The sequence below is a fragment of the Dendropsophus ebraccatus genome, chromosome 6 (assembly GCF_027789765.1).
Source record: "Dendropsophus ebraccatus isolate aDenEbr1 chromosome 6, aDenEbr1.pat, whole genome shotgun sequence".
NCBI classification, from domain to species: Eukaryota; Metazoa; Chordata; class Amphibia; order Anura; family Hylidae; genus Dendropsophus; species Dendropsophus ebraccatus.
Window position 1 is genome coordinate 11,696,771 of NC_091459.1, and position 144,179 is coordinate 11,840,949.

General features: G+C 42.8%; 3 protein-coding genes across 4 annotated transcripts in view; 2 read left to right on the forward strand and 1 right to left on the reverse strand.

The window, feature by feature from the left end:
* Nucleotides 1-39,378: 39,378 nt before the first annotated feature.
* Nucleotides 39,379-77,055, forward strand: ELOVL5 (ELOVL fatty acid elongase 5). Of its 2 annotated transcripts, none has more exons than XM_069974508.1 (8): nt 39,379-39,565; nt 42,714-42,780; nt 50,234-50,421; nt 63,396-63,473; nt 67,494-67,665; nt 70,207-70,331; nt 72,507-72,641; nt 74,245-77,055. In XM_069974508.1, exons 2-8 carry the CDS (start codon nt 42,723-42,725, stop codon nt 74,371-74,373), a joined length of 885 nt encoding a protein of 294 aa, XP_069830609.1. In that variant the 5' UTR covers nt 39,379-39,565; nt 42,714-42,722; the 3' UTR covers nt 74,374-77,055. The 2 variants fall into 2 exon arrangements, with proteins under 2 accessions (XP_069830609.1, XP_069830610.1); XM_069974509.1 differs by lacking the exon at nt 39,379-39,565 and adding an exon at nt 39,779-40,103.
* A 6,626-nt stretch (nt 77,056-83,681) lies between these two features.
* GCM1 (glial cells missing transcription factor 1) lies at nt 83,682-117,324 on the forward strand. The gene is made up of 6 exons (XM_069973434.1): nt 83,682-83,830; nt 89,827-90,322; nt 97,923-98,175; nt 108,025-108,137; nt 111,545-111,673; nt 116,659-117,324. Exons 2-6 carry the CDS (start codon nt 90,251-90,253, stop codon nt 117,157-117,159), a joined length of 1,068 nt encoding a protein of 355 aa, XP_069829535.1. The 5' UTR covers nt 83,682-83,830; nt 89,827-90,250; the 3' UTR covers nt 117,160-117,324.
* Nucleotides 117,325-128,139: 10,815 nt separating this feature from the next.
* The window catches only part of FBXO9 (F-box protein 9), an 18,505-nt gene continuing 2,465 nt past the window's right edge, over nt 128,140-144,179 (reverse strand). Inside the window, exons 2-13 of the mRNA XM_069974518.1 lie at nt 142,163-142,240; nt 141,012-141,167; nt 139,866-139,923; nt 138,649-138,745; nt 136,966-137,096; nt 135,750-135,864; nt 134,236-134,354; nt 132,993-133,083; nt 132,740-132,835; nt 130,886-130,979; nt 130,060-130,214; nt 128,140-128,985 (exon numbers count right to left, since the gene is read on the reverse strand). Coding sequence (XP_069830619.1) covers nt 128,877-128,985; nt 130,060-130,214; nt 130,886-130,979; nt 132,740-132,835; nt 132,993-133,083; nt 134,236-134,354; nt 135,750-135,864; nt 136,966-137,096; nt 138,649-138,745; nt 139,866-139,923; nt 141,012-141,167; nt 142,163-142,240 — 1,299 coding nt within the window. The 3' untranslated portion in view covers nt 128,140-128,876. The remainder of the gene's footprint in view (nt 128,986-130,059; nt 130,215-130,885; nt 130,980-132,739; nt 132,836-132,992; nt 133,084-134,235; nt 134,355-135,749; nt 135,865-136,965; nt 137,097-138,648; nt 138,746-139,865; nt 139,924-141,011; nt 141,168-142,162; nt 142,241-144,179) is intronic.

Genomic DNA, 144,179 nt, shown 5'->3' on the forward strand with positions numbered 1-144,179 from the left:
CCCCGTGCAGTAGGAATGTATATATACGTTCCTGACTGATGTGTGCGGGACCGCTGCAGTGAGAGCGGTCCCGCACACATCAGTGTGTCCGGGGACAGAGGTAATAAGAGACAGCTGCGATCCCACAGCTGCGTCTCATAAACCCCTTAAATGACACAATCTATAGCGATCACGATGTTTAAGGTACTCAGTGACAGAACAAGCGTCGGGAGTGATCGGGACCCCCGCAACCATGCTTTAGGGGTCCCCATCGCTTGTAACAACAGGCAGGGGTAAGCCTTTTAACTTCGTCCTGTGGGTTCAGCGATCTGTGCATAGAGTCTGCACAAAAAATGACACCGCAACCAGCCCTGTAGGTGGAAAAAGAAAAGCGCTATGGTGGGAGGAACATTGCATTATTTTGATCCGGGCATCAAAGGGCTCTGTCTTGAAGGGGTTAAAAAAAAAACAACCTCAAAACATACATAGTTGGTACCTCGTCATTTATCTGTCCTATAAGGGTCCATTTATGGTGCGTTTACACAGACAGATTTATCTGACAGATCTTTGAAGCCCAAACCAGGAACAGACTATAAACAGGGATCAGGTCATAAAAGAAAGACTGGGATCTATCCTCTTTTCAAATCCATTCCTGGCTTTGGCTTCCAAAATCTGTCAGATAAATCTCTGTGTGTAAACGCAGCATTACACAGAAAGATTATCTGCCAAAGATTTGAAGCCAAAGCCAGAAATGGATTTGGAAAGAGGAGAAATCTCAGGCTTTTCTTTATGACATGATCTCTGTTATAGTCTGTTTCTGGCTTTGGCTTCAAATCTTTGGCAGATAATCTTTGTGTAAATGCACCCTTATGGTGCGTTTACACAGAGATTTATCTGACAGATTCTTGAAGCCAAAGCCAGGAATGGATTTGAAAAGAGGAGAAATCTCAGTTTTTCCTTTATGACCTGTTCCCTGTTTATAGTCTGTTCCTGGCTTTGGCTTCCAAAATCTGTCAGATAAATCTCTCTGTGTAAATGCACCATTAGACAAAGTGATTTTTTGCAATTAACGATAAATGATCGAAAATTAAATTGTTTATCGTTAACCTGAAATGGTTCCCCATATTACACAGAACGATAGTCGTTAGTTATGATGGTTACTACGATAGTTTACTCCATCTGATCCCAGAAAATGAACAAACAATGTGGAATGATGCTGCGTTTACACGGAATGATCGAATTCAAACGATAATCGTTCGTGTAAACGCAGAGAACGAGAAAGTGAGCGAGAAATTGTTCATTTTGATCTTTCAACAACTTCTCGAATCGTCGTTGGTCGTTCGCAAAAAAATCGCAGATCGTTCCGTGTGAACAGTCGTTCGCTGATTTAACCAATGTGTGAGATAGGCTTAACGAATTTTCCGTACGATATATCGTACCGTCTAAACGCTGATCGTTATGAAAAAAAAAATCGTTACTCCAACATTGTTAATCGTACGATCGGGCGAATTATCGTTTGGTGTAAACGTAGCATGACACTGATTGATGAGTGAACGATTAACAATGATTTGGTTTTCAACACCAAACGAACAATGAACGATTGCTTGTTTGATCGTTGCCTGCATTTACACGAAACGATTATCATTTCAATTCAAACGATAATTCACACAATAATCGTCCCGTGTAATAGGGTCCTAAGGGAAGTCTCTCATTTCAACTGCAATCTCCTAGCACTTGGTCTTTACTGCAATGCAAATCATTTCCTATAAAATAATAGAGCAATGACTGCGTACTGAACAAATTTCATATGACTACACAGCAAAACACTGCCCTCTAGTGGACAATAATATAACTGCCAAATGTTCAGTGAAAGCTGAATTCTATGTGATGAGATGTATACAGTGCAATCTGTATGTGTAGTGAGGAAAATAGCAAGAAATATTCTCAATTCCCACAGTAACAGGACCTTATTAAGGGTCCTTTTAGATGGCCCAACAAGAGACAGCAAACTGCTGATCAGATAAATTGATTCTTGCAGAGCCTTTAGAAGTGTAGTGGCCATGCTGGGTTACTGCAGCTTAGCTACTATTGACTTCAATGGGAACTGAGGTACAGTGACAGCTATGGCCATTACACAATGGACACTACTAACAAAAAGTTAGGGATATTTGGCTTGGATGCAAAATGTATGAAAAATGTAAAAAGTTCCCATTCTAATGATATTATATCATAAAATTAGAGCAGTGCAATGGTGATTTCCTCATCTCAAATAATTTATTCTCCTTCTTCCTTGGACAATGTGCAATGGATCTATGTTGTTATAGCCACAATGTCAGGACCCGACCGGTGAGATAAAGATGGCCTGACCTAAGAAGCGTCTATGGCTAGGTTCACTTTGTTCCCACAATCTCTTTTTGGTTTTGGAAAAAAGAAAACTGTTTTTAGATAATGTTCACTATTAACAGCCGTTATTATAATAAAAATGCAGTTTTTCACCTATAAAAGATGTGTGAACATGGTCTATTAGTGAAAAAGTCCTTACAAATCTGTTGGATGTCAACTTTGGCTCAGTTCACTGCTTTGCCAATGTTGACCATCAGAGGGCAGCGCAGTCCAGGCCAAAGAATAACGAGTGTGAATTGGAAATCATGTAAAAAATAAATATAGTATAGTGTATAGTTATGGGTGAGGAGGTCTATCTTTAACCCTTTGAGGACCAGGCCAGTGGACCGGACAAATTTTCATTTTTCTGTTTTCGTTTTTCCCTCCTCCCCTTCTAAGAGCTCTAGCACTTTCAGTTTTCTATCTACACGGCCATGTGGGGGCTTGTTGTTTTTTACAGGAATAGTTGTACTTTGTAATGGCGTCTTTCATTTTACCATAACATGTATGATGGAACCTCAAAAATAATATTTATGAAGATATAAATTGGTGAAATCGTAAAAAAGAGCAATATGGTAACGTTTGGGGGGTTCCTGTGTCTACGTAATGCACTATATGGTAACAGCGACATGACACTATTATTCTATAGGTCAGTCCGAACACAACCATATGCAGGTTACACAGATTCTCTAATGTTATATATATTTTTATTAAATCCTTTTCTTTTTGGAATTAATTATTGATAAAATGGGCCTATTGTGACGCTTATAACGGTTTAAGTTTTTCACCTAAGGGGCTTTATGAGTCATTTTTTGTGCCATGATCTCTAGTTTTTATTAATACCATATTTGTGTAGCTCGGACGTTTTGATCACTTTTTAATAATTTCTTAAATTATATATATATATATATATATATCAAAATATCGGTAATCCTGGCGCTTTTTTCCCTCTTTTCATTTACACCGTTTGCAATGACGATTGTTATATTTTAATAGATCGGACAATTACGCACACTGCGGTATATAACATTTTTATTTATTTATTTTTATATGTTTTATTTATTAACCTTTATTGGGGGACTTTTACATACATTTATTACATTACATACACTGTACAATGCTGTGCCATAGGCAGGCTCAATGAGCAGAAAGCCGATCAGACTGCACGGAGGAAGGTAAGAGACCTCCGGCAGTCCGATACAGTGATTGGGACCCCCGCAGTCACACTGCAGGGGTCCCGATCGGTAAATGACATGGGACTGCCCCTGTCACTTACACTTAAACGCCACGGTCGCGGCGCCAACGCGGCATTTAAGGGGTTAATGACACACTGATGTGTGATCTCTGCAGCCTGCCCCCACCTCCTATGAAGCGCACTCCGCTCCGGAGAGCACTTCATAGCCAACGATGTACAGGTACACCCAGGGTCGTCTGGGGACAGGCATACCGGTACGCCCTAGCTCATTTTGGGGTTAAAGGAGTACTCCAGCAAAAATCTTTTTCTTTCATATCAACTGGTTTTAGAAAGTTATATAATTTACTTCTATTTAAAAATCTCAAGTCTTCCCATTCTTATCAGCTGCTGTATGTCCTGCAGGAACTGGTGTATTCTCTCCAGTCTCCAGACACAATGCTCTCTGCTGCCACCTCTGTCCGAGATATATCTTTTGGATATATCAGTTGATTTAAAAGAAAAACATTTTTGCTGGATAACCCCTTTAAGGCTATGTCTGGAAAATGACCACCATCTTGAAAGCTGCCATATTGGATCATAGGCAAGTTTCTCCAATTACAAGGTGGTCATGTAAGACATCTAAGAAGACCAGAATTGTCTCATTAATCAACTGCCGCAAAGGTTTGTAATCCAGTCAGACTGGAAAGAATACACCACTTCCTGCAGGACATACAGCAGCTGATAAGTACTGGAAGACTGGAGATTTTTTAAATAAAAGTCATTTACAAACTTGAATCATTTCTGCCCTACTTTAATTGGATGTTTTAGTGAAAAAGTAGCAACAAAGGAGGAATATGCAAACTGAACTGCAAAACAACAGAGATCTAATCCAGGTGTCTTCTTGCTCAAGATGTCTAACATTACAGTGGAGTGACCTTGCTGAACACGGGATATAACAGCGTCGCCGCAGAACAAGTATCTCTGCCGGATCATAACCTGACACCTCTGAAAACAAATGATACTAAAATCTACATTTTCACAGTGACAAAACACATAAGCCTTGTGCGTCGTCTCCTTTGGGCACTGAAATGAAGTATAGCTTCTTACTCCAGGATGATGGGTTTTTTTTGTTGAGTCAACGGTTTATAAAGTGCAGAGTGCAGTTCTAATAGCAAAAAATAAAAAATTATGGAACGGAGTAGTGTTTAGCAAAGTAAGCAGAGAATACATTGACCCTCTGTGCAAAGAATAAATCTAAGATCAATTTTCTATGTGTCAGGAATGACCTTAAAGGAGAAGTCCGGTGGGGGGTGAAAATTCATATTGGGGCAGGGGGTGGGGGGAAGATAACAAAGAACGTATACTTACCGGACCTTGTGCCCGCAGTGCGTCATATTACTGGGCTTCTGTACCCTGCCGGATGTCGTTTTCTCCTGGCTGTGAGGTACATCACGACCCAGCTGCCATGTCACTGTAGAGTGGGATTTACCCTGCTCAGCCAATCAGTGATTACAGCGGTGTCCCGTCCCAGTCACTGATTGGCTGTGCAGGGCATCTGTCAGCCTGATTGTGACATAGCTGCAGGGGAGATCTGCAGACTCTAAGCAGGGTCCTGCAGTGGGTTGTGGCACTTCGTGAGCACCGGGATGGGTAAATATACCTTCTTTATTATGTTCCCCCCATCCCCAGAGTTAAAGGATTTTCAAAAGCAGTTTTCCTACCTCCCCCCTCACTTAAGAAGAAGCAGGATTTCTGTGTCTATTATGCTGTATGGAGAGGGGAGGGGTTAAGGGGGGGCGAGGTAGCACAGAGAGGAGAAAAGGCAGTCCTGCAAAACACTACATCCTGCAATCTTCTCTCACCAAGCTCCCAGATAAGCACTGACCTTTCTGACCTTTGAATCCAGCATTTTATGTGCCCAGACAGTCTCCAAACTGTACAGCTGCTTTTCAGCTTTTCCTACTCACTCATTCCCCTTGGCTCTTCCCCCCTCCATAGGTTATAATTGACTCAGCAAACCCGTCTTCACTTTGCTCCTCTGTAATGAAGACGGGTTTGCCTGATAATGCACAGATAAGAAGTGAGGGGGGTGTAAGAAAAAAGCTTTTTGAGTACAGAGGCTTTTTTTTTTTTGCTTAATGAAACCTATACCCCCCCCCCCCCTCTCCCCTCACTTCTTATCTGTGCATTATCAGGTAAAGTCGTCTTCATTACAGAGAAACAAAGTAAAGATGGTTGTTGCTGAGTCCGTTATAAACTACAGGGGGGGGGGGCACCAAGGGGGATGAGTGAGCAGGATGAGCAGAGGAGGCAGCTGTACAGTTTGCAGACTGGGCACATAAAACACTGGATTCAGAGATCAGAAAGGTCACTGCTTATCTGGGATCTTGGTGAGATAAGATTGCAGGATGTAGTGTTGCGCAGGGCTATTTCTCTCTCTTCTCTGTGCTTACTCAGCCCCCCCCTTGACCCCTCCCCTCTCCATAGAGTATAAAAGGCACAAAACTCCTGCTTCTTCTGAAGTGAGGGGGGAGGTAGGAAAACAGCCTTTGCTTAATAAAACCTATTACAGAGTTTCCTATAATCTCTTGTGTTATTGATATTTATTGATTTCTGAAAAATGACCCTGAAATGACAGTTATGCTTTATGCTTAAAGAGGACCTGTCACCCCCCGTGCTGGGGTGACAGGCTCCCGACCCCCAGTTAAATCCCCTTATACTGACCTCATCTAGCCGAGTCCCGCTCCCGGAGCCAATCCCGGGATGCAGATATCCTGGGCAGAAGCAGGCGCACGCTCTATGGAGAGAGGTCCGGTGTCCATAGAGAATGAATGGAGACGGACTCATCTCTGCAGCGCGCACACGGCTCCATTCATTCTCTATGGACGCCGGACCCATCTCTACAGTGCGCGCGCCGGCTTCTGCCCAGGATATCTCCGTCCCGGGACCGGCTCCTGGAGTTGGACTCGGCGAGATGAGGTAAGTATAAGGGGTTTTAGCTGGGGGTCGGGAGCCTGTCACCCGGCAAGGGGGGTGACAGGTCCTCTTTAATAATTTCATGCTGGCAGGAGGATACACTGTTGAAATCATGTCTGTTCAGGCGTGTGCTGAGGCTGGAATTCATCCTGCAGTTGACCACATTGTGGTGCCGTAGGCCCCGCCAGTCCGTGATGTAATTGCCCTGCTCTAGGTTGGCCCATTGGCGCTGCGGACTTGAAGCCCCACCCAAGTGGCACAAACCACCGATAAAAAGCATTTTTCTCTGGACCAAACACCAAGAAATCTATAACAAAAAAAGTAAAGTATGAAAACTACAGAATTTAGGCTTTACAGCTGTGTAGAGAAGTCCTCATACACAAAGGGGGGACAGTGTCACTTTAAACGAGGACAGCATAGTGAAAGAAATGCTGAACAGATTGGGGTATTATTTCCATCATTTTGTTGAGCCGTTCTCCTAATATGCAGGAGAATAGGATTCTTGCCACACCCCTCCCCCTGCCCTCCAGCTGCTGATTGACAGGTGACTGCCTATACACAGCATGGATAGATAACTGCCAATCAGCAGCTGGTGGGCGGAGTTTTCTGCTTCTCATGAATATCCAGGACTACTGAGCTCATGCACATAATGGAGAGGACTACTTATTGTGCATGTTATTCAGGAGGAGATTTCCAGATCAGCTGCACAGAACAATGTAAGTGATACATCATTCTGTTCAGCTTCTCAGCCACTACTTTATGCTACCCTGAGATAGGACACCATAATCCTACTGACAGAGTCTCTTTAGGATCTCATATTTAAAAATGTTAGCAGTGCCCTTTAGTGTTTTTAGTTGAGCAGCTGGAGGCAATGTAGCAGAGCAACCTAGTCACCATTAATACAGTAAAAATGCAGGTTCACTCAGAAGTATCAGTCAGCAGCAATGTGATCTCTCTTATAAATACAGCTGAGCTGAGATGTAATAAAGTGACACCTCAAATAACAAGGAAAGAAAAGCTGTGAGATGGCAGACGAACTAGGTCAATGCCTCACAATGACACGACATACAAATGTACCTCTATGTAACACCCCGTGCAGGTTGTCTACATTATGTAATGAGGAGATGAGGTTAATCATTCCGGGAAAATCATTATGTATTAGAGTCCTGATAAAGAGCCCGGGACTTCAGGTCACAGTAACATTCACCTATAACTGTAGTGCAAGAACCTATTACAACATCTAGAGAAGTGCCGACATAGGTGTCTATAGTACATACAGCTGTAATCAGATACCCCAATTCACCCCAATGTTTTTCCTGATTTTGTTGCATTAAAACCTGGAATATTTAAAGAGGCACTGTCAATTTTTTTATTTTTTTTTAAGAAATCAACAGGGGTTGTGATCACAAGCAATATTTTCTGTTTTTAAAGGTTTCTATGTTTAACCCTTTAACCCGAGGGCTGCGTGGCGGCCACGCTCTGAACTGCCGCGGTGCCTGGTGCCGCTCGTTGCCCGGGACTGCAGCTATTAGCGGGCACGGTCCGATCGCCGTCCCCGCTAATACAGTAATCGGATGCAGCTGTCAAAGTTGACAGCTGCATCCGTTTACTTGATGCAGCCGTTCCCTGGTGTCTAGTGGGGAGGATCGCTACTCCGTGTCCCGGAGGAGCGATCCACACATCTTACCCCGTCCACAGCAGCCGGAAGCAATCGATGTGCCTGTCTCATCTATATCTATGCAGCATAGATCTGTATGAGAGATCAGTGCACTTATACTAGAATTCACCCAGGAGGAATAACCCTAACCCCACGGGGAATAACCCTAACCCCAGAAGGAATAACCCTAACCCCAGGGGGAATAACCCTAACCCCAGGGGGGAATAACCTTAACCCCAGGGGGAATAACCCTAACCCCAGGGGGGAATAACCCTAACCCCAGGGGGGAATAACCTTAACCCCAGGGAGAATAACCCTAACCCCAGGGGGAATAACCCTAACCCCAGAAGGAATAACCCTAACCCCAGGGGGAATAACCCTAACCCCAGGGGGGAATAACCCTAACCCCAGGGGGGAATAACCCTAACCCCAGGGGGAATAGCCCTAACCCCAGGGGGAATAGCCCTAACCCCAGGGGGAATAACCCTAACCCCAGAAGGAATAACCCTAACCCCAGGGGGAATAACCCTAACCCCAGGGGGAATAACCCTAACCCCAGGGGGAAAAGCCCTAACCCCAGGGGGAATAGCCCTAACCCCAGAAGGAATAACCCTAACCCCAGGGGGAATAGCCCTAACCCCAGAAGAAATAACCCTAACCCCAGGGGGAATAACCCTAACCCCAGGGGGAATAACCCTAACCCCAGGGGGAATAGCCCTAACCCCAGGGGGAATAGCCCTAACCCCAGGGGGAATAACGCTAACCCCAGGAGGAATAACCCTAAACCCAGGGGGAATAACACTAACCCCAGGGGGAATAACCCTAACCCCAGAAGGAATAACCCTAACCCCAGGGGGAATAGCCCAAACCCCAGGGGGAATAACCTAACACCAGGGGGAATAACGCTAACCCCAGGGGGAATAACCCTAACCCCAGGGGGAATAGCCCTAACCCCAGGGGGAATAACCCTAACCCCAGGGGGAATAGCCCAAACCCCAGGGGGAATAACCCTAACCCCAGGGGGGCTTCTAGTAAAAGTGTGAGGGTATATACACACGGCATATACGCAGCGTATTTACTGCTGCGATACGCAGCAGATATGCAGCAGTTTAGATCTAAATAACTGAACACAGTATCAAATCTGCTGTGTGTGTTTGTACCCTAAAAGTACAAATAAAAGTGATGTTATTAATAAAAATCCCCCTCCCCTAATAAAAGTTTGAATCACCCCCCTTTTCCCAGGTTATAAAAAAAACGGCGTAAGTGCCAAAAAATCCCAAAGTGCAAAATTGCGCATTTTTGGTCGCATCAAATCCAGAAAAAATGTAATAAAAAGCGATCAAAAAGTCGTATATGCGCAATCAAGGTACCGATAGAAAGAAGACATCATGGCGCAAAAAATGACACCTGACACAGCCCCATAGACCAAAGGATAAAAGCGCTATAAGCCTGGGAATAGAGCGATTTTAAGGAACATATATTTGCTAACAATGGTTTGAATTTTTTACAGGTCGTCAGATACAATATAAGTTATCCATGTTATATATCATTGTAATCGTAACGACTTGAGGAATATATATAACAAGTCAGTTTTACCATAGGGCGAACGGCGTAAAAATGAAAACCCTCCAAATAAAAGAAATGACTTTTTTTTTTTTCAATTTCACCACACATTGAATTTTTTTCTGGTTTCGCAGTGTACTTTATGAAAAATTTCAGCCTGTCGTTGCAAAGTACAATTAGTGACGCAAAAAATAAGGGCTCATGTGGGTCTCTAGGTGAAAAAATTTAAGTGCTATGGCCTTTTAAGCACAAGGAGGAAAAAACGAAAATGCAAAAATTTAAATTGGCCCAGTCCTTAAGGGGTTAAAGCGTAACTGTCTTTTTTTTTTGCAGAAATCAGTAGTATAAGCGATTATAAGAAACTCTATAATAGGTTTTATTAGGCAAAAGAGCCTCTTTCTGTATTCAAAAAGCAATTTCCCAGCCTCCCCCCCACCACTTCTTATCTGTGCATTATCAGGCAAAGCCGTCTTCATTACAGAGAAGCCAGTGAAGACGGGTTCTGCTGTTTCCATTATATTCTATGGAGGGGGGAGGGGCTGAGGGAGATAAGTGAGCAGGAAGAGGAGGCATGAAGGTCAGCTGTTTGTAGACTGTCTGGGCACCTAAAACGCTGGATTCAGAGGTCAGAAAGGTCAGTGCTGATCTAAGAACTTGCTGAGAGAAGATTGCAGGGTGTTGTGCTGTGCAGGACTCCTCCGTAATCACTCACTCCTCTCAGCCCCTCCCCCCTCCATAGCCACATAATGGACACAGAAATAATTCTTCTTCTTCTGAAGTGAGGGAAGACCTAGGAAAACAGTTGAGTACAAAAGGAAACTCTTTTAGTCAATAAAACCTATTACAGAATTTCTTAAAATCGCTTGTACTATAGATATTTATTGTTTTCAGAAAAATGACCCTGAAATGACAATTACGCTTTAAAGAGTCACTGTCGTATTTTTTTTTTTTGCAGAAATCAATAGTCCAGGCGATTTTAAGAAACTTTGTAATTGGGTTTATTAGCCAAATCTGCCATCATCTGCATGTAAAAAGCCTTTTCCCAGGTCCCCCCCTCCTTCCTCTTTTTCATCCACTCTGAAAAATCTGAAAATTGTGACTTGTTGCAGGAGACCTACCCTGTCTGCTCTAGGGAGAGGGGAGGGGGGAGGAGGAAGGAGGGAGTTAGCCGGCAGCAGAAAGCAGATAACAGAGGCTTACAGGCACGGAGCTGGGTGACAGCTGTAATCCGAGCTCAGACAGGTCACTGGTGATGGTCAGAACAGATAATGGGTGAGGGATTTGTAGATTAACTCTTTGTTGTCCTGTTTTGGTCTTTTCTTTAGCTCTCTCCATAGGAGAACAATGAAGACAGGGGGGAGAGCTTCAAACTGCTTTTTCATGATAAAAATGCATTTTTCGGATAATAAACCCAATTACAAAGTTTCTTAAAATCGCCTGTACTATTGATTTCTGCAAAAAAAAAAATTCACGACAGTGACACTTTAACCCTTTAAGGACATGGCCCATTTTCGTTTTTACGTTTTCGGTTTTTCCTCCTTGTGTTTAAAAGGTCATAGCACTTGCATTTTTCCACCTAGAAACCCACATGACCCCTTATTTCTTGCGTCACTAATTGTACTTTGCAATTACAGGCTGAATTTTTGCATAAAGTACACTGCGAAACCAGAAAAAAATTCAAAGTGTGGTGAAATTGAAAAAAAAAAACGCATTTCTTTTATTTGGGGGAAATGTGTTTTTACGCCATTCGCCCTGGGGTAAAACTGACTTGTTATGCATGTTCCTCAAGTCGTTACGATTAAAACGATATATAACATGTATAACTTATATTGTATCTGATGGCCTGTAAAAAATTCAAACCGTTGTTAACCAATATACATTCCTTAAAATCGCTCCATTCCCAGGCTTATAGCGCTTTTATCCTTTGGTCTATGGGGCTGTGCAAGGTGTCATTTTTTGCGCCATGATGTGATCTTTCTATCGGTACCTTGATTGCGCATATACGACTTTTTGATCGCTTTTTATTACATTTTTTCTGGATTTGATGCGACCAAAAATGCGCAATTTTGCACTTTGGGATTTTTTTGCGCTGACGCCGTTTACCGTACGAGATCAGGAATGTGATTAATTAATAGTTCGGGCGATTACGCACGCGGCGATAGCAAACATGTTTATTTATTTATTTATTTGTTTACTTTTATTTAAAACCTGGGGAAAGGGGGGTGATTCAGACTTTTATTAGGGGAGGGGGATTTTTACTATTAACAACACGTTTTTTTTTTTTTTACACATATACTAGAAGCCCCCCTGGGGGACTTCTAGTATATACACTTGGATCTCTCATAGAGATCTCTGCAGCATAGATATGCTGCAGAGATCCATGAGATCGGCACTCGTTTGCTTTCGGCTGCTGCAGCCGGAAACAAACGAGTGCCGAGCCGAGGACGGCGCCATCTTGGACGCGTCCCCGGCCGGCATCAGTAACGGAGATCGCTCCTCCGGGACAAGGTCCCGGAGGAGCGATCTCCCCCACTAGACACCAGGGAAACGTTGCCTCCGGTAATCGGAGGCAGCTGTCAACTTTGACAGCTGCCTCCGATTAGCTAATTAGCGGGCACGGCGATCGGACCGTGCCCGCTAATAGCGGCGGTCCCGGGCTACACGCGGCACCCGGGATTGCGGCACTTCAAAGCGGGGCCGCCGCGCGGCCCCGCTTTGAAGTGCTAATGAGGACATAGGACGTACCGGTACGTCCTATGTCCTTAAGAGGTTAAAGACAGAGCCTAAAATGACCTTAATGACCGCAACAATTTTCAATTTAGCATTGTCGTATTTTTCCTCCTATTTTTCCTTATACAGGGCAACGTAAGGGCTTGTTTTTTCTAGGAACAAGTGTGCTTTGTAATGGCACCTTCAGTAAAATCAAAAAAATGAATAAAATGAATGCTGAATCCCCAAAATATTATTAATGGGATGAAATTGGGGAAAAAATGCAATTCTAACTGACATGATATATTTATTCTATAGGTCAGTCTGAATACAGTGATATGAGGGGTTACATGGCTTTTCTATTGTTTTACTATTTTTTTTCAACAGTAAAACTTTTTCTTTTTTGCAAATAGGTGTGAATAAAATGGCCCTATTCTGACTCCTAGAACACATGATCTCTAGTTTTTATTAGTATCATATTTGTATATATTGGAGGTATTGATCACTTTTTATAAAGAAATTTTAATATAAAATGTAATCCTGGCGTTTATTTTAAATCACTCTTTGTTTACGCCATTTAAGAGATTACAATTACGCTCGCTACGGTATATAATATGTTTATTTATTTTATTATTTTTATGTGTTGTATTTATAAAATAGGAAAGGGGGGGAATTTAAACTTTTATTGGGGGGGCTTAGGCATATTTTTTAAAAACTTTTACTTATTTATTTATTTTACACTTTTTAAGCCCCCCTGAGGGACTGTAACAAGCATGCATTACATTTACTAACACTCATCATTGCGCTGCCATAGCATAGCATCTGTGATCATTGCAAAATAGCAAAAATTAATAATATAATTTGCCTAAGTTAACCCCTTCCCGTCATTAAACATATACATTCCTACTGCACATACTCTATGCAGTAGGAATGTATATTTACGTTCCTGACTTCAGGGGCTTACTGATGTGTGTGGGATATCAGTGTGTCCGGGGCCGGAGGTAATGAGAGGCAGCTGCGATCCTGCAGCTGTGTCTCATTAACCCCTTAAACGCCACGATCTATAGCGATCGTGGTGTTTAAGGTAGTCAGTGAGAGAACAAGCATCTGTCACTGGCTGTGGGGGTCCCAATCGTATGTACCGATGGGCATGGGTAAGCCTCTTCCTCCGTCCTGTTGGTTCAGTTTTTAAAATACCCCCTTGCCCATTATAAAAAAAATATATATAAAAAAATAAAATAAATAAACATATTATATATCGTAGCGTGCGGAATTGTCCGATCTATTAAAATATAACACTATTGTTTCCGCACGGTGAACGACGTAAACGGGGAAAAAAACGTACCAGGATTGCTGATTTTATTAAATTATATATCAGAAAAGATTAATAAAAAGCGATCAAAATTTTTCTGTTACACCAATATGATATTAGTAAAAACTAGAGATAATGGCGCAAAAAATTACACCGCAACCAGCCCTGTAGGCTCTTAGAAGGTGAGGAGGAGCTGCTGTATGTCCTGCAGGAAGTGGTGTATTCTTTTTAGTCTGACACAGTGCTCTCTGCTGCCACCTCTGTCCGAGACAGGAACTGTCCAGAGCAGGAGATGTTTTCTATGTAGATTTGCTACTACTCTGGACAGTTCCTGACATGGACAAAGGTGGCAGCAGAGAGCACTGTGACAGACTGAAAAGAAAACATTTCCTGCAGGACATACAGCAGCTGATAGGTATGGAAAGACTTGAGATTTTTAAATAGAAGTAAATTACAAATCTGCATAACTTTCTGAAACCAGTTGATTTGAAAGACACAGGTTTTCACTGGAGTACCCCTTTAAGAAATTTTTTACATCCTTGTTGAAGAATAAAAAGTGAGTAGTGGAAAGCAGATCTTCCCCAATTTAATGCAAGATTGGCTTTACGGAGAAAAAAAATGCAATAAAAACAAGTGTGAATATGTTTGTAGAGCATTAGAGAATATAACGCTAATAATCTAGTAACTCAGCCAATCTTAATAATGATAGATAATAGAGAGGCTATTAGATCAGGTGACTGAATCTCAGGCAGACGCTTTATGATAAAGCTGCATATCTCATCTCAGTGAACCTTGTAACCTCAGGTAGTTTATCAGTCTGTTTTTTATTTTTGCACCACAGCACATTTACATGAGGACGTCAGAAACTTCCATGGAGTGATCCTGCTTGTAGCCTGTCAGGAGCGCCGGCTTCATCTGATGGATAGCTGGTGGGCAGAGCCGAACATTCAGCTACATCTCTAACTAAGCTATAGTTTTGCTGAACTCCACATGAAAGAAAATCAATACAAATATCAGATCCGCATCAGGTTGATGTACTACCATTGCTTTTATAAAGTGCATTGCTGATATAAACAGAAAGAAAAATATCTTAAAGGGGTTATCCAGGATGATAAAAAGAACAGCTACTTACTTGCAAAAACAGCACCGCCCCTGTCCTCAGGTTGTATGTGGTATTGCCATTGAGCATCATACACTTGGAACTAATGGAACTAATGCTGCGTTTACACGGAACGATTATCGAGCGAATTCGCACGATAACGAATTGGAACGATAATCGTATGTGTAAACGCAGCGAACAATCAAACGACGAGCGAGAAATTGTTCATTTTGATCTTTCAACAAGTTCTCAAATAGTCGTTGATGGTTCGCAAAAAATTCGCAGATCGTTCCGCGTGAACAGTCGTTGGCCGATTTAACCGATGTGTGAGATAGGCTTTAAGCGATTGCAAAACGAATTTCCGTACGATGTATCGTACCGTCTAAACGCTGATCGTTTTGATCGTTATCGTTACTCCGACATCGTTAATCGTACGATCGGGAGAATTATCATTCCGTGTAAACGTAGCATAATGGAAATTAATGGAACTGATGGAACTGAGCTGCAAACCCACCCTTAAACCGTAGACAAGAGTGGTGCTGTTTCTGGAAGAAAACAGTCATGGTTTTCTAAGGCTGGTTTCACACATGGCAGTTTTTGTGCCAAAACTAGATTTTGATTAAAAAGGAATGGGAAATATTAAAGGAAGGACTTATACCTCTGCTTCCTACTGGATCCACTATCCTATGTTCCCATACAGTATTTTTGCTCAGTGTTTTGCAACCAAAACCAGGAGTGGATAGAAAACACAGAAAAGCTATGTTCACCCGCTGCTGAAATTGAGTGGATGGCCGCCATTTTATGACAAATAATTGTCGTTATTTTATAACTAACGGCCCATGTTTGCCATTAAATGATGGTCATCCACTCAATTTTATCAGTGTGTGAACATTGTCTTTCTGTGATCTCAATCCACTCCTGGTTTTGTTGCAAAACACCGAGCAAAAATACTGTGTGTGATCATAGCCTAAACCTGGATAACCCCTTTAAGTGCTCATTTGTTCAGTGTCAGCCAAGCAAATAAAGGCTAGATGTCTCAACTCCAAGTAGGTAAATAGAGGAATTTGGGTGAGGTGGCATCACTATGTAACAAAATGTTATTTACTGAGGTGCGGGTGAGTGAACTAGAGATAACTAAGGAAAATTCAGGCTTAAGGGTATGTTCACACTACGGAATACACAAGAAAATTTCAAACGGAGGCTGCGAGGCAGAATACGGGAAGTTCCATCTGTCCCATTGACTCAATCCGAGGCACTGGGACAGGCGGAACTACAAGCGGAGTACGTCGTGCAGCCTCCGAACGAAATTTCTCTTGCGTAGTCCACAATTGCATCCATAGTTGTCCACAATTCACGGACCTTTGCATAGAAGTGATCCGTGCTGCAATTGCGGGTCCATACTAGGACCTGTATTTTTTTCTGTGCAGACAAAACTATGGACGTGTGAATGAGGCCTTACTCTTTTTCCCCGGCCATATTCTTTTTTTTTTTTTTTTTTGTGCGAGACCCAAAAGCATTTCTATTTTAATGGATATCTCCAAAATAGCCGGCCTCTTGTCTGTTCTCCAGATCTGGAGAGAGCAGTTGCTGGGGTAATCGTATAATGCCACGTAGCTGTGTCAGTACAGTGCCACCCCTGATTTAAACAGTTGCAGTGCTCCCGGCATCACAATGATACATGATTCCGGGAGGTCCATGAATCGTCAACAGCACATCTTCCTCCCACAGACCTCATACATAGAACGTGTGAATGCTGCCTTAGGCTATGTTCCCTCAATGTAAAGATAGGGGCAAATTAATGGCCGTTATTAACAATCATGATCATTAATAACCTTAGGGTGCTAGTGTTTTCCCTATAGCTTCCCTCCATCATCATTTTCAGGCAAAATAATCTCGGCACAACACTACACAGTGAAAAGATTCTGTCTCCGTTCGTTGTGTAGTGGTGGCGATGTGTAACTGCAGCTGATGTCCCCTTCAAGTAAATAGGAGCTAAGCTGCAGTTACACATCGACACCCATATACAATGAACGGAGACTAAATCTGTTCACTGTGTAGTGCAGACACCGAACAGCTGACAGGTGTGAGGGCAGGGAGTCTGCCAGTCAATTTTGCCCCCCCCCCCCCCAATAAAAAAAAAAAAAAACTTTAAAAACCTGCACATCTGAAGGAGAACGTCACAACCTGAATATAAACCCACCAGAAACCTCTGTATGCTTCAGTAGGAAACACTATTTTCTGCAGCATTCAGCACTTACTAGCGTCAGCTGTTGGACATCTTCCCAGTGTACTTTGAATTCTTGAAAAAAAAAATTAGAAAACCTTTTGTGCTTATCATGTCCTAACTGTTCTGTCAGTCAGGGTCACATATGGTCTGACAGCAGGGCGTACAGGCTGACATTAGCAACATCATGAACCTCGGTCCACATTTTATCTGTTTCATCCTGTAGTAGTTGGGTGTAAAATAATTCTTTGTGTAAAAGGTTAAAGACATTCGCTCCATTAATCCGCATGCTGCTTTGGTTTATAAAGAGAAACTGTAAATTATGTCAAACAATAAGAAGCTGAAAATAAATAAATAAATTACTTTTAAGCTTAAAGGGGTGCTCCAGCGCTACAAAACCATGGCCACTTTTCCCCCTACTGTTGTCTCCAGGTCAGGTGTGGTTTGCAATTAAGCTCCATTTACTTCAATGGAACTGAGTTCCAAAACCCCACCCAATCTGGAGACAAGAGTAGGGGGAAAGTGGCCATGTTTTTGTAGCGCTGGATGACCCCTTTAACTCTAAACAAAAACTAAACCCAACAGGGGTCATGGTAACAAGATAATATCAGTACACATGCCCTAGTAGGACATATAGGGGAGAAGATATTGTCACATTGGGGAAACGGGCCAGTTGAGATGAGAATACCCCTTTAAATATGCACTAAAAATAAAAATAAAAAAGATTTGACCTGATTTCTTATGACTGCATTGTTTGATTAGTAGGGATAATTGCTAATATAGTCAGTATAAGTGACCTCAGCTCGGTGCGTCCAAGCATTGACACGTCACGCTGTAAATCAGTAATGCTCTTTGAGCAGTTTCTTGGGCGCATAATAACTAATTCTGACATGTAACTCATCTACCAATATTGTAAACATCTGTTTATTCACATAGACGGCTGCTGTAGGATACTGATGTACTATGAATACTATGTTACTATCCTTTTTAACTACATCTGCATCCTACATGTGTCATCAGCTCCCTGCCCCCGATACACTTTTATGGGCTGCAGGCACTTAAAGTGAATCTATCCCAGTTTTGAAAATCCATTTGTTTAGGGGGGTTTTGTTCTGTATTGTGTTTCTGTTCTTCCTGGTTGAGAGTACCCAGAATGCAATGCTTTCTCTCAGCTGATCATTACAGTCCCTCACCCATCACAATCAGTAAAATTAGTGCTGCACCTGCTTCTGGCCGGTCACAAATGGTGGATCACTCAGGGGATCGGGGATCCAGCCGCGCCTCCTGTGACATCACGCCCTGCCCCCTGTCTGCATCAGCCTGTGCTCAGCAAACACACACAATGTGAGACAGAGGCATGGAAGATTTGTCTCCTAAGGTGGGAGAGCAGTGGGAGCCGGAGACAATGTGAGTTAGCACAGAGACCATATTTCTTCACTTCCTGGATTTCTATCAGCTACCAGTGAGGCAGAACCGCACAGATATGGTAATACATTGTATAGACACATCTATATAACTTTTAATAGAAAACAAGTTTTTCTTATCCTGAGTTCCCCTTTAATTCTGCTTAAAATTCTGCTTGATTTGTGCTCAAACTCCGCTCCTGTTCTGCCAGAGCTGAATTAGCGAGGAATTTCAAGCAGAAAACTTTCTGCATCAATTCATCGAGAATTCTCAGTGTGAACCCACCCTGGTGCAGTAAGGATCAATACTGCTCTATAGGGGCAGTAAGGGGGCACTATGGGAAACTACTACTGTGTAGGAGCAGTGTGGCAGCACTTTTACTGCCAGGAGGGACGAGGGATGAGGGAATTATTGAGGTGCCTTTTCTTTATGGGTTCTTTATTGTGATGTAAATACATATCTATTGATCTGTCTGTATATACACTAGAGATGAGACAACTTAGGGTAGCTTCACACGTACCGGATTCGCAGCAGATCTCACGCTGCGAGTTTGGAAGTGTGATTTGCAATGGGGTTACATACCCACAACTGGCAGCATGAAATCCGATGCGAATCCGGTAAGTGTGAAGCTACCCTTACAGTAAGGTCCAGAACCAGACCCGCATGGTGCAGCTGTTGATAACGCAGCCTGGAAAAGAAAAAAAGATACAGCTGCACCATCCGATTCTGGTTCAGGTTCAAACTTACCAAGGGTTTATTAGGGTATAAACCCACACACCGTATAACCAGCGTATTTACTGCTGCGATACGCAGCAAACACGCAGCAAATACGCAGCAAAAACGCAGCAGATTATATCTAAATAACTGAACACAGCATCAAATCTGTACCAACAAATCTGCTGCGTATTTGCTGCATATTTGTTGCGTATCTGCTGTGTATACGGTGTGTGGGTTTGTACCCTAAGGGTACATCCACACATACCGCATTTGCAGTAAATTTCACGCTGGGAGTATCACAGTGAAATCTGCTGCTATACTGTTTTCTATTCCAGTCTATGGCGCTCCATTCTTCCATTCTTCCATTCCTGAGGTGGATTTTCATTCCTCTGGAAGAATGTACAGTGCCATAGACTTGTAAAAGATAAAGCAAATCATTAACTTAGATTTTCCCGGTAATGCTACTAGCGGTGCCCGGAAGATGCCAAAATGCTTCCTTACCCTGTGTTCTATGTCTTCTGTAGAAATTTAGGTGCTGAAACGGTCTAATATTTTGGCGCATGAAACAAGCAGAGAGCCGGGAACTAGTCACCTGGGCTGTGACTAGTCATGGTTCTCTGCCTGTCCGCAAGCTCTGCAGGATGACTAACAGGAAAATAGGTCGGTTAGAAGCCTCTTTTCCTGTCAGTCATATCAGAACGCATCCTTTTTTTTTTAACGTACACAAAAATTCAGTCAAAAACAGAAGTCAATGGAAAAACAGATCAGAACGAATGCACACGAGCATCCATTTTTCCATCCATTTTTTATCCATTCCATTTTTTTTAATTTTTTTTTTGGAAAAACATCGCAAAAAAGTAGTGTAAACCCAGCTTTAGTAAATTCAGAGGGGCCTGCTCCGGAACCAATGCGCCTCCAACTACAACAGCTGCAAACACTACAACTCCCAGCATGTACTGTCAGTCCACAGCCCTCAGAATATACTGGAAGTTGAAGTACAAATGAACAGACACCTCAAAGTGTTGTCATCTCACAAGCTATAACTTCCAGCATACTCTGAGAGCTTCATAAGTGTAAGGCATTCTGAGAGTTGTAGTTGTTATTCAATGAAGCTGTGGTGTCTCCTCTCACTGGTTCCTTCTGTAGGTATTCCCCAGCATAAGCCCTCCCAGGAGTCCAGGACACATGTTCCTTATAGGGGCGCTCTGCAGTGTGTGCCCCCCCCCCCCCCCCCCCCCCCATTAATAGAAGGGCATCCTGTTGCGAGTATGTAAGGAGACCGCCCTGTTAACCCCCCACCAGATGGAGCATACACTGTACCTGTTCCAGGATCAGGCTTGCTTCGGGGGTTCCTGGCTGGAAGTCCCGTTCAGCCAAACAGTGTGCTGCCCCGAGTCAGGAACTCTGTACTGGGTGGGAGGGGGAGTGGAGGAGGGGCATGGTCTGCATAGCTGGGTCTACAGCCCTGTACTCTGACCCAGGAAGTCTCCCTCACCTTCCAAATCATAGCAGATCCACTTCAGGCTGGGGCTTGTATCAGGGGACAGGACTGTGGAGGTAATCTCTTCCTAGCTGTAACCCCTTTCACCCCGGACAGAGAGTGCTGCTATACTGTACTGACCCTATACCCTGCTCATTCCTTCCCGCAGTCTCTGTCAACCATTGTGTTTCCCATCCTCTCCATGCCTGCTATAATGTGCCTGCACTAACACTCAGTTATACACACTGCTGCTATGTGTCTGCACTTACACTCAGCTATACACACTGCTGCTATAATGTGCCTGCACTAACACTCAGTTATACACACTGCTGCTATGTGTCTGCACTTACACTCAGCTATACACACTGCTGCTATAATGTAACAAAAACCTATATTAGGGTCTCTGACCAGTAATAAGCAAAATAGGGTTCACTCTATAGATCCAAAACCAAAGAAAAACCCTAAATAAATACCAACCACATACCAAAATTAATTTATCAAAATATCAATCCTTTATTAGTATATGAATCCCAAACCTATCCCATAAAAACAACATATACACATAAGACACTTAAAAGACATGGTGCAGGGGATCATAAAAATCTATATCATTTTGAAATATACCAGCACTAAAGAAAAGGGACAAAAAAGGCTATGATAATTAAATAAATAATAGGATTTCAAATAGCTTAAATCAAGTATCTAAAGTGCTATGTGCAACCTATATCCATCACAAGCCGGTACTGAGCATAGACAAGGGAGTAAATACATCACATGGCTAACATTGCCATCCCTAGAGAAATAAGACCTCAGACCAGTGCCAAACAAAATGAATCCCAATCCCCTTCTGATGCGGCCCCTGCACCTCACCCTCCAACGCGTTTCGTAGACCTTTCTCAAGGAGAAAGGTCTACGAAACGCGTTGGAGGGTGAGGTGCAGGGGCCGCATCAGAAGGGGATTGGGATTCATTTTGTTTGGCACTGGTCTGAGGTCTTATTTCTCTAGGGATGGCAATGTTAGCCATGTGATGTATTTACTCCCTTGTCTATGCTCAGTACCGGCTTGTGATGGATATAGGTTGCACATAGCACTTTAGATACTTGATTTAAGCTATTTGAAATCCTATTATTTATTTAATTATCATAGCCTTTTTTGTCCCTTTTCTTTAGTGCTGGTATATTTCAAAATGATATAGATTTTTATGATCCCCTGCACCATGTCTTTTAAGTGTCTTATGTGTATATGTTGTTTTTATGGGATAGGTTTGGGATTCATATACTAATAAAGGATTGATATTTTGATAAATTAATTTTGGTATGTGGTTGGTATTTATTTAGGGTTTTTCTTTGGTTTTGCTGCTATAATGTGCCTGCACTAACACTCAGTTATACACACTGCTGCTATGTGTCTGCACTTACACTCAGCCATACACACTGCTGCTATAATGTGCCCACACTCACACTCAGACATTCACACTGATGCTATAATGTGCCTGCACTTACACTCACACTGCTGTTTATAAAGTTTCTGTCACTGTTCTCCTGCACAGCTGTGTGATTCTCACTTAATGATTGGTCCATGCTGAACACACCCCTTTCCCATTGCTGTTATGTGACCTTCAGCCCTACTGCATTATGTGGATTGCAGTTCCATCCTGTATCTGCTGTGTATACGGTGTGTGTGTTTGTACTCTAAGAGTCTGTTCACACACACAGACTCGCTGCATAGAACTCGCATCAAACTCGCATGAAAGTAGCTGCGTTTTTTGTGGTGTTGAACTCGCCTGTGAAAATCAAAACTCGCATGTAAAAATCGCACCAAACACGCAGCGAGAATACACATACATTGCCTTGATAGCAAGCAGTATCACTGTGGATGGATTTATGTGCAAGAAACTAGCAGCGATAAATACGCAGCGAGTCTGTATGTGTGAACAGACCCTAAGAGTGATTTGGATTACAAGCACGGGCCTGGAACGAATTATGCTTGTAATCCAAGGCACCACAGTTGGCGTGTATATATATATATATAGAGAGAGAGAGAGAGAGAGAGAGAGAGAGAGAGTGAGAGAGCGAGCATAATTCTATTCTTTCTATTTTAAAATAGAAGTGAGTTGCAGAAAATTAAAAGGTGCTGAACAAAGCATGATATTTTTAAACGAACAGGTGCAGCTAGTGGGAAACTACTTGGCACTTCCTGCAATAGAATAGTGACACAGGTGTTTGGGCCGAGGACATATGAAGAGCAATGTACAATGTGCACAGGTATGGATAAATTGTTCGTCATTTAGCTGTCTGGCCGTGACTGGTGTAGGTACATTATTCCAGGTCAGGTGGACTGATCGGCCTTCGGTGAAAAAACTAAAACTGTGTGTGTGAACGACAAAAAAAAATAACACCCGCTGTTTGCAATAGGTGTCCAAAAATAATTGACATGTTCATTATTTTGACGTCCGTCATTTTATACATTGTGTGCATTGGTCGTCTGTCATTCCATTGACTTTAATGCATTGCAGTCTGTTAGATTGTTGCAATAATGGACAGATCGGACCAGGAAGAAGAGGATTAATACCCCTCTCCTTCCCCCTTTCCCCTTGTGTTGTGTTGTCTTTCAATAAAGCTTCGGGCCTGTGATTTCCCCTCCCTACCCCCCTCTTTCCCACCCCCCCCTTACCCCATCACTTGTCTGTATTGCTTTATTGTTTGTTGTTATTAGGATGTTTAGGTATGCGGGAATGTTAGTGTAGCGGGTGGTATGATGTATAGCGTGGGGAACCTGTGCTGTATGTTGTACTAGTGCGCTGTGTGTATATTGTATTTATTTATTTGGGCTGCGCTGCGTCGCAGTTTATGTATGCTTGACGACGACTGATTGTAATAAAGATATTTTCAATCAAAAAAATATCAGTGAAAACCATCAGGTGAAAATCTTTTTTTTTCTTTTCAAATCAACTGTTTTCAGAAAGTTATATAGATTTGTAATTAACTTCTATTTAAATCTCAATTCTTCCTGTACTCATCAGCTGCGGTATGTCCTGCAGGAAGTAGTGTATTTTTCCCAGACTGACACAGTGCTCACTGCTGACACCTCTGTCAACGTCAGGAACTGCCCAGAGCAGGCAAGGTTTTCTGGCTCAATATTTTTATTAGGTTTTTTTTAAGAACAAATTACAAAAGAGAAAATCTATAAGCACTGGCTTTAGTGCCAACAGTATAGTTAACGTTTAGAAACAACAGGAATAACATTCGGTATATTATATAGATATAAAATTGTGGTAACATACATTCAGCATGGTAGAATGACATTAGGTGTAGCACCTCCTGAGAAAATTGGTGTAAAGTATACTGGTTTGTCAGTAAAGATAATATACAAGGTAAAGAGAGAAAAATAATATCTTATAATATAATGTACAAAGCCCATATGTGAGCTGCTCATTGTGTGTGTGTACAGTATGGTGACTCCATCCATAAACCTCATTTGCGTAGAAAAGGTTGTGTGGAGCCAGCGCCATATGCTAAAACCTTTTCAAAATGGAAAGATGAGTTTACTGCTGTTATATGCCTCTATGGTAGCGGGAATTAGAAAGTGGTGGCAAGCAAACTCGTCCGCTCCATGGATACAAATAGAATCTAATGAAGTAGCCCCACTTAGCCTTAAAGAGGACCTGTCACCCCCCGTGCCGGGGTGACAGGCTCCCGACCCCCCATTAGAGCCCCCGTTAGAGCGCTGACAGGAGAGTCCGATGCCCATAGAGAATGACGGAGCATCGGACTCCCCATTCATTCTCTATGGGCATCTGACTCTGCTGTCAGCGCGCGCACCGGGCTTCGGGCGCTGATATCTCCGTGACCCGACCGGCTCACGAAGCGGGCCCCGTAGGATCATGTGAGTATAGGGGGCTCTAACGGGGGGTCGGGAGCCTGTCACCCCGGCACGGGGGGTGACAGGTCTCCTTTAACCATGTTATGTTCCTCCCTTTCTGGAAGGGACTACGCTTTGCCTGTTCTAACCCTTTAGTCCAAGTGTCTCTCCAAGCTCGGAAACAGTACCACATCTCCTCGCACTCCATTGCTGAACTCCACCCCTCTGTAATCCCTCTGTCATTTATTGAAGCGTATTTACCGAATGGAAAGCTAAGGGTCTAACCACCACAGCACAATTCTATGAGGCTGATCTTCTCCGCCCTTATCAAAGTCTGCAGGATGAATTTAATATACCAAAAGAAGACTTCTACAAATTTTTACAAGTAAGACATTTTTTGCAAAAGCTGAGACCTTTAGGAATAAGGGGGGTTTAAAACAGTATTTTTATTATTATTTTTTGTTATTTTCTAACAAAAAAGGCCTGCGTGCCATATATGAGCAACTAAATAACCTGACGTCCTTTACAAAAATGCCGCCCTTATGTACTTAGGAGCGGGCGCTGGGCCGGCAATTTAGTGACAAAGATTGGCAAGCAGCCTTCTCTGTTCTACATAAAACCTTCACATGTAGCACCCATATAGAATCTGCTATAAAAGACCATCTTGCAATGGTAATACACACCCACAAAACTGGCTCATATCCACCCAGGAACGTCAGTAAATTGCTGGAGGAATTGTGGTGACCGCGGCACGCTCTTCCATCTACTTTGGCAGTGCCCTATAGTGAAACCGTATTGGGACTCATGTATTACAATCATTAATAGAGTCCTACAGGTACAGCTGCCCCTGGGGGCCCACATGATCCTTCTTTTCTTGGATACCCACTCTATTCCTCCCACAATCAGACCATTAGCTTGTCTACTATTTATCCATGCGAAAATAGTGTTATCCAGATACTGGAAAACTTGTAACCTCCCTCCAGAAAATGACTATATAACAGCAGGAGTGGTTTTCTATTGGGATTTGCCCCTGCTCTGGACAGTTCCTGACATGGACAGAGGTGGCAGCAGAAAGCAGCAGACTGAAAAACAACATATTCTGCAGGACATACAGCAGCTGATAAGTTATTAAAGACTTTTAAATAGAAGTAAGTTACAAATCTATATAACTTTCTGAAACCAGATGATTTGAAAGAAAAAGATTTTTGCTGGAGTACCCCTTTAAAGGAAACAGTAGACCTTGACACATCTATTAACTTGGGTTAAAGACAGGCCGATCTGGCGTGCACCAACAAGCATGCATTCTGCATCTAGCGTATCACACCCCAAAAACAAATAAATATTTTAGAACAGCAGAAGTAATAAAGATTTTCAACAGAAATACAAGCTACATGCCTGAGGATTTTTTTTTTTTAATGAGCATTACCAGCTATAGCAAGTGTGCCAGAAAGAGTTTAAACTGGCCAGGTAAAAGAAGGGGTGTTCTATTTGTTCTGTCTAACACCTATGTGTGTGTTTTGTACATCCAAAGGGAAATGAAATAAATACACAGGTACATACTGCCATGGCTGCAAGCAAGTGCAAACTAAAAAAAAATTACAACTTTGCACTACAGATTCACTTCTCTTCGGCCATAAGCTGTATTCATGTTTTCCAGGACCCACTACGGCACGGGTTTCCAAACTGCGACCCTCTATCTGTTGCAAAACCACAATTGCCATCATGCCCGGACAGATAAAGCTTTGGATTTGGCTGTCCAGGCATGATGGGAAATGTAGTATTGCAACAGCTGGAGGGCCGCAGTTTGGAGACCCATGCCCTAGGGCATCCAACTTCTTCAGCCAATCAAAGGCATTCATGCCGAGGTTCACTCATCTCTACTAGCCATCTACAGCCACTACCACCATCATTTCTCCACTATCACCCCTCTTGCTCTCTTCTAGTGATGAGCCAACATCCCGATGTTCAGTTCGGATCCCGAACAACAATATAAAAAAAATTATCGTGATCGGTTCGTGTTCGCCACACATTCATGAACAAATAACGAATGTACAGATGAAGCGTACGTTTCGGTCTACGTAAATGCGTACAGATTATCAGGTGCAAAACGTAAATTACACAGTTTTGTATGAATTTCATTTGCATTAATTTGTGTACACAGTTGCGTGCAGATTGCGTACGTTTGGTTCCAGACTTACGCATATGCGTACGTTTACAAGTTTGAATATGATGAATATGTTGCATGAATATGTTTTATGAATATATGATCGTTATAACCATTCCGATCGTAAAACAAATTGTTCGTGATCGGCAAACACGAACAATTAGCGTCATGTTCGTACAAACATACGAACTTTCACAAACATGTTCGCTCATCACTACTCTCTTCCACACTCTGGCCCGCTGCACATATATGTTTATTTATGGGTAGCTTCACGCGTACCGGATGTGCAGAGGATTTAACATCGCGAGTTTGCAGCGAAATCCGCTGTGGATCCTGGTAGTGTGAAGTTGAATGGGTCACATACCCACAGCGGAATTTTCACTCCGCTGCCAGTATGTAACCCGGCCCCTTTAACCCCCCGCCACCAAGAGCATACATTACCTGCTCGCGCCGCGGCTGTGTGGCCCCCCGGGAGCCTCACACACAGCCGTGGTGCCGAGCAGGTAATGTATGCTCCGGGCCGGGGGCTGCGGGCTGCAGTGGGTTAAAGGGACCGGGTTACATATCCGCAGTGGAATGAAAATTCCGCTGCAGATATGTAACCCCATAGACCTTCACACTACCAGGATCCGCAGCAAACTCACATCGTGAAATCCGCTGCGGATCCGGTACGTGTGAAGCCCCCCTATAAGTGATATTGACCTACAGGAAAGTCAGAATTCTTCCTCTATCAGAAGAACTGGTTACCATTTTGCTCCAGATATGACTGAGAGAATGATGGACATACTTGTCATACAGACCTTGGAGTTTATAATGTACATATCACTTTGGGACCGCGGCAATATACACTGAAAAAAATCCTCAGGTGTCCAATCCTCCTCTCTCTAAATTCTGCAGGAGATAAAACAACAGTCAGTATAAGGATTTCCTTGCAGCAAATGGAATACAGAACAATGAGTTTATGTTCCAACTTCCAACAATATAAAACCTTACGGTGACCTTGATAACTTTCTTATTTTCCCTCCAGACAAACCATTCATTGGCAATGATATTTGATCCCCACGCACAGCGCTGAGTTTGTTCCCTTGTATTTATAAGCTTTCATATTTCATGTGTAGTCGCAAACTAAAATCTCTATTGTACATGAGAAAACTCAGGAGGTCAATTTACCTTTTATTTTTACCGGCCAGATTGATTTCACAATTTTTATTATCACCGACTACAACTAAAATTCTGAACCATAATATGCAAACTTGGTAGTGATATGTGGGCCCTAGCAAAAGACTATATCCCATAAAAACTTTCATATTTTTGCATATATTTAGATCATTTTTGTTTTTATGTCAGCTCTGTGTGAGGTAGGGAGCTGCAGATCCCCAGTTGGTGCATAGGAGACTATACCCTTGTTTAGGGTACAAACCCACTTGACGTATTTGCTGTGTGAATCAGTCTTAAAAATAAGCAGGCAAAACGCAGGTTGGCTTTATACAATTGTTCTGAGTTAAAATACGCAATTGCGTATTTTTGAAGCGTGAAGCTTGTTGTTAGCAAAGCATCAGTTGTTAACAACCTGTGGAAAAACGCATGTAGCTTCACGCTTCAAAAATACGCAATTGCGTATTTTAACGCAGAACAATCGTATAAAGCCAACCTGCGTTTTGCCTGCTTATTTTTAAGACTGATTCACGCAGCAAATACGTCAAGTGGGTTTGTACCCTGTGACTGCTGCTTCTAAACGTAACACCTGGCTCTTTTTCAACTCAGCTAAAGTCAGAGAGACAGGCCGAGCTGCAGCAGCAGAATATCTCCCCATACCCTAACTACAAGGTAGAGGGCAAGCGGTGGACATGGGGGGGCGTACGCTAGGGGCACAGTATTCATAAATATGCCCCATATGTACATAGACAAAATGTACTCCTGTATGAAAGTGTAGAGGCCCAATGTACCTCTATGGAAGCCCTATTACAGCTCAGTACAAAACTAAGCTATACTAAGGATATTAAAGTGTCACTGTGTCGTTTTTTTTTTTGTTTTTTTTCCAGAAATCAATAGTCCAGGCGATTTTAAGAATTTGTAATTGGTTACTTTGTAATTGGTTTTATTAGACAAATCTGCCATTATCTGCATTCAATAAGACTTTCCCCAGGTTCCCTCCCCCTCCCCCCTCTCTCTCATCCACTGCTCATTATCAGGAAATCTCAACTCTTTTACATCAGTCGGGACCTGTGTAACCTATGGAGAGTGGAGGGGGAGGAGAGGGATTAGTCTCCAGCAGAGAACAAAGAATTACACAGTGGAAGCTGTATGAAACAGGTATTCAGAGGTCAGTGCTGACTGCAGAGGAGATAGCCCAGTGATGTAGTTGTAAATTAATTCTTTGTTGTCCTGTTTTGGTGCCTCATCTCCCTCCACCCCTCCCCTCTCCATAGAAAACCATGAAGACAGGGGGGAGAGCTTCAAACTGCTTTTTTATGATAAAAATGCATTTTTCGGCTAATAAACCCAATTACGACATTTCTTAAAATCACTTGTACTATTGATTTCTGCTAAAATTTTAAATGACAGTGACACTTTAAGGGGAAATTAAACCTTTTGCAAAAGAACAATAGATTTCAATCAGATCAGATTTCATTTTCCATTGGTAATATGATTGATTGCTATGGACAATTGCTCCATTGTTTGTACAATGTTTGATCAATCCCACTTAAATAATCACTGTAGTTTGATTTTTTTTGCAGAGATCAATAGTACAGGCAATTTTTAAGAAACTTTGTAATTGGGTTTATTAGCCAAAAAATGCATTTTTATCATGAAAAAGCAGTTTGAAGCTCTCCCCTCTGTCTTCATTGTTCTCTATGGAGAGGGGAGGGGTGGAGGGAGATGAGGCACCAAAACAGAACAAAAAAGAGTTAATTTACAGCTACATCACCGGGCTATCACCTCTGAGGTCAGCACTGACCTCTCTGACCTCTAAATATTGGCTTTCAAATACTCCCACTGTGTAATCCTTTGTTCTCTGCTGCCGACTAATCTCCCTCCTCCCCCTCCCCTCTCTATAGAACAGACAGGGGCATGTCTGATGCAACAAGACGTGATATCCTGATAATGAGCAGTGGATGAGAGAGGGGGGGGGACCTGGGGAAAGTCTTTTTGAATGCAGATAATGCCATATTTGCCTAATAAACCCAATTACAAAGTTTCTTAAAATCACCTGGACTATTGATTTCTGAAAAAAACAAAACAAAAACGACAGTGACACTTTAACCCTTTGAGGACCAGGCCCAAAATGACCCAGTGGACCGCGCAAATTTTCATTTTTGCTTTTTCGTTTTTTCCTCCTCCCCTTATAAGAGCTCTAGCACTTTCAGTTTTCTATCTACAGGGCCATGTAAGGGCTTGTTGTTTGTTACAGGAATAGTTGTACTGTGTAATGGCGTCTTTCATTCTGCCATAACATGTATGATGGAATCCCAAAATATATTATTTATAAAGATATAAATTGGTGAAATCGTAAAAAAAATTAATACTATAGGGTAACTTTTTTTTTGGGGGGGGTTCCTGTGTCTACGTAATGCACTATATGGTAAAAGCGACATGATACAATTATTCTATAGGTCCGAACACAACCACATGCAGGTTACACAGATTCTCTAATGTTATATATTTTTTTTTAATGAAAACCTTATTTTTGCAATTAATTTATAATAAAATGGGCCTTTTGTGACGCTTATAACGGTTTTAGTTTTCCACCTACAGGGCTGTATGGGGCGTCAGTTTTTCCGCTATGATCTCTAGTTTTTTTTAATACCATATTTGTGTAGATCGGACGTTTTGATCACTTTTTATCAACTTTTTAAAATTTATAATGTAACAAAAAATTGGTAATCTTTTTGTTTACGCCGTTCACCATTAGTGATGACGCTTGTTATATCCAAATAGATCGGACAATTACGCACGCTACGGTATATAATATGTTTATTTAGTTATTTTTATATGTTTTATTTATATAATGGGAAAGGGGGGTGATTTCAACTTTTATTGGGGGAGTGGCTTCGGGGTAGTGTAATAATGATTTTTACTTTTTTTTTTACACATTTTAAGTCCCTTTGGGGGACTTTTACATACAATTATTACATTACTCATACTGATCATTGGTATGCCATAGGCATAGCATTGATCAGTGTGATATTCGATCTGCTCATTGAGCCTGCCTGTGCAGGCTCAGTGAGCAGATTGCCGATCGGACCGCACGGAGGCAGGTGAGAGACCTCCGGCTGTCCGATAAAATGATCGGGACCCCTGCAGTCACACTGCGGGGGTCCTAATCGTTAAGTCACAGGGGACTCCCCCTGTCACTTACACGCCACGGCGTTTAAGAGGTTGGTGACACGCTGCAGCGCGATTGCTGCAGCCTGTCATTAACAGTGAGCAGCCGGCCAGCACCTCCTATGAAGCGTGCTTTGGAGCGGAAATAGAAAAAAACGTACCGGTACGCCCAGGGTCGTCTAGGGGTTAAGTCTATTAACATTTTTTTAAACCTCTTCATTTTGGCTCCTATATTACATGCGCACTCCATCAATTGTGATCCAGTTTCAGATACTGATGCCCTATTCTCAGGATAGGCCATTGATACCTGATCAGATGTTCGGGCAAGCTGCAGAACCTGGATAAAGTCCCTCAACATACGATATTAATTGGTTCCAGGACGACCATTGTATGTTGAAACAATTGTATGTTGAGACCAAAACTCTATGGAAAACTGTCAACTGGTTCTGAAGCCCCCAAGATATCATAACAAAATAGAAAAAAGACTAAAGACTGTAAGCTGTAAATTATTCTCTATGTAGAGTCCTGTACTGATCACACAGGGTCCCAGAAAAATAAAATTATGCAGCTTATCCTGGCCCAGGTAAAGAGCAGTACAGGACATGTAGTATCACACTATACTGTAGAGAGGAGATACTAGGCACACACAGCAGTACAGGACATGTAGTATCACACTATACTGTAGAGAGGAGATACTAGGCACACACAGCAGTACAGGACATGTAGTATCACACTATACTGTAGAGAGGAGATACCAGACACACAGCAGTACAGGACATGTAGTATCACACTGTATTGTAGAGAGGAGATACCAGACACACAGCAGTACAGGACATGTAGTATCACACTATACTGTAGAGAGGAGATACCAGACACACAGCAGTACAGGACATGTAGTATCACACTATACTGTAGAGAGGAGATACCAGACACACAGCAGTACAGGACATGTAGTATCACACTATACTGTAGAGAGGAGATACTAGACACACAGCAGTACAGGACATGTAGTATCACACTATACTGTAGAGAGGAGATACTAGGCACACTGCAGTACAGGACATGTAGTATCACACTGTACTGTACACTGTACTGTAGGGAGGAGATACCAGACACACAGAAGTACAGGACATGTAGTATCACACTGTACTGTAGGGAGGAGATACCAGACACACAGCAGTACAGGACATGTAGTATCACACTATACTGTAGAGAGGAGATACTAGACACACAGCAGTACAGGACATGTAGTATCACACTATACTGTAGAGAGGAGATACCAGACACACTGCAGTACAGGACATGTAGTATCACACTATACTGTAGAGAGGAGATACTAGACACACAGCAGTACAGGACATGTAGTATCACACTGTACTGTACACTGTACTGTAGGGAGGAGATACCAGACACACACAGCAGTACAGGACATGTAGTATCACACTATACTGTAGAGAGGAGATACTAGACACACAGCAGTACAGGACATGTAGTATCACACTATACTGTAGAGAGGAGATACCAGACACACAGCAGTACAGGACATGTAGTATCACACTATACTGTAGAGAGGAGATACCAGACACACAGCAGTACAGGACATGTAGTATCACACTATACTGTAGAGAGGAGATACCAGACACACAGCAGTACAGGACATGTAGTATCACACTATACTGTAGAGAGGAGATACCAGACACACAGCAGTACAGGACATGTAGTATCACACTATACTGTAGAGAGGAGATACCAGACACACAGCAGTACAGGACATGTAGTATCACACTATACTGTAGAGAGGAGATACCAGACACACAGCAGTACAGGACATGTAGTATCACACTATACTGTAGAGAGGAGATACCAGACACACAGCAGTAAAGGACATCATGTGCCGGGGTGACAGGTTCCCGACCCCCAGCTAGATCCCTTATACAGACCTCATCCGGCCAAGTCCCGCTCCCGGGATGGAGATATCCCGGTCAGAAGGCGGCGCGCGCTGTGGAGAGAGGTCCGGCGTGCATAGAGAATGAATGGAGCCGGACTCATCTCTGCAGCGCGTGCATGGCTCCATTCATTCTCTATGGACGCCGGACCTATCTCCACAGTGCGCGCCAGAACCGGCTCCGGGAGCAGGACTCGGCCAGATGAGGTGAGTAGGTGAGGGATGTAGCTGGGGGTCGGGAGCCTGTAAGCCCGGCATGGGGGGGTGACAGGTCCTCTTTAACATTGTATGTTGAGTCTGGTCTCAAGTTAAGCTGGTCCAGAAAGGAATATCTGTATATGCAACATACATCAGCCAGAAGCCTACTCTTACACAATACATTGTGTTATATTGATGCGTTGATGGATTACTCTAGCTCATTTAAATGGGAGCTGAGCTGCAGTAACCCGGTGCCACCACTACAGCGTCAGAGTCTGGAGAATCACTTTAAATACCACATGCCACAGTAACAAGTGATAAGCATATCCACTATCCAGATCAGATAACCCAATTCAACAGTAAAAAAGTCTAATGAGATAACAGCGCTGGTTAGAAGCTGTTGCTGTAACACATTAATAAACGATATGCATTGAAATCCCTCACTCCAAAAGGATGGAGTCCATTGCTCATGCATCACTGGAGCAACCTTTGAGACCCTGTCAGCAGCTATGACCTCCACTACTAGAGTTCATATGGGGAAACAGACTGAGCTAACTTCGGTTAACAGAAAACGAACCTGTGGCTGAGCAGCGACAGACAAATCTTTTACTCAACTCAAATTCCTGTATAGGAGCTGACTAGTCACTAAGTATAGTAACCGCCCATACTGGATACGGCAGCTCACATTCTATGCCTTGGCATGTCTGGAGTTATATATAGTGAATACGGTCCCCTAAGATTACTAAAGGAACATAACTTTAATAAGCAGGAAACTTTTATATGCAACAGTGTGTTGAAACTGCTGAAGGGAAGGTGTGGTTGTTTCAGCGCTGTAACTTCCTGTCTATTCTTGTCTTCTACTTCAGTTCATCGGAAAGGTACTGCTGACAATTCTGCCCATTTGTCCCACTTTATTTTGTTGATCTTTTTAACCCTTTAAGGACCAGGCCCTAAATGACCCAGTGGACCGCACAAATTTAAATTTTTGTGTTTTCGTTTTTTTCTCCTCTCCTTTTAAGAGCTCTAGAACTTTCAGTTTTCTATCTACAAGGCCATGTAATGGTTTGTTTGTTACAGGAGTAGTTTTACTATGTAATGTCGTCTTTAATTCTACCATAACATGTATGACGGAATCACAAATATATTATTTATGAAGAAATAAACTGGTGAAATCGTGAAAAAAAAAATGCAATATGGTAACGTTTGGGGGGTTCCTGTGTCTACGTAATGCACTATATGGTAACAGCGACATGATACTATTATTCTATAGGTCAGTCCGAACACAACCGTATGCAGGTTACACAGATTCTCTAATGTTATATATATATATATTTTTTTATGAATTCTTTTTTTTTTTTTGCAATTGAATATTAAAGGACAACTCCCACAAAAATTTTTTTTTGCTCATTTAACACACATTACAAAGTTATATAACTTTGTAATGTGGTTAAATACCCGGCCTGGCCCCCTTCCCCCACTTTCGGACCCCCGACCCCCCACCCCGGAAGTTAAGGAATTTATACATTACCTATTACGATCGTCACGGTCCTCTTCTCCGGGGCGGCATCTGGTGACGACGACGTCAGAGCCGAGGGGCGGTCCGGGTCTTCTTCCTCCTCGGCGTCTTCATGCAAAGTGAATGGGGATGAAAAGGCTGCTGGTGCACATGCGCACCAGCAGCCTTTTCATTGGCTGGAGCGCATCACATGGCTTCCAGCTTGCTCAGCCCTGATTGGCTGAGCTTGCTGGAAGCCATGTGATGCGCTCCAGCCAATGAAAAGGCTGCCGGTGCGCAAGCGCACTGGCAGCCTTTTCCATCCCCTGGACCCGGAAGTTGGAGACATCGCTGGATGGCGGAAGGCGGCGACGGAGAGGCGGACGGCGGGCGAATCGAGCGGCGATCGTCACCGGAGAGATGGTGAGTATGGTGTCTGTGTGTGTCTGTGTTTTTTTTTTTTTGGGGGTCCCGCGGGAGTTGTCCTTTAATAAAATGGTTATAACGGTTTTAGTTTTTCACCTACGGGGCTGTGTGGGGCGTCATTTTTTGCGCCATGATCTCTGTTTTTTATTATTACCATATTTGTGTAGCTTGGACGTTTTGATAATTTCTTAATACATTATTTTATATCTAATGTAACAAAAAAAAAAATCGCTAATCCTGGCACATTTGTTTTACTCTTTTTGTTTACGCCGTTCACGATGACGCTTGTTATATTTTAATAGATCGAACAATTATGCACGTTACTGTATATTATTTATTTATTTTTATATCTTTTATTTATATAATGGGAAAGGGGGGGGTGATTTTATCTTTTATTGGGGGAGGGGCTTTGGGGTATTTAAAAGACTTTTTTTTTTTTTTTTTACACATTTTAAGTTTCCCTGGGGGACTTTTACATACAATTATTACATTACATACGCTGTACAATGCTATGCCATAGGCATAGCATTGATCAGTGTTCTAGGCTCTCTGCTGATTGAGCTTGCAGACTTAACCAGGGGAGCGCTGATCGGACCACACAGAGGAAGGTGAGAGACCTCCGGCGGTCTGATACAGCGATCGGTACCCCCGATCGGTAAGTGACAGAGGACTGTCCCTGTCACTTACACTTAAACGCCGCGGCATTTAAGGGGTTAATGACACGCTGCAGCCTGTCATTAATGGTGAGGTGCGGCTGCTCACTGCAGCCGCCCCCCACCTCCTATGATGTGCACTCCGATACAGAGCGCGCTTCATAGGAAAGGACGTTTAGTGAAAGTACTGGTACGTCCAAGGTCGCCTAGGGGTTAAGGACGCAGCCAATTTTCATCCCTAAGAGATACTCTGGAGAAAATTAAAAAAATATTTTTTATATTATTATTTTAAATTAAATGGTGGCAGAAAGTAACATTACTTCTATTTGAAAAAAAAAATCAGCTGCTGTATGCCCTGCAGGAAGTGGTGTATTCTTTCCAGTCTGCTGCCACCTCTGTCCATGTCAGGAACTGTCCAGAGCAGCTGCAATTCCCTTAGAAAACCTTTCCTGCTCTGGGCAGTTCCTGACATGGACAGAGGTGGCAGCAGAGAGCACTGTGTCAGACTGGAAAGAATACACCACTTCCTGCAGGACATACATCAGCTGATAAGTATGGGAAGACTTGACTTTATAAATAGAAGCAATTTATAAATCTACATAACATACACTTCTGACACCAGCTGATTTCTAAAAAATTTTTTTACTCTGGAGTACCCCTTTAAGTTCAAAATTAGCTGATGGGAATTGTAGATTTGTAACAGCTGGGGGGCCGTAGGTTCCCCATACATGCTTTAAAGGGTCAACAAAATAAATTACTGTTTGAGCACAGCTTAGAACCCAACATCTCACATATGCACAATCCCTAAAAAGTGACCCCATTTTGGAAACTACAGACTTCAAAGAATTCATTTAGGATTTTAGTGAGCGCACAGGTGTCTTCCAGAACCTGCGTCTCAGGTGCTACACGGTAAAAATTGCAGTTTTTCCACAGACGTGCAGCTTATGCCACCAGGGGCCCACACCCCATACATGTAAGCCTCTATGAAGATGTATCAGGGACCTGTTTATGGAGGTGCATGCTTGAGCAAGTGTGATGCTAAAATTGTCAATCTTTGGCTGGATTCCACTCCCATTCTGTGGCATCAAGTGGCATTTTAATTTCATACAAGAAAAACAGCAGCTGAGAACTGGGAGAAGGAGACTGAATAGATAATAACAAGTATGGAAGGAATTGTTAGTCTCACCACGGGCAGCAACATATCAAAAGTAATGATACTCACCGCGCGGCAGCATCAGCTTCGGAGCGGCCTGACTGAACTGACACAACGCTCAGCCAATCACTGGCCGCGGCGGTCCTGGCAAGTGATTGGCTGAGTGTCAGTTCAGACAGGCCGCTCCGAAGCTGATGCTGCCGCGCAGGTCCGGGAGAAGGAGCACAGGAGAAGACCTGCACCTGGACAGGTAATGTATGATGTTTGCCGCGCCCGCTATTCCACGTAGCAATGCGTGGGTGGTGACCGATGATTTTAGGTTTGAACCTAAATGAACGATCAGCCGATAACACGATGATCAGCTGATCGTTCTCTCTATTCCACCGAGTGATCAGGCCGATTATCGCTCCGTGGAATAGGTCTCTAATGGTCTGTTTACACGAAGCGATAATTCATCCAATTGATCGTTTAACGATTTTGAAGCAACAATTTGTATTTTATAACGTTCAGCATTTAGGTGAATAGCTCGTTAGAAAAATTGTTAGAAAATTGATAAGAAAAGTCGTTATTGCGATCGTTTTTAAGAGCTCTTAAGCCCACCTCACACATAGGGTGAATCTTTGAAAGACTGTTTACACGAAGGGATCTGCGAATTTTTAGCGAACGACCAACGACAATTTGAGAACATGCTGAAAGATCACAATGAACGAGTTTTCACTCGTCACTTGATCATTCGCTGTGTTTACACGACCTGATTATCGATCAAATGCCATCGTTATTGCAAAAAATCCGACCGATAATCATTCCGTGTAAACGCAGCATAACGATGACTGATGGCAAACTAGATTGTTTATTGTTAACCTGAAATCGTTCACCACATTACACAGAACAATAGTCGTTTGTTACGATTGTTACTTGGCCGCCAAAGCCCTGACCTCAACCCCAGAGAATACCATAGGGATGAACAAGAGCATGGTGAGCCCGGCCCTCTCCTCCATCACTACATCTTCCGGATGAAAATTCTAACACACTTCAAAATCTTGTAGAAAGTCTTCCCAGAAGAGTGAGAGCTCCATTTTTAAAGGGGTACTCCAGGCTGGGGTTATTTTCAGTGTACTTCCAGGGAGGGGGTGGATATAGAAGGGGCTGGTCACTTACCTCCCCAGTCCCAGCATTGGGTCCCGGATCGGGTCGCCGTTTTCCGTCGGGCTGCCGCTTCCTGAGAAGTGACGTCTCAAGGCAGCTCAACCATTCAGCGGCCGAGGTGGAACCCCGCTACGACCGATGAATGGCTGAGCTGCCTTCAGACGTCACATCTCAAGCCGCAGCTCAGACCAGGAAGCCGCAGCCAGACGGGAGAACGGGACGTTGCGATCCGGGACCCAGCACTGGAACCGGGGAGGTAAGTGACCGGCGGCTTCTATATCCACCCCCCTCCCCGGCCGTACAATAAAAATGACCCCAGCCCGGGGTACCACTTTAAGGGTGACGGGCTCCATATTAAAATGGGAACTCTACTTTCCCCGCTACTTTCCAGACTGAGCCCTCTCAGCGGTGACAGCCCTCTCAGCGGTGACAGCCCTCTTAGTGGAGACAGCCCTCTCAGCGGTGACAGCCCTCTCAGCGGTGACAGCCCTCTTAGTGGTGACAGTTCTCTTAGTGGTGACAGCCCTGTCAGCGGTGACAGCCCTCTTAGTGGTGACAGCCCTCTTGGCCACTCTGTGACTGACACAGAACGATGCCACCGCCAGTGGCTGGCTGAGCGGGCAGTCACCGTCGAAACGTCTCCATCTCGGAAGTAGTTGCTGGGCCTTTCAGCAGAGGACCTAAAGATGTCACAGGAGACCCCGGAGGAGTGTGAGTATGTGTTATTATTTTCGGTGCAGCCCCAGAAAAATATTAAAGGGGTACTCCAAGAAAATGTAACTTGTCCCGTATCCTGTGGATAAGAGATCGCGGGGGTCTGACCTCTGTACCCTCGGTGATCATTGTACCAAACCCCCCAGCAACCTTCGTATCGGACCCGGCACGTGACCCGCGACTCTATAAATTTCTATGGAGGTGGCAGAAAAAGAGACGAGTACGTCTGTGTCCGGCATCTCCGGGGCGGGGACGTTGGTTCGGCAGCCGGACCCCTTCTGGATAGGGGACGAGTTTTTTTTTTTTTTTTTTTTAGAATACCCCTTTAAGCAGCTGTACGGCTGGAGTGCCCCTTTAAGCAGCTGTACGGCTGGAGTGCCCCTTTAAGCTGCTGTACGGCTGGAGTGCCCCTTTAAGCAGCTGTACGGCTGGAGTGCCCCTTTAAGCAGCTGTACGGCTGGAGTGCCCCTTTAAGCAGCTGTACGGCTGGAGTGCCCCTTTAACGTCCCGGTCGGTGTCCCGTCTAATGTCTATAGATGGAGCAGCCGGTGATGCCCTCCGGGTCGCCTCCTCCCCCTCCCCCGCCTCCTCCTTCCCATCAGGCGAGCCTCCTCACGCGTCCCCGGTCGCCGTCGCTGTGTGGCTGGGAGCGGCCGGACTCCACCTCGGGGCGGGGCAGTGGAGCACACAGTGCCGGCCGGGCTGGGAGGAGAGGACGGTCACACTCAGCCTGGACCTCCTCTGTACCGGGAGTCACTGAGGGAAGAGACGGAAACATAACGGTCCCGGGAGCGCGGCCACAGAACGGTAACGGGCGGGGAGGGGTGATGCTGGGCGGCGGGAGGGGCTCTGAGGGGCATCACCTCGCGGTACTCCGGTGTGTGGCGGCGCTGTACACCTGGGGTGTGTCCCCGGAGTGACAGGGCGCCCGGTGTGAGGACACGTTACAGCCCGGGGCCGGTGATGTCAGCCGCTGGGCGCCCCGCTATATATGGGCAGCGTCCCTCCAGCTTCCTCTGCCTTATAGGGGTCCTCCCCCCCCTCAGGGCTGCAGCCAATCAGAGCGCGGCACACAGCCGCCACATGTCCCTCACCCGCCGCTCCCGGGGCCGCCACTTGTTACGCCTCCGTGTGGTACCCGCCGCATCCCCGGAGCCGCTGCCCTTGGTTCTGTATCACCCGCAGCCCGATCATTCTCTTCTGGAAGATTCTAGTACCGATCACTCTGCCTCACATCCGGGCCGAGCTACACGACATAGACCCCTCACCTTACGCTTTCCCTCACTAAAAGTTGCTGGTTGCTATGGGCAACTGCTTCACCCTCACTGTTCCCAAGATGTAATGGGTGAGGCCTGTGCCTGTGTACTGTATGAATGGTGGATTCAAGGGGAACTCCGGCCAAAATCGGCTGCTTTCACATAAACTAATATCAGAAAGTTATATAGATTTGTAATTTACTTCTATTAAAAAAACCTCAATTCATCCAGTACTTATCAGCTGCTGTATGTCCTGCAGGACCTGGTGTAATCTCTTCAGTCTGACACACTGCTCTCTGCTGCCACCTCTGTCCATGATCAGTAACAAATCCCCATAGAAAACCTCTCCTGCTCTGTACAGAGGTGGCAGCAGAGAGCACTGTGTCAGACTGGAGAGAATACACCACTTCCTGCAGGACATACAGCAGCTGGTAAGTATGGCAAGACTGGAGATTGTTAAGTAGAAGTAAATTACAAATCTATATAACTTTCTGACACCAGTTGAAAACAAAAAACAAAAATATTTTTACCGGAGTACCCCTTTTAACGTCAGGGCCTGTCACCACATACCAGTATGATATCAGGGAGCATGCGACTGGTGTCAGCCACACTGCTCCATTCACTTCAGTTTATCGAGACATTAAAGCGGTTGTTTCTTTCAGATCAACTGGTACCAGAGAGTTGTAATTTACTTCTATTTAAAAATCTCCAACCTTCCTGTACTTATCAGCTGCTGTATGTCCTGCAGGAAGTGGTGTATTCTCTCCAGTCTGACACAGTGCTCTCTGCTGCCAGCTCTGTCCGTGTCAGGAACTGTCCAGAGCAGCAGCAAATCCTCATAGAAAACCTCTCCTGCTCTGGACAGTTCCTGACACGGACAGAGGTGGCAGCAGAGAGCACTGTGTTAGACTGGAGAGAATACACCACTTCCTGCAGGACATACAGCAGCTGATAAGTACTGGAAGACTGGAGATTTTTAATAGAAGTAAATTACAAATCTATATAACTTTCTGAAACCAGTTGATTTGAAAGAAAAAGATTATTGCCGGAGTACCCCTTTAATACTAACATCAGGAGCTAGTTACCATGTGATCAGAGTGTATCAGCCCACACACTACGTCACAGTCCGTGATTTTGGCTCAGTCTCAGTATTGTGGTTTGCTGCAGTTTTGGTTCCAAGCCCAAGTGTATATATATATATATATATATATATATATATATATATATTATATATCTCATACACAGTCACTTACAAGCTGGGAAATCGTGATGCGAACCAAGGCATACAGGGGTTTTCCAGCGCTACAAAAACATGGCCGCTTTCTTCCAGAGACAGCTCTACTCTTGTCTTCAGTTTGGGCGCAGGCTTTCTAATGCTGCGTTTACACGGAACGATTATCGCGCGGATTTGCACGCTAACAATCGAATTCGAACGAAAATCATACGTGTAAACGCAGCGAACGTTCTAACGACGAGCGAGAAATCGTTCATTTTGATCTTACAACATGTTCTAAAATCGCTATTTGTCGTTCGCCAAAAATTCGCAGATCGTTCCGTGTAAACAGTCGTTCACCGATTTATTTATTTATTTATTTTTTCCTATGTGCGAGATAGGCTTAAGCGATCGCAAAACGAATTTTCCGTACGATATATCGTTACGTCTGAACGCTCATTGTTATTTTTAAAAAAAATAGTTTTTTTCAAAATCGTTAATCGTACGATCGGGCGAATTATCGTTCCGTGTAAACGCAGCATAACTCTGTTCCATTGAAATGAATGGAGCTTAACTGCAAAGGTGGCAGCAGAGAGCACTGTGTCACACTGAAAAGAATACACTACTTCCTGCAGGACATACAGCAGCTGATAAGTAATGGAAGACTTGAGATTTTTAAATAGAAGTAAATCACAAATCTATATAACTTTCTGAAACCAGTTGGTCTGAAAGAAAAATATTTTTGCCAGTGTACCCCTTTAACCTCTGAAAGGGGTACTCCAGAGAATTTAAAGCAATTCATTGCTTTAATAAAGTTATTTTACTTTGTAATTTAACTTAATTAAAATATATATTTTTTAGTTTACATATGCAATTTTGTTAACCATCAGCAGTAAGGGGTGACATAGCCCCTCTGCTGCCACCAACGTTTGTGTCGGGAACTGCAGGGTTGTCTAAGCTCTGCAATTCCAGATCACCTGCTCTGCTCAAGAGCTGGCACACAGCTATACAGCGCAGGGTCCTGGTCACCCTGTGTACTTACTGTATTATCTTGTATATAGTACTCGGGTCAACCTCTCTACAGTGAGCAGTGATTGCTGTCACCGATTGCTCTCTCAGTGGTTCTCGCTGAGCAAGTGGCAATCACCGTCCACTGTGGAGAGGCTGCTGCACACAGCGATACTGTCTCGGACAGAGGTGGCAGCAGAGAACACTGTGTCAGACTGGAAAGAAAACACCACTTCCTGCAGGACATACAGCAGCTGATAAGTACTGGGAGACTTAAGATTTTTAACTAGCAGTAAATTACAAATCTATATAACTTTCTAAAGCTAGTAGATTTGAAAGAAACAGATTTTCACTGGACAACCCCTTTTACTTCCGTCCTTCCATCTTTCCTCCCTCTCTTTATATCCTTATTCCTCCATATCTTCATTGCTGGGTATATACACTGATTTATACAGCATGTCTTCTATTTGCCTTCTAGGTTTAAGAAATGGAGGCCATGAATAAAGCAGTAAATGGATATATAGACAACTTGCTTGGACCACGAGGTAAAATGCTTCTCTATGTGTAAATGTATATTATACTGATGCATCATCTCTCTGTGTATGTTCCATGACATGTTGTGTATAAGGCTGGGTCCACACAGTGCTTTTTTTTTTTTTTTTTTTTTTTTTGCATTTCGTTACACTTTGAAATGCGGCAGAATTGCTGCATTTCACAGCACACATTGCTGCAGTTTGCTAGAAATTATCTCCAGCAATACAATGTCCTGTAACAAGAGACTGGCAAAAGACGCATTAGGAAGCCACGGTTAACAGCAAGCAGTTTATTTATTTATTTATTTATTTTTTCCAAACACAATAAGGCCATGTTCAGACATTTTAAGAGACCGGCTGTTCCATGACCCAGCTGGGGTCAAGAAAAGATCATCCTGGCCAGTACTGCAGTACCGGACGGATCGCGCCCGCATCAAAAATCTCCACTGCACGCTATAGAGCTTGCAGCCGGATCGGCTCGCTGCATATTGTGCACTGACATGGCTTTCCACGGCCGCTATTCAATGTATAGCGTCCGCAGAAAACTGACATGTCATTTGTTTGTGGTGCCGCTAGGGGTCCTGGCCGGAGCTTATACTAGGTGTATATGCTCCAGCCGGGATCCCACAGACGGCCAGGTAACGCATATTTTCATAATAATCACTGCCGTTGTACGTGTGAACATAGCCTAAAACTACAAAAATATGCATATATATGGACCAAGCCTAAGGGCCCTATTCCACCGGACGATTATCGTTTGCATAATCGTTAACGATTAACAATCTCAAACGACCGCTATTGCGAAAGACCTGAAAACGTTCACTCATTTCCATCGAACGATAATCGTTACTTATGATCGTAATTGCGATCGTTTTTCTTTGCTATTTATTCGCTGTTATGTTCGTATCTACTGCGAACAACCGAACAATGTCTTATTCAATGCGAACGATTTGTGAACGAGCAACGATAAAAATAGGTCCAGGTCACTGATTTCTCGTTCGGTCGTTAATCGTTAACTGCATTTCAACCGAACGATTATCGTTTATATTCGAACGATTTAACGATAATCTGAACGATAATCGTCCGGTGGAATAGGGCCCTAAAAGTAAATAAGCCTCATTGCCGCAGGGTTGGTTTCAGGATAAACTATTCTTTATTGTTAAAGGAAAACTGTCACAAGTTTTTAGGCTACTTAAAGGGGTACTCCAGCTAAGAATGTGCCAGAGATTTGTAATTTACTTCTATTTAAAAATGTCCAGTCTTCCAGTATTTATTAGCTGCTGTATGTCCTGCAGGAAGTGATGTATTCTTTGCAGTCTGATACCACTGCTGCCACCTCTGTCTGAGACAGGAACTGTCCAGAGCAGCAGCATATGCCCATAAAAAAACCTCTCCTGCCCGTCAGCCTGAAAAGAATACACTACTTCCTGCAGGACATACAGCAGCTGATAAGGACTGGAGATTGACTACAACATCTGCCGAATGGTCATCCAAGACAGGGAAGATTATCTTAAGCAGACTTAAGGAGAATTTTGGAGAATAAGAACTACTACAGAATTCTGAAAGATCCCAAGATGTGATATGAAAGAGAATCAAAAGTTTTCTCACCATCATGTACAGTATCTCAGTACCTATATCTTCTTGCTAAGGTCCACTTCTGTCTGTTTCTGTTGGCGGTACACTCATCCAATCCCCAGCTGCAGTCATGTCCCGCCTTAGTCAGTGATTGGCTGAGCAGGCCATCTTGGAAGCAGTAGGTAGAATGTTCAGCGAAACCCTGAGGAAGGGAGGTAGGTAAGTATGTGTTATTATTTATTTTTAGTTTTTCCCAACATTTAAAAAATTATTTTATCAGGAATATCCTTTAAAAAAACTAGTCGTCCTTCTAGAGGAAGTTTTTTTATAACATTAGATGTGACATTGTTGTACTCAAATATAGAACATGGGCTAGGTTCGGAAGCAGTAACTCACCTTCTGGGGCTAAAAACAACTTGAAAGTGAACAAGTAGAATTTTTGCTGAGTAGTCTTCATCTCATCCTCACTCATAACGTTTTCACCAAATTTGTAGGGACCCCGATGGGGAGTCTGGCCGCACCAAGTCATGCCAACATCTTCATGGGGCATTTTACATTTAGCAGCCCTCCTGGGTATCGGACAATATAATGTACTATAAACAGTATATTAATGACCTATTTATGATCTGACTTTATTAGCCACCTGATAATAACTGGGAACTTTCTTTTCCACCCTCCCCTCCTCCCCCCCCATTAAAAGAAAAAAAAAAGTTACAAAAAAGTGCATTCAAATAGTTTTGAAATAGTTTTTGAAAGTAGACGTTGCATGAAGTGGAAAAGGAACCCATGAGACAGTTCAGACATATCAGAAAAAAAACATACGGATGGTAAAGTTTATAAGAAACAAGTTGATACGTTAAGAACTGATTTTTTTGAGAATGGATATCCAGAGGGGCTTCTAACAGAGGCCGGAGAAGGAGCCCTCGGGAAACAGGAAACAGATCACTGATCTCAGGGAGCCCATATGGCTCTACTAGGCATTGCTCCCTTCCTAGCCAGAATCTTGCTCCACACTGATGAGGGGCAACACCCCAAAACAGCTGTCTGTGGATGGATACCCGGCCTTGGTTTTTCCCTTGTCATTACATTGACTTATAGGGCCACTTAACATGGTGGTTTCCCTACAGGAGCCGCCCCTCGGCTGGGCCCTTCTCGGAGGGATATCTGGCTAGTCCTGTGTTTTAAAACTCTAAAATGAGCCTCCAAATGAGCTGAAGCTTTGCTTCAGCTGTCCAGGCATGATGGGAATTGTAGTTTTGCAACAGCTGGAGGGCCGAAGGTTCCCCATCCCTGCTCTAGACAAAGGTTTATACCATTTTTTATTACGTTAAGGACCCAACTGTCCAAGGTAATGGTTTACCAATAATTTAAATACACTCGCAATAGAATTAGAGTGTCTGTTCTTACTAAAGAGGGTCTTTTTGGGGAGGATGCTCTCTGAATTCCTCCTCAGGAAGTAGGGGGATGCTCCTCTGGCATATTCTCTGCAAGGATGTCCCTGGTTATGTTTGTCCCTGGGATCTCTTAAACAGCTATGTTGGTTTTTTCCAAATCTTTCTGTGCTAATTCAGACATTGCTGCTGTAGTTAAAGAGGACCTGTCACCCCCCGCGCCGGGGTGACAGGCTCTCGACCCCCAGCTAGATCCCCTTATAGTTACCGCATGTGGCCGAGTCCCGCTGCCGGAGCCGGTCCCAGGACGGAGATATCCCGGTGAGAAGCAGGCGCGCGCTGTGGAGATGGGTCCAGCGTCCATAGAGAATGAATGGAGCCGGACTCATCTCTGCTGCGCGTGCACGGCTCCATTCATTCTCTATGGATGCCGGACCCATCTCTACAGCGCGCGCGCCGGCTTCTCACCGGGATATCTCCGTCCCGGGACCTGCTCCGGCAGCAGGACTCGGCGACATGCGGTAACTATAAGGGGATCTAGCTGGGGGTCGGGAGCCTGTCACCCCGACGCGGGGGATGACAGGTCACCTTTAACCAGCGGACTATGTTGGTGACATGACGTCATCTTAGAGGCTCTATTACCTTCACGCTGTGCTTTTGGACGCATAAATAGTAAGGGACCAGCAGCGTCTGCTGTTTTAAACTGAATATAGTACATTGCATTATCGGTGGTATCATTCCCTAGAGGGACACCATTAATAGACAACAATGCTGGATCTATTTCTGGCGCTATTTAGTGTTTGTATGTCTGGAATATCTATAATATTTCTTGGGACTGAAGGTATGTTTACACTGAGGAATAGGGGAGGAATTTCAATTTGAATTTGCGCTTAAAGGAAACCCCTCCCCCCCGTGTCGGGGTGACAGTCTCCTGACCCCCCGTTAGAGCCCCCTATACTTACCTCATTGCGCCGGGTCCCGCTTCCTGAGCCGGTCGGGTGACTTGAGATTTCAGCGCCCGAAGCCCGACACACGCGCTCACAGGAGAGTCTGATGCCCATAGAGAATGAATGGTGAGTCCAATGCTCCGGCATTCTCTATGCGCATCAGACTCTCCTGTGAGCGCGCATGCCGGGCTCTGGGCGCTGAAATCTCAGTCACCCGGCCGACCCCCCCCCCCCCGTTAGAGACCCTTATACTTACCCCGTACACGAAGTCCCACTCCTGGAGCCGCTCTTGCCGCCGAGGCATCACCACCGGAAGCCCGTCGCACGGGCATCAGAGATGAGTCCGACGCTCATGGAGCGGTCATTCTCTATGAGCATCAGACTCATCTCTGATGCCCGCGTGCCGGGCTTCCAGTGGTGATGCCTCGCAGGCGAGAGTGGCTCCAGGAGTGGGACTTCGTGTACGGGGTAAATATAAGGGTCTCTAACAGGGGGGGTCGGCCGGGCTCTACCCCGGAACGGGGGGGGGGGGGGGGTGACAGGTTCCCTTTAATTTTACATGTATTCTGCTTAGAATTCTGCCAGTAAAATATGTACAGAGCACGGGCACAGTGGCGGTCTATTCCCCAGCATGGAGCACTAGCTTCTCCGCGCAGAGTGAACATGTAAGTAACTCACATTACAAATACATATACATCAAAGACCATACAAAGAAGACGTAAAGGAGTCGTCATCAAGGTCTGAACCTAAAATCATCAGACGCTCTCTGCACATCACTACGTGTAATAGCAATGCACGGCCGACAGCTAACAATTAGGGTGCCTTCACACCTACCGGATCCACAGCGGATCTCACTTCTGCGGATTCGAAGCGAGAACCGCTGCAGATCCGGTACCATTCACCCCTATTATAGCACATATTCGCAGCGGGATTAAAATCCCGCTATGAATATGTGCTTTAACCCCTCGCTGTCCACAGCCCCGCCGCCGCATTCCCCATCCCCGGCCGCATCCAGCAGCCCGCATCCCCCCCCATCCCCGGCCGCATCCTGCACCCCGCCGCCAAGAGCATAAAGTACCTGCTCGGCGGCGTGGCTGCAGTGAGGCTCCCGGCTCCGGTCCCGCTCATTAGCGGAACCGGAGCCGGCAGCCTCACGGCAGTCATGTAATAGGCTCAGTAAACAAGCGCCGATCTAGCAGATCTAGCTTTAGTTAGCTAAAAACTGTAAGTTGTCCCTTTAACAGTGTGTATGTATCACCGATACTTCTACTCTATATATGTCAGCGTATTAATAGTGCACTACTTTTATTACTAATAAATAGCACAGTTTTATTACTGAAACTGCTATTTTAAGGCACCTTAGAAGGATTGCTGTGTAGGACATAATAACCTCAACACAGAAATGCATTGAGCGCCAAGTGATAAGACACTGAACACGTATTCAAGATCCGGACCTTCCTTGCTGTATGATGCGAGGCCAGATACCATCAGCAATAATAATGAGAGGGATGGAGTGCCGCGTCCTCATCACTGTTTTTCCCCTGCAAAACAACAAGCCAGCTGTTGAGGGAAGTATGGAGAGTCTGCTTCGTGTGAATGGGGTCAGAGACAGGTTTATGCAATTTACATAACACTGATTGACTTTAAAAGGAGTTGCATAAACGGTGTAGCTATGGTGTCTCCAGTAACTTTGAGAGTAGCCTAAAACATGGGATATTTTTGAGCTGCTATTTTGGGACATATTTTCAGATGTAATATGGGGGGGGGCTTTTATGGAAGGTATTTTTTGTTGAAACGAATTTGGGGCCATTTACAATTCAAAAAGTTGTGTGCTGAAATACAAGAGTGTTTTAGCATGTAAAAGGCCCCAAAAAAAGCACTGACGTTTAATTTTATGTTCATAACAGCCACAGTGGGAAAGTTAGACTATGTGTGAGTTGTTCTGTTAAAAGACAACTCCAACAAGGGAAAAAAAGATAAAAGCCCCCCAAAGTTAATTCTCATACTCACCCTCACTGTAGAGACTTCTGTTCTTCACCACTTCCTGGTTTGGCCGTTCAAAACTCCCGCCCCTCCGATCAGCGGCTCAGATTGCTGACAGCTTGCTTGGAGCTGAGCGAGCTGTCGGTCATCTGGTGATGCTATTTAGGCCAGGCACCCTCTACCAAGGACATGGTCGGCACAAGATGGCACTGAAGATTCCGTGGTCGACAGTGATCGACTTTATGTAATGTTCTGAACCCCTTTTTTCAGCTGAATTTTCGAAATATTTGCTATTTTATTGAAAAGTAAAAACCGAAATCCTGTCCTGACAGAAGTATTTGACCGCCTTTAGCAGTATTCGACCGTTTTCTGGGGTATGATACCACTAGGTTTGCACTCCTAGATTTGGGATTTTTATGCCATTTTTTTTTTTCTTTTATGGCTCCTCTCAAGCTCTGTCAGGTTAGATGGGGCTGTTGGTGGACAACCATTTTCAGGTCTCTCCAGAGATGTTCAGTTCAGGGCTCTGGTTGGACCAGTCAAGCTCATTCACAGTGCTGCCCCTAAGTCACTCTTGTCACTCTGTTGTCTAGGCTGTGTGCTTAGAGTCATTGTCTTGTTGGACGTCTGCCAAGTCAGAGTCAAGAGGACTAAGGACCAGGTTATCTCTGTACTTTGCTACAGTGCCGTATGGGTGGGGCTTCATGGCCAACGTGCCCCATATCCCCGCCTACATCTGCACTGTAGGCCCCGCCCCTCCATGACGTCTTATCAGTGCCTAAGCCTTGTCCCCTTGGCAGCGTCATCAGAATGGGCCAACCTTGAAGTCTAGCCTTCTAGGTTGGCCCATTTCAATGACGCCTCTGATGGGGCGGGGCCTAAGCGCTTATTACATCACCAAGGTGGCGGGGACTGCAGCACTGATGTAGGTGGGGATATGGTGCACAACAGCCATGAAGCCCCGCCTATACGGCACTGAAAGAGACCACCAAGAAATCCTTTATAGGGTAAGATATGAACTGTCCAGAATATAAGAATAAAGAGGAGGTCCGACGGGAGGAGGCAAATATACTTACCGCTCCCTGATCCCGCGCTGTGGCCGCATTATAGAGCTCCTGGACCCTGCCAGCTGTCACTTTCTCCATGGTTCAGGGTACGTCACGACCCGGGATTCACGTCACTGAAGACTGGGATTTACCCCGCTCAGCCAGTTATTGACTGCAGTGGTGTCCAGCCCCAGTCACTGACTGGTTTAGTGGGACATCTGTCAGCCGGGTCGTCGTAGCTCAGAAGACATCCGGCGGACTCCAGGAGCAGGACACCTAAAGATATTATACTTCCTGACCTGAGTTCTCCTTTAAGAAGGGTGCCGAGAACTCCTTATATGGAAAGGAGTGACAATATTACTTTAAAAATAATCTAAGTAAAAAGTGCAATTTGTGACCTGCTTTTTTTTCTTTTTTTTTTTTTTTTTTTAGTCCGTAGTAAGTGAAAACCCACATGACGCATACCTGTGCTCCAAAGAGTCTCTAATGTGGAATTCCTTTCTTTTTTTTCCCCCCATTTCAGACCCACGAGTGAAAGGATGGTTCATGTTAGAGAACTACATTCCCAGCTTTGTGTGCACCGTCCTGTATTTATTTATTGTATGGATAGGGCCGAAGTACATGAAGAACAGACAGCCTGTGTCCTGCCGAGGGATCCTAGTGGTGTATAACCTTGCCCTTACGCTGCTCTCACTGTATATGTTCTACGAGGTAAGATTTATTGTATTGTACCCTACAAGGTTATTACACAATGACTATAATTCTTCCTGAAGATTCTCCTCCTGTGTCGGTCACTGGTTTGACTTTCCCGGTACACTGCCCTCAGTTATCATTTAGCTTGTGACTTTTTAAAAAAAAATCCATAAGCACTAAGCCAAAAATGTTTCCTATTAAAACCGAAATTTTAGACCGGCCACAAAAGCAAGAGCAATGGCTTCCCGATCATTACTGACCCCTGTTTTGGGGACCAGTAGTCTTGTTCCCTGTAGAAGAACAAAGCATACCCACCATTAGGAAAAAATTTTTTGACATGTTATAGGTCTTGATCGGTCGGAAGTATCAGAGGTATACATTGAGAGGATTTCCCGCCATATGGTTTAGATTAGATTCCACTTTGTAGACATATAGTGGCATACATTATCTATAGGCTCTCATGTTAAAAAAAGAAATACAGATGTAGCCAGGGTTTACCTGACCCATGACGCCACAATTTTGTCAGGGAGCTATGTTAAGTCAAGTAGAAAGTTGAGTTAAAGTGTCACTGTCGTTTTTTTTTTTTTTTTTTTTATATCAATAGTACAGGCGATTTTAAGAAACTTTGTAGTTGGGTTTATTAGCTGAAAAATGCATTTTTATCATGAAAAAGCAGTTTGAAGCTCTCCCCCCTGTCTTCATGGTTCTCTTATTGGGAGGGGAGGGGTGGAGGGAGATGAGGCACCAAAACAGGACAACAAAGAGTTAATTTACAGCTACATCACCGGGCTATCTCCTCTGACGGTCAGCATTGACCTCTCTGACCTCTGAATACCGGCTTTCAAACAGGTCCCGCTGTGTAATCCTTTGCTCTCTGCTGGCCACTAATTTCCCCCCTCCCCTCTCCATAGGTTACACAGAGCATGGCTGATGTAAAAGAGTCAAGATTTCCTGATAATGAGCAGTGAATGAGAGAGAGGAGGGGGGGACCTAGGGAAAGTCTTTTTGAATGCAGATAATGGCATATTTGCCTAATAAACCCAATTACAAAGTTTCTTAAAATCGCCTGCACTATTGATTTCTGCAAAAAAAAAAAAAAATACGACAGTGACACTTTAACCCCTAGACGACCCTGGACGTAGGGTTACGTCATGGAAGTCTGTCCCCAGACGACCTATGACGTAACCTTACGTCATGGGTGTTATTCCCGCTATGAAGCGCGCTCCGGAGCGGAGCGCGCTTCATAGGAGGTGGGGGCCGGCTGCAGTGAGCAGCCGGGACCTCACCGGTAATGACACGCTGCAGCGATCGCGCTGCCGCGTGTCATTAACCCCTTAAACGCCGCGATCGCGGCGCGACCTCAGCGTTTAAGTGTAAGTGACAGGGGGAGTCCCCTGTCACTTACCGATCGGGACCCCCGCAGTGTGACTGCAGGGGTCCCGATCGTTGAAACGGACTGCTGGAGGTCTCTTACCTGCCTCCATGCGGTCCGATCGGCGATCTGCTACACTGAGCCTGCACAGGCAGGCTCAATGAGCAGATCGCCGATAACACTGATCAATGCTATGCCTATGGCATAGCATTCATCAGTGTATAAATCAAAGTAATGTATGTACAAGTCCCCCAAAGGGACTTCAAATGTGTAAAAAAAAAAAAGTTCAAAACACTATTACACTACCCCAAAACCCCTCCCCCAATAAAAGTCTAAATCACCCCCCTTTCCCATTATATAAATAAAACATATAAAAATGAATAAATAGATAAACATATAATATACCATAGCGTGCGTAATTGTCCGATCTATTAAAATATAACAAGCGTCATTGCGACCGGTAAACGGCGTACACGAAAAGAGGGGAAAAAGTGCGCAGATTACCGATTTTATGTTACATTATATATTAAAAAAAATCAATAAAAAGTGATCAAAACGTCCGATCTTCACAAATATGGTATTAATAAAAACTAGAGATCATGGCGGAAAAAATGACACCCCATACAGCCCCGTAGGTGAAAAAATAAAATCGTTATAAGCGTCACAATAGGCCCATTTTAATAATATTTAATTGCCAAAAAAAAGGATTTCATAAAAAAAAATATATATAACATTAGAGAATCTGTGTAACCTGCATATGGTTGTGTTCGGGCTGACCTATAGAATAATAGTGTCATGTCGCTGTTACCATATAGTGCATCACGTAGACACAGGAACCCCCCAAACGTTACCATATTGCATTCTTTCTTACGATTTCACCTATTTATATCTTCATAAATAATATATTTGGGATTCCGTCATACATGTTATGGTAAAATGAATGACGCCATTACAAAGTACAACTATTCCTGTAAAAAACAAGCACTTACATGGCTTGTAGATAGAAAACTGAAAGTGCTAGAGCTCTTAGAAGGGGAGGAGGGAAAAACGAAAGCACTAAGATCAAAATTTGCGCGGTCCACTGGGTCATTTTGGGCCTGGTCCTCAAAGGGTTAAACGCATCATTGTGATCAAGTTAACACAGGCTACACAAGCTATGTGTATGTATTTGCTGGATGCCACTGCAGATGTATACCAGCCCAGGGGATGCCAATCTTTTGCTATGAATGCATGTGACATACCTGCCAGGACCAATCCCAGTATATACAACATGCATAGTGCCCTAACAGAGCATTCATGTATGACCTGCAAACACCAGACTGGAAGTTTACCCCTCATCCATGTGTAACATTTTCACATTTGTCTAGCGCTGCAAAGAAAGAGTTAAATCCCCTCTTTGTAAGTACCCTTGGAATGTTCACACTCCAGACCAGCAAATAGATTTGGAATTTCTGTCTTGGACACACAATGTTCTTTGTTGCTGAAACGCAGGGTTTTACATCACTTAATCTTCTTACTGGGACAATGTGTGTTTCTGTAAATGAAACAAAAAGTATCATGTAATGGTTATCTATAAAGAAGTACATAGAGCTATGGTAAAGGGAAATGCTTGGTTATCGTAGCATATGACTGTGCAGCTCTTTACATTTGCAAAGACACTCAAGGCACTATTCCACGGAACGATTATCGGCCATCGTTCATGTCGGCTGAAAAACAAAGACTCATATAGCAGCGATCTGCAACGATCAGCTCCCTGTGCCCCCCCCCCCCCCCCCTGGACTCACCCGCTCACTGCCGACGTGTGTAATAGCAGCAGCAGCGAGCAGGGAACAAGGAGCAAACAAGCACTGACAGCGCTGGTTTGCTACTCCAGTCGGCCCGTGGAATAGGGCCCTATTACACAGGACGATTATCGTGCAAAAAATCGTTAAACCGTTCGAATTTAAACGATAATCGTTCTGTGTAATTGCAGGCAACGTTCGAAAAATCGTTTGTATGTTGTTGATCGTTGATTTAGATCTGAAACTAAAATTTTCGTTATTCGTTCGCACAAGTTACGCACTTTTTCACTAATCGTTCAGTGTAATTGCACATTGTTCATTGTTTCGCTGGGATCAGAAGGAGTAAAAGAATATAGTAACGATCGTAACTAACGACTATTGTTCTGTGTGATATGGTGAACGATTTCAGGTTAACAATAAACAACCTCATTTAAGATCATTTATCGTTAATCGTTAAAAATCGCTCTGTGTGATAGGACCCTTAAAGGTGTACTTCAGAGGAACAAAGAATATTATCAAATCAGCTGGTGATTTGTCTTTCAGTAGTTATCAGCTGCTGTATACCCTGTAGGAAATTTTTGACACCGTTCTCTCTGCTGCCACCTCTGTTTGTGTCAAGAACTGTCTGGGGCAGCAGCAAATTCCCTTCGTAAACATCGTCTGCTCTGGACAGTTTCTGACACAGACAGAGGGGGCAGCAGAGAGCAGCATGTCATACTGTAAGGCATACACCCACTTCCTGCAGAACTTAAAGCAGCTGATAAGTACAGGAAAGCTTGATGGTATTAAATAATCTGAGCAGAAACTCAGATACACTTGGAAAATAATCAGAATGTAGTCACTAGCTGACTACGCACGGGCTGTTAAACTTAAAAGCATCCGTGCCAGTCCAGTCATTTTGATAGTTTCCAGACCTATCTGTGTCTTGGAAGAACAAATTGTGGCGTGAACGATCCCTTATACAGTGCACACGAAAGGGAAGATTTATCATGCAGTCTTTTAGTAGAAGTGTCCTTTGTTGGCCGTAAGCAACCAACCATAGCTCAGCTTCCGACTAATAACCGGCTCTGATCTCTGATTGGTAGCTGTGGGCAACAAACACAGACTTGGGGTACTATTACACGGCCCGATCAATAATGTAAATCAGCACTGAACTGCTAGATCGGTGCTCGTTTACTGGGCCTATTACACGGCTCGATTATCATTTAGTAAGGGCTGCATGGACATCCTTAGTGATGTCCGGGCAGCCCTTGCCCTAAACTGTTCATACATTAACTCTCCATGCTCCCGGTCTTCTCCTGTTCTCTGTTCTCTACTCGGCACCACGTGCAGCAGCTTCTCTGTGCTGACACGCCACTCAGCCAATCACAAATTGTTTCATCAGCTGATCATTGTCTCTATTACACAGGGCGATAATCGGGCGATTATCGCTCTGTGCAATAGTTTCCTTACTATTACACCGTTTTGAGAAATGAGGCCTAAATTACCCAAGGCTGGGCTTAAAGGGGTAGTGCAGCGCTAAAAAATTATTCACAGAATAACACACATTACAAAGTTATACAACTTTGTAATGTATGTTATGTCTGTGAATCGCCCCCTTCCCGTGTCCCACCACCCCCACCCGTGTACCCGGAAGTGTGGTGCATTATACATTACCTGATCCGTGTCTAGCCCGTCCGCCATCTTGTGCAAAACGTCATCTTCGGACGGACGACCGAATCGCAGCCGCGTCATCAGCCGCTCAGCCGTGAGCACAGTTATGACGCGGCGGAGGGGGGACGGCGGCAGCGATTCGGCCGTCTGTCCGAAGATGGCGTTTGGCACAAGATGGCGGACGGGCTCGACACGGATCAGGTAATGTATAATGCACCACACACTTCCGGGTACACGGGTGGGGGTGGTGGGACACGGAGAAGGGGGCGATTCACAGACATAACATACATTACAAAGTTGTATAACTTTTTAATGTGTGTTATTCTGTGAATAATTTTTTAGCACCGCACTACCCCTTTAAATAGGCTCTATTATGGTGTGTTTACACAGAGAGATTTATCTGACAGATTTTTGAAGCCAAAGCCAGGAATGGATTTGAAAAGAGAATAGATCCCAGTTTTTCCTTTATGACCTGTTTATTTTTATATATATATATATATATATAATATACCGATATCAGAACATCTGAATCAACACTAAATATAACCTTATAAGATTTCACCTATATCATATAATACTACGAAAAATCTCCACAATGACAACTGATAAATTTCATCATTGTATTTATTTATTTTCATATGGACAAAAAATTCATCCCTCCCATAAAACCATAAACACAAAAGACTTTAAAAACTCCATATGGCTCCTCGTCAAAGTGGTTGTAAAAATGCGTTGGAGTGGTGGGAACTGGTACACATGGCCACCGGGTATATGTTTGTATGGCTACAGTGAAGTCGAGGCAGGTTATTCATTAGGATGGGACCAAGGGCTTGTATGTAACATACACAACATGGTTTGCAGTATTTTTTGGTTTACAACCTAAGGACATATTGCAATTGAAGCTATATCCACTTCCCATTACTATTGCTGCTATTGGGCTGCATAATACAGGGGATTGTGCAATATTTATTTGGATGCTGCTATAAAATTAATCTGTTCTTATTCTTAGTTTGTACTCAGTCTATCTGCTATTTAATATATATATATATATATATATATATATATTTCCTGTTATCCTGTGACATGTAGTCCTTTATGAATTTGGATAGATCTGCTATTTATTAGATATACATGAATTTATATGTTATCCTGTGCCCTATTTATGATATTTATGTACCAGACTCCCACCATAGGTTTTTAATGTCTTTTGTGTTGATGGTTTTATGGGAGGACTGAATTTTCTGCCTATATGAAAATAAATAAATACACTGTTCTCTCTTTATGACCCTGTTCCTGGCTTTGGCTTCAAAGATCTGTCAGATAAATCTCTCTGTGTAAACGCACTATTACTACAAATAACTTTTGACATGTCATCAAAATTTATTGATCACAGTGGGTCTCTCTGCTGGCACCCACTTTGATCAGAAGATACAGCTGTGGAGAGATCCCCTCCCAAGTGGCCCGCTACTCATTCTGTCAATATTTTCTCACAGACTTACATTGAGAAATATTGCCGGTATGCACAGCCGGCCAGGGAGTGGATCTCTCCACCGCTGTATCATCTGATCAAAGCGGGTGTCAGCAGGGAGACCTACTGTGATCAATAACATTTGATGGCATGTGAAAAGTTATCTGTAGTCACAGGTACTCTTTAAATTGTCTTTGTTTTCTGTTGTACTTGCCAGAAAAAGCTTCCAATGTATACATTGTACAGAGCCTGTTATGGGTGCCTGACAGTAACACCCTAGACTAATACAGGATCTAGTCAATGGATACATTGTGGGTTTCTTTATTGTGAGAGATCTTCTTTAATTGTCTTATTTGGTTTGGCAGAGAAGTTACCAGCTGAACTGCAAAACCAGCCAGACCAACAAAGGAGACTAAAACCTAAGGACACACACATGTTATAGTTCAGTCTGACTCCAACTGGTTTGATATACAGCTATTACTATGTATATTCTCACATTACAGTCGCCTTACAAACATATCCGTGGTTATAAAATCGCTTACGTCTTTGTGGCGAAGTGGAAAGCTATTTTTAGTCAGGAACTTCCCTGTCCGTAGATGAAGGTTCCAATGTAAATTACTTTGATCACCTGCCTGCTGTCTTTTGATATCTTATTTCTCAACATCTCTTTTGCAATACATCCATTGTGTGAGCCTATGGTGTGATTATGACCCTAACTCATGGGTCTCCAAACTGCGGTCCTCCAGCTGCTGCAAAACCACAATTCCCATAATGCCCAGACAGCTAAAGCTTTGGATTTGACTGTCCAGGCATGATGGGAAATGGAGTACTGCAACAGCTGGAGGGCCGCAGTTTGGAGGCCCATGGGCTAAGGGCTCTGCTGTACCTCTATATCACTTTTATTTCATACAAAGGGGAAATTTAACAAGCCGTCTCATAGTAAGATTCTCAAGCCCAAGTACTAAGGGGAAAACTTTCATTTCTCACATTGCTCCAATAAAATGAAGGCCGAGCTCTGTGGTTCCTAAATAGTTTTGCAAATACATTCATCGGGCAAACTTGCCTCCTCCTCCTCCTCCGGATGGGCTGCACTTTTCATCCTACATGTCTAGGTTACCAACCACTTCTCTGCTCTAAAAGCACAGAACCAGCTGGTATATGTGGCTATACTACATTATATATATGAATATATATACTATTGGGGACTTTTATAAAGTGGCGCACAGGGCATTTTCTGGCGCAAAGAGCCCATTTGCGCATAAATTAATTTGCAAAAGCTTGATTTGCGAATTATTTATTCGCAAGTGGACCTTCTGCTCTGTTTGCGCAAAAGGGGCGGGGAGGGAGGCGTAACGGCAGGTGCGGCAGCACGCAAAGGGTACATGGCCTCTGCGTGCACCGCATTTGACATTTTTCCAATAGAAAAAAATTTCAGTGAAACATAGGCCAGCTCTGAGCAAGTGTAGGTTTCACGTTGTGTGCACCGGGGCTGTGGAGTCTGTAAGCCGCAGCTCCGACTCCTGATTTTATAGGATAGTAACCTACAACTTTTCCCCGACCACCCTTATGTAATAGGGCCAGTGTCCTATTAGAATGTTGCTCATAATATGTATTGATGAGCAAAACTTATAAAATTCATATCAATACTCAATTCTAAATTGTTCTAAGATTTTTTTTTAAAGCTAGAGTTGGACATTTTTTCCGACTCCAGCCAAAACTAGCTCCAACTCCACGACTCCGACTCCACAGCCCTGGTGTGCACGGACAGGCTCCGGTACATAAATCCTCAGAGCTCCAGCGCTGCACGGACATTTTTAAGTCATAGACATGTCAAAAATTTTGAAGTTACAGTGAAACTTTAATAAATGCCCCCCTATATGGCTATGTTCGCACACAGTATTTCCGTCTGTCTTTTTTCAACCAAAACCAGGAATGGGTCAAAAACACTGAAACTGCTAATCTTTCCATTATACTTTTTTGTCCACTTTTGATTTTGGTGGAAAAAAAAATACTGATGGAAATACTATGTGTGAACACAGCCTGTCACTATACATCTATACTATATCTATCTATATCAGTCCGATCACTGCTTTTAGAGCAGAGTAGTGGTCAGTAACCTAAAAACAAGCTGTCAACAAAGGATCAGGAGAAGGAGGCGAGTGTACGAAAAATGTATTTGCAAAAATATTTAACTTGACAAGCACTACAAGTATAACTAATGTTAGTTGAGTTTGAAATACTCCTCAAAATGGGGATTCCGGCGAATACAAATCCTAACATTTACTTACAGTTTCTGAGCCTTCTCTGATGTCTTCTGATGCAGGTAAGCATTAGATGTTAGACTTGGGGAAGCAGCCTGTGTCAAGGCCCTATTCCACGGAACGATTATCGGCCGATATCGGCCGCTACGGACGATGATCGTCCCGTGGAATAGAGTGCAATGATCAGCCGACATCGTTCATACCATAGTGAATCCAGTGGGGACTAATTTAAAACCATTGTACGAGTACGCCGGTCTTCATAAATCTCCCCCTTTAGCTTTAGCAGTCCCTACTGCATGAATTCTGGAAATAAATAAAGCTTTTTGTGATTACTGCTACTTTAGTTTAGTTACTATAGGTAAGGGTGCTCTTAGCTCCATATTAACATGGTGTGAGCACTGACTGAAGTACACTTGACCAGGAAGAGTAAATAGAAACACGATCAGTCACAAGAATGTCACCTGATACATGCGGAAATGATTGTCAGTTACTGGCCTCTCTGCCTGTCAATCATCCCGCCGAGCACACTGACAGGCAGAGCTCTGTGACTAGATACGGCCAGGGAGCCACCCAGATGACTACTTTCCCGCCCGTGTCTGTCACAAGCAAGGGAATAAAAGTCATATGTCCCCGGTATGAAGCTCCTACCGGTATGTGCCGCGGCTGCTGCAGGAGCTTTATACATTGCTCCAGGGAACCATATCAGCCCAATTGGGCTGTTTGGTTCCCTTTAACTTAGAATAACACCCAGCAAAAAAATGTATTCTCTGTGTTATTTAAGTGCTACTTGCATGTAGGCCATTAAACTATGGATGTGCATAGTGGTGACCAGACCTGCACCTATCGGGGTTTATGGTACGTGTCCTGCGGATATGTCATAAATGCTTTAAATTATGATACCTCTTAACGCATGTACAATCTCCTAGGACTTAAAGGGGTGTGGCCTTGATAAAGGGGCGTGGCTCAAGACGTTGACACAAATCTGGCTCATAATTCTGCTGCACTGCAAGGGCTTATCCCACGTTCTGTGACACATGGACAGCACTGATGGGGAAGCCCCGTCATGGAGTCTTTACCCGTGCGGCATGATGTATCAATAGGGTGCCTGGAGCGGGAAATGTCACTCTAATGACACAGCCACGCAGGAAATCCCTGTCAGTGCTGTCCACGTTTCACAGAACGTGGGAATAAGCCCTCAGCAAACTAATAGTTGGTAGCGTTTTTACCAATTAACAATAAACGATCGCAAACAAGATTGTTTATCGTTAACCTGAAACCATTCACCATATTATACAGAACGATGGTCGTTAACTACGATTGTTACTACGATCATTTACTCCATCTGATCCCAGCAAAAGAAGGAACGATGTGCAATTACACTGAACAATTAGTGACCGAATGCGGAATTACAGTGACCGAATGCGGAATTACAGCGAACGATTAATAATGATTTTAGAGTCAGATCTAAATCCACGATCAATGTCAGACGAACAATTTTTGAAACGTTGCCTGCAATTTTACACAGGACAATTATTGTTTAAATTCAAACAATAAAACGATTTTCCGCATTATAGTCGTCCTGTGTAATACGGCCCTTAGAGTAAGCAGTCATCAGTAGAGATGAGCAAATTTGCCAAAGTTCGGGTTCGTATGAACCTGAACTATCAGCTTCTGATTCCCGCTGTCTGCAGCCTCCGTGAACAGTGTGGATGCAGCCTTAGGCTAGGTTCACACTGCGTTTTTGCAATCCGTTTTTTTTGCAAAAAAAAACCGGATGAAAAATGGATGACAAAAACGGATGCATTTGTGTGCATCCGTTTTGATCCATTTTTCCATTGACTTCCATTTTAAAAAAAAAAAAACGGATCAGTTTTTTTTTTTTGACGGACACAAAAACGTAGCTGACACTTTTTTTGTGTCCGTAAATAAAAGAGGATCCGTATTGATCCGTTTCTTTTACAATGGAAAAATGGATCAAAACGGATGCACACAAATGCATCCGTTTTTTGCAAAAAAAAAAAAACAGATAGCAAAAACGCAGTGTTAACCTAGCCTTACGGACCGCTCGGAAAACTGGGATACAGACATTGGCTGTATCCCAGTTTTCCAGGCGGTCCTTACGCTGTATCCACCCTGTTTACGGAGGCTACAGACAGTCGAATCAGAAGCCGATAGTTCAGGTTCATATGAACCCGAACTTCAGCAAATTCGCTCATCTCTAGTCATCAGGTGAGACTCATTTACCATACTGTCTGTCTACTCTAAATTTGCACATAGAAAGTTTTAGTACATCTGGGCCATTGAGCCATTTTCACTGAGAAAAAACCCCAAACCTTTTAGTTTGCATGGTGTCTACGTGTTCCTGTAATACGTTACACACAGATACGGCTTTGAGTATCATTGTGCCCTTTATTAGTATTATTGGTTCAGTGCAGCAGACAATCTCCCAGCAAATTGCAGGTCCTGTTAGATTACAGTGATTTGCGTAGTACATGTACAGTATAATTATATCACGTTACACACTGTCATTATCCCGGGAGGGAGAGAGCACAGCTTAACCTTATGGCTGCACAAATTCCAAACCAATAGCAGATGTGTAACAATCCTTTGGGTAGCTTCTTTCCAGGTTTTATTTATTTTGCAGGGTTTCAACAAAAAAAAAAAAAATGCAAGGAGTATGTTTTTTTTTTTTTTTTTTTTTGCTCAGGAGGGCTTTTTTCACTATGGCTTGGGAGGGGATGGATGAAAGCAACAATGTCCACTTACTCCCCCAGTTCCAGCACTGGGTCCCCACATCGCGCCACTCTGGCCTCTGGTCCCTGGCTATGACGCAGCTAAGGGCCCTATTCCACAGTAACGATAATCGGCCCCATTTGGCCCGATTCGGCCGATTATCGTTCGGTGAAATAGAGAGAACGATCAGCCGATGATCGTGTCATCGGCTGATCGTTTATTTAGGGCCAGACCTAAAATCATCGTTCCCCCACCGCGCATCGCTACGGTTGAATAGCGGTGCGCGGCGGGCGACCGACGATTTGACAAGCAGCAGCATCATCATACATTACCTGTCCAGGCTTCTCCGCGGTGTCTTCGTCCCTGGGTCCCGCACGCTCTATCTTCAGAATAGCCGGTCAGCTGACAGAGCGCTCAGCCAATAGGCCCAGTAAACGAGCAGCGAACTAGCAGATCGCCGCTCGTTTACATCGTTGATCGGGCCCTCCTCGGCCTGTGGAATAGTACCCTTAGACCAGGAAGCAGCCGGAGACCAGAGCAGCACCATGCGGGACGCAGCACTGCAACCAGGGAGGTAAGTGCACGTCGTTGCTTTTATCCATCCCCTCCCTTGCCATAGTGAAAAAAGCCTGGAGTGCTCCTTTAAATACGGAAAAATAAACAGACACCAGAAGTAAAACAGGCCCAATTGATGAAAGGATCTCTTGGGTTCCCTTTAGTTCTATTGATGGGCATTTCCTACAGAAAATCTAATAGATCGGCGCTCGCTTACAAAACCTATTATGCTGCTCGATAATCCTGCGGCCAGGGCTGCTCTTTCCTTTATCGATCGCACATCTCTTATTACTTGGAGACGTGCAGATGGCAGATTATCGGCCAGTGAGCCTGACCCCTGACCCCTGATTTGAGAGATAATCTCTCTGTGTAACAGGAACTTTAGAATGTGTTCACATGTACTTATTTAGCTATAGATTTCACACAGCAGATTTAAGCTATTTATGTCTATTAAATCTAAAGCTTTTATTTCAAACCAACTGGCACCAGAATGTGACAGATTTGTAATTTACTTCTATAAAAAAAAAATCTCCAGTCATCCAGTACTTATCAGCTGCTGTAAGTCCTGCAGGAAGTGGTGTATTCTTTCCAGTTTGGAGAGCAGGAGGGATTTTCTATGGGGATTTGCTATCTGCTCTAGACAGTTCCTGACATGGACAGAGGTGGCAGCATAGAGCACTGTGTCAGACTGGAAAGAATACACCACTTCCTGCAGGACTTACAGCATCTGATAAGTACTGAAAAACTTGAGATTTTTTTTTTATAGAAGTGAAGTACAAATTTCTGGCACCAATTGATTTGACAGAAATTTTTTGGGGGAGAACAATCATCCAGTTGCTTCACATTGATAACACCGCCATTAATACATACTTACTGAAGAAACCTGGAAGCCAATTACACAGTACAGGGCTCCAGACTAAAAAATGTCTTGGGTGCCTGTTCATTGGGGCTCCTGACTGTAGTGTTTATGATGGACGGTGGAGTGACCACATGTATGATCTCTATCTTCTGGCTACCTGTAACCACCACTAGGGGGAGCTCGGGGACTTCTTTTAGTCCAGGCTAAAAAAAAAATGTAATTCCTGTCACACTGACAACTGTTATAGCTCTGCAATATATTGTCATATTTTGAGTATTTGTTTTACTAATATATATAATTTTTTTTATAGCTAGTAACAGGTGTATGGGAAGGAGGCTACAGCTTCTTCTGTCAGGACACTCACAGTGGAGGAGACGCAGACATGAAGGTGAGGAACGCTGCTAATGACTTGTGATATATGTGAAAATAGGAGCAGAAAAGATGGGATCCTGATTTTGCGGTCCGCTTCTCCCCGGGTCCCGCGCGCTGAAGCTTCAGTGCGGCCTGTCTGAGCTGAAAATTAAGACAGGCCGCTCTGAAGCTGCAGCGCGCGGGACTCGGGGAGAAGCAAGACCACAAGAGGAGCCCCGGACCATGGATAGGTAATGTATGCCAGTTTAGCAAGGGCTGCAAGGACATTAATAACTATGTCCATGCAGCCCTTGTTAAACGATTATCGGGCCGTGTAATAGGCCCAGTAAACGAGCGCCGATCTAACAGATCGGGGCTCGTTTACAGTTATTATCGGGCCCCCATCCGCCCGTGTAATAGGACCCTAAGAAAACACTGAGTACTCTCAGAGTTGTAGACTCTGTAAGGACAGGGGTACAGCAAGTTCAAACCTGCAGTTATGGGAATGACAGACGTGTAGGAGAATCCCTTCTTCCTGCAGATGTCCAGTGTGTTTCAGTATTACTTTAAGTTTTATACTATACTACACATATAGCCTATTAGTCCTTTGGAGTCTTATTGTTTTCAGATCTGAATAAAACCTCCTATATTTACATAGAGTGTGGAAGTCAGAGCGGAACAGTGCTGACGTTTCTTATGAATGAGTTTGAGACCCGGCCAAATGGCAAATGACTTTGTTGTTTAGCAACTAATCCTGCTAAATCATTGTACAAGGTTGCAAGAAAAAAAAAAGAAAAATAGGATGGAAACTGAGGTGACTAATAAGTTTCCTTTCGGTAGAATGGCTTTTATTTCCACATTGTAGTGAGGGGAGGTGACGTGACTCTTGTAGGCCTCTGTGGTCGGGTGTGTGGCACTCTCCTGCTGCAGCCACAGCCCACTGATATGTAGTTTTTAAAGGGGTTGTCCTGAGAAAATCGTTTTCTTTCAAATCAACTGGTTTCAAAAAAGTTATCTAGATTTGTAATGTACTTCTATTTAAAAATCTTCAGCCTTCCAATACTTATCAGCTGCTGTATGTCCTACAGGGTGTGGTGTATTCTTTCCATTGACACAGTGCTCTCTGCTGCCACCTCTGTCCATGTTAGGAACTGTTCAGAGCAGGAGAGGTTTTCTATGGGGATTTGCTGCTGCTCTGGACAGTTCCTGACATGGACAGAGGTGGCGGCACAGAGCACTGTGTCAGACTGAAAAGAAAACATTTTCCTGCATGACATACAGCAGCTGATAAGTATGGGAAGACTGGAGATTTTTAAATAGAAGTAAATTACAAATCTATCTAACTTTCCGAAACCAGTTGATTTGAAAGAAAAAGATTTTCGGTGGACAATCCCTTTAAGCCCAACTCCTCCACATTAATGGAATCTCAATTCTTGGGCAATTCATTGCCATTGTAAGGAGTGAATTGCAGTAAGGCTGGGATTTCTTCTGCCATAGGTAATAGGAGTCCCCGGGCTCTATTCACTTAGTAATCAAACTGTAGTTCTGTAGACATGGAGCCATTTCCTACCCATTACACCCATTCTTACATCACTGCAACCGCAACATTGTCTTTTTATTTCATCACAAGAATATTAAGAACAGATGCAGCAGGTCAGACATTGAGCCTCACATCCTTCTTATGTGTGCGGCCCCAGGGATGCAGTGCGGTGTCTGTCCTGACACGTTGCCATATGATGTTACATAGGAGACATGACATTTATATCTTGCAACAGAAAGAAGTGTTAATTAGCCATGCTAAAACGTGTATTACAACTCCAGCACACCAGGGATTGGAAGCCACCATATTACTAAACTGTATAGATTCTATATTCATTTAGATCAAGTCATAATATTAACCTCCTCCCACCGCTGGGCAGTAAATTAACATCGCTGCAGCCTATGCCTGATGCTGCAGTAATATTAATTTACGATCCAGGATGACATAGGCGCAGAAGCCGGAGACCCGCTGCAACTCTCAGCACCGGAGCCGCGTTCCGTTGCTGTGAACTAATCGATAGATACTGCTGTCAGCACGACCACAGCATCTATAGGGCTTCTGACAGAGAATTCTCCCTCTACAGAGGGAGGATTCTCTGTCCAGTGTCCATCGGGGCTCTGTGAAGTGATCGCAGAGCCCCGATGGTGGCCATGGAAACTGAAAGCCTCGGGCTTTGGGGGCCGGCGTGGGGAGGGAGGGAAGGCGGGGCGTGCTGCCGTGAGCTCTGCCCCCTCCCCTCTCTCCCCTGCTGCTGTCACAAGATTGTAACAGCGGCAGGGGACAGAGGAGAGGGGGCAGACACATGGGATCATTATGATCCCATAAACTGATATTCTAAAATGACCTGGGCATTGATGCATCAATGACCCCAGGTCGGGAAAGGGTTAATGATCATCTGTAAAATCTACTGTGAAGAGGAAGCTGTTCGGCAGCATATGTAGTTCTCCCAAAAAAGAGATTTGTAATTTACTTCTATTAAAATGTCTCAAGTCTTCCAATACTTACCAGCTGCTGTATGTCCTGCATGAAGTGGTTTTATTCTTTCTAGTCTGGAGAGCAGGAAAGATTTTCTATGGGGATTTGTTGCTGCTCTGGACAGTTCCTGACATGGACAGAGGTGGCAGCAGAGAGCACTGTGTCAGACTGGAGAGAATACACCACTTACTGTAGGACATACAGCAGCTGATAAGTACTGGAAGACTGGAGATTGTTTAATAGAAGTAAAATTACAAATCTCTGGCCCCTCTCTTACTTGTTTTCCCCTTTCCCTTCTTACTCTTTTTTGCGTAATTGTTTCAAGCATTGATACACGTTTTGTTGGTGAATGGATTACCACATTCCATTGATGGGTGCTGTGACACAAAGGGGCACAAATCAGGCAGTGCAGATAGTCAACCAAATCTGTACATATTGAGAACTCCGTTTTCTCCCATCACAGATCTTTGGATGCTGACTTGCAAATTCTGTACAGTATAAGTTAAAGGGGGTTGTCCAGCGAAAATCTTTTTCTTTAAATCAACTGGTGTCAGAAAGTTATATAGATTTTATAATTTACTTCTATTAAAAAATCTCAAGTCTTCCTGTACTTATCAGCTGCTGGATGTCCTGCAGGAAATGTTTTATTTCAGTCTGACACAGTGCTCTCTGCTGACACCTCTGGCTGAGACAGGAACTCTCCAGAGCAGGAGAGGATTTCTATGGGGATTCATATAAAACCGAGAGAAAGTTCCTATCTCAGCCAGAGGTGGCAGCAGAGAGCACTGTGTCAGACTGAAAAGAATACACCACTTCCTGCAGCACATATAGCAGCTAATAAGTATGGGAAGACTTGACATTTTGTAATAGAAGTAAATTACAAATCTATATAACTTTCTGATATCAGTTGATTTGAAAGAATTACATTTTCGCTGGAGAACCCCTTTAATTACTCTGGACCTTCATTATTTAGAACTGGAAAGAAATAGTCTGTATTGCATAAAGTCCCTGAGGAATCCCTGGTAGTAAGGTTTATAGGAGTCTGCATTTTTGAGGGTTAAAGGTGTACTCTTTCTTAATCAACTGGTTTTAGAAAGTTATATAGATTTGCAATTTACTTCTATTTAAAATCTCCAGTCTTCCAGTACTTATCAGCTGCTGTATGTCCTGCAGGAAGTAGTGTATTCTTTCCAGTCTAAAACAGTGCGCTCTGCTGCCACCTCTGTCCATGTCAGGAACTGTCCAGAGCAGCAGCAAATTCCCATAGAAAACCTCTCCTGCTCTGGACAGTTCCTGACATGGACAGAGGTGGCAGCAGAGTGCACTGTTTTAGACTGAAAAGAATACACCACTTCCTGCAGGACATGCAGCAGTTGATAAGATCGGAGATCCTGACGGGATACTCGGGAAATCGTTAAGAGATGATGATGATTATTGTATAGAACACATAAAAACTGGTTCAAAAGGAAAAGAAGCTTTGATATTTGCTCAGATTTTTGTAGATATATTAATATATTAATGCAGAAACCTTTCTTGTTACAGATAGTGCGAGTCCTCTGGTGGTATTACTTCTCCAAACTCATTGAATTCATGGACACTTTCTTCTTCATTCTCCGAAAAAACAACCACCAGATCACCGTCCTCCACGTGTATCACCATGCCTCCATGCTTAACATCTGGTGGTTTGTCATGAACTGGGTGCCCTGTGGACACTGTGAGTACTAGTAGTCCCTATATATGTACTTAGAAGCACTGGAGGAGGCCGGCCCGCCCACCCCCAGTTTGAGGAAACCCCCTCCCCTCTGTGACCCGGCTCCATTGATTCTGAAGGAGCCACGTCACAGAGGGGAGGGGGTTTCGTCATACTGGGGGCCGGCCAGCCCTCCTCCAGTGCTTCAGGACGGGCCGGTGCCCGAGAAAAGACCTGCGGTTCAAAAAGCACTGCACTGGCGCCACTCTATTCATGTAAAGGGGTTATCCAGCGCTACAAAAACATGGCCACTTTTCCCCCTACTGTTGTCCCCAGTTCAGGTGCAGTTTGCAATTAGGCTCCATTTACTTCAATAGAACTGAGTTTCAAAACCCCACCCAAACTGGAGACAACAGTAGGGGGAAAGTGGCCATGTTTTTGTAGCGCTGGATAACCCCTTTAATTTTTTTTTTTTTTTTTTTTGCAGAAATCAATAGTACAGGCGATTTTAAGAAACTTTGTATTTGGGTTTATTTGCCGAAAAATGCATTTTTATCATGAAAAAGCAGTTTAAAGCTCTCCCCCATCTTCATTGTTTTCCATAGAGATGGGAGGGGTGAAGGGAGATGAGGCACCAAAACAGGACAACAAAGAGTTAATTTACAGCTACATCACCGGGCTTTCTGCTCTGAAGTCAGCACTGACCTTGAATACCGACTTTCACACAGGTCCCACTGTGTAATCCTGGCGACTAATCTCCCTTCTCCCCCCTCCCCTCTCCATAGGTTACACAGGGCACGACTGATGTAAAAGAGGCGAGATTTCCTGATAATGAGCAGTGAATGATAGAGAGGAGGGGGGGGGGGGGAACCTGGGGAAAGTCTTTTTGAATGCAGATAATGGCATATTTGCCTAATAAACCCAATTACAAAGTTTCTTAAAATCGCCTGCACTATTGATTTCTGCAACAAAAATGAGACGACAGTGACACTTTAAAGAAATGTTCTAGGTAGAACAGATTCATGGCCTATGGGATAGGTCATCAGTCATTGATAGGCAGGGGGCCAGCACCCAGCACCACCACACTACACAGTGAACAGGTTGGAAGCAGTCGGCTCTGCTCACCTTGTAGTGACTGCGCCTGGTTACTGCCGCTCACTTGCCATTCACTAGAATGGGAACTGAGTTGCAGTTACACAACACCACCGCTACACAGTGAACAGAGACGATTGCTTCCAGGTCTATACACTATGTAGTTGTCACCCCGCCAATCAGTTATTAATGACCTGTCTGTTTTGTCTGAAACACCCCTTAAAATTCCTGTCCTTTAAATTCCTGTGGTTAGTCTATATAAACCTTAAAGGGGTTGCGTCATGATGTGTGCCACATTCGTAAATGTGAAGGAGGACAAAAGTGATGATTCCCCAATAGTGTTATTCATTTCCTAGTCTCCTCTGTGAACTTTGACCCTGAAGTTAATGCAACAATGCAGACATTTACCCATAATCCCCCTTGGATTGGGGGGAAAACCAACTACCAGTACTAATGGGACAAATCAGGAGACTGCGATTGAACTGGAGAAGAGTGATGCCACCTAGTGGTGCCCAGTGAGCCATAACCAGGGGTAACAGGTTATCAAAACAAAGCAGCACATGGGGGATTCGTGACTCTATAATCTTTCCAATGATACATTTTAAGACATGCTGGTAGATCTGAAATATGTTTCATTTAACATAATGCATCAGTGAAGACCTAGTTTTTGGCATGACACCACCCCTTAAAGGGTTTTTCCTTGTCAACAAATAACACCTGCAAAAGGAAAGCAGTGGGATTTCCATGCCGTGTTTTTAGTTCCTGTCTAATAGATTTCTCTAAATTGCAAAGGCCAAGTTTCAGGTAACCACCATGATGTTAGATCCTCTGTAGTATAAAGAGGAACTACATGATGTACACCTCTTAAAGGGGTACTCTTTCAAATCAACTGGTTTCCGAAAAATATATAAATTTGTAATTTACTTCTATAAAAAAAATCTTAAGTCTTCCAGTACTTATCAGCTGCTGTATGCCCTGCGGGAAGTGGTGTATTCTCTCCAGTCTGACCCCCTGTCCTTGTCAGGAACTGTCCAAAGCAGGGATTTACTACTACTCTGGACAGTTCCTGGGGTGGCAGCAGAGAGCACTGTGTCAGACTGGAAAGAAAACATTTCCTGCGGGGCATACAGCAGCTGATAAGTATGGGAAGACTTGAGATTTTAAAATAAAGGTAAATTACAAATCTATATTTTACCCCTTTAAGGTAAAACATTTCAAAGCCTCCTTTGACAATGAAGAATAAATTGTTATACCAGTGTCTGCTAAAACTAAGATAACCTATACTTATCGATTTCTGGTCCCAGGATACTGCTTGTATCTCAATTACCATGAAATGTAGGTAATTAGGATCCATTGCAAAGTTGCCCACATAGTACATATTTGGACTTTCCAATTACAATGATACTTACTGTACTAGTCATTTCTATGGTGGGTTTTATTACAGAAGTTGTTTTTTTTTAAATATTTTTGCAGCCTTCTTTGGTGCCACTCTGAACAGCTTTATCCATGTCCTCATGTACTCTTACTACGGACTCTCAGCTATTCCAGCCATGCGACCGTATCTGTGGTGGAAGAAGTACATCACACAGTGCCAGCTGGTAAGCCTTTCATTCATTCATTCATTCATTCATCCGTCTCCTGGCAGAGTGTACAGACAGCAGGTTCTATCTGCCCTGTGGGGGTAATGCTTCTCTCTTCTGCTCTCTCTTATAGTAGGGTACAGAGGCCGATTATAGTTTACAAAACCTATGCTGCCCCTCTATATATTCAGATCGGCATATCAGGCGATTCCACATCAGCATGAGGCATGATCCAAGTCTTCTCCATTCATAAATAGCACATGATAACATCTCAGTCTGTGGGGTGCAGCTTCTTATATGGATTTCATAGCTGTATCTGTAGGGCCGACCTCTTTACATAGTGTGTCTGGCCACAACACAAATTTAAAAGGGGTAGTTCACAAAAATGTTTCTTTGAAATCAACTAGACCCAGCAAGTGCCAGAGATTTGTAATTTACTTCTATATAAAAGAAATCCTTGTACTTATCAACTGCTGTATAGCCTGCAGGAAATAGTGTATTTTTTCTGCGGCCTCTGTCTGTGCTCCTCCATAGAAAACCTCTCTTGCTCTCCAGACTGGAAAGAATTCCACTTCCTGCTGGACATGCAGCAGCTGATAAGTACTGGAAGACTTTTTAATAGAAGTGAATTACAGATCACTGGCACTTGCTAGGACCAGTTGAATTGAAAGATTAAAATTTTTGGTGAACAACCCCTTTAAGGCCATGTTCACACACACCGTAAAATGTAGGTAAAATACAGCTGTATTTCCAGTAAAAGGCTGCATTCACACTACGTATATTTCAGTCAGTATTGCAACCAAAACCAGGAGTGGATTAAAAACACAGAAAGGATCTGTTCACACAATGTGGAAATTGAGTGGATGGCCGCCATATAACAGTAAATAACGGCCATTATTTCAATATAACGGCCGTTGTTCTAAAATAACAGCAAATATTTGCCATTATATGGCGGCCATCCACTCAATTTCAACATTGTGTGAACAGATCCTTTCTGTGTTTTTAATCCACTCCTGGTTTTGGTTGCAATACCGACTGAAATATACTGACTGAAATATACGTAGTGTGAACGCAGCCTAATATTGCGTTCCATTTGGCCAGTAGTGGACACACTATATAGAATAACAGATGGAATTGATTACAACAGTTTTTTCACCTGTTCACACATTGTTTTATTTTTGCTCATAACTAAAGCTGATGACCCCAGCAAACTAAGTAATCAGGGGAAAAACGGCAGCGGCAAATATTAAAGGGGTAGTCCACCAAAAAATTTTTTCTTTCAAATCAACTGCTACCATGAAGTGCCAGAGATTTGTAATTTACTTCTATTAAAAAATCTCAAGCCTTCCAGTACTTATCAGCTGCTGTATGCCCAACAGGAAGTTGTATTATTTCCAGTCTGGAGAGCAGGAGAGGTTTTCTATGGGGATTTGCTCCTACTTTGGACAGTTCCTGACATGGACAGAGGAGGCAACAGAGAGCACTGGGTCAGACAGGAAAGAAAACACCACTTCCTGCTGGACACACAGCAGCTGATAAGTACTTGAAGACTTAAGATTTTTTAATAGAAGTGAATTACAAATCTCTGGCACTTTATGGCACCAGTTGATTTGAAAGAAAATTTTTTTGGGTGGACTACCCCTTTAAATACTTTATGAAACGGGCGGAATTTCAAGCGGAATCCGCTTGGAGTATCCACCTGGATTCCGTAGTGTTAACGTACCCTTATAGTTGATTCATTGAGCACTGGTCCAGAGAATGTAACGTAAGGCTACCATGCTTTTCATCTGCCTAAAAATGGGATTAGCTCTTATTATTTGATACTGTATAGACCTTTGCTTGACCAGTCGATGTATCTGCTTGGTTTTAAAACCTTTGAAAATTCAATAAAACATTATTTTAAAATAAAAATAATATAAAAAATATAATATAAATATTACATATATATATATATATATACAATTTTAATTTTAGTACATGGTTGCAACAGGATCTGACTTTTAGAATACATTGTGAGTGTCAAAACCATAGTCCATTTCTTTTTAATGAGACCTGCTGATCCTCCGTACAGTGGGGACTTTCTATAGTGCCTCTTTACTCTGCATAGTGTATTGTGATGTTTTGTGTCAATGATACTTCTCTTTTGACGTATAACAGAAAATCAATGTTTTGTGTATTTTCTCCTCCCCACAGACCCAGTTCGTCCTGACTATGACTCAGACCAGCTGTGCAATGATTTGGCGCTGTGCGTTCCCCATGGGATGGTTGTATTTCCAGAACTGCTACATGATCTCCCTTATCATCCTCTTTACCAACTTCTACATTCAGGTATGAACACCTCCTGATCCAGAACACGCAGCTTTACTACACATTCTACCAGCAGGAGGCGCTGGCCCATAGAGAATATGACACCACCAGGCTCGGCAAGAGTTTCTCTGTATAGTTTCCTTAGTTGAGCTACAATTCCTGTCCGATGGAACATTTGCTCTCTTCCTAAAATAGACAAGCTGAAGGCAGAAAACTATAAATATTTTTTATGTACACTGATGTATTCCCAAGACGCTTTCCAGCAAAATCTACATCATAAAACAGAGTACATTCCAGTTCATCTGCATAAAGTTACACTTTTTATAATAATAATAATAATAATAAACATTCTTTTCTAGAAATCTGCTCAGAAGCCTTCATGCATTGTAAGCAGCATTACATAATGTTACAACCTGATAAACCAAGCATCTAATGGGAGCACGGCACACAGAGTATGGGTCCATGACATGGCATTGTTGTGGGCATGAGCCCATCTGTCATTAGACCAGGGCTAGGGAACCTTGGCTCTCCAGCTGTTGTAAAACTACAACTCCCATCATCCCTGGACAGCCAAAGCTAACGCTTTGGCTGTCCAGGCATGATGGGAGTTTTAGCTTTGCAACAGCTGGAGAGCCAAGGTTCCCTACCCCTGCATTACACTATGATTTTTTTTTACCTAAAAGCAGCATATGGGAATAGGTGATAGGTTTGTTTTAGCCCAAATTGAAAAAACGTACTGTGCTAAATTGAAGCAATGAATAGTTATGAGTCAGCTGCATTCTAGTATAATATGTTACCCCCGAGCCATTATTCTACAATAGAATAACATATGTAGACACACTGCATACACAGTCTTGTATATAGTATTCTTATTTTTATATATGTTCATACATTACTTATGCTTAGAAAGCAGCAGCTCAGAACTGGAAGAAGGAGACTGAATAGATAATAACAAGTATGGAAGGAATTGTTTTAGTCTCCCCATGGGCAGCAACATATCAAAAGTTGTGCTTGAGTGGAATACCCCTTTAGGCTGCGTTCACACTACGTATATTTCAGTCAGTATATGTATATTTCAGTCAGTATATTTCAGTCAGTATTGCAACCAAAACCAGGAGTGGATTAAAAACACAGAAAGGATCTGTTCACACAATGATGAAATTGAGTGGATGGCCGCCATTTAATGGCAAATATTTGCTGTTATTTTAGAACAACGGCTGTTATGTTGAAATAATGGCCGTTATTTACTGTTATATGGCGGCCATCCACTCAATTTCAACATTGTGTGAACAGATCCTTTCTGTGTTTTTAATCCACTCCTGGTTTTGGTTGCAATATGAGGACCACAATACTGACTGAAATATACGTAGTGTGAACGCAGCCTTAGGGTGCATTCACACCTACAGGATCTGCAGCAGATTTGATGCTGTGTTCAGTTATTTAAATGAAATCTGCTGCAGAAAATCAGCTGCCGATCCTGTAGGTGTGAACGCAACATTAAGCATATCTGTGAGTGTTAAGAGTAATAGTATTGATGTTCTTATCGGTCTGTCCAGCCATAGAGATCCATACTACATTTTGCCGGCACAGAGAAGTAAGATGACATATTTCCATTCCATTACAGACATACAAGAAAGCCTCAGCCCGAAGGAAAGATTACCAGAACGGCTCAGTGACTGTGGCGAACGGACACACAAACGGCCTCTCATCGCTGGAGGACAACGTCAAGCAACGTAAACAAAGAAGGGATTGAGGAACCAGCCACCCGGTCCACTATAGCAGACGATATAACATCAGAACCCAACCGCAGTGAATCTGTGCACTGACATCCTTACAGCTACTGTAAATTATTCCTAGCTCTATAATGTGATTAATGTAGATCTTAACATACAGATTCCACCCATCATTAAAAACGCTGAAGACTCACGTAGATTAGCGGCAGTCCTTGTTTAGATGCCCTATTGCAAGTCTCAGTAATGCCATAAAAGCCACAATTCTCGGTCTGCTCTACCAAGCGGCTATTGAATTACTCATTGGCAGGGAATGCTGGGACTTGTAGATCTTACAGGTGGGGTCACATCCGCTCTAGACCATAATGCACTATTGCCCTTTTGCCTATAACACGTTATCTAAAATGTGTGGAGAGAGGCAATGCCATTAATAAAAGAACCTGTGGTAAGGTCTAAACCTATATATTTTTCGATATACTTCTATAATCCATCCAGTTTGTAAAAAGACAAAACCTTATAACCTGCATAAACGTTTTGTAGACTTGTCATTGAAGAGCCGGGACGAGATAACAACTCCATACCGGGCTATCTCAGGGCAACGTGAGGTATCTGTACTGTTGGCACATAAGAAAGGACACACAGACTGGGGGAGGCAGGAGGATATTTAGAACAGTTCTTTGTCACCTACAGCTCCGAGCGATGGCCGCTCCTACTACTACTTTAGTGCCAGAACAGGCAGCAAACCAGTAGACTCCCTGACGTAGCCATTCGGTCACTGTGCGCACATAGGCCCTTTCTTTAGACTGTGGATACAAAAACAAAGTATTATTGTAGTATATTCTACTCCTGTTGCCTTACTAGTTTCATATTCTAGGTGCTGACGAGCCGTTTGTAGGTACCAGTCGTTCATTTTCTATTACAGGATACCTGTGTGTTTGTAGTAGCCATGTGTGCAATGTAGTGGGAATTAAAAAAAAAATGCCTTAATAAACAGGGGCCACAGCTTCTTACCAGTTAGAATAAAAAAAAAAAAAATTAAAAGAAAAAAAAAAACATTTGACAACTCAGCTTTTTAGTAGATAACTCTATTTTTAGAATTGGTTTGTATTATAGTAGCGGTGACGTTTCCTCATTTCCACTGCACACGTAATAGAGACTTGTGACGTCACGGAGAGATCCGATTGTCATTGGTTTCAGTGTCTTATTAAATGGTACATGGCTTTATCGGCCTGCCAGCGTGTGGAGGATTTACATGGAAGGGTGAGCGAAAAACAGTCACTTTTTCTGTAGGTTAAAGGGGGTTTTCCAGGCTTAGAAAAACATGGCCACTTTCTTCCAGACACAGCACCATTTTTTTTTTTCCTTTGGGTGTGGTGTTCTGCAGCTGCGTTCCATTACAATAAATGGAACTTAAAGGGGTTATCCAGCTCTACAAAAACATTGCCGCTTTTCCCCCTCTCGTCTCCAGGTCAGGTGTGGTTTGCAATTAAGCTCCATTTACTTCAATGGAACTGAGTATCAAACCCCACCCAATCTGGAGACAAGACAGGGGGAAAGTGGCCATGTTTTTGTAGCACTGGATAAACCCTTTGAAGGAGAAGTCCAGCGGATTATGAAATCTGGCAGAAGCCGGGGGGGACTTCTCCTTTAATTGCAATACTGCACACAACCTGAACACAGGGGTGGTGCTGTTTTTTCTAATCTGGGTAACCCCTTAAAATATTTAGAATATTTTTAATTTAAATTGCAGAAGTGACTGCAGCCCTGAAAGAAGCATTCCAGTGTCATTGTGTCACAGTTTTGCTTTTTTTTTTTTGTTTGTTCAATTTGTGCTTAGGCTGCTTGTCTGTATAATGCAGAGAATTTGCACTCAAGGGAATTTATAGCCTGAACTATACAGGTATGTATTAAGGTGCTCAAATGTATACTGGTCATCGTGGCATAGACACCTAGTGACAACAAAGATAAGTCTATCTGCAACTTAAAATGGACTAAATAGCCTGTGTTAGCCTTCTGTCTGACCCCAGTGATGGACGTCATAGCACTGCTGCCTCCCTGAGGATAGTTAAGGCACTGCATACTTTTCTAGATGAACATTAGCACTTGATGAGTCTGTAACCTGTTATGTAACTTTTTGTATACTGTTTTGTCGCCTAGCTGTAATAGAAGCAGTGATATGGGATATGTGAATAACAGATTGCAGTATATCTATAAAAAACTAAAATAGCGACCAGAAGTCTGAAGACTTAGAAAAAGCCATTCTTTCATACTTCATTGATATTAAACATTCCTAGGCTGCCTTGTTGTATGGATGAGCTCACCGAGCATAACCGCTCCCTCCATTGTTTGGGCTACAGTCCCATTTTGTAGCCCCCCCCCCCCCCCCCCCCATGTTACCTTTCTCCCCTATAATTCCCATTTATCAGTTTTAGCAGTATAGTTTTGTTTTGTTCACTTTATGACTTTGTTTCACTTTTGATTTTAACTCATTGCAAAGCTTAAAATGTCGTTGTCCCTGCAGTGAGCAAGTTAGTCAGAATGATGCCAAGGAAATAGTATGAACGTATGTAAGGAGGGGGGGGGTGTTTGTTTTCTTATTTGCCTAACGTCCAACATAGGCAAAGTCATTTGAAGTCATTTATACAGTAATACACATGTCAAATGTGTCTGTTAATGTATTAAAAACATTAAAAGTTGTGATCTCATGGTATAGTGGTCATTTATACAGAATAAGACTTGATATTTTTTTGTGTCAGCTTCAACTTGTCTACACTTACACTACACTTAGCTGAACTTACCAGAAATCCAGGTCCAGTCTCCTGAAGGCAGCTATATAACAGCTATACTTACTGTATCCAGGTTCCGTCTCCTGAAGGCTTCTATATAACAGCTATACTTACTGTATCCAGGTCCAGTCTCCTGAAGGCAGCTATATAACAGCTATACTTATTGTATCCAGGTCCAGTTTATTGAAAGCAGCTATATAACAGCTATACTTACTGTATCCAGGTCCAGTCTCCTGAAGGCAGCTATATAACAGCTATACTTACTGTATCCCGGTCCAGTCTCCTGAGGGCAGCTATATACCAGCTATACTTACTGTATCCAGGTCCAGTCTCCTGAAGGTTGCTATATGACAGCTATACTTACTGTATCCAGGTCCAGTCTCCTGAAGGCAGCTATATAACAGCTGTACTTACTGTATCCAGGTCCAGTCTCCTGAGGGCAGCTATATAACAGCTATACTTACTGTATCCAGGTCCAGTCTCCTCAAGGCAGCTATATAACAGCTATACTTACTGTATCCAGGTCCAGTCTCCTGAAGGTTGCTATATAACAGCTATACTTACTGTATCCAGGTCCAGTCTCCTGAAGGCTGCTATATAACAGCTATACTTACTGTATCCCGGTCCAGTCTCCTGAGGGCAGCTATATTTACTGTATCCAGGTCCAGTCTCCTGAAGGCAGCTATATAACAGCTATACTTACTGTATCCAGGTCCAGTCTCCTGAAGGTTGCTATATAACAGCTATACTTATGGTATCCAGGTCCAGTCTCCTGAGGGCAGCTATATAACAGCTATACTTACTGTATCCAGGTCCAGTCTCCTGAAGGCAGCTATATAACAGCTATACTTACTGTATCCAGGTCCAGTCTCCTGAGGGCAGCTATATAACAGCTATACTTACTGTATCCAGGTCCAGTCTCCTGAAGGCAGCTATATAACAGCTATACTTACTGTATCCAGGTCCAGTCTCCTGAAGGTTGCTATATAACAGCTATACTTACGGTATCCAGGTCCAGTCTCCTGAGGGCAGCTATATAACAGCTATACTTACTGTATACAGGTCCAGTCTCCTGAAGGCAGCTATATAACAGCTATACTTACTGTATCCAGGTCCAGTCTCCTGAAGGCTGCTATATAACAGCTATACTTACTGTATCCAGGTCCAGTCTCCTGAAGGCAGCTATACTTACTGTATCCAGGTCCAGTCTCCTGAAGGCAGCTATATAACAGCTATACTTACTGTATACAGGTCCAGTCTCCATTTTAGTCTTGTGCTGGTTGAAAAAAAATAGACTAGGCACAGGAAGTCCCAGCCAGTACAGAGTCACGGCTTAATGTCTCCATCAATCACATGACTGGCTTCTCTGTGCAGTGCAGATGTCCTGGAAAATGCGGAACTTCCTGAGTTTAGTCTCTTTGATTAAAAAAAAACAAAACTGCTGTGTTTTCCATGATAACTAAAAAACAACAACTTTCTTTATATCACATCTGCTGGTTTAGGTTTGAATGGCAGTGACGCTGTAAATTGGTTGTCCAGCCACTTTATGACAAGATGACTTGTCTGAAGTGGACCACCCACATGACTAGATAAAGGTAAGTAGCATGCAGCAAAAAAGTTCATTTTTGGGAGCTGGGAGGGAAGCTGGTAGGGATTAGTTATATTTGTCAGTGCCAGGGGCTTTATAGGACTGCCTATAACACTGCAGGGCCGTTTTTCGTAGTAATTTTGACCCTTTAAGATCAGCTTACTCTTTTAAAGGGGTACGCCAGCGAAAATATTTTTATTTCAAATCGACTGATAACAGAAACTTGTATAGATTTGTAATTCACTTCTATTTAAAAATCTCCAGTCTTCCAGTACTTGTCAGCTGCTGTATGTCCTGCAGGAAGTGGCGTTTTCTTCTCAGTCTGACACAGTGCTCTCTGCTGCCACCTTTGTCCGAGACAGGAACTGTCCAGCGCAGCAGCATTCCCATAGAAAACCTCTCCTGCTCAGACTGAAAAGAAAACACAACTTTCTGCAGTGCATACAGCAGCTGAGAAGTATGGGAAGACTTGAGATTTTTAAATAGAAGTAAATTCCAAATCTATATAACTTTCTAAAACCAGTTGATTTAAAAGAAAAAGATTTTTGCTGGAGTACCCCTTTAAGCATGCATATGAAGCCCTAAGAGCCGAGCCCTGTAGGGGTTCTTTCTAAAGCATGTGTGGTGGTCTCCTCTGTCTCCCCCACCTCCCGCTCCGCCCTCTGTCCGGCGCCCAGTAATCGCATTGATTGCGCATGCGCCGCCTCGTTACCCCCGACACTGACGCAATGACGTGTTTGGGTCACCGCCGCCTCTCTGGTGTGGCCGCTCAGCGCCATCCCCGCCCTGTGTTTCTGAAGTTCCTGGCCTTTTCCCGCCTCACTTGCCTGTCCCTGCCCCCCCCCTCGCCGCATACCATGGTGCCGCCCGCTGTCATCATCAGCTGGTCGTCTTCCTGGCCCATGAGCCATTGCGCTCATAACCTGCACACGCACAGTGATGCACGCAGCTAGTCGGAGAAAGCCGGTGGCATCACTGCGCGTGCGCGGCTTGGGAGCGCAATGGCTCATGGGCCAGGAAGACGACCAGCTGATTATAGCAGCGGGCGGCACCATGGTATGCGGCGGGGAAAGGCCAGGAACTTCAGAAACACAGGGCGGGGATGGCGCTGAGCGGCCACACCAGAGAGGCGGTGTTGACCCAAACGTCATTGCGTCGGCGCCGGGGGGTTATGAGGCGGCGCATGCGCAAACAATGCGATGACTGGGCGCCGGACAGAGGGCGGTGAGCGGGAGGCGGGGGAGACAGAGAAGACCACCACACAGGAGGTGCTGGCCTAGGGCACGATCGCTGTAGGCCACGCCTCTTAGACACGGTTCCAGCTGCAGTAAAGTATGATTTTCGGGCACTGGAAAGCGACACCAGCGATGATAAACATACCACCAGCAAGAACTTATCATCAGCTACAGGAAGGTATGAGTAGTTGTGGGGGGCACAAAGTGGGTACAGAGTCGCTTTAAGAGTCCTCTGAGGGAGACAGAACATAACGCATGTGACAGATTGTGACCAGCTCTGTCTGCTCTGAGGGCAGGCACCCATCCACAGACAGCTGTTTTGGGATATTTGCCCCTCGTCAGTGTGGAGCAGGATTCTGGCCAGCGGGGGCAATGACAAGTAGACCAACAAATCACAGTAAGCATTGAGCTCAGCAATAAAGACTTGAAGGATTTTACATCTTTACAACTTTTAATTTGGCCATTTCACATATTAGTAGAGGAAACTCCTTCGCTTCAATTTAGAAATTGCAGGTTATTCAAGAAAATTACGTATGTGGCACATTCGTAATGGAGAAAATGTAAACTGTGGTTAAAGGGTTATTCCATTTAAACATTACTTTTGATATGTTGCTGCCCATGGTTAGACTAACATACTTGTTGTTGTTATTATTATTATTATTATTATTATTATCTATCTATGGTGAGACTAACATACTTGTTATAATCTATTCAGTCTCCTTCCCCCAGTTCTGAGCTGCTGCTGAAAACACAAAAATCTGTGTGTGAGCCTTTCTCTCTGTTTCCCCCTCCTCACCTCCTCCACCCTTCTGAGTCGGCTGATGTAAACAAGTCCCTGACTGACTTTACCTGCAACATTCTAGCTTCTTTGTAATGCTGGTAGTATTGATCACAGTGAGTTTAACAGCAACTTGACCACAGAATAACCCTCCCAGCATTACAAAGAAGCTACAAAGTTGCAGATAAAGCCAATCAGGGACTTGTTTACATCAGCCGTCTCAGAAGGGAGGAGGGGGAGACAGAGAGAAAGGCTAACACACGGATTTCTGTGTCTTCAGCAGAAAGCAGCAGTTCATAACTGGGGGAAGGAGACAATAGATAATAACAAGTATGGAATGAATTATTAGTCTCATCATGGGCAGTAATGATGAGACTATGTCATGTTTGAGTGGAATATGGGGGGAGATTTATCAAACATGGTGTAAAGTGAAAGTGGCTTAGTTGCCCCTAGCAACCAATCAGATTCCACCTTTCATTTTCCAAAGAATCTGAGACATTAAAGGTGGAATCTGATTGGTTGCTAGGGGCAACTGAGCCAGTTTCACTTTACACCATGTTTGATAAATCTCGCCCATAGTGCCTAAAGTTCCCTATAAGAAACGGCTTCCCAGGTAACATGTATGCTACTATGATAAAGCTTTGTTGTCTTAGCTGGGTGCAGTCGTGTATACCGCTTATATTTAGTTTGGCCACTCCTGTGCCAACAACAAGAGTGTCTTATTGCGCTCATCCTATCTACTCACCGGTATTATATCAATAAATAGGCCCAACCTGTTGACATAGCACTAATCACAGATTATACAGCGGGATGAGGTTGTGGGATTAGTTGGCTCAGCTCTCATATTTACACTGATGTTAAAAGCCAAAAAATTAATAAAAGTAGTGAGACAAGAACATAGATCAGTCGCCCCTAGCAACCAATCAGATTCCACCTTTCATTCCTCACAGACTCTTTGGAAAATGAAAGGTGGAATCTGATTGGTTGCTAGGGGCGACTGAGCCAGTGTCACTTTACACCATGTTTGATAAATCTCCCCCATAAAAGGTTGTTGGTAGATAAAAAAAAAGACCACCTGGTCCATCTAATCTTCTATTAGTTAAATAATATGTTCTCATGTTGCTCCTGATCTTTCCCCCAACTAATATTAGCCCATGTTCACATGGTGTAACATACCGGCCGGTGTCAGAAAAGATCATCCCAGCTGGTACTGCAGTACCGGCCAGAGGATCTTTACCGCCGCTGTATTCGGATGCGGGCGCATCCATGCGTGCCCGCATCAGAACTCCCCACCGCACACAATGGAGCGTGCGGCCAGAGACGCTTTATTGTGTACACTGACATGTTCTCTGCGGCCACTATTCAATGAATAGCAGCCACAGAAAACTGACGTGACTCCGGCCTGGATCCTATGCTTTAACATACAACATGTGTGCAGTATAGATCACGGCCGTTGTGGCAATTTGCAACAACGGCCGTGATTTCTACAACACATACGTTGTGTGAACATGGCCTTAGATTGTGTCCCCTTGTTCTTGGTTTCATTTTTTTTTACTGAAAACACTTCCTTACATATTTAAAGGTTTTGATCATGTGCCCCTTCCTCTTCTTCCCTCCAGACTATACAGATTTAGGCCATGTTTCCACAGTGTATTTTTCAAGTCAAGAACGTCCATCGTTGGTAATTTAAACAACGTCTGTTCTTGTCTTAAAATAATGATCTGTATGGAACTCTATGAGAACAGCAGATGTTTTTCACACACTGTATTTACCAATGGCCGTTGTTTGGTGCAACCGCCAGAGTGTGAGCAATGGCCGTTGTTAATACTCTGTTCGTACAATGTATGGCCGTTCTGACGAGTTTAATAATGATTTGGATTGCACACACACCCAAATGTGCCCCCAATCCTAATAAAATAATGTTCCTGTGGCAAATGTGGCAGCATTGGCCGCAGGAATATGTCAAACAGCGGCCGTTGTCAATACATAGTGTGAACATAGAATTAGGGGGAAATTTATCAAGACCAGCGTTCTTGTACGCCAGTCATACATAAATCCCCACCCCATGGCGCAGTGATAGCCCACTCAGCCTGGCTGTGGCATTGTCTTGCTTAGTCAGTGATCAGCCGAGCAGGCTGTCTCTACCAAGATGAGCTTGTCTCGTAAGTAGCAGCCAGAGCGTTCAGTGGGGGACACAAAGATGTCACAGGAGCACCCCTGGGGAGCATGACAGGTGAGTATGGGTTGGTTATTTTCTGTACAGCCTCAGAAATATGTAAATGCCCAGAGTACCCCTTTAAGTCTTTCTTTATGCTTAAAGAGACTCTCTCAGTAGGTTTGTAGTGTCCTATCTCAGGGTGGCATAAACTAGTGACAGAGAAGCTGAACAGAATGATGTATCACTTACATTGTTCTGTGCAGCTGATCCAGAGATCTCCTCCTGAATAACATGGACAATAAGTAGTCCTCTCCATTATGTGCATGAGCGCAGTAGTCCTGGATATTCATGAGAAGCAGAAAACTCCGCCCACCAGCTGCTGATTGGCAGTTATCTATCCATGCTGTGTATAGGCAGTCAGCTGTCAATCAGCAGCTGGAGGGCGGGGCGAGGGGTGTGGCAAGAATCCTATTCTCCTGCATATTAGGAGAACGGCTGAATATAATAATGTAAGTAATACACCGATATGTTCAGCATTTCTGTCACTAGTTTATGCTGCCCTCATTTAAGGTGGAATAAACCAAGTGACAGCTGCAATTCACGTTCTAAACTGCTGACACTGTTCGATAGCTCTTTGGGCCAAGAGATACATGGTATCTTTCATATATCTGTAGCATGGAAAAATGCTTTTATTGTGTAAAAGAAAAGAATATATAAAGAGGCTTTCCCAAACTTCTGAAGTGCACCAAGCTGTAACACTTTTACTTTCTCCTCCCATAGTGCACCTGCTTGGGACTCGGCTTCCAGATGTAGAGGTATATAGGTTCCGTACGGCATGCCACGGCACATTCGGCCACAGATGTTGCAGTTGAACTTTTAGATCATGAACACTTGTAGGTTGCAGAACCTGGCGTCCTATAAATGGTTTATTGGAGGTAAGTATGGCGTATATGCAGGTGAAGGAGGTGTTGTAATCTGGCAAGGGGGGAAACCCTTGTATGTGTTGGAGAGCGTCATCCTGCTGAAAAATACCAGTTGGAAGCCCTACACTGAGAGGTAACACGTGGCTGCGGAATGTCCAGCACATATCACTCTTAGGGCCTGAGACGATTATCGTGTGAAAAATCGTTATATCGTTCGAATTTAAACGAAAATCGTTCTGTGTAATTGCAGGCAATGATCGAAAAATCATTTGTATGTCGTTGATCGTTGATTTAGATCTAAACCTAAAATTATCGTTAATCGTTCGCTGTAATTCCACATTCGTTCGCTCAAGTTCCGCATTTATTCACTAATCGTTCAGTGTAATGCTGCGTTTACGCGAAGCGATAATTCGCCTAATCAATTGTTTAACGATTTTGAAGCAACGATTTGGTTTTTATAACGATCAGCGTTTAGACAAATAAATCATTAGAAAATTCGTAAAAAAAATCGTTATTGAGATAGTTTTTAAGATCGGTTAAGTCCATCTTTTACATAGGGTGAATCTTTGAAAGACTGTTTGCACAAAGTGATCTGCGAATTTAAGTGAATGAGGAACAACGATTTGAGAACATGTTGAAAGTTCACAACGAACGATTTATCGCTCGTCACTTGATCGTTTGCTGTGTTTACACGGAACGATTATCGCTCAAATGCCATCATTATTGTGAAAATTCGAACGATAATCGTTCCGTGTAAACGCAGCATAATTGCACATTGTTCCTTGTTTTGCTGGGATCAGATGGAGTAAATGATCATAGTAACGATTGTAACTAACAACTATCGTTCTGTGCAATATGGTGAACGATTTCAGGTTAACGATAAACAATCTCGTTTGCGATTGTTTATCGTTAGAATCTCAGCCTGGACATAGGGTCCTATCCAACTAATTGAATTTTAACAATAAACGATTGCAAACGAGATTGTGTATTGTTAACCTGAAAGCGTTTACCATATTACACAGAACAATAGTCGTTACGACAATCGTTTACTCTATCTGATGCCAGAAGAAGAAACGATTTGGAATTACACTCAACGATTATTGAACAAATGCGGGATTAACAAGTTTAGGGACAGATCTCAACGACACATGAACAATTTTTTGATCGTGGCCTGCAATTACACAGGGAGATTATTGTTTAAATTTCAACGATATAACGATTTTCTGCACGATAATCATCCTGTGTAATAAGGCCCTATTATAAGGAACGTTACGGCCGATAATCGTCCCGTGTAATAGAACACAACGATCAGCCGACATGCTGCTGCTGCAGCTCTGTGGAATTGGAGCGGCGGCAGCAGATCGCCACAAATGGCTATGGGCAGCCCGGACGGTCTAGCGATCACCCGGCAGCCCCCCCGCACCTCTCGACTGATATCATGTGACACAGAGGGGGAAGAGACTCAAGCTTAGTGCGGTCTTCATCCAGCCTAATCTCCCGATCGGTACAGGTGACCTCTCTCTTTGACATGACAAGTTTTTACAAACGACAGAGACACTTAAAGTATATTGCGATTTACTAAATTGTTTCCGGCAGCAATTTTTAGGTTTTTGTAAAATTTTAGTGTACTGACACATTTACTAAAAAGGGAAGACACAATTTGTCCAAAACGCCGACAAACCTGTTGTGGGTGTGTCATGGGTGTGTCATGGGTGTGTCGTTTAAAACCCACCACAGTAGTCATTTTTTAATGGGTTTTCTATTCTAAAAAACAGCCACTTCTCGTGTGACGGGATGGTCGGGTTTTAGTTTTGTCCTGAGAAAAACTGAGAAAGATTTACATAGGGCGGGCGCCACATTCATGAATTTGGCACAAAAAAGCATAAAATTAGGGCGTTGTTTGTAAATGAGGTCCAGTATGTCAGTCAGCCACCATTCTGTCCCACTGTTGTTAGGCTCCTTTACTTTAAGTTACCCTGTAGTTAGGCCTCCATACTGTATACCTCCCTCCCCTCTCTGTAGTTCCCCCATACTGTATACCTCCCTCCCCTCTCTGTAGTTCCCCCATACTGTATACCTCCCTCTCCTCTCTGTAGTTCCCCTATACTGTATACCTCCCTCCCCTCTTTGTAGTTCCCCCATACTGTATACCTCCATACCCTTTCTGTAGTTCCCCCATACTGTATACCTCCCTCTCCTCTCTGTAGTTCCCCCATACTGTATACCTCCCTCCCCTCTCTGTAGTTCCCCCATACTGTATACCTCCCTCCCCTCTTTGTAGTTCCCCCATACTGTATACCTCCGTCCCCTCTCTGTAGTTCCCCTATACTGTATACCCCCCTCTCCTCTCTGTAGTTCCCCCATACTGTATACCTCCCTCCCCTCTCTGTAGTTCCTCCATACTGTATACCTCCCTCCCCTCTCTGTAGTTCCCCCATACTGTATACCTCCCTCCCCTCTGTAGTTCCTCCATACTGTATACCTCCTTCCCCTCTCTGTAGTTCCCCCATACTGTATACCTCCCCTCTCTGTAGTTCCCCCATACTGTATACCTCCCTCCCCTCTCTGTAGTTCCCCCATACTGTATACCTCCCTCCCCTCTCTGTAGTTCCCCCATACTGTATACCTCCCTCCCCTCTCTGTAGTTCCCCCATACTGTATACCTCCCTCCCCTCTCTGTAGTTCCCCCATACTGTATACCTCCCTCCCCTCTGTAGTTCCTCCATACTGTATACCTCCCTCCCCTCTCTGTAGTTCCCCCATACTGTATACCTCCCTCCCCTCTCGAGTTCTCCCATACTGTATACATCCCTCTCTGCAGGTAGTTCTCATACTTTATACCTTCCTTCCGCCTGTATAGTTGGCCCATGTACCCTTCGTCCACTCATATCCATATTCAATGTCCCCTACTGTACATCTTCTTACCCCTTCTGCCTCCCCTGCAGCTTGTGTTGAGCAGGTCGGGGCGGAGCATAACAAGTCTGGCCCTGATTGGCTGATGCTCATCCACCCAGTGTCAGGGATCTGGTCAGCTGACTTTAACAAGGGCTTATTTTTGGATTAAGGGTTCTTAACTAGAGATGAGCGAACCTGGAGCATGCTCGAGTCGATCCGAACCCGAACTTTCGGCATTTGATTAGCGATGGCTGCTGAACTTGGATAAAGCTCTAAGGCTATGTGGAAATCATGGATATAGTCATTGGCTGTATCCATGTTTTCCAGACAACTTTAGAGCTTTATTAAAGTTCAGCAGCCCCAGCTAATCAAATGCCGAACGTTTGGGTTCGGATCGACTCGGACCCGAACCCGGTTCGCTCATCTCTATTCTTAACCTTTTAAAGTGTCAATGGCGTTTGTTTGTTTTTTGCAGAAATCAATAGTACAGGCAATTTTAAGAAACTTTGTTTTATTAGCTGAAAAATGCATTTTTATCATGAAAAAAATAAAATAAAAATGTTTAAATCTGTCCCCCCTGTCTCCATGGTTTTCTATGGAGGGGGGGGGGGGGTGGAGGAAAATGAGGCACCAAGACAGGACAACAAAGAGTTAATTTACAGCTACATCACCAGGCTATCTCCTCTGAAGTCAGCACTGACCTCTCTGACCTCTGAATACCGGCTTTCATACAGCTCCCACTGGGTAATCCTTTGTTCTCTGCTCTCTGCTGGCGACTAATCTCCCTCCTCCCCCCTCCCCTATCCATAGGTTACACAGGGCCTGACTGATGTAAAAGAGTCGAGATTTCCTGATAATGAGCAGTAAATGGGAGAGAGGAGGGGGGGGGGGACCTGGGGAAAGTCTTTTTGAATGCAGATAATGGCAGATTTGCCTAATAAACCCAATTACAACATTTCTTAAAATCGCCTGCACTATTGATTTCTGAAAAAAAAATGACAGTGACTCTTTAACGATAAATGATCGCAAACGAGATTGTTTATTGTTAACCTGAAATTGTTCACCATATTACACAGAACAATAGTTGTCAGTTACTATCTCCGAGAAAAAGAAGGAACAATGTGCAACTACACTGAAAAATTAGTGAACTATTACAACGAACGATAAACGATGATTCTAGGGTCAGATCTAAATCAACGATCAACGACACGCAAACAATTGTTTGATTGTTGCCTGCAATTACACAGCACGAGTATCATTAAATTTGAACGATATAACAATATATATAAATTTGAACGTTTTGAGTTTGACACAAAAATTACGCCCACTACTTCTTTGTGTATGTTAAAAAAATGGATCCATTTTGATCTTTTTTTTATTATGGATGTCAATGAAAAAATGGATCAATACGGATGCGCATAATTGCATCCTTTTTTTTCCATCCGTTTTTTGCAAAAACGTAGTGTGAACCCGGCCTTATTTCAAAAAGCCTGCAAAGTGAAGCTAGGTCTTGTTTTCAGAAAAAAACGATTTGTTTTGCAGTCATTAAAATGTTTTTTTTTTTTTTTTTTTTTTTTTTTAAATGTGAAGAAAAACAGTCTTCTGCTTCTTTATTGGCTGTGTTCATAGCTACCCATAGGCTTTTCAGAAATGTTACAATGATTGTCAGACACAATTCTTGAGTGTTCAGGCATCATATTACCTGCCTTTTACTTTTCACTTTTTATTGCTGACTAGAAATAGCTATAGTTTCTAAGTAAACAGTCACATAACACAGCTAACCTTTTGGTGTCCTAAACAGCAATGCAGAAAATGTAAGCCGTCACATAATGTGTGAAATAGGCGATAACCACCTACTTAAAGGGGTTGTTCACTAAAAAACATTTTCTTTCAAATCAACTGTCTTCCAGTACTTATCAGCTGCTGTATGTGGTGTATTATTTCCAGTCTGACACAGTGCTCTCTGCTGCCACCTCTGGCCGTGTCAGGAACTACCCAGAGCAGCAGCAAATCCCCATAGAAAATCTCTCCTGCTCTTCAGGCTGAAAATACCTCATCCTGCAGGACATACAGCGGCTGATAAGTACTGTAGGGCTTGAGATCTTTTATAAGAAGTAAATTACACATCTCTGGCACTTTCTCGTACCAGTTGATTTGATTTAAAGTGTTTCATGGCCGTGCTGCTTTATGACTAGTTGTACTATGACTAGTGGAAACCAGAAAGCCCAGGTGCTTTTTGCTGCTGCTGTTTTTAGTTGACAGCAGATCAGCCCACACTGTTACAGAGTAACAAACCGCAGCCGTGTAAAAGCAGCTTAAAGGGGTTATCCAGCGCTACAAAAACATGGCCACTTTCCCCCTCTCTTATCTCCAGTTCAGGTGCGGTTTTTAATTAAGCTCCATGTCAGGAATTGTCCAGAGCAGTAGTAAATCCCCATAGAAAACCTCTCCTGCTCGGGACAGTTCCTGACATGGACAGAGGTGGCAGCAGAGAGTGTCAGACTAGAAATAAAATATATTCACCAGAGTACCCCTTTAAATATAAGGTGCTGTTTTATCTGAATACTCACAGAGCTTAAAGGGGTACTCCAATGAAAATAGTTTTCTTTCAACACAACTGGTATCAGATTTGTTATTTATTTCTATTTAAAAATATCAAGTCTTCCAGTACTTATCAGCTGCTGTATGTCCTGCAGGAAGTGGTGTATTCTCTCCAGTCTGACATAGTGCTCTGTGCTGCCACCCCTGTCCATGTCAGGAACTGTCCAGAGCAGGAGAGGTTTTCTATGGGGATTTGCTGCTGCTCTGGACAGTTCCTGACATGGACAGAGGTGGCAGCAGAGAGCACTGTGTCCAACTGGAAAGAATACACCACTTCCTGCAGGACATACAACAGCTGATAAGTATGGGAAGCTTTGAGATTTTTACATAGAAGTAAATTACAAATCTATATAACTTTCTGAAACCAGTTGATTTAAAATAATAATAATAATAATAATAATATATTTATTTATTTGTATAGCGCCAACAGATTCCGCAGCGCTTAAAAGAAAAAGCTTTTCACCAGAGTACCCCTTTAAATATAAGTTTCTGTTTTATCTAAATACTCACAGAGCTTAAAGCAGGAGACTATGTCCAGAAAAAGAAGACTCACTGCCAGGACTTGTCATCTTCTGCAAGCCTGCTGAACCTGCCGTCAAAAGAAGATCACATGACGTCAAAGAAGTTCTTCAAAGTGAATGTAGCAGATTGTCTTCTCTTCCTCTTATCTATCTACATTTGTACATTTTGTCATCACAATGGTGTTATCTGCACATTTGCCTCAGTTTTGCGATGCAATTTCTGAAACGAGTTTTTCTGGCAAAACAAGATGGATTTTTCCCTCTAAACTATCTTGTTTGTGTCACTTGCTGCAGTAGCGTTAGGAAGTGACTTCCTTGTCACAACTGCTTGGAAGTGGTCAGATCTAGCTTAGAGTCTAGCGTCTGCCCACAGACCCCCGGCCATCACACAGCGCCCGGCTAGAGCCACTCCACAATGGAACAGAAGCTGCTACTCTCTCAAAACAAGGTTCCTAACTGGGACATCAATGATATAAAGCTTCCTCAGGTATGGCACCTATCATACAAAGCTCTCCGCTCTCTCTTCTTATCACGTTCCATGTCTAATCTGTCATCAATATCAGACCAGGCTCTAATATTCATGGTCCCGTGACTGTATAGCTGTATGGAAGTGCAAGAAAACAATGACTGGTAACATATTGTATCAATGGAATCGGAAACGTTATTAGAATTAAAATGATAAAATATATATATATAAATATATATATATATATATATATATATATATATATATATATATATATATATATACTGCGGAATGCTTAAGTCTATAGTAATGATCTGATATATATATATATATATATATATATAATATATATATATACATTTATTTAAATATATATTTATTTATATATCTTTTAATTATTCTTACAGGCATCAATATATATATATTTTTTTTTTATAGTATAGAATAGATTCAAATGGTGCAGCGAGGATTTTCCATGTATTTTAATTATTATATAGTTAATTATTATATTATTATAATAGTCAAACTGATTTCAACACAACACGGCTCAGTCTTCTAGAATGATTCCTATGAGGTCAATCAAACCCTTGACCTACCTTAAGGAATAAGCAGATGACACTGCCCTGTCCCTCTCTGCTAATGATAGATGTAGTGATGTCGGTTTACCTGGCATCTCAAGAGTTAAACACTGGAGCCATAAACATATATATATATATATATAATCATAAAGATTCTAGACTATGGGAGAGACTTAAAGTGATACTGCCTCCCCAATTCGTCGGTTGACAGGCAGGGATATAAGGCAGCTTGGCCCCATTTCCCCGATTGAGGTGAAGCTCTGCCTAGGTGACACTGTCCACCGATGGAATGAATTTATTTTAGAGGAGAGAGAAGACACAGACAAGTTTTATACAGGTATATATAGAATGTGCAGCATCTAAGCTTGCACATGGAGTAAGGGGGGGGTAACAGTATCCCTATATATATGATAACAGTTTCCCCTTCCCCTTATGAATACTCTATAAAATTATCACACTTAAATTTTACAATTATATATTTTTTATTTTAAGAAAGATTTAGATTATCTTAAATTTAAAGGTGGACATTCACGTCAGAATAAGGGCGTATTATACGGGACGATTATCGTTCAAAAATCGTTAGATCGTTCAGATTTAAACGATAATCGTTCAGTGTAATAGCAGGCAACAATGAAACGACCAGTGAGAAAACGTTGATTGTTTGATAGAATCTGGACCTATTTTTTTATTGTTGATCGTTCGCAAATCGTTCGGTGTTATAACACGTTGTTCGGTCGTTCCCTGGTCTATCAGCCCGGAAAGGACGAGAGCAAGAACGTCCGTAAGTAACGATCATCGTCCTGTGTAATAGGGCGAATGATTTAAAATCTTTGTCATAGCGGTCGTTTGAGATTGTTTATCGTTAATCGCTGAAAAATCTTCCTATGTAATACCACCCTTATTTTCTAATAATTGCACCTTCTCACCAAGCATCTTACCTATTGTGCTTTAGTCCAACCCAGCCTTGTGCAGGTCTACGATTTTGTCTCTAGTGTCCTTCCACTGCCCTTTGGTCTTGGCCATGGCGGAGAGGTTGGAATGTGATTGATTGAGTGTGAGGACAGTTGTTCTTTATACAAGTAACAAGTTCAAAAAAGTGCAATAATTCAGGTAACGAGTGCAGAGTAGGAGGAGCTTCTTAAAGGACTGTGATCAAATCCTTATTTCATTAAATAAGGTGCAAATTAATTATTTAAAAATCATACAATGGGATTTTCAGTTAGGGTGCATTCACACGTACAGGATCTGGTGCAGATTTGATTTGCTTTGAATCTGCGACTTTAAATCTGCTGCGGATCCTGTACGTGTGAACGCACCCTAATTAGGCTGGGTTCACACACTGTATACTTCAGGCAGTATTTGGTCCTCAAGTCAGGTCCTCATAGCAACCAAAACCAGGAGTGGATTGAAAACACAGAAAGGCTCTGTTCACACAATGGTGTAATTGAGTGGATGGCCGTCATATAACGGTAAATAACTGCCATTATTTCAATATAACAGCCGTTGTTTTAAAATAACAGCAAAAATTTGCCATTAAATGACGGCCATCCACTCAATTACAACATTATGTGAACATAGCCTTTCTGTGTTTTCAATCCACTCCTGGTTTTGGTTGCTATACAGCCTCATAAATACAGCCTCAAATATACATAGTGTGAACCCAGCCTAATTAAAGTGAATCTATGATAATAATTACAGACATCTCCATTCTCTGTAGGTGGAAAACTTGTAAAATCTGCAAAGTATCAGATACTTATTTTCTCCACGGTAGTAAATAATTGTCAGTCAAACATCACTGTGATTGCCAGGTTTTTTTTCTTCTTGCCATTCCTTAGACATGCTCATCTGATTTTAGCATGCATTTTTATTTTATTGATTAGAAATAAATTCATGTCTTAAGAGAGACAATAATTGGCCGTGGAGTCACAGGTAGGGATGGTCCGAACCTGCTGAGGCTCGGCAGCAGATTCCCGCTGTCTGCCTGCTCCGTGCAGCGGGCAGATACAGCGGGAGTAACGCCTGGAAAACTGGCATACAGCTTATGGCTATGGCTGTATCCCAGTTTTCCAGGCGGTCCTCCCGCTGGATCCGCCTGCTCCACGGAGTGGGCAGACAGCGGGAATCATTACTGAGGGTTCGGGTTCGTACGAACCCGAACCAAACTCGGTTCGGACCATCCCTAGTCACAGGGCCCACATGAAGTCATCAGCCGATCCCAACAAAAACAGCAGTTTCAGAGAAGTTTAATCTTACCCATACTTCTATTTAAAAATCTACAGTTTCCCAGTACTTATCAGCTGCTGTATGCCCTACATGAAGTGGTGAATTCTTTCAAGCCTGACACAGTGCTCTCTGCTGCCATATCTGTCCATGTCAGGAACTGTCCAGAGCAGCAGCAAATCCCCATAGAAAACTCTCCTGCTCTGGACAGTTCCTGACATGGACAGAGGTGGCAGCAGAGAGCACTGTGTCAGACTGGAAAGAATACACCACTTCCTGCAGGGCATACAGCAGCTGATAAGTACTGGAAAACTTAAGCTTTTTAAACAGAAGTAATTAAAAAATCAATATAACTTTCTGAAACCAGTTGATTTAAAAGAAAAAAATTGCTGGACAACCCCCTTTAAAGAGAACCTATCACCTATCTATCCACTGTCCCTAATGTGTCTCTATGAGTCCCTAAATCTCACTATAAAGATACACACTGCCTTTGCAGTCTGTATCTAATACTTTGCCTCATCCTCTGTTCCCTGGCTGTATCGGCAGGCGCCGCCATCTTGATGACGTCACAGCGGGAATGCAGTGATGTCACCAAGATGACGACGCCCCCCTGAAACAGTCAGGGAATGAGGATCAGGTAAAGTATTTGCAGTCTGTATCTTTATAGTAAGATTAAGGGACACTTGGGGACACAGTAATACACAGCGATCTCGCGCTGGATAGCGTGAGATCACAGTGTATTAACAGATCGGTGGGAAACGGATCATGGGGTCTTATCCCGCCGCTCTGCATACAGGGAAATTCGGGGCTCGCACCGGCTCTCTTGAAAAGACAGGAAAATAAAAAGCGAATAATTTAAAAAAACGTGACAGTAAAAATAATTAATTATATTTACAAATGTTTTTAAAATAATAATTTACATGTAATTAGGGAATAAAACTGTATGTAGGATAAAGGAGGCGGATTCCTAATCTGTCATTGTTAGCTTTCTCCTCCTTTGTATTTCCCCGCTGTAATCCGACGTTCTGGGCTGATGCATAGAGGGGACGACTTAGACTTAGTATAGTAAAGGAATGCAAGAACATAAAAAGATAAAAACTGCAGATATAGAATCAGCGTTGTATACTCTACTGATTTAAAATCTACTGATAACTTAAAAATTTCAAATCAATTGGTGCCAGAAAGTGCCAGAGATTTGGAATTTACTTCTATTATAACATCTTGATTCTTCCAGTACTTATCAGCTGCTGCCGTGTCATACCGGAACGAATATACCATATCTGCAGGGCATACAGCAGCTGATAAGTATGGGTAAACTTGAGATTTAAATAGAAGTAAATTACAAATCTATATAACTTTCTGAAACCAGTTGATTTGAAAGAAAAATAAGTTCCCCTTTAAAGATAGAAAGTGCAGGGCCGTATTTACCACTAGGCACCCGTGGTCCGGTGCCTAGGGCAGCACCTTGCAGGGGGGCAGGACCATGGTGCAGGGGGAAGGAAACAACTTTTTTTTTGTTTTTATTTTTTTAGTCTCCCACCTCCTGTTCAGACTTGCCAGTAAATCTGATGTCTTTTTGAGGGGGGTAGGGGGGGAGGTATGGTCAGGTCTGGTGTGGTGGTGAAGTCCTGAAGCTATTACCTACCAATCTACCAATCCTGTGGTGAGAATTCCCGCAGACGGCTCTAATCATTAATTCAATGTGGAAATTTATGTTTTAAGCTGGTAAAAACCATGAAAAATGCCAGACAATGTTTCTACATGTAGAGAAATGTGTGTGGCTGAAACCAGGCTCCCCAAGAAGGGGCGTCTTCAGATTTAGTGCCTAGGGCAGCAGCAGCTGTTAATACGGCCCTGAGAAAGTGACCATGCTGCCATTCATGGTTCATGTTCATTGTTGGTTCTCATTCATGACCATAGTTCATTAAGAATACGGGTAAATTCACACGGGCGTATCCGCAGCGGATTTAACGCTGCGAACTCGCAGCTAAATCCGCAGCAAATGCCTCTCCTGTGAATTCCAATGTGATTACATACCAGTATGTAAGTGCCGGCCCCATTAACCCCCGCTGCTTCGGATAATACATTACCCGCACCACGATCCGTCCGCGTCTGAGGTCCCGCACAGCCAATCAGTGCACGGCCCCATCACAGTCACTGATTGGCTGTGCGGAACATCCATATGTACAATGGGGGAGATTTATCAGATATGGTGTAAAGTGAAACTGGCTCAGTTGCCCCTAGCAACCAATCAGATTCCACCTTTCATTTTCCAAAGAGTCTGTGAGGAATGTAAAGTGGAATCTGATTGGTTGCTAGGGGCAACTGGGCCAGTCTCACTTTACACCATGTCTGATAAATCTCCCTATATATATATGAGAGGTCCCACCAAGCTAAAAATCCTCATGGAGGGGGTGTGGAGAAAATAATAAACAATAAAACCCACCCATCTCCCAAACCACCGCCGCGCTGCTCCCGGGCCCCATTCACCGCCACTTGATGTCCCTTCTCCTTTAAGAGACACAATAATCTTAGTGCTCCTCCTCGCTTTCTAAGAGCCATAGCGCTTTTATTTCCCCCCTACAGGGCTGGTCGGGGTGTCGTTTTTTGCCCCATGATCTCTAATTTTTATTAATATCATATTGGGGTAACAGAAAAATTTTGATCGCTTTTTATTGCATTTTTTCTGATATTTAATATAAAAAAATCAGTAATTCTGGTGTGTTTTTTTGTTTGTTTTTTTGTTTACGTCGTCCACTGTACAGGAACAATAATGTTGTATATTAATAGATCAGACAATTCCGCACGCTATGATATGTAATATGTTTTTTTATTTTATTTTTTAAAATATTTTTATTTTTATAATGGGCAAGGGGGTATATTAAATTTTTATAAACTTTTTTTACTACACTTTTTTACACTTTCTTTTTCACAGTAAAACATGCAATTATTAGATTGCATGTACTGATCTATGCTATGCCATAGCATAGCATAGATCAGTGTTATCGGCGATCTATGCATAGAGTCTGCCTGAGAGCAGACTCTATGCACAGATCGCTGATCAGCACAAGCGATCGGGACCCCCACAGCATGGCTGCAAGGGTCCCGATCACTCAGTGACAGAAGCTTGTCCTGTCACTGAGTACCTTAAATGCTGCCTCTCATTACCCTCAGCTCCCGGGACACTGTTGTGTGTGGGACCGCTCTCACTGCAGCGGTCCCGCACACATCCACCCCCTTCAGGGTCAGGAACATGCATATACAATCCTGCTGCACTTGGTATGTGCAGCAGGAACGTATATATACGTATTGCTGACATGAAGAGGTTAACAACTAAAGAAAATTCAAAAGGGGTTGTTCACAATTTTTTTTTTTAAATAACCCTAACCCCAGGGGGGCTTCTAGTATCATTATTAATAAAAAGCCCCCTCCCCTAATAAAAGTTTGAATCACCCCCTTATCCCATGTTATAAATCAAAATAAATAAATAAACATGTTTGCTATCGCCACGTGCGTAATCGCCCGAACTATTAATTAATCACATTCCTGATCTCACACGGTAAACGGCGTCAGCGCAAAAAAAAAACCCAAAGTGCAAAATTGCGCATTTTTGGTTGCATCAAATCCAGAAAAATTGTAATAAAAAGTGATCAAAAAGTCGCATATGCGCAATCAAGGTACCGATAGAAAGAACACATCATGGCGCAAAAAATGACACCTCACACAGCCCCATAGACCAAAGGATAAAAGCGCTATAAGCCTGGGAATGGAGCGGTTTTAAGGAACATATTTATGTTAACAATGGTTTGAGTTTTTTACAGGCCATCAAATAAAATGAAAGTTATACATGTTACCTATCGTTGTAATCGTAACGACTTGAGGAACATATATAACAAGTCAGTTTTACCCCAAGGTGAATGGCGTAAAAAAAATACCCTCCAAATAAAAGAAATGCGGTTTTTTTTTCAATTTCACGACACATTGAATTTTTTTCTGGTTTCGCAGTGTACTTTATGCGAAAATTTTGCCTGTCATTGCAAAGTACAATTAGTGGCGCAAAAAATAAGGGCTCATGTGGGTTTCTAGGTGAAAAAATGCAAGTGCTATGGCCTTTTAAGCACAAGGAGCAAAAAACAAAAAAAGCAAAAATTAAAATTGGCCGGTCCTCTAAGGGTTAAAAAAAAAAACAGTCTAAGGAATAATATATCATTTTAATGGTGAAATGTTATACTAAGTTATACTACTAATTTGGCTCTTTCTTTGATCAATTTGATCAGCTTAAAGGGGTTATCCAGCGCGACAAAAACATGGCCACTTTTCCCCCTCTCTTGTCTCCAGCTCAGGTGCGGTTTGCATTTAAGCTCCATTTACATCAATGGAACTGAGTTGGAAATCCCACCCAATCTGGAGACAAGAGAGGGGGAAAGTGGCCATGTTTTTGTAGCGCTGGATTACCCCTTTAATTGCAAAGATATGCTATCCAGCCTGGACCCGACCTGCCCACCTTGACTGCCAGCTCCTATTTCATCCCCTATAAAACTGGCCTCACCAGTTCTTTCTTTTCACCACAGCCAGAAATTCCTCTTCATATTCAATGAGTATCTATGGGCTGACCTAATGAACAAGGGCCCGATCCAGTAACTTTTTGATTTTTTTTTTTTGCCTATCTTTTCTTACTTATTTGTAAGATTCTACCACTGGGTTGGCATAGATGTCAGTTCTTTATTCCTGTACGTGTTTTATTGCATCGGGATCATAGACGTCCTCCAAAAACCATTGAAAGATATTGGAAATAACCAAAAAGTTCATATTATCCTTTTCAGGAACTGGAAAAAACCGACTGGTTCCAAGAGTGGCCCGATTCCTACGTGAAGCATATTTACAGCTCTGCCGACAAGAACGCCCAGAGACACCTAAGTGGCTGGGCGATGCGGAATACCAACAATCACAACTCTCGCATCTTGAAGAAGTCCTGTCTCGGCGTCCTTGTATGCAGCGATGACTGTACAACAGTGGACGGCAGGAAAATATACTTAAGGCCTGCCATCTGTGACAAAGCGCGGCAAAAACAGCAAAGTGAGTACGCTCTTATTATCAGTATACGGAACCCTAAAATAGATTACATTTCTATATTTCTTGTGGTGTTGAAAAAGTCAATTCTGATTTAAAAGGGAATTATCAGCAGGTTAGACGAATCTAACGGATTGTGCATGGGGCACTGGGGAGGAAGGTATCTCTCTTTTTCTGTTAAATCACCCGGTTTCAGAAAGTTATATAGATTTGTCATTTAATTCTATTTAAAAATCTCCAGTCTTCCAGTATTTATCAGCTGCTGTATGTCCTGCAGAAAGTGGTGTATTCTTTGCAGTCTGACACAGTGCTCTCTGCTGCCACCTCTGTCCATGTCAGGAACTGTCCAGAGCAGGAGAGGTTTTTTATGGGTATTTGCTGCTGCTTTGGACAGTTCCTGACATGGACAGAGGTGGCAGCAGAGAGCACTGTGTCAGACTGCAAAGAATACAACACTTTCTGCAGGACATACAGCAGCTGATATGTACTGGAAGACTTGTGATTTCTAAATCAAAGTAAATTACAAATCTATATACCAGTTGATTTGAAAGAAAAAGACTTTTGCCGGAGTACCCCTTTAATTATAAATGGAATTGTAGCTCTTCGCTAATTCCCCTTTTTTCATCTTAGACAAGGAGTGCACACAGAATTAAAGCTATTATTATTCCCACAGGTACTGTAGTGTGAAAAAAGTTAGGAATTTACCAATGTAATTTTTTCTTATAGGGGACAGATGAATATATAACCGGGAATTCTTATTATCAGCTGACTAGGCTAATACTGTTCTGTATATAAGGCCAAGAGAGTAGCCCACAAAAGAGCAAACGCTCACTTGATCACTTGAGGCTGGGTTCACACTACATATATTTCAGTTAGTATTGTGGTCCTCATATTGCAACCAAAACCAGGAGTGGATTGAAAACACAGAAAGGATCTGTCCACACAATGTTGAAATTGAGTGGATGGCCGCCATATAACAGTAAATAACGGCCATTATTTCAATACAACAGCCATTGTTCTTAAATATTTGCCATTAAATGGCGGCCATCCACTCAATTTCAACAATGTAATAAGGGAAATGTGGCAACAATGATGGCAGTAAAGGGCCACACTAACAACCCAGCTGCCATGAGCACCAACTAGTTCCATCAGTCTGGGCATGTAATACCACACTAGGGCCCTATTACAGGGGATGGTTATCGTGCAAAAAATCGTTATATCGTTCGAATTTAAATGATAATCGTTCTGTGTAATGGCAGGCAACCATTGTATGTCGTTGATCGTTGATTTAGGTCTGAACCTAAAATTATCGTTAATCGCTGTAATTCCACATTTGTTCACTAATCGTTCAGTGTAATAGCACATTGTCCATTGTTTTGCTGGGATCAGAAGCAATAGGCGATTGTAGTAACGATCCCAATAATGAGCATAGGATCAATCGTAACTAACGACCATCGTTCTCTGTAATATGGTGTACGATTTCAGGTTAACGATAAACAATCTTGTTTGCGATCATTTGTCGTTAGTCGGTAATCGTTAAAAATCGCTCCGTGTAATATGACCCTTAGGGATCTATTACAAGGAACGATAATCGGCCAAATCGGCCTGATTCTTCCGATTATGGCTCCGAGTAATAGAGACAACGACCAGCCGATGAAATGATCATCAGCAGATCACTTCTTTAGGCCCTGACCTAAAATCATGGCTGACGATTCAACAAACAGTAGAACAAAACATGAGATAGGGCTATGCGTAATCAAGTAATTTATTAGTAAGTAAATCTATGACAGTTATAAAAAAAACACTGGCAAAAGCAAAAACTCCTGTATACAGAAAAAAGGACTTGTACGTTCAGGCCATGTTCACACGTAGTAAAACACTGGCTGTTCTGCAGCACCGGCCGGATGATCTTTAATCTAATGAATTCGGAAGCGGACGCACTCGTGTGCGCCCACATTCGAATTCCCCGCTGCACACAATGGAGCATGAGGCCGGTGCCGCACGCTCCATTGTGTGCACTGACAGGTTCTCATGTCAGTTTTTTGTGGCACTGCTAGTGATCCCGGCCTGGGTGTATACTATGGGGAGATTTATCAAACATGGTGTAAAGTGTAACTGGCCCAGTTGCCCCTAGCAACCAATCAGATTCCACCTTTCATTTTCCAAAGAGTCTGTGAAGAATGAAAGGTGGAATCTGATTGGTTGCTAGGGGCAACTGGGCCAGTTTCACTTTACACCATGTTTGATAAATCTCCCCCTATGTGTATACACTCCAGCCGGAATTCCCTCTAACTGCACTGCACATAGGTTGTGTATTAATCACGGCCGTTGTTGCACATCGGCAACAAAAGCCGTGATTAGTACACAACTTACGTTGTGTGAACATAGCCTCAAGTAGCAATAAACTCCGCATGAGAGGATAATTTTGGACCAGTCTGGGTCCCCTCTAGTCTGCCACTGCTGGCGAGCATGGATGGATGTCTCCTATGCAGGACAGATTGTGGGCACACCGACCCTACCTATTACTCACATATCAAGGGACCTGCACGGAATTTAGATCTGCGATAGCCACTGCTATGCTGGACCTAAGTTGTCCGGGGTCAACCTGTGAGTACTGCGCCACAACTGTCCTTGGATCATTTCCTTCATATGCAAATTGAACTGTATTGTATATGCCTACTTGTGTTGCAATATATACTGTATTTTGGTTGTTAACGCCACCTTATAGCCCCTGATGAGGCCACTGAACTGAGTGGACCAAAATACGTTGGGTGAGGTGACAGAGCAACACTGTGACTGACAAGACTGCAGACATATAGACCCAAAGTTTGGGAACACCTTCTTCTGCGCTTTTCTTGTCATTAAAAAAGAAGTCCAGTGAAAATTTTTATTAAAGTATTGTATTGCCCCCCAAAAGTTATACAAATCACCAATATACACCTATTACGGGAAATGCTTATAAAGTGCTTTTTTCCCTGCACTTACTATTGCATCAAGGCTTCACTTCCTGGATAACACGGTGTTGTCACTTTCTGGATACCATGGTGATGTCACTTTCTGGATACCATGGTGATGTCACTTCCTGGATAAAACGGTGATGTCACTTCCTGGATAACATGGTGATGTCACTTCCTGGATAACATGGTGATGTCACTTCATGGATAGCATGATGATGTCACTTCCTGGATAACATGGTGATGTCACTTCCTGGATAACATGGGGATGTCACTTCCTGGATAACATGGTGATGTCACGCCCCGACTCCCAGAGCTGTGCGGGCTGTGGCTGTTGGAGAGGATGATGGCAGGGGGATGTTCAGTGTCCCTCCAGTGCCCTGTGTCCCTCAGTGTCCCCCTGTCATCATCCTCTCCAGCAGCCACAGCCCGCACACCTCTGGGAGTCGGGCGTGACATCACCATGTTATCCAGGAAGTGACATCCCCATGTTATCCAGGAAGTGACATCACCATGTTATCCAGGAAGTGACATCACCATGTTATCCATGAAGTGACATCACCATTTTATCTAGGAAGTGACATCACCATGTTATCCAGGAAGTGACATCACCATGTTATCCATGAAGTGACATCACCATTTTATCCAGGAAGTGACATCACCATGTTATCCAGGAAGTGACATCACCATGTTATCCAGGAAGTGACATCACCATGTTATTCAGGAAGTGAAGCCTTGATGCAGTAGTAAGTGCAGGGAAAAAAAGCACTTTATAAGCATTTCATGTAATAAGTGTATATTGGTCATTTATATATCTTTTTGGGGGCAATACAATACTTAAATAAAAATTTTCACCAAACTTCTCATTACATGGTCATTAGATTTTTTTTGTTGGACCGACACGGGTCTGGATGTTGACATCTAGATACTGAGACTAATAGTTGGCTAGGACCGCCATGGGTCCGTCTACCGTTTGACTTGTGGACTGTAGCAGACCTACTTGCACAGTGAGTGTGATGTTTTTGAGGACCGACACTGGCCCAGACCTAACTTCTCACACTGAGTTAGTTTATTGCTACTTGAACGTACAAGTCCTTTTTTTTCTGTATATAGGAGTTTTTGCTTTTGTCATTGCTTTGTATAACTGTCAAAGATATATTTATTTACTAATAAATTACTTGATCACGCATAGCCCTATCTCTTTGTGGTGTCCCACCACGGGTGTTGCTATTGGTTACACCCTTCGTAAAAGCCTGTAAGTGATGATGAAGGTAGTGATAAAGTTTCGCCACTAGATGTTGCTGTTATAGATATACTGTATGTACTTAGATGCTGCACGGCTGAAGTATGGAAAGGGTGATTTTTTATTTGTGTGTCACATGGATCTGTGAACCTATGGGAATCTTTTCTTCTTTTCTCCTATCATCTCTCTCTTTACTTAGATACGCTGAGGAAGGAAGTCACATGGGTAGAGGAAGTGCATGTTTTTTTTTGTGTTAAACATTGTAGAGGAAGGACGCAAGCTAGACAGCTCTCCACAGTGGTCTTCTCTGGACCCTGGCCCTCTGCCAGGTCCCCCTACTCTCAATAGTTCAGTCTAAGTCAGGTTCCCGTATGGGTAGAAAGCAAGACAAGACACAACTAACAGTTTCTCCTCAGTTAACTCTACACAACACTATGCAGTGTTAAACTTCTACAGGAGAGGACACGTCAGAGATAACCTCAACCCACGCCGTGGGCTAGGAGAGTCACAGTGCAGGACAGTATCCACAGACAGCAGTAAGCTAGGAACTGATCCGGATAGAGCAAAGTTGCTAAGAGCCTAGGAACTGTATCTCGCAGGTTGTCAGCAGGGAACCCTCAGCATTCCGCTCATCCCATGTAACAAGGTCTGGGGCCTTGTGCCACCCGACACTGGTGAGCATTAGGTGATGTGAAGAACCAAAGGTCAATACATAGGCACAAGTATTCTCTTCTTCTTCTAAGTATTCTTTTACCTCATCCTCCAACATCATGTTTTGTTCTATATAGACCAGCATTCTTGTACTTGCACAGTCTTTTGCGCTTGTGCCATTTACCGTGCAAGATCAGTAATGTTATAATTCAACAGTTTGGGCAATTCCGCATGTGGTGATGCTAGATGTTTATTTATTTATTGTTATATTTTTTTTTTATTTAGGAAAAGGGGGGTGATTTAAACTTTTATTATGGGATAGATTTTTTATATATTAACATTTTTTTTTTTTACACACATTTTTATAGTCTCTTTAGTCCTTCTGATTGCTCATAGGGATCAATGCAGCACATATGCACTAACTGATCCATCATTCTGCTGAAGGCAGCCTATAGCAATGGCCAATCATGGGCAGCCCGAGAGGCCTAGAAGAGACTTCGGCTGCTTTTAGAACATATTGGCTGTCCGTGATCTTGCAGCAGAGAGCCGATCCGAGCCATTGCATTGATCAATGATGCTTGCTAGGGTAATTTAAATGCCGCTGTCAATTTTGATCTCTAGAAGTTATCACCTATCCACAAGGATAGCGATAACTAGATAATCAGAGGGTCCAACCACAGGGACCCCCCATTACAAGAATTCTGATGGATTTTCTCCCAAATAAATAGAGCAGCAGTGTGTCTGCCTGGCCACCATTCCATTCACTCTTTATGGGACTTTCAAAAACAGTTAAGCTCAGCACTCAAAGTCCTATAGAGAATGAATGAAGTGACCTTTCTATAAGATTTAAAGGGAATCTGTCACTAGATTTGTCTCACCACAACTTGGAGCAAACTACTAACTGCACCGGGACTGTGCAGAGGAGGAAGATAAGACACATACCTTCCTCCTCGCCGTCTCCTGTGCAACAGGGACTTATCAGTAGGTTAGATTCCCCTTTAATACTGCTGAGGAGTAAACAACCAGTGCGAGGCATTTAGAGGTGCGGCCATGTCTGTTGTTTTTATTCACTTTGTATTATACCATTTGTAATTTCAAATTACTTAATCCCATGACCACATTTTAAAAGATACTAAAGGACTAAACCTAGAAACCCAAAATTCATGACCGTAGCTCTGACGTACCCACAAAGGATCCAGCCATCAGTATTCTTTGCATTAGGTGAAGACAATAAAGGCATCTCCGAACCCTGTCAGCTGAAAAAAGATTCATCAGTGTCTGAGTCATGTTTCTTGTTTGTCCTGTGGGCATAAAACCCACATGGTGAGCGTCAAGCGAGAATGACATAACCCTTCCAAGCATCGCCGCAATGCCTGGGCTCTAGATCCTTAAACCACCGCTCAGTAAATAGAAGCCTGTTGTTTCAGAGTATATGATGATAAACAATACTAAGCATTGGTTCTCAGTAGGGATGGTCCGAACCGAGTTCGGTTCGGGTTCGTACGAACCCGAACCCTCGGTAATGATTCCCGCTGTCTGCCCGCTCCATGCAGCGGGCGGATCCAGCGGGAGGACCGCCTGGAAAGCTGGGATACAGCCATAGCCATAGGCTGTATCCCAGTTTTCCAGGCGTTCCTCCCGCTCCACGGAGCGGGCAGACAGCGGGAATCTGCTGCCGAGCGTTCAGGTTCATACGAACCCGAACCTCGGCAAGTTCGGACCATCCCTAGTTCTCAGCCCTATAAAGATGCTTACCCCCTTGCTCGCTCCTTCTCTCATATTAGGGAATAACTGATTATAACGCAACTGACTTAAAAAATTTCAGAGAAAATGAGTAATAGTGAAACATTATCTTTCATCAAACCCAGACCCGCAGGGGACCTGTTGTTCAGGTGAAATGTCTCCTTGCATTTGCCTCCATATTTTCTTAAAGGAGAAGTCCGGTGAAAATTTTTTATTAAAGTATTATATTGCCCCCCCAAAACTTATACAAATCACCAATATACACTTATTATGGGGAATGCTTATAAAGTGCTTTTTTCCCTGCACTTACTACTGCATCAAGGCTTCACTTTCTGGATAACATGGTGATGTCACTTCCTGGATAACATGGTGATGTCACTTCCTGGATAACATGGGGGTGTCACTTCCTGGATAACATGGTGATGTCACTTCCTGGATAACATGGGGATGTCACTTCCTGGATAACGTGGTGATGTCACTTCCTGGATAACATGGTGATGTCACTTCCTGGATAACATGGTGATGTCACTTCCTGGATAACATGGTGATGTCACTTCCTGGATAACATGATGATGTCACTTCCTGGATAACATGGTGATGTCACTTCCTGGATAATATGGTGATGTCACTTCCTGGATAACATGGTGATGTCACCATATTGGTGATTTGTATAATTTTTGGGGGACAATATAATACTTAAATAAAAATTTTAGCCAGACTTCTCCTTTAAAGGGAATGTGTGACCTAAATGATCTTTTACTGATTGGAGTCAGATACAAAACTTGTTCTTTTATTCTAATCTATTCCCACTTTCTGACTGTAATGTTTTTTATTTCACTTTTTGTGCATTGTTATGGGGGCTGCCATCTTGCCTGGGCTGTTCTTAAAAGCATTTAGTGAAATGCTTTACAGCAAGCCTCATGGTCATAGACGACAATAGATAGAGTCGGTCCCCTTGGGGTGAATGTAAAACATCCTTGACCACGCTCTGTGACCTTTAAAGAGGTCATTCCACAGGGAGCTGCTATTGTCTCCTCTATTTACTAATTTCACATGACGCTGCAATGCTGTACAAATCACTTTACAGCAGCCTCCTCTTATCACCACAGACACAACAGGAAGTCTCAGCTTAGTTTTGGCCCCAGGGGTGAGAATGAAAACTACAAGATATCAGGATTATTTTATATATTATATTATTTTATAATATAGATAGAAAAATGGAAACGAGGAAAAAGTTACCAAAAATTTGTTATTTTCTGATGACACATTCCCTTTAAGTGCTAATATCCTGTGCAGCAATCTGAACCCCTATGAAAACAGATTTGCAGCAATTCAAATGATTTTCTAGACGAGAAATATAACCCAAATGTTCTCAGATGCAAACTCCCAGTCCATGGGTGGTCCACCCCACATTACTCTTACAATACATGTATTCTTTGATTTGAAATGTTTGTGTCCTTTGAGTCAAACACGCACATTATGTGTGGCTGGGATCCACTTCAGGTGACAATCTGAGGAATGAAATAATGTCCTAGTATTAACTCCATCCTGCTGAAGGGCAATCCCGTCTATAAGATGGCCGAGCATGGAGAAGCACCTGACCATGCTCCTCGCATGCATATACCATTAGCCTCCATGCTCTGCCATGTTATGGACTAGATCGCCATTAACCGATGGCACAGCCTGGAGAAGGGGCGTCTGCCAGTTCACCTTGACCGACACTATTAAAGCAATTAAGATAACTTTTGACATCCACGCGGGGCAGGATGTGCTTTATAACAGCTCCCAGATGGGCCATTGGGTTTGCACTGTAGTGCTCACAACTCCCTAACACTCATTTAAAGGAGAAGTCCGGCGTTTTCTAAAACCCAGCATCCTATGCTGTTGACGGGGATAACCCCTTTAATGAAGTCTTGGAGCCCTTAGGTCCCTATTACACAGAACGATTATCACGCAGAAAATATCGTTCGAAATTGTTCCGTGTAATTGCAGGCAACAGTCAAATAATTGTTCGTGTGTCGATGATCGTTCATTTAGATCGAACCCTAAAGTCCTCGTTAATCGTTCTCTAGTTGTTTGCTGGAATTCAAACAAGATCAGCGTAACTCCAAATCGTTCCTTCTTTTGCTGAGATCAGATGGAGTAAACGATCGTAGAAACAATTGTTGTAACGATCGTAATTAATAGCTATCATGGTGCGTTTACACGTAACGATAATTGGCCCGATCGTACGATTAACGATGTCGGAGTAACGATTTTTTTTTTCATAACGAGCAGCGTTTAGACGGTACGATATATCGTACGGAAAATTTGTTTTGCGATCGTTTTGCGAACGCTTAAGCCTATCTCACACATTGGTTAAATCGGCGAACGACTGTTCACACGGAACGATTTGCGAATTTTTTGCGAACGACGAACGACGATTTGATAACATGTTAAAAGATCAAAATGAGCCATGTATCGTTTGTCGTTTGATCGTTCGCTGCGTTTACACGTACGATTATCGCTCGAATTCGATCATTATCGCGCAAATTCGTACGATAATCGTTACGTGTAAACGCACCATCATTCTGTGTAATATGGTTAACGACTTCAGGTTAACGATAAACAATCTCATTTGCAATCGTTAAAAATTGCTTCGCTGGATTGCTGGATTATGGCAAATAAGGCTGGGTTCACACTACGTTTCTGCAATCCGTTTTTTTTTTTAAAAAAACAGATAAAAAGCGGATGGAAAAAAACGCATGCATGTGTGTATCCATTTTGATCCGTTTTTCCATTGAATATCATTATAAAGAAGGGATCAAAACGGATCTGTTTTTTTAACGTACACAAAACATAGTCAACCTCATTTTTTTTGTCCGTTAAAAAAACAGATTTTTTTTTAAAATAATGGAATTCAATGGAAAAACGGATGCACACACTTGCATCCATTTTTTTCCATCTGTCTTTTTTCACAAAAAACGGATTGCAAAAATTGATTGCAAAAACGTAGTGTGAACCCATCCTAAGTTGACACGTGTGATTGAAGATACAAAGCAATTTGCCAACCCTGCACTGGCCACTTTAACTGGTGTGGAAGTTACATATTGAAATAACATTCCTCCCCGTATCCCTGATTCTATTTGTGTCTACAAGGCATTCGTCAACGTCGCTATATAAACCTACATAAACATAAATCTACATAAACCTCAGTTTACTCAAGTCTCATATTTATATATTCATTACCATGTTTACACTATGTTGTTTGTACTAATTTTCTAGGTAAACAATGTCCAAACTGTAAAGGCTCATTAAAACTAGTGTCGTGTCGCGGTCATGGTGGATTTCCAGTTACCAACTTTTGGAGGCATGAAGGGCCATTCATATACTTCCAGGTGAGGGACTAACCACATTGTCATATGTAATGAAATTTGTGCATGCTCTTATTTCTGTTGTATACTCTAAGGGCCCTATTCCACCAGACGATTATCGTTCAGATTATCGTTAAATCGTTCAAATCTAAACGATAATCGTTCGGTTGAAATGCAGTTAACGAGTAACGACCGAACGAGAAATCGTTGATCGCTTTATAAGATCTGGACCTATTTTTATCGTTGCTCGTTTGCAAAACGTTCGCATTGAATGAGACGTCGTTCGCTCGTTCGCAGTAGATACGAACGCAGTAGCAAAGAAATAGCGAAGAAAAAAACGATCGCAAATACAATCATAAGTAACGATTATCGTTCCATGGAAATGAGTGAACGTTTTCAGGTCTTTCGCAATAGCGGTCGTTAAGAGATCGTTAATCGTTAACGATTATGCGAACGATAATCGTCCGGTGGAATAGGGCCCTAACGATAAGTCACTTATTATAGTCTAATATGGCAGTGCACACTTTGATGGTAAGGATCGTGGCAGTATTTATGGTGTAAGAGCACACCGATTTAGTTGATTTATCACACATTGTTATAGTGAGATTCTGTTTATTACTCATGTGGGGTTGAAGGTAATTCTGTAAAAGGAAAAACATATATTCAACAAGTAGAAGCAATGCTCTGTAGTGATGATAGTCTGCAGCAGGAGCTGCATAGAGGGAGCCACCCAGTCTCCCTATTAACCTTGAGAAAGTAGCAGCTAATGGCCCTATTCCACGGGTCGTTTAGAGGAGCAATATCGTTCGTATTCGGCCGATATCGGCCGCTACGAACGATATTCGTCCCGTGGAATAGAGTGCAACGATCAGCCGACATCGTTCATGTCGGTTGATCGTTGCAGTCGCTTGTTTTTCAACATGTTGAAAAACAAGCGACTGATATAGCAGCGATCTGCTGCCGTCGCTCCGTTGAATAGGAGCATCGGCAGCAGGCGCTGCTGTATCCTATGGGCTGCCCGGACGATCAGCGATCACCCGGGCAGCCCCCCCCAGCAGCTCCCCGCCGCCCCTCCCGCACTCACCCGCTCGCTGCCGCCGCGTGGAATAGCGGCGGCAGCGAGCAGGGAACGAGGAGCAAACGAGCGCTAATATCGCTCGTTTGCTCCTCCAAACGACTCGTGGAATAGGGGCATAAGTCTGGGTGTATAGCCAAGGACATCAGTTTCTAGGACACAGGATATGTAACTGCTAGTAGGAGAAGGCATGTAGTTTGTAATTGTTTCTTTTTCCTTATCTTTGCTTATAATAATTCGCTCACCGCTCAATCAAACAGAAGCTTCTCATCTTGAACACAGAGTCTTCTCATGTGTCTTTTCTGATAATATTCAGACTGCAACTGCCTCAGCTTAATCATTTGACTGCACTCAAGTATACCTATGTCAGGTGTTTTTACCAGAACTTTTCACCCATAGAAACCAATCAGAGCTCAGCTTTTTATCTCTCACATTGGAGTTGTGATTGGTTGTATAAACAACAAAGAGAATGTGTTAAAAATATCCCCCCGAGTTCTAGATGTTCTGCCACTTTCCACAGACAATGGTTACACTTCTTCAACATTTGTTGTAAATGTAAGTCCTAATGCCAGGAAGGTTGTATGGAGCGGACCCACTCAGCAGGGCCCACTCCTTACATACAGTTTGAATGGAGTGTCTGTGCACATATTTGACTGCTGTTCCATTCACACAGGACCACCCTCATATACGCTGTTCTCATGATCGGTGGGCTGTCAGACTCACACCAATCAGACACTTGTCAGTTATACTGCAGATAGGTCATATGTTGTCATAATGAGAAGACCCCTTAACCTCCTTTATCAGGACATTATCAGTGGACATCTGGGCCTTTATATCAGATATGCACAATTTAGAATTAAAGGGATACTATTAAACAATCTCAACAATCTCAGTCTTCCAACCCCTCCAGTTCTGGACAGTTCCCGACATGGACAGAGGTGGCAGCAGAGAGCACTGTGTCACACTGGAAAGAATACACCACTTCCTGTAGGACATATAGCAGCTCATAAGTACTGGAAGACTGGATAACTTTCTGGAACCAGTTGATTTGAAAGAAAAGAATTCTCACAGGAGTACCCCTTTCTTTGCTGTATGTGGGTATGGTGTCTAGTCTTAACAGATATAGACATACAGTAACATTAACTTGTCCCACTTTTTCCCCATAATCCCCCCCCCAAAAAAAAACAAAAACAAAAAACAGCCAACAACATAAGGATTCGAGACAGAAATAAAATAAACTTCTTTGTCTTATGTCGCGGTGGATGAAGAACATCACACTGCACCATATGCTTAAACGGTACTAAGTTAAAAGGTGATAAATCAGGTGTAGTGTGTGGTGATATTATAATATTTTGATGGTTTATTCTATATATAAGGTTATTAAAATACACAAAATAATTTAATACCGAAGATAGTTTAAATTGTGGATTAACAGCTGTCTTCTACAGTCACATTACAAACGTTACACCTTAAAAGTATGAACATAAAATAGTGGGGGAAAAAAAAGTGGTCTCCTAATACATGGTCTTCTACAATATTTTCATGTATATCCTATATTGTTTTTTTCATTTTTAAAGAAATTTACACTGAAATGGGGTGCTTTTAAAATAAAATAAAAAGAACCGTATTCATGTGCCTGACAGCTCCCAATCCCTGCCACTCTCTGCTTCTTCCTGCTCTTGATGAACTGCCTGTTGAGCCAATCATAGGCCATGGCAGTGACCAGATTCGGCCTGTGGTTGGCTGAGCAGGCAGTTCCTGCAGGAATGAATTGTCAGCTGAAGCAGGAAGAAGCTGAGAGGCACTCAGGGATGGAAGCCATTGGGACAATTGCTGCAGAGAAATATGGTTTGTTTATCATTTTGAAGGTTCTTCAGTCCAGCATAAAACTTTTTGCATTTCCTGAAAACCTCTTTAAATCAGACCTGTTGGCAGGAACACAGGTGTGTAAATAAGCCCAATTCTGTTCATAAGTATATAAGACTTTTTGTTAATATGTAAATGAGGCTCAAAAGCACAGGGGGCATTACCAGCACAGTAAAAGCCCAAGCAGGTCTGGCACATGTCCTCTTATTCACAGCCTCTGTACCAGCTTGCCTCTGCCAATCCCAGTTGACTGACAACCCCTAGATAAAAAAGGACATGGGCTGTAGTTATCTGGGCTCTTGCCATGCTAGAGAACACCCCCTGGGCTTCTGGGCATCATTTACACCACCTTTGTTCCAAAATTAGTAATAAATGTCTAAATTTGTATACTTAAATATAATCTGGTTAGGAACCTTTATTTATATTACTTATTGTATATAGATAAGTTGTTAAATGTAGCTGTTCATGGTTTTTTTCCCTTCTTTTTAAGACAAAAGGTGTTCATGACCATCCGAAACCAGAAACCAAACTAGAGTCAGACGGCAGAAAGCCTGCGCATAAGAAGCGCTCATCTATTGTATCCACAGCCTCAGAGCAGAAGAGAAACAGAAATATAAAGGTATGGTATCATTTATCCCAGGCAAGTAAAAAATCTTTGTATATGGGGGAGATATGCTCCGCCCCTACGGCACTGTCCACCAACAGTAACATGCATTTTTGAGGGGAGAGACCACCAAGAAATCCTTTATATAGTAAGATATGAAATGTCCAGAATATAAGCTTAACCCTCTCCCACCGCCCTACTGTTCATTAACGCTCTAGGATGACACAGGCATGGAAGCTGCGTCTGTGTCATCCCCGGCGGGTCCCAGCTATCAGTGATAGCTGGGGACCCGCCGCAACTCGAAGCGCCGGAGTGCAGCGGGGGTAGGGAGGGAAGACTGGGCGCGGCAGGGGACAGAGGAGAGGGGGCAGACATAAGCTGATGTCCAATCACAACCTGGGCATTGAGGCATCAATGACCCCAGGTTGTGAAAGGGTTAAGAATGGGGCTGAGAATCCATTATATGGGAAGGGGGGACACTATCACTTTAAATCAAAACTTTATACAAATGGCCACTAGGTGTCTCCCTTCCTGTCAAACTGCGGTCCATGCTTCCTCCAGGCCGATATGTGGTCTTTTCTCTGTTCAAAAAAATGACCAAACAGCAGTAAGGGCGTGACAATATCACTTTAAACATAGAAGAGAGTCCAGTTCCCGTGTACTGCGCCATTTTATTCCCGGGCACCGTCCGGGAGTGAAGCAATAGAGACGGCCCCCGCCCCTCTATGATGCAGCTACATTGATTCTAATGGAGCCGCGTCACAGAGGGGAGAGGTTTCCTCCCACTGGGGGCGGGGTGACCCGCCTCCAGTGCTTCACCCCCGGATGATGCCTGGGAACAGAACGGCACCGTACACGGGAACCTGGCTGCGGTTCTAAAAAAAAAAAAAGAAAGACTGCGGCACCGGCTTCCCGGCACCAGTCTATCCATGGCCAAAAAACTTAAAGTGAATGTACTGATGGTATATTCATTTTAAGCAACAGACATGAAGATTAAGGCCGCGTTTACACATTCCGTGTTCCACATGGAACACGGACGTGGAAGGTCTGTACCGGAGTCTGTCCCCCACACGGCAGCATCTCTGATACGCTGTTGGGAGCGGGGGAACTGTACGGATATGCCCCATGCTGTAATGACAGCCAAAAATCCACGCAGTTCCCCCGCTCCCAGCAGCATATCAGAGATGCTGCCGTGTGGGGGACAGACTCCGGTACAGACCTTCCACGTCCGTGTTCTGTACGGAACGTGTGAATGTGGCCTTAGCTGTACCTCCTGGTGTTGTCAGATTGTATTTTAAGAAGCAAATAATTAAATGCACCAGGACTGGGTTTTGCAGAGTTTTACAGACGGTAGGAATGTAGACCGCAATAAAGGAAAAGGATGGACACACAATATACTGGAAAACTTCACATGTAGTTGTTGCGCTGTCTGAGCAATTTTTTCAGATTGATACGTTTCATGCCTTTTTTGACCTAAGGCCGGAGAATAAACGTCTTCTACTTAAAGAAGTCCGGCGAAAATAGTATTGTATTGCCCCCCCAAAACTTATACAAATCAGCAATATACACTTATTACAAAAAATGCTTATAAAGTGCTTTTTTCCCTGCACTTACTACTGCATCAAGGCTTCACTTCCTGGATAACATGGTGATGTCACTTCCTGGATAACATGGTGATGTCACTTCCTGGATAAAATGGTGATGTCATGACCCGACTCCCAGAGCTGTGTGGGCTGTGGCTGCTGGAGCGGATGATGGCAGAGGGATGCCCAGTGTCCCTCCAGTGCCCTGTGTCCCTCAGTGTCCCTCTGCCATCATCCTCTCCAGTAGCCACAGCCCGCACAGCTCTGGGAGTCGGGTCGTGACATCACCATATTATCCAGGAAGTAACATCACCATGTTATCCAGGAAGTGACATCCCCATGTTATCCAGGAAGTGACATCACCATGTTATCCCGGAAGTGACATCCCCATGTTATCCAGGAAGTGACATCACCATGTTACCCATGAAGTGAAGCCTTGATGCAGTAGTAAGTGCAGGGGAAAAAGCACTTTATAAGCATTTCCCGTAATAAGTGTATATTGGGGATTCGTATAACGTTTAGGGGGCAATACAATACTTCAATAAAAAATTTCACTGGACTTCTTTAAAATGAGTAAATTTGTCCATTATATGGTCTGTAAATGATCCCATTACACATAGTACAGTGTTTGTATGAGTAGGAGGAAGCCGTACACCAGCGCTGCAGCACAGTCCTCCCCCAGTGACATTGTGGCCCAGGGTAACGTCACAGCTCAGTTACTTAGATGTCTTATCTGCAGCTTTCGAGCACTTCGTGTAACGTCTCCTTTAGTCAGATGCGAGGTTTTCACATTCCACTGGCTAAATATACAAGTTTTGAATTATGCCTTCGGCAAAAACACACTTTACCTACATTTCTTGAGGACACGAAGACAGCGTGGCAACTTGCTGAACAGCATTTTCTTTTGAACTCAGCTTCAGTCATTCTTATCACCTTGCCTTATAAAGATTGACTTTAGGGCTCATATCTAATTGAAATATACTATGACATGGAAAGATGGCACAGTTCACGTCCATTGCTCCCAGAGGGTCTGGCAGAGGGAATTCTGGTTGCAGCTGTATTTCATCCCATAAGGACACATTGAATGGGCATAATTCAGATAAGACAGTTGCAGAAATTTCAGTGAATCCAGCTTAAAGGGATATTTCTAGAGATTAGCAAATCGGGTTCGGGTTTGAGTCCATCTGAACCCGATCGTTCGGCATTTGATTAGCGGGGGCTGCTGAAGTTGGATAAAGCTCTAAGGTTATATGACTATATGTGACTATATCCATGTTTTCCACATAGCCTTAGGGCTTTATCCAAATGCCAAAGGTTGGGGTTCAGATAAGTACTGAAAGACTCAAGATGTTTTAATATAAGTAAATTACAAATCTCTGGCACTTTCTGACACCCGTTGATTTGAAAGCAAATAATTTTTGGTGAACAATCCCTTTTGTGGCAGCTTAGTGGTCACTGCATATAGAGCAGGCTTAGGAGCTAAGCCCTAAGTACAGTCTGCCTCAGGCATGCTGTACAAACAGTGAACAAATTACACTGATCAATGATAACTAATAAACAAAAAGAAAGTATGTTTTCAATTTTAAAAGTATAAAAAAAAGCCCCTCCCTGTAAAGTTAACCCCCCCCCCCCCCTTGTCCTGAAAAAATTGCACTCCGCATCTCTTGTTTGTTTAACAAGTGAAATGTATTCTCCTTGTCCCCCTTAGAGATAGGTCATTTATGGCCTAAAATCCAGTTGTTTTTCGTCAGAATTTTGATAAATATGTTTGATTTAGGACATGTACCAAATGAAAATAGCTGTTTTTGGGGTTATAACTATTTCTAAAACAAAAAGCCGAAAAATGACTTAAAATTAGAGAAAAATGAGCCAAAAAAGTGTTAAAAGAAAAAAAATGCTAAAAATATAGCTGTAATTTCAGCCATATGTCAGTTCTCAAAATGGCGTGTCAACAGTAAGGGAGTATTCTATGTATTAGTAAACATTGGTGTTTAACCCTTAGAGGACCGGGCTAATTTTCGTTTTTGCGTTTTCATTTTTTCCTTCTTGTGCTTTAAAGGCCATAGCACTTGCAATTTTACACCTACAGACCCACATGAGCCCTTATTTTTTGCATCACTAATTGTACTTTGCAATGACAGGCTGAATTTTTGCATTAAATATACTAAGAAACCAGAAAAAAATTATATGCGCGGTGAAATAAAAAAAAAAAAAACGCAATTCTTTTTCTTTGGGAGGATTCATTTTTACGCCGTGTGTCCTATGGAAAAACTGACTTGTTATACATGTTCCTCAAGTCGTTACGATTACAACAATATGTAACATGTATAACTTTTATATTATTTGATGGCTTGTAAAAAATTGAAACCATTATTAACAAATATATGTTCCCTAAAATCGCTCCATTCCCAGGCTTATAGCGCTTTTATCCTTTGGTCTATGGGGCTGTGTCAGGTGTCATTTTTTGCGCCATGATGTTTACTTTCTATCGCTACCTTGATTGCGCATATGCAACTTTTTGATCGCTTTTTATTAAAATTTTTCTGGATTTGATGCAACCAAAAATGAGCAATTTTGCACTTTGGGATTTTTTTGCACTTACCTCGTTTACCGTGCGAGATCAGTAATGTGATTAATAGTTTGGGTGATTACGCGCGCGGCGATAAAAAACATGTTTGTTTATTTATTTATAACATGGGAAAAGGGTGGTGATCCAAACTTTTATTAGGGGAGGGGGCTTTTTACTAATAACAAACTTTTTTTTTTTTTTTTTTTATAAACTTATACTAGAAGCCCCCCTGGGGTTAGGGTTATTCCCCCCCCTGGGGTTAGGGTTATTCCCCCCAGGGTTAGGGTTATACCCCCTGGGGTTAGGGGTATCCCCCCCCCCCAGGGTTAGGGTTATCCCCCCTGGGGGACTTCTAGTATGTGCACACTGATCTCTCATAGAGATCTATGCTGCCAAGACCCCCCCCCACACACACACCTTGCCCCTGCTTAAACCATTAGTCACACACAGCGCACAGCAGCTGATAAGTACTGGAAGACTTGAGATTTTTTAATAGACGTAAATTACAAATCTATATCACTTTCTGACACCAGTTGATTTGAAAGAAAAAGATTTTCGCTGGACAACCCCTTTAAGTACCAAAAGAGGCTTTTTCTGCCTAATAAAACTTATTACAGAGTTTCTTAAAATTGCTTATACTGATTTCTGGAGGGAAAACAAAAGACAGATATAGACCATATTATAGTTTGTATATGTATATATTCCGTTCTGGTCGAGCAATGTGCATTGTAAAATTATACACAGTCTTGTGATTATTAAAAATCAATTAATTGATACAGAACGTTGCTTTCGCTTTAAGGAAATTTTTATGTCTAATTGAATTTACCTGTGTTTTTTTTTTTTTTTAGGTTCCTCTCTTAGGAGCGATAAACCATGACAACCTGCCAAGCATAGATCTAAGTCAGCAGAGCTGTCCTACCTTCCCTTACCTAAACGACATGGAGATAGATCAATCAACAAATGAGCAAATGCTCCACAACAACTACTTTACAGAAAATATCCATGATTTAGAGTGGAACAAAAATCCTCGAAGTGGCAGTTTTAATGAAAGCGAAGAGTACAATGACGGAGACTGGCTCGCTTCCGCCATGGATTTTGATCTGCAAAGCGATGAAGATCAACAGGCAGGAAACTCTAATCCTGATGTGGAGAGCCCACATTTTAACTATACGGAAGCCCTCGAAGATCTGTCCTGGGTGGTGTCACCTACTCATACTTGCCAGTATCAAAACATGGAGCCGTCCTTAGTTCTGGAGTCTACAGATTGTGTGGTCAACTTGAATTTTAATGTAGAGGATGAGTCCTACCTGTACAGATACTGCAGCGCTCAACTATCTCCACCTTTATAGGACTGAAAGATCAATGGGGTTTCCACATTAGGAGCACAAAAGTGATTCTTTCATTTCAGTTTAAACAGACTCTTACACAGAAACGAATACGGAAGTTATTTAAAGCAACTATTGGGTTCTAGGCAATGTATTGGTTGATTCTAGACCATCAGTATTTCGGGTATAAGTACATCAAAAATAATGTAAATGTAAGTATAACTACATATAAAATAAAAAATTTCATTGTAAAATTTTGAGTAATTTCACACATTGTTAAGATTGACGTTCAATAAATCTGCAAAAAATGTATGTGGATTTAAGGAAAGGTGCACGCAAAGGTTCGGCATTTCCTATCAAGCAAATGTCCAAAATGAGGGAAAAGAGACGCCAATCATGGTGCAATTATAAATTAGAATTTATAAATTATCAATTGAATTTATAGATCCTCGTCGTTTTGTTAAAGGGGAACTATCAGCAGGTTAGACAAATGTAACCCCCTATTGCGCACGGGGCATTGAGGAGAACGGTATGTCTCTTACCTTCCTCCTCTGCACCATTCCTGTGCTGTTTGCAGGGTAATCCTTGGTCGGAGCACCGTTAGGAGCACTGCCCACCCCCAGAGCACAAACTAGCCCACTCCTTCTAATGATAATCAATAGAGCGGATGGGCCAGCTCGCGCTCTGGGGGTGGGGCGGTCCTCTGCCCTGTCAATTCAACTAGTAACAGCACGGGAATGCCACCGAGGAGCATGGTAAGAGAGATAGCATCCTCCTCGACACTCAGTGCGCAATAGGGGGCTATCAGCAGGTTAGCTTTGTCTATTTCGTCTAGATTCCACCTTTAATTCCTCACAGACTCTTTGGAAAATGAAAGGTGGAATCTGATTGTTTGTTAGGGGCAACTGAGCCAGTTTCACTTTACACCATGTTTGATAAATCTCTTCCCTGTGTGTGAACATAGCCTAACGTAGACTATGTTCACAATATACCAATACCTTCTGTGCAATATAAAAAAGAGGACTACTAAAGCTGGGATCACAATGGCTCTGCCTTTCGAGGCACGTCTACATCAGAATCCTGTCACAATAGGATGCTGATGTATCTGCGCACAGTCAGGCAATGGCCTAAGCGTAGTCAAATAGTGACTATATTTGGGTCATTTCCCTGGTGTGTTCGTGTTTGTTCTTAGACCGTAAAACGCAGCACACACTTCAGCGCCTGAGTGCGAATATGCAGATTCTGGGAACATTATAAAGCTGACCACTTTCAGGCCATTGAAGTCTGTGGGGCTCATGCCGGTCTATGCTTGGATACCATGGCATCCCGTTGTGACAGAATGCCAAGGTATACATGTCATAGATAACACTATTGTGATGTGAACACGCCATTACTGCTTTATTGCCGACCTCAAGGATGGGGAACCTTCGGCCCTCCAGCTGTTGCAAAACTACAATTCCCATCATGCCTGGGCAGCCGAAGCTTTAGCTTCGGCTGCCCAGGCATGATGGGAATTGTAGTTTTGAAACAGCTGGAGGGCCGAAGTTTCCCCATCCCTACTTTATAGGCTGACTGCAGAAACACAGTAAATCTGTCCGGGGGAAAGGGGTGGGTCTTTATTTAAGACTGACGTACTAGTCCTTCAGTTTTAATAAATGTCCCCCCCCCCCATGTGTTCATCTGTCCAGCCATAATAGCAGATGGTGGAAGTAAAACATAGTGACAGATTCCTTTTAAATATCAGCAACTTCATAAAACTAAAAAAAAAAAAATTGGGCTGAGAAAAGTGCTTCCCAATGCAGTACAAAAAAAGCAGCTATACTCACCTTCCCTGCATCCCCACCCACTAGCAGACTGACCCTGCTCCAATCCTCGCTGCACTCCTATTCTTCCAGGTGTTATGGACGCACTTCAAGAGTGCTGTCATGTTGACTGTCAGTCCCGAATTACAAGTTATAAAGTTTATAGTCCGCACTGAGAATCAAACACCCTGACACAGTGACGTTTAAGATGGATCTCCTTTATTCAAAGATGGCAGCCAGTTTATATAGCCTGGAGGCATGTGTTCCTTCTAACAAGGCTCATGTCAGCACTTCATTGGCTGAGGTACGAGAACAGCTTCGAGCAGTTCGTGCCCGATCATCCAATCACTGGGCAGCACCTGCCTGAAAGACCATTTAAGGCCATGGACACATTTGCAGAAACTTTATCAAAAGTAATAAATAAAACACATTCACAATTGGTTTTAGCCAGGGACGATACTAGGTTTTCTGCTGCCTGTCCAATAATGGTGGACAAAGGCAAAACACATAAAAAAAACACAAAGGGGGAAATTTACTAACAAGTCTAATTTGTTGGACTGTTCTAATGAGGATTGGTGGATATTTTGGTCCAATATTTTGTGACTGATTTATTAAAATGTTGTACTGCCTTAGTGAATGTATCTATGTAAAAAGTCGCAAATAAAGGCGCCAAAAAAGAGGCAAAAATTGCGCAAGCATATTCCTCTGATACTGACCTACACCTGTCTGTGCGACTTGTTAAAAAGTCGCAAATGATAAATTGGGTGCTACTCCAGGATTATCCAAACTTTTTGGTGAATACTCAAAACAGGCCGATTAAAAAAAAAAAGAAAAGAAAAAAAGTTGCATCTAAAAAATATTTGCCTGCCGAGTACTGGTTCCAAATACTTAGAGCAAAAATGGGTGAAAAATAAAATTATTCACCTAAAAATAGGCGCAAAGTACTTGACAAATTTACGCCTATGTTTCCATATGAAAAAATTAAACTAATTGGTTTCAGAAACTAAACAATTATTATTTTTTTTTTAATTATAAAACATGTTTTTATTCAGACTCAAGTACTCAAACATAGGAAAGTATACAAATTTTATATTGTGATAATTGCAATGACCCAAGAAAAAAGTGATTTATAACACGGTCTATAGTCTAGAAAGAAAAAACATAAGAACATAAGTGGTGTGATAGCAGCTATTTTTTTAAATTCCTGTTAACAAAAATAAACGTTAAAAGCTTCTGTGTGTGTCAATATATGTTACTAATAAAAACTACAACTTGTTGACAACAAACAACATAAAGTTAGAGCTGTAAGATGTGTTGATGAAAAAAGGGGGAAGTGGTGGGCGCTTGGTCCTGAAGGCCTTTATGGGACTTGAACTCTAGTTACACTTGTCAGTGTTACAAGTTGCATATTTGGTCTTTTCTTAGTTTTACACACATTAAAGGAGAAGTCTGGGCCCTTTTCTTCCCCAAAAGGGCCGGGGAGTAGGTGGCTGAACATAACAACATACACTTACCTCCCCGGCTCCAGCGCTGGGGTTCGCTGTCCTCTTCTCCCCCTTCGTGATCTTATCCGGGACTCAGCCAGTTCACGGCTAAGCTGGGACCCCGCTACGGCTGCTGACTGGCTGGGCAGCCCTGACACATTACAAACCGGGTTCCCGCTCAGACCAGGAAGCGGCCGGGGGACTAAGAACTGGAGCAGACCCCGACACTGGAGCCGGGGAAGTAGGTGCAATTTGTTACGTTCAGCCACCTCCTCCGCAACTCTTTTGAAAATAAGTCAGAGCCCGGACTTCTCCTTTAAAGACCTGGGGGCCTTTAATTAGGGCCCAATTGCTATGGCGGTTCATCAGCACTCCACAATAGTTTTCCGGGGGTGGTAATGTGGATACAAAAACTGGGATTGGGGGCTTACTGTAAAGCTACTTAGATGCCACAGTCACTATTGATTTTGGCAGTTAATGGGTTAAACATCCAGGCTCTCCTAGTTCTCTGATGCTGGCTATTAGAGATGAGCGAGCTGGCGATGTTCCAGAACTGTCAGCTTCCTCTTACCCCTATCTGCCTGCTCCGTGTAGAGGATGGATACAGCCCGAAGACCAGCTGGAAAACTGGGACACAGCCTATGACCTATGGCTGTATCCTCCCTCTCCACGGCGCGGGCAGACAGCGAAAATCCAAAGCCAACAGTTCAGGAACCTCGGCTGGCTGGCTCACCTCTACCGTCTGTGTTAGGCTATGTTCACACTGCGTAAAACTACAGCCGTTGTTGCCAAGTTTTTGCGGGGTGGAACAATGCCTTAGTTTCAATGGGATCCCGGCTGGAGCGTATACACATCGTATACACTCCGGCCGGGATCCCGTGCGACCCCGCAAATAACTGACATGTCAGTTTTCTGCGGCCGCAATTCAATGAATTGTGGCCGTAGGAAACCCTGTCAGTTCACAGTATGAAACGAGCCGCTCGCTCCATAGTGTGCAGGGGGAAGCTCTGATGTGGACTTTTTTTTAAGTCTCTGGCTTCCTTTTTTTATTGGTTGAATATTATAGTTTTTTGGGACTATTGTGCGCTCCTATTATTACTATAGTGTGCCCGCCCATTTCTCCGGTAAATAATTCACGTTCCATCGATCTGTTTTTCTAGAAAGTAGATTTTCTTTTATTCTTCAGTATAAAGTATCAAAAAGGTGTTAGTAGCCCCCGTAGTGCTGCAGGATGAAATCACTCCTCATCCCCCCCTTCCATCCCTATCTGTGCTTGATTGACAGTCAGGGCTCCGCTTTCAGTTGCCTGTCACTCAAGCAGGGATAGGGATGGGAGGGGAAGAAAGGAAGTGTTACAGCCGTTAGGAGAATAAAGCTATTTGTTTAAATTCTGGAAGTACAGCTGGATATATAAAAGGTACCATGTGTTTCCTTGATCTAACAGCATCTAACATTGTCAGCAGTTTAGAACCTGAATTTCGATGAAAAGATTTACTTTAATGCTGAAACAAGCCGCTTATGGTCCAGATACACTTCCTGAGTTTGTGCTATAGCAGTATGACATGGTTTTAGAACTATTTCCCCACAGCTGTATCAGTACCGTAGGGCAATGATTTAGGCTATATTCCTATATTCCGTATAAACAATGGACGTTATTTGGCATTCAAAACAACGACCGTTGTTTTAAATAAGAAAATTGCAAGGGAGTCTATGGATAACAGACCGAAATAAATTACAAGAACATTATCTCAACACCCGAAGCCAAACAACGGCCATTGCTCAATACATTGTGTGAAACAGACGTTGTTTGCATTGACTTTAATGCAAATCATTGCATTATGAAAAGAAGGCCTGTCGGCATATGAACACAGCCTTAAACAGTTTCGGAGTTCCCAGCATCATCATGAATCATGTTGCCGGGAGCTCTGAACTCTGTTCCGTAGCGCATTTACAAATCGGACATGGAACACGTGAACGCCCCATCTTTCCACTGACTAAAAAAATACTGTTGGGCACTGGTGGAAAAATATGTCACTTCTTTCGGCGGAATGCGGAATCCACCCGTGCATAGAATAGTGTCTATGGCACGGGCGGAGATGTCTTCTGAGTTTTTGCCCTTTTCCCACTCCTAGATGTGGAAGTTGGACTTAGCTGCTAAAAGGTACCAGGTCACTTACAAAGACCAGTCCCAGTGGTCGAGGAGGCATCAGTGCATGGCGCTTAATGGTAAAAACAGGTCCAGGCTCAGGTTTGGTTTCTAGATAGGCAGCATGGTAGTGTAGACCTTTACAGGCAAGAGGGTCAAGGTTAAGGTACGGTACAGGAAGGTCGGTACAGTACACAAGGGTCAGGTTTGTCCTCTCAGAAACAACTCCTAGCATACCCTGAGAGCGTCACAGCTGTAGCGCATTCTGAGAGTTGTACCTCAACTGAAAATTCATTATTCACAAGAAAGTTATGGACACAGATGGATCCAGGATAAAATCAGGTCAGTATGTGTTTTCTCACTTGTTCTTCATTAGTGGGCCCCCAGGATCATTTCCTCTGGTGGGCCCCAGGTCCCCCGGTCAGACACTGTGAATCAGAGTGTTACACGATTTTTGGGAAATGATAAAAAACCTGTGATTTTAAGGTACAACACTGCCACATCTCAATAAGAATCTATTCACACTTGTGGTACACACAGAAATCACAATGCAGTGCTGATCCATCACACACCAAGACTTATAATGGTTTCCAGCATTTGAAGGGAGAAATAGCACTGGGCAAAATCGGATACAGATGAAGACAGAACCATAATCCCCATGTTTGACGTTCCCCTAGCTAAATCTCACATTACTTTTGAGTAATGCTTCTACACAGACAGGAAAAAGAGACTGTACAATAGAAGCTGTGACATTTATAAGAATCAATAGTACTAGCGATATTAAGAAACTCTGTAATAGGTTTTATTAAGCAAAAGAGTTTCCTTCTGTACTCAAAAAGCTGTTTTTTTTTTTACCTCCCCCTCACTTCAGGAGAAGCAGGATTTCTGTGTCCATTATGCTCTATGGAGAGGGGAGGGGTCGAGGGGGAGGAGTGAGCATGGAGAGGAGAAAAGTCATCCCTGCACAGCACTACATACTGTAATCTTATCTCACTAAGCTCCCAGGTAATCACTGACCATTTTGACCTCTGAATCCAGTATTATATCTGCCCAGTCTCCAAACAGCTGGGCTACTTATCTGCTCCTCCTGCTCACTCACACCCCTCGGCCCCTCCCTCCTCCATAGGTTATAATGGACAGTTTTCACTTTGCTTCTCTATCGCCCTTGTCCGATAATGAGCAGATAGGAAGTGGAGGGAGACTGGAAAACAGCTTTATGAGTAAAGAAAGAAGCTTTTTTTGCCTTATAAAACCTATAACAGAGTTTCTTAAAATCACTTGAACTATTGATTTCTGCAAAATTATTTTAAATGACAGCTACACAAAACATATCCAAATCCATGAATTGAAATGGACCCAGCAGCTGAGGTAATTGACAGGACACCAGCGGCAGCTGACCACCAACATCACAGCAGGTATTTGCTCTTAAAACATTGTCACTTTTCCAGTTTTGATACATATAATGATGTGTATGATCATGTTCTTCCTCATTAGAAAACAGAAAATGTTGTTTTTTTTAAAGAACGACATTTATTGTAGAACTGACAGTCCAAGCACAACAATGAAGCATTAGCCTGGTCTGCATAACAAGCATGCTTGGCTCACAAGCCAGGCCAAAAACTTTACAACAGGTCTAGTTCAGAGTCCAAACTTTTTGGCAGACCATTCGCACAATTTAAAAAATTTGATCTTCCTCCCTCACTAAAAACCATAAGGAGACAATTACACGTGTATAAGTACAATCATGTTTCCTGTTGTAGTAGTGAGGAGGCCGTACATGAAAGCTAGCAAAGAAACAAACCATTATGCAGAGAAATAGAAGACCTTGTAGTTAGACACACTGTATATTCATGTACTTAGTTGCATTGTTGCTTCTCCGTCATATATAAATACAGAGGTCAGCAAATATAGAATGAAATATGTTGCTAGTTCTTTGTATTACTATGTACAGAAGCCAAGTGACCCAGACCTAATATTAAGGCAGGCTCAATGTTTGAGAACCACTGCTATAGAGGCAAGCGATTGAAAACTCACACGGGGTATTCACACGGCCGGAAATTTGTGGACGTTACAAACGGGGAAGGAATGTCATGGATTTGTTCCTCGTCTGGCATGATGTGTATTATGCCGGCAGCGGGGAAACTCTTTGAATCGCCCAGGCTCTGTCACTTCAATACGATTCAAGGAATCGTCATGGATTCGTTCCCCGCTGCCGGCATAATACTGACACATCATGCCGGACGAGGAACGAATCCATGACATTCCTTCCCCGTTCGTAAATTTGAGGATGTGTGAATACTCCCTTACTTTCTGCATCCAAACCAGGGCATATGCAAATATACAAACAGGTGCTACTCTCAGATTGCAGAGATATGTAATACCAGGACGGCTGCCGGCAAGGCCGAGGAGTTAGCGGTGAGCAGTTCATTAACTATTTTATTTCCAGTTGCTGATGTAGTTCCACATTCCTCTACAATAGGGATGGGGAACCTTTGGCTCTCCGGCTGTTGCAAAATTACAATTCCCATCATGCCTGGACAGCCAAAGCCTTCAGCTATGCAGGTGTTCTGAACGGAGTGCCGATCCATGCTCATCCAAGATGATAACAAAACGGCCATAGTCCTTATTTCTCCACCATGGTGCAATGTTTTGGCAGTAACAATCTGCCTTGCACTGCAGTTTTTTGGGGGCTGAAAAAAGCTCAAAAAATTGCCAGAAGTTTTTCCTTTTTCTAGTATTTTCTTATTTTATTGTAAGTTAGCATAGGCATTTTACATCGCAGAGCAGTGTTTTTGAGTTAAAAAAAAAAAGCCATGCGCCAATTTTTATCAGTGTTTTTATTGGCTTTTTTTGCCTGCAGAAACGTCACACTATGGTGGATAAATAAAAAGACATTGCCTGCTTTATCATCTAGACCTCCGACTTTCCTGTGCAAGGCTATGTCCATACAACGTAAGTAAATTATTAATAACGGCCGTTGTTGCTGATTTGTAACACGGCCGTGATTAATCCTTTACCCACATTGTGCTGCAGGCCAAGGGAATCCCCTTCAATGAATAGCAGCCGCAGAAAACCTGTCAGTGCACACAATGTAGCGTGTGGCTGCATCCGAATTTGAATGCAGTGAAGATGATCCGGCCGGTACTGCAGTAGCGGCCGGGATGATCTTCTCAGACACCGGCCGTTCCGTGACCCGTGAACAGCCAGTGTCTTACAACTCGTGAACATAGCCTAGGGCTGAATTCACAAGTTTTTGCAATCCGTTTTTTTGCAAGAAATGGATGCATTTGTCTGCATCCATTTTGATCTGTTTTTCCATTGACTTCCATAATAATAAAAAAAAGGATCAAAATGCATCCGTTTTTTAATGCACACAAAAATCTGGTCGATTTTTAAAGAAAAAAAATCAATGCGTTGAACCCAGCCTTCCTTATACGTTATGTATGCATAAATTTAGCAATTTTTCCAGTTTTAGATCATTTTATTTAAAACAATTGTTTCTACATGTAAATTTTAAAAAATAAAGTGCCAGTCACTGGGTCAGATTCTCTAATTCTTAGACTAATCAGAGACTAAAATGCGCCAGGTTTATCACAGTGGCTCAGGCTGGTTGATAAACTTGGCGAATCTTTGTACTACACCACCGATAGGGTGGCATTTTGATGCACGCCTTCTTTTGCTAGTCTCGGAAGTTCTTGAGCAAACGTGACGTGGGTTTATTTGAACATCGTAAACACAGCAAACAAGAAGTAAAGAGACACTTTACTTCTTGTTTGCTGTGTTTACGATGTTCAAATAAACCCACGTCACGTTTGCTCAAGAACTTCCGAGTGCTGCAGAGTATTTTTGCTACATAACTACTTTGGTCCGTTGTCCAGGACCCGTCTGCGGGCACCTATCTCGTGTATTCAAGGTGCTGCCTACATTTCTTAAGATATTCTTTTGCTAGTCCCTTTGTGCCAAAGCCACGCCCCTTTGTCAAACAGGAGAAAAAGGGTCTAACATACAGAATACATGTGGTGAACAGCATGTGTACCGACTCTTTAGCATTACAGAGCCGGCATTCTAGCGCATGCTCATTAGTGAATCTGTCCCACTGTGTGCATACATTTCTTATCCAAGTGACTGCGTATATCACAGGCTCCTAGGCCTCATATCATCTGCTGCCAAACGGCCATCATTAGAAATATGGAAATGTAATGACAATAGTTACCAGTGTAAAGCAAAGTTGCATTTCTCTTGTATTTTGTATAATTTTTATTAATTCGTTAAAGCGGTATGCCGCCCGTGCCCCTTTAAAAATAAACGTTTCTAAGTCACCAAGTCTTAAAGGGGTAGTTAACCAAATTTTTTTTCTTTTAAATCAACTTGTGACAAGAATTGCCTGAGTTTGTAATTTACTTCTATTAAAAAATATCAAGTCTTCCAGTACTTATCAGCTGCTGTATGTTCTGCAGGAAGTGCAGTAGTCTTTACAGCCTGGAGAGCAGGAGAAGTTTTCTATGAGGATTTGCAACTGCTCTGCACAGTTCCTGACATGGACAGAGGTGGCAGCAGAGAGCACTGTGTCAGACTGGAGAGAATACACCGCTTCCTGCAGGACACTGCACAGATCTCTATAGCTGAACAAATGCAGACTGTTGCAGCTTACTGCTGGCAAGACTTATGTTGTTTCCATCCAGCCATTCCAGCTCCTGAGAAAGCTGGGTGAGAAACAATGTCAGTACAGTGCAATTATGCTGACTAAAATGCAGGTAGAAGAACGTGTGATGGGTGAAAGGCTCTGCCTTGTCTCTGCAGTGGGGTTGTAAGCGCTAACCCCAACCACAATAGAGATGGGGGTTATGTCATCCACATCTCCAATGGAAGGGGGGGGGGGCTGTCATGGAGCAGGAGGAGTGGATACCCTGGAGCTGTTTTTTAGGGTCTACAGGAGTAAATAGCTTTTGAAAGCTCACAAACTGCGCCATACGCAGTACAAAAAACGGCACGCTGAGGAGGAAGGTATGTGTCTTACCTTCATCCTTGGTGCTGTTCCGGTGCAGTTAGACCTCTGCTCTATGGTCCGGTAAGAAAGTTAGAAAAACTGCTCGCCCCCATATCGCCGATCCGCCCAATAAACAAGGGAGCAGGCAGACCAGGGGAGGGCTGGATTGTCAATATTAGGGCGCGGCAGGGCTCCTAATGCTCTTACCAGATCACAGAGCAAAGATTTACCTGCACCGGAACGGCACCAAGGATAAAGAGACATCTTCCTCCTCTGCGTCTCCAGCACAATAGGGACATAGCAGCAGGTTAGATTTCTGCTGATACCATAGTTCCCCTTTAAAAATTTTTTAGACTATACCTGCCATATTGTGCAGACATTGAGCCAAGGTGACAGATTTCACCTCGGAAGATGACAAAACTGTGAATGTAGCTCTGCACAATAGTAAAAGCTCCAAGGATAAGTACAAGATTAGCGATGTAATTTTTTATTTTTTAAGTTTTTCAGGTCTTTGTGTGCGGTCCAAGGTGTTCATGGTGACACACCTTTAAGTACGCATGCAATGTTCATATAATTTTCAATGTCTTTTAAAAGAAGCAAACTTTGTTTATTTGTAACAACCAACATTGCAAATTTTGATGAGCAGGATCATTTGTATATATTCCCCCTATGCTGTGCACAAAGGGTCAATAGAAAAAGAAAAAAAACGCCTTTAGCAAACACACAGAGGACATTATAACTATAAAGTTTCCATACTCTTCTAAAGTAAAAATATATAAAACACCATGACTGTTTTGTTCTGTAATTCTTCTAGAAATGATACGAGTATTGCACAAATCTCACATTAACAGTGCTTCTGTAGTAGTACAGCTATGGGTAATGGCCGCCGCCATGTTCAACTTATTATTTTTCCTCTAACCTATAAATCACCTACACATACTTTCAATTCTAATTTAGAATTGTGATTTCTGGTAGTATCGTGGGGAGGGCCATGTCAATTTCTTAGAGGTTAAGCAAACAATATTGAAGCTAGGTGTAGCCATGGTTCCATTGATACAGCACTGTTGACCCTATTCCTAGTAATGCTGTAAGATGAACGGGGGGAGGGGGGGGGGCGGGGGTAGAGAGATAAGCATAGAAAAGAAACAAGAATCAATAATTCAATTATCTTGTAAAAACAACTCTTGAAATGACAACGTAAAGCTAAGAGACCCAAGTGTGCCCTTCATGCCCCAAGAACAAGCTTCCCACAAGGGTTTCCTGAATGATCGGCTGCTTTGCCTTTATCAGCACGTACCATGCAAGAAAAGAGAAGAAAGACCTTACAGAGGTCTCTCAGATACAGCAGTAAAACTCTTCACACGAGCAAAGAACAGCGGCGTGTACATTTTATCAATGTCAAATGCTGTGACAACCGTCTCCCCGGAGGACCTGCAAGAGAAGCATTCAGGGACTAAGTAACAAAGTCTCATATGGAAAAGCATATTAACACTTCACATGTGCCCAGGGGCATAACAAAAAAAATCGCTAGGCGCCATGGCAAACTATTAATTGGGCCCCCACCACTAAGCCGTCAAATGTAGTCATAACTTTATAACTGCAAGCGCTTGCCAGGACTTCTATTTAAATATAATTTTTCAGAAATCAATAAATATCAATAACTTAACAAATTTTAAGAAACTCTGTAATAGGCTTTATTAAGCAAAAGAGTTTCCTTCTATACTCCAGAAGCAGTTTTCCTTCCTCCCCCCTTACTTCAAAGGAAATAGGATTTCTGTGTCCATTATGCTCTATGGAGATGGGAGGGGCAGAGGGGGATGAGTGAGCACAGAGAGGAGAAAAGGCAGCCCTGCAAAACACATCATCCTGCAGTCTTTTCTCACCAAGCTCCCAGATAAGCACTGACCTTTCTGACCTCTGAATCCAGCTTTTTCTGTGCCCAGACAGTCTACAAACAGCAGGGCTGGCTCTGTCTGCTTCCTGCTCATTCATCCCAGCAGATTTAACGCTACGAGTTTGCAGCGAAATCTGCTGTGATTCCCGGTACTGTCAGTTTCAATGGGTTTACATACTCGCAGCAGATTTTTCATTTAGCTGCGATTATGTAACCCACAGACGACAAGTGAATGCTTTTACCTGTCCACACTCCCGGCCCCAGAAACAGGCCAGAGCACAGACGGGTAAAGTATTCACCACTCAGAAGAAATGAAAAATCCGCTGTGAGTATGTAAACCCATTCAAACTGACAGTATCGGGAATATTCCTTTAGGGTGGGTTCACACATACCTGAATCGCAGCGGAATCAGCTGCGATTCAGGTAAGTATGAACCCACCCTAAAGGGACATTTGCAGATCACGGGAGGCTTGCTCGCCCACCGTGTGCTGCAAATGTTGACAGCTCAGAAATAGACCATGTCTCCACTGTGTTACGTAGACTATTTAAAATGTAAAAACTTCAATACATTAAACGTTAAATCTTTTTTTTTTTTTTTTTTTACTACTCACTTGTAAGTGATATGACATGAATGATGAATCCAAACCATCTTGTTGAATTTATAGCGACCAGATGAACATAGCTGCAGTCCAACATGAAAGCTACGATCCGTGTCCTGCACCGGGCCACGGCGGAAATAGCGATACTTTTGGTACTCTGCTGATTTCTATGGTAAACAGAATGTGACATGTAAGAGTCAAAAAGGTGCAGGCTAGCTTCCTGGAACACAAGTTACATACATGCATTTGCTATGCTGCTTTGGATGAAACTGGTAGAGAGGAGTGAAAAGATTTAAAGCAAATCAAATTGTTTCTTTTGCCTTTCGTCCGCTTTAAAAACGATTCTAGAAAAGCCAGACTTTTTATCTTCATTTATTTGATGCAGCTTTTGAGAGATTTTTGTTAAATATATATGTTATTTTTCTTATTTTAAAATCATGTGATTCAAGAATTTCTTAGCAAGGCTATATTCACACAATGTACGAGCAACGGCCGTTGTTGCACTAAAAACTGCAAAAGGAAATTGATATGTCCATGGCCATTATTTCTAATGGACGTTGTTCAATACATTGTGTGACGTTTTAATTGCAAACAACCCTGCTTGTCATAAAAAATACGTTGTGTGAACATAGCCTAAGAATGGGAAAATATGTCACCCAAAAAACACCACACATAGATCATACTGCATTTAAAAAAAAAAAATCTGCCAATGACCCAAAAAACCCAACCACATTGAAAACAAAAACCTGGGAAAATGCCACAAAAAATACAAATATAATATAATATAAATATGGTATTTTATTCAGAAAATGCTTTAGTAGCTAATAAACATACATACCTCCTCCTTCTTGTTGGCTATTACCGCAAAAACTTTGGTTTGATTATCTGTATCTTGTGACAGACGAAAATGGCCAAGCAGCATTGCATCGGTTCTGTATAATACAATTAGATGCAGATTAAAGCTACTCTTTGCTGCTGAACAGGGCAACAAGAATCAAGGATAAGATGGTAAAAACAAGGCTGGGTTCACACTACATATTTGCAGTCCGTTTAACGTATACGTTTTATTTTTTTTTAAATTAAATGAAACGGTGGCAATCCGTTTTTCCATTGACTTCCATTATAAAAAAAACGGATCAAAACAGATAATTTTCCTTTTTTTAGTGTACAAAAAAACCGGGTTGATCGCGTTTTTATGTACGTTAAAAGTAACTATTTAATCCGTTAAGCGGACTGCAAAAATGCAGTGTGAACACGGTACTTCACAAAGTAGGCACAAAGTAATGGAGACAAAATATCTATGAGCCAGACAAGAGGACTGATGATGTTTGGGGAGGGGGGTGAGGGGAGATTTTGGCCATTGATGTATTATACAGACAGCTATACATGTAAATAGCTGCCATGTAGTATTACGTTTCCACTGCAGCAGAGCATATCTGGCCAGAGAAGGAATAAAATCAATGGTTTGGATAATTTTTGAGATGAAGATTATACATATATCTACTGCTGATGAAGTGGAAAAGGTTTAGGTCACCAGCTTTTAAGCTATTTTGAGTTGTCTTGTTGCGGCTCCGATAGAAGCAAAGTTGAAGTGTAACTATAGTTTGCAAAAACTTCTGACATGTGATTGCGACATGTCAGAAGTGCCTATCGGTCGGGGTCCAGGTGCAGAGACCCCCACGATCACTAGTATTAAGGGGCAGAAGCAATCAGCCGTGCATGCTCTGCTACTTCTTCTCCTCTATAAGTGCAGTCTACTGAATTATAATAAAGCCTATGGAACGTCCGGCCGGACGTTCCATAGGCTCCCATTACAATTCAGTAGACTGTTCGTATTAGCAGTCTAAAGAATTATTCCCCGTATAGCAGAGATGAAGGGTCAGAGCGCATGACCCTGACCGATATGCACCTATGACTTGTCAGAAGTTTTTACAAATTATAGTTACACTTTTAGGCTGCGTTCACACTATGTATATTTCAGTCAGTATTGCAACCAAAACCAGGAGTGGATTCAAAACACAGAAAGGATCTGTTCACACAATGTTGAAATTGAGTGGATGGCCGACATTTAATGGCAAGTATTTGCTGTTATCTTAAAACAATGGCTGTTATATTGAAATAATGGCCGTTATTTACTGTTATATGGCGGCCATCCACTCAATTTCAACATTGTGTGAACATATCCTTTCTGTGTTTTTAATCCACTCCTGGTTTTGGTTGCAATACTGACTGAAATATACTGACTGAAATATACGTAGTGTGAACGCAGCCATAAGGCTGGATTTACACTGCACTTTTGCAATCAGTTTTTTTTTTCATCCATTTTTTGCAAAAAAAGGATGCATTTACATGCATCCGTTTTGATTCGTTTTACCCTTCCATAATAATAATTAAAAAAAAATAAGGTCCGATACGTTTTTCTGTACGTTTAAAAAACAACAAAACAAAAACATTTTGATCCTTTTTTCTATTATGGGAGTCAATGGAAAAATTGATCAATACGGATGCACACACATGCATTAGTTTTTTTTGCAAAAAAACGGATGAAAAAAATGAACCCAGCCTAAGTCTGATGATGTGGTGTCTGAACAAACAACCTCACTCAATTTGTTATACTAAAATATTCTTCCCTTCAAGAACAACGCAATCTGCACTGGCGCCTATAGCGTGAAATGTGTGTATTAAAACATACCGTGAATTTTTTGTCCGTAAGCGAGGTACAATAGTTTGGGGCTCCTCCGGGGTGGTAAGCATAATAATGTGTCCATCAGGGAAAAATCTCATATACCTATAGGGTATATGACATATATATCAACAGATGAAAGAGATGACAGAAAAAAGACATATAAAGACTAGTGCAGTTTTTTATGTTTACATTATGTTAACAAAAACTGCAAGTGAGCGATAAAAAAAAAAAAGTCACAAAAAAAAAAAAAAAAAAGTACCTGTAATATTCTACTTGATGCCAAGCTCGGTAAAATCCATCCAGAGACTGCTCTCCTTGGCGGATATATGTTGTCTTGCTAATATACACACCTAGGAATATATGGAAGACAGGGATTTATGGTTGCATGTACGCATAATCAACAATTGATAAAAAAAAGCGATTTTAAGAAACTCTGTAATAGGTCTTATTAGGCAAAAAGCCTCTTTCTGTACTCAAAAAGCTGTTTTGCAGCCTCCTTCCCCTCCTCACATCTTAGCTGTTCATTATACTCTTTATTACAGAGGAGCAAAGTAAAGACGAGTCTGCTGTGTCCATTATAACCTAGAGAGGGAGGGTGTCAAGGGGGGGATGAGTGAGCAGGAAGAGCAGAGAAGCAGCTGTACAGTTTAAAAGACTGTCTGGGCACATAAAATGCTGGATTCACAGGTCAGAAAGGTCACTGCTTATCTGGGAGCTTGGTGAGAGAAGATTGCAGGATGAAGTGTTTTGTAGGGCTGCCTTTTCTCCTCTCTGTGCTCACTCATCCCACTCGACCTCTTCCCTCTCCATAGAACATAATGGACACAGAAATCCTGCTTCTTCTGAAGTGAGGGGGGTAGGTAGGTAAACAGCTTTTTGCTTAATATAACCTTACTAAAATTTTAGTTTAGTTTACTAAAATGGCTTGTACTATTGATACTTATTGATTTCTGAAATATGACATTTAAATGAGTTATAAGTATCATCACAAGGAGAGATCAAAAAATCCTAAACAGCAGACCGGACTAAATGATCAGCACCTTTCATAGAAGTATCATCAGCGTCTAGTGAGGTATTGTAGACCAGGACTATAGCACATGAGCCCTTCCAAACAAACCACTTACAGGGAGAAACAGCGTCCTCTAAAGCACAATACTATGTGCATGTTTGTGGAGACTGAGATTTTTATGTCAACAAAGCATTACTGTACGCACTGCTGCACATCCATTACCAGTTGTGGTTTTCCTATTTGGTTTGTTGTGTGATCTGTGTATAGAGCAAGGACATGTGACTGGGGATTAGCTGCACTATGTAAACAGTAAGGAGATCTGACACCCCCTTCTGACTGTGGCTTTACAGGGTATGTCTGCCATCTGCTGGCTGCACAACTCCAGCAGGAAGTGTACGAAGAGCTGACTGTCATGTAAAATGGACCAGGATTATTACTACAAATACAGGAGTTCATCACACATTGAAATTACAAAGCTGAGGCCAGCACATACCATCAAACCGGACCCGTGGCCTTTCTAGAAACATCTGCCTCCACGTAATGTATGGTACAAGTTTTACACAGCCTCGACCCCAGACTTTCAAGCATGCTAAACGCCAAATCTCAGGATCCCTGCATTAGAAAAATAAAATAATGCTCAGTTTATAGGAACAGAAGAGGCAAAATATGGAAATCTTCAAAGTACAGCTGTAATAATCTTAAATGAGCACAAGAGTAATCTGAGCAAGTTTTCCCAGCCTAAGGCCATGTTCAGACGCTGCATGAACATCGGGCGTTGTTTGACGTGTCAAACAACGTGTGATCTCTCAGATGTTCTGCCGTATCAGCCGGGTGAACATCACTTTATTTGAATTGGAATGGGAGCACACACCAATTTGGTAGAGAGTACAATGTAAAGTACAGCCATACACTATGTGTGCACAGGCTATCTTGTACGGCCACTATTCATTGAACATTGAAATTACACCTGTCAATTATTTTGTGTGCCTGCAGAGAACCCCGGTTGTAGTGTATACAGAGTGTATACACTACAGCCATGGTTCCATAGGCTGCAATGTAATCGGCCGCTGTCAATAAACAAAGGCCGTTGTTCCAACTTGCTTGTATGCTTTATTTTTGAGTATGGAATTTTTTTTATAACGCATACTTTAAACTGCTTCTAGTGAAAACTTTAAATTTATACCATCACATCCTTTAATGTGGTGTCAAATCTGCGGCCATCCAGCTGCTGCTGCACTACAAATCCCATCATACCTAGACAGCCAAAGCATCACAGATGCACTTAAGTGAATGAAGATTGGCCTGTCCACAGAGTTATGACAGCACACAATGATGAAAAAGATGCAACATAACAGGCTGTGGAGCCACACACCAGATAAGGAACCCCATGCTGACCCCTGTGGGCACATAAGCATCAGAACTGGACCACAGAGCAAGAAGCAAGTACATAATAAATAAAAGGGGATTTTCACCTTTCAAAATCAACTGGTGCCAGAAAGTGCCAGAAATTTGTAATTTACTTCTCTTAAAAAATCTTGTCTTCCAGTACATATCAGCTGCTGTATGTCCTGCAGGAAGTGGTGTACTCTATCTAGTCTGACACATTGCTCTCTGCTGCCACCTCTGTCCATGTCAGGAAATGTCTAGAGCAGTAGCAAATCCCTATAGAAAACCTCTCCTGCTCTCCAGACTGGAAATAATACACTACTTACACTACCTCCTGCAGGACATACAGCAGCTGATAAGTACTGGAAGACTTGAGATTTTTAAATAGAAGTAAATTACAAATCTATATAAGTTTTCTGAAACCAATTCATTTGAAAAAGAAGAGATTTTTGCCAAAGTACCCCTTAAAGGAGGCATGCAATTTAAAAAAATAAATAAAATTTGGCATTCCAACTATCTTTTTTCTTAGACTGATGTAAAAAAACCCACCAGTCACTGGCAGTGGCCTTAAAGTCTTTAAAGAAATCTAAATTATTTTTGCAATCCCTGTATGTTGGGTACCTTGCGCAAATATAAAAGCCCTTGCAGACCAATGAGAGTTGTTCTAATGATCGGAGATCAAGCTCACTGGAAACCACCCAGCGGAAAATATACATCAGTACCTCCATAGGGAGCTCTAAAAACACACAAAAACAAAAAATAAGTCAGCACTTTCTAGTTAAGATCAGTTGCTATCCATACTAAATACTTAAGACATCGCTGGACTGTAATAGTAAATGTAAAAGAGGTTATACCACAAAACTGAACAAAAATAAATAAATATCGGAGTGATACAAACAAGGAGCTGTCCAGTCTAATGTTCACCCTCTTGTCTCTTCCCTTTCTGCGAGTGGCGCTGAACAACGTTGTAAACGAGCACCGATCTGCCGGATCAGAGGTCGTTTACTGGGCGTATTACAAGGCCCGATTATCGTTTAACCCTTTCACGACCTGGGATCATTGATGCCTCAGTGCCCAGGTCGTGATTTGACATCAGTTTATGGGATCATAATGATCCCCATAAGCTGATGTCCCTCGCTCTGCCCCCTCGGCTATGTCCCCTGCCGCTGTCATAATCTTGTGACAGCGACAGGGGAGGGGGCAGAGTGCACGGCGTCCTGCCTTCCCTACTGACCCCCGTCGGTCTCCGTAGCTAGAAACCGGAAGCCTCACTCTGTACGTGTCCCGGCCCCGCGCGTTGTGGCTGCAGAGCGGCTTATCTGAGCTGACAGGCCGCTCAGCCAATCACTGGTCAGGGCCGCCACCGTGGTCAGTAACTGGCTGAGCGGTCTGTCCGCTCAGAAGCTGCAAGCAATAAAAGAAAAACGTTTTACTGACGTTTTCTCCAAGATTTTAAGGCAGCGTGAAGCCAGCCTTAGGGACACATATGTTTTGTGAATTTGTGTTGTAAAGACCAATAAACACTGTAATATTATACTATACTGCAATATCCACATCAGCAACAAATCGACAAAGTTTGATCACAGATTTACGGATCTCCGCTTCAAGCGTTGAGGCCCCTTCGTCTCGATGACCCCCATGATCCGATAATGACGGCCCATGCTAAGGAACATCCCAGGATCCCCTTTAAATGACCCACAGTAGAATTTAATCATTTTTATGCCTGGTCCAGTGCTATGTGTGCTGTAAATTTTCAGCAATATTACAGGATTTGCTGTATAACCCAGCGGAGCCACAGAACAGGTCGAGCAAGTTTACAAAAAAAATACGCACGTACCAGAAATATGAGTCTGGCTGACATCGTATTCTGGCTGACACAATTTAAGCGAGGACTCTTGAAAGGTTAGCTGCTGCTGGAAGTAGGATAATAGGTCAGACATCTTGCTGTCCACATTGCCGTCATCCATGCTGCAAACAGACAGATTACATTTCATAGGAATAAGAGACAGAAGGTTCTGTGTTACTGGTACACGTTACCCTGTGTGAATAGGCATTTGGAAATTACTGGGATTCAGTCAAAATAAAACATCATTCAAATATACAGATCCATAAAGTTATGTTTGTACACTGAGCCGCAAAAACAAACAAAAAAATCCAACAGCAAAGCATTAACTTTACAGACTTAGGGTGCGTTCACAACTTAAAGGGGTACTCTTTTTCTTTCAAATCAACTGGTTTCATAAAGTTACATAGATTTGCAATTTACTTCTATTTAAAAATCTCCAGTCTTCCAGTACTTATCAACTGCTGTATGTCCTGCAGGAAGTGGTGTATTCTTTCCAGCCTGACAGTGTTCTCTGCTGCCACCTCTGTCCATGTCAGGAACTGTCCAGAGCAGCAGCAAATCTCCATAGAAAACCTCTCCTGCTCTGGACAGTTCCTGACATGGACAGAGGTGGCGGCAGAGAGCACTGTGTCAGACTGGAGAAAATACACCCCTTCCTGCAGGACATACAGCAGCTAATAAGTATGGGAAGACTTGTGTTTTTTGTTTTTTTTTAAATAACAGTAAATTACAAATCTATATAAACTTTCTGAAGCCAGTTGATTCGAAAGAAAAAGATTTTTGCCAGAGTACTTTAAAAACAATTGTAAAAATATAGGGGGACATTTATCAAGATGTTCCCCTGGCATACGCAACGGAAAAGGGGCAGATTCGCCTGATAAGTGGGCAGGGGGGGGTTCAGTAAGGTGTAAATCATGCCACAAATGTACACCTGCTCCTGAGTAAATGTAGGTTTGTTGCACAATACCTGCGCCAGACGCAGACCTGGCAGATTTAGTAGCAAATCTGTACAGGAAACTAGGGACGGGCTTTATTTAAAGACTGGCATACTCGTATGCCAGTCTTGATAAGTGTCCCCCATAATGCTCTCGATTGAAGTCAATGGAAAATTGTCCATCAGTGCACTCACCATATGGAATAACGACCGTAAAATAATGAACACGCACTTTATTTACTGCCGTAATTTTGCAAAAATGTTGTGTAAACTTACCCTCAGGATTTAAAAAAATGTACATTTTTTGAGCCTTCTTTTAACATTTGTGCCAGTTTTAGCCTTTTCTTTTTTTTTTATAAACCTTTTGGTTGTTTTTCAGGGTTTTTCATGGCTACAACTAAAGCTATAACTATTTCATGGTTTCAAATGAGACATTTAACTAATCACTTTTGACGTGTCATCTGGCAACTCAGAAATTATTGATCACAATGGGTCTTATTCTGTTTTCTGAGCCAATGCCACTAATGGATTCAAAAAGAATAGGGAATATAACATGCAGGACTTATACTGCCCCTTCCTGCTGCAGCCACTTTGGCTGAAAAAAAAAAAAACTGCATTCAAAAATTGCAGAGGAAGGTAAAAAAAACCTGCACTTACTTCCTAGTATATATAAAAAAGGATTTATCATAGTTATTAAAAACCCAATAAGACTGATTTAATGCTGCTGTATGTTCACATACAAGTTTTTCCCCACTCCATCTTCAGGAGACCAGTTGTAGTTAATTTTGAACTCAATGTCTGGTACGAGCTGCATCGCTCGACGGTAAAACTTGATGGCTGTAAAAATCAAGAACAAGGAATATAGGTTTAGTTTTACATTTAAGGCTGGGTTCACACTACGTATATTTCAGTCAGTATTGTGGTCCTCATATTGCAACCAAAACCAGGAGTGGATTAAAAACACAGAAAGGATCTGTTCACATAATGTTGTAATTGAGTGGTTGGCCGCCATTTAATGGCAAATATTTGCTGTTATTTTAAAACAACGGCTGTTATATTGAAATAATGGCCGTTATTTACTGTTACATGGCGGCCATCCACTCAATTTCAACATTGTGTGAACAGATCCTTTCTGTGTTTTTAATCCACTCCTAGTTTTGGTTGCAATATGAGGACCACAATACTGACTGAAATACACGTAGTGTGAACCCAGCCGATTCGGCAGATTATCGATCAGTTGTCATCGGCTGATCGTTGATATAGGTTAGAACCTATATTTGTCGGGCGCCGACCACGCACCGCTACGTGTAATAGCGGTGCATGGCCAGCGACTGACGATATACTTTACCTATCCACGCTCCAGGGCTGCTCCGGCGGTCCGCTTCTTCCCGGGTCCCGCGCGCTCCAGCTTCTGAGTGGCCTGTCAGCTGACAGGCAGCTTTGATGCTAGAGCGCGCGGGACCCGGAAGAAGGAGACCGCAGGAGCAGCCCTGGAGCGTGGATAGGTAAAGTATATAGTTTAAGCAGGGGCTGCAAGGAAATTGGTAATCATGTCCTTGCAGCCCTTGTTAAACGATTGTCTGGCCGTGTAATAGGCCCAGTAAACGAGCGCCGATCTAGCAGATCGGCGCTCGTTTACAGGTATTATCGGGCCCCCATCGGCCCATGTAATACCATCCAAACTCATGCCCTGGGATGTGACCCAATATTCATCCTGGTGCCCAGAAACCCCCCTCCCCCGAGCGGTCATACTGAATGATCCATTATAACATGCTTTAGCTTCAAGGACCATGTGATATGTCACCATAGCTCTCCTATTATTGTCCGAATAATTCACATCCTCACTGGATGATAATTTTTGACCTTTCCTTTCTGTACCCCTCCCCTTTTATTGCAGTTAAAAAAAAAATAAAAAATAATAAATAAGTTCTAAAAATAAAGTTTAAAATATCAGTACCTTCATAAAGTGCCCCATTTTGTTCTTCTTCTGCAGCTTTAAGAAAAAGTTCTCTTGCCTGTTTAAGAAAAAAAAAAAATTTCAAATGATTCAATAATGCATGTGTATACACTATAAGATATAAATACTACTCCATACAGCATCAGCATATACTGCCCAAGGGTCTATGAACTAAAGGGGTACTCCAGCGACATTTCTATCAGATCAACTGGTTTCATGAAGCTATATAGATTTGTTCTATTTAAAGAGGATGTACCACCAGGTACATCCTCTTTAAGCTGAACCCACAGATCGAACGGCACAGTCACGGGGAAGCCGGTGCCTATGCATTCTATGTACCGGAATCGGCCGGTGCTCAAGCACTGGAGGCGGGCTGGGCCGCCCCCAGTGGGAGGGAATTCCCTCCCCTGTATGATGCGGCTCCATTCATTCTAAGGGAGCCGTGTCATACAAGTGAGGAAATTCCCTCCCACTGGGGGCGGCCTGGCCCGCCTCCAGTGCTTGAGCACCGTCCGGTTCCGGTACATATTACGGCGCAGTGCAAGGGAACCGGGCCGCTGTCCAAAAAAATGGACCGCGGCATCGGCTTCCCTGTGACGGGCCATTCGATCCGTGGGTTCAGCTTAAAGAGGATTAACCTGGTGGTACATTCTTTAAGTTAGATTTACTTCGATTTAAAAATCTCTAGTCTTCCCGTACTTATCAGCTGCTGTATGTCCTGCAGGAAATGCTGTTTTCTTTTCAGTCTGAGGCAGTGCTCTCTGCTGCCACCTCTGTCCATGTCAGGAACTGTCCAGAGCAGGAGACGTTTTCTACAGAGATTTGCTGCTGCTCTGGACAGTTCCTGGCATGGACAGAAGTGGAAGAGAGCACTGTATCAGACTGGAGAGAAAACACCACTTCCTGCAGGACATACAGCAGCTGATAAACACTGGAAGACTGGACATTTTTAAAGAAGTAAATTACAAATCTATATAACTTTTTGAAACCTGTTGATTTGAAAGAAAAGGAATTTTGCTGGCGTACCCCTTTAATTTATCCTGTATGTAGGGCACTTTCCTGGTACTTACATTGAATGGGCACTACTACCACAGTGTGAAAAGACCCTCAAGAGAGCAGGCGGAGAACAAAATACACACACTCTACCTTCTCCTCCTTTGCCCATTCTTGCTTTGCTTTGGTATCCTGGGCCTTTCCAACAGGCCCTCTTGCTTTTCCTTTGCGAGACTGAACCTCTGCCTCAGAACTCACTCCCGGAGTAAGTTCAGACATCCAACGAGCTCGGAACATCTGTAGCTCTTCCTATATTTGTACACATAAAAAAAAGAACAAGATTTAACAAAACGGCAAATTCGTTTTTTGTTCACGGCACTTTTTCATGTCCAATACCAAAAATGTACACTAAGGGGGAGATTTATCAAAGGGTGTAAAATTTAGACTGGTGCAAACTACCCACAGCAACCAATCACAGCTCAGCTTTAGGCAGTGCTGAAAGGAAAGCTGAGCTGGGATTGGTTGCTGTGGCCAGTTTGCACCAGTCTAAATTTTACACCCTTTGATAAATCTCCCTCTAACAGTACAAAAATGCTTCCTAAAAGAATTCTCTATAAAGCATTGTGGAATAAATATACAATAAACATAGAAAAAACAGCAAATCCCCCCCCCCAGCAATGCACCACACAGTATAGAAAAAAGTTACAATTACTGAGCATAGGTGGAAGGTTGGGGCTGTAGCGCTGCAGTGTGCATCCCCTGGTTAAGGGGTAGGGGACCTTGGCCCTCCAGCTGTTGAAAAACTACAACTCCCATCATGCCTGGACAGCCAAAGCTAAAGCTTTGGCTGTCCAGGCATGATGGGAGTTGTAGTTTTGCAACAGCTGTAAAGCCAAGGTTCCCTACCTCCGCCCTGGTAATAATTCACATTTAGGGTGGGTTCACATTGAGGAATTCTCGCAGATAAACTCCGAGGAATTCCGCCGGGTGTACGTGCTCACAGAAGCGCCTTTCCGCCGGCTCCATAGCCACAATTCTATGGGCCGGATGATTCCGCATTGCGCCGAAAGAACTGACATGTCAATTCTTTCGGCAGAATGCGGAATCAGTTGGCCCATAAAATGGTGTCTATGGAGCCGGCGGAAAGGCGAGCGTCCGTGAGTGCGTCCAGCCGGCGGAATTCCGCGGAGTTTATCTGCGAGAATTCCTCAATGTGAACCCACCCTTACAGCAGGTCTCAGTAATTTATATAAATGACACTAACAATTTAAGACAGAGTCTACAGATGGCTCCAAAGACGTTACCTGAAGATTTGTTTCTCCTGGTCTTCCATTTTCATCAGACTTCAGGATTTCAGAACAACAATCCTCATCACCTTCCGCCTAATAAATACGTTAAAATGGAAACAATCAGCACACATACTTTGGTAGAGAACTGGCAGTGTATATTGGATCTGTAATATGCAGTAATAATAATATGTATAATAATAGAGTATAATATGTATGACGGACAATTCACTGACTTACTGAATTACCACCAGTGCTCCCATTACAAGCAGGATGGGACACTTACAAGGAGGCTCCCATTAAAAGGAGGCTGTCCAGGCATGATGGGAATTGTAGTTTTGCAACAGCTAGAGAGCCGAAGGTTCCCTATCCCTGTGTTAGATAAACTATAGAAAGCCAGATGTGGGACATTCAGAGAGTAACGATTTCTATTTATTAATCTTTTCTCAATACATTACTTTTCAACTGGTGCCAGAGACTTGTAATTTACTGGTATTAAAAAATCTCATCTTCCAGTACTTATCAGCTGCTGTATGTCCTACAGGAAGTGGTGTATTCTGGGGTATCTATAATGTTTTATTGGGAGCACTTTGGGAGTTTTATCATGCTTACATGGTGTATATGCTTTATGTATACTTATTTTGGTTGATATGGCAAGCAAAGGTGGTCAACCATATTGATTCCTATTTCCCAATCACTGGCTGAGCCGGGTCATCGATGTAGCAGGAGCTTGGCTAAGCCACCATTTCCCTTATGACAGGATTTCCATGTTATTACCCCTAGTCAGTAGATAGTGGGGTGTTGGTCGGCAGCTTCACTGGGAAAATGTTTTAAGACTCCTAGTTAGAGTGAAGCACTGACTTGAAGGGGGTAACAGAGTGCAGTTTTACTTATTTTTTCAGAATCCACGCGGAGATCAGGCGGATTACATAGCTCGCACCCGCTTGTGGAGGCGCACATCTCTATCCAGCCCAGAGACATCACTCTATGGCAGGCAAATTTCCTCGTCCACTGAAAGTATTGACATGAGTGATATCTCTGGGACGGGTGGAGATGTGAGCGGGTACAAGCTACAGAATCCGCGTGAATTCAGATAGTGTAAACCCACCCTTAGGGTAGAAAGCGGATCTGAGCCGCAACATTCCACACATAAATACTGCCGTGTGAACAACAGAGCTGATATACCATTCAACATAATAGGACATTGCTCTGTATATATTTTACAGCACAATTTTATGCGGAATACGCATAAAATTAAAGGGGTTGTTCACCAAAAGTGTACGTGTCACCATAAAAAAAAAAAACTTTTGACATGTCAGAGACATGTCAAAAGTTTTGATCGGTCCCAGTCTGAGTGCTCAGATTCGTACCGATTGAGAGAGAGAGCCGGGAGAAGACAGTTTTTTTTTTTTTTACTCAGAGCGGGGAGCTCCATAGGAGCCCATTATAAGCCTGAATTTTTTTTTTTTTTTTTAATTCAGAGCAGACACAGAGCAGTGCAGCACGTCTTCTCCCATCTCTATCTGCCTATCGGTACGGATCTGTTCACTCAGACCTGGACCGATCAAAACTTTTGACATGTCTCTATGATGTCAAATTTTTTTATTTTTTTTTAATGACAGGAACACTTTAAATCAACTGGTCACAGAAAGTGCCTGAGATTTGTAATTTACTTCTATTAAAAAATCTCAACTCTTCCAGTCTTCATCAGCTGCTGTATGTCCTGCAGGAAGTGATGTATTATTTCCAGTCTGGTGAGCAGGAGAGGTTTTCTATGGGGATTTGCCGCTGCTCTGGACAGTTCCTGACATGGACAGAGGTGGCAGCAGAGAGCACTGTGTCAGAATGGAAAGGATACACCATTTCCTGCAAGACATACAGCAGCTGATAAGTACTGGAAGACAAGAGATTAATAGAAGTAAATTACAAATATCTGACACTTGCTGGGACTAGCTGACCTGACATTTTTTTTTTTGGGGGGGGGGGGGGGGGGTGAACTACCCCTTTAAGCGCAGGTTCTGCTTGAAATTACGTG

Coding starts and splice junctions, on each gene's coding strand:
- ELOVL5 (XM_069974508.1), top strand. CDS start 42,723: ATGGAGGCCATGAATAAAGCAGTAAATGGATATATAGACAACTTGCTT. Junction 67,666..70,206: donor CTGGGTGCCCTGTGGACACT/GTGAGTACTAGT, acceptor ATATTTTTGCAG/CCTTCTTTGGTGCCACTCTG. Junction 70,332..72,506: donor ACATCACACAGTGCCAGCTG/GTAAGCCTTTCA, acceptor TCCTCCCCACAG/ACCCAGTTCGTCCTGACTAT.
- GCM1 (XM_069973434.1), top strand. CDS start 90,251: ATGGAACAGAAGCTGCTACTCTCTCAAAACAAGGTTCCTAACTGGGAC. Junction 108,138..111,544: donor GGCCATTCATATACTTCCAG/GTGAGGGACTAA, acceptor CTTCTTTTTAAG/ACAAAAGGTGTTCATGACCA. Junction 111,674..116,658: donor AGAGAAACAGAAATATAAAG/GTATGGTATCAT, acceptor TTTTTTTTTTAG/GTTCCTCTCTTAGGAGCGAT.